This window comes from Rutilus rutilus, assembly GCF_951802725.1.
Source record: "Rutilus rutilus genome assembly, chromosome: 4".
Classification (NCBI taxonomy): Eukaryota; Metazoa; Chordata; class Actinopteri; order Cypriniformes; family Leuciscidae; genus Rutilus; species Rutilus rutilus.
Window position 1 is genome coordinate 43582571 of NC_140212.1, and position 144179 is coordinate 43726749.

The 144179-nt window shown below is 38.7% G+C and overlaps 7 protein-coding genes across 10 annotated transcripts in view; 1 reads left to right on the forward strand and 6 right to left on the reverse strand.

The window, feature by feature from the left end:
* Positions 1–2502: 2502 nt before the first annotated feature.
* LOC311290050 (uncharacterized protein) lies at positions 2503–15276 on the reverse strand. Its single transcript, XM_084408354.1, has 3 exons — positions 15212–15276; positions 11575–11730; positions 2503–3811 (listed from the first exon to the last, which is right to left on the reverse strand). Exons 2-3 carry the CDS (start codon positions 11657–11659, stop codon positions 2637–2639), a joined length of 1260 nt encoding a protein of 419 aa, XP_084264480.1. The 5' UTR covers positions 11660–11730; positions 15212–15276; the 3' UTR covers positions 2503–2636.
* Positions 15277–24707: 9431 nt separating this feature from the next.
* Positions 24708–30065, forward strand: LOC311289940 (tripartite motif-containing protein 16-like). The gene is made up of 6 exons (XM_084408221.1): positions 24708–25348; positions 26456–26551; positions 26639–26872; positions 28872–29025; positions 29161–29214; positions 29429–30065. Exons 1-6 carry the CDS (start codon positions 24776–24778, stop codon positions 29983–29985), a joined length of 1668 nt encoding a protein of 555 aa, XP_084264347.1. The 5' UTR covers positions 24708–24775; the 3' UTR covers positions 29986–30065.
* Positions 30066–38553: 8488 nt separating this feature from the next.
* Positions 38554–45637, reverse strand: LOC311289532 (uncharacterized protein). Of its 2 annotated transcripts, XM_084407608.1 has the most exons (5): positions 41242–45637; positions 41054–41132; positions 40708–40962; positions 40291–40608; positions 38554–39161 (listed from the first exon to the last, which is right to left on the reverse strand). In XM_084407608.1, exons 3-5 carry the CDS (start codon positions 40936–40938, stop codon positions 38871–38873), a joined length of 840 nt encoding a protein of 279 aa, XP_084263734.1. In that variant the 5' UTR covers positions 40939–40962; positions 41054–41132; positions 41242–45637; the 3' UTR covers positions 38554–38870. The 2 variants fall into 2 exon arrangements, with proteins under 2 accessions (XP_084263734.1, XP_084263735.1); XM_084407609.1 differs by lacking the exon at positions 41054–41132 and having other exon boundaries at positions 41848–45637.
* A 2862-nt stretch (positions 45638–48499) lies between these two features.
* Positions 48500–94252, reverse strand: LOC311289531 (tripartite motif-containing protein 16-like). 2 transcript variants are annotated; one of them, XM_084407606.1, is made up of 9 exons: positions 94175–94252; positions 93855–94002; positions 87131–87406; positions 86923–86985; positions 80793–82605; positions 80360–80533; positions 74791–74964; positions 74307–74353; positions 72582–73934 (listed from the first exon to the last, which is right to left on the reverse strand). In XM_084407606.1, the coding sequence occupies exons 3-9, from the start codon at positions 87390–87392 to the stop codon at positions 73381–73383; spliced, it is 3087 nt and encodes a 1028-aa protein (XP_084263732.1). In that variant the 5' UTR covers positions 87393–87406; positions 93855–94002; positions 94175–94252; the 3' UTR covers positions 72582–73380. The 2 variants fall into 2 exon arrangements, with proteins under 2 accessions (XP_084263733.1, XP_084263732.1); XM_084407607.1 differs by lacking the exons at positions 72582–73934; positions 74307–74353; positions 74791–74964; ... (4 more) ...; positions 93855–94002; positions 94175–94252 and adding exons at positions 48500–50639; positions 50878–50931; positions 51083–51242; ... (1 more) ...; positions 56593–56688; positions 57197–57858.
* Positions 94253–106932: 12680 nt separating this feature from the next.
* On the reverse strand, positions 106933–118822 carry LOC311288704 (uncharacterized protein). The gene is made up of 3 exons (XM_084406233.1): positions 118780–118822; positions 118308–118489; positions 106933–108598 (listed from the first exon to the last, which is right to left on the reverse strand). Exons 2-3 carry the CDS (start codon positions 118426–118428, stop codon positions 107286–107288), a joined length of 1434 nt encoding a protein of 477 aa, XP_084262359.1. The 5' UTR covers positions 118429–118489; positions 118780–118822; the 3' UTR covers positions 106933–107285.
* A 6150-nt stretch (positions 118823–124972) lies between these two features.
* LOC311288936 (uncharacterized protein) lies at positions 124973–135003 on the reverse strand. Of its 2 annotated transcripts, XM_084406620.1 has the most exons (5): positions 134924–135003; positions 134517–134774; positions 134350–134384; positions 134061–134205; positions 124973–126236 (listed from the first exon to the last, which is right to left on the reverse strand). In XM_084406620.1, exons 4-5 carry the CDS (start codon positions 134143–134145, stop codon positions 125206–125208), a joined length of 1116 nt encoding a protein of 371 aa, XP_084262746.1. In that variant the 5' UTR covers positions 134146–134205; positions 134350–134384; positions 134517–134774; positions 134924–135003; the 3' UTR covers positions 124973–125205. The 2 variants fall into 2 exon arrangements, with proteins under 2 accessions (XP_084262746.1, XP_084262747.1); XM_084406621.1 differs by lacking the exon at positions 134350–134384 and having other exon boundaries at positions 134517–135003.
* A 7061-nt stretch (positions 135004–142064) lies between these two features.
* Positions 142065–144179, reverse strand: part of LOC311290067 (uncharacterized protein) — a 7483-nt gene continuing 5368 nt past the window's right edge. The window contains exon 3 of the mRNA XM_084408364.1: positions 142065–143354. Within this exon, the coding sequence (XP_084264490.1) occupies positions 142318–143354 (1037 nt within the window). The 3' untranslated portion in view covers positions 142065–142317. The remainder of the gene's footprint in view (positions 143355–144179) is intronic.

A 144179-nucleotide genomic window follows, 5' to 3' on the forward strand; every position in this document is an offset into this window, starting at 1 on the left:
ACGGCCGGGAACTTCATGGATATTTCCTTGGCCAAAAGTTTCCAGATCCCTACTAATTCCCTTTCTGCCTTCCTTACTGTGACAGCCTTGGATGGAAGACTGTTAGCTCCTGGGAAAATATCCCACCACACGTCTCTTCTTTCTCTCTGCATTTACCAGCACCAGGACAGAATGTGCTTTCACCTAATACAGTCTACAGAGTTGCCTGTTATCCTCGATCACCCCTGGCTCCTCCAGTTTAATACACACTTTTGACTGGTCCATTGGCATAGTCCTCAGTTTGGCTTCCACCTGTCAGACTACGTGCTTGGCTCAGAACTCCCCTGATCCTGTACTCGAGTCCCAAGAACCCCTAGATCGGTCTCAAGTCTATCAATGTCAATACCACCACCTCAAGGCCGTGTTCAGAAAAAAGAAGGCCAGTAAACATTAATCATCAGAACATCTCTTCTCCTGTCTCTTAAAATGTCTGGCTTTGGTGATTAAAGCACATTGAAAGTATCCATAACGGAAATAAGTGAGTCGTATTATTTCAAAATGGAAGTACGTAACGAGGCTCAGTGCAAGTAGTCCATTATGCAGTAGATCTAATGCTTGACATATTGAAGGGAGAAGGACAGTCAGAAAATATATTGCATTTTGAGGATCTGTCAGACAGAAGAATTATGTCCTTGTAGACTGCAAATAGAATTTACTCATTCAACTACGGTTATGTTGAACGTAAAAACTGACCAGCAATAGTTATCTTTAAACAAGCTGGGAATGGGTTGACTCAAATTTTTTTGAAATGGTCTGGTTGAAGTAGGAAATGAACACTGGAGCTTATTGCTGCTTTTACAGCAGATATTAAATATTGTGTTTTCTCCAGTCATTTCAGATGACATGATAGTTTATCTAAAGCGGGGATGGGCCACCGTCCTGCATAGTTTAGCTCCAACCCTAATCATATACACCTGAACCAGCTAATCAAATGTTACTAGAAAGCTTGTGTTTTGATCAGGGTTGGAGCTAAACTCTGCAGGAACGAAGTTACCCATCCCTGATCCAAAACATTTGTGAACACCACACACTGTTTAAAGAACTTTACAGAAGAAATCTCATTACTAAGCATCACTTCATGACTTGTCTTCCCAGATGCATCAGGAAGATAAGTCCACTGCTTCAGTTCATGTCTGTGGGATGCATTATGAGGCAAGTAATTAAATAATATCTATTTTCAAAAAGTAAGCAGGATTAGACATTGCATATGTGTCACAGATTGAGATCGCAGATGTGAAATATTGAGCAGATTGTGCGACAAATACTTGTGCGAGGGGGTTAAGCTGCAATAACTAATTACTTTTGATTAATTAATAGGCTAGAAGCACCTAGGATCAGCGATGAGACTGCTAGCTGGAACCTGCTTCTAGATATCACCACCAGTGGCCATATTCAAGTCCTGATTGACAGTTTATGCATTCTCTGACTATTGCACTGCATTATTTGATTGCATTTTAAAGTGTATCCCATATAACTTTATGTATAATCTGTCATTTACGTTGTATCATTTCCAGGGTTGGTTATAGACATTTGGTCTCTATATCTTTGACTTCGAATACAAACTTACTTCAGTATTTTGCTAGTCAGCTCCCGATGCAATGCCATTCTCTGTACGCACAAATTCAAAGTGTCTGCAGTCTGGATGCACTGACTGCGCTCGCACTGTTTTAAACTAATAATAAACCGGCAACAGATTCTGATCAACAGAACAAGTTTATTTTTTAGAACATTACTCCAAGAGAGACAACTTTTCATACCCAATATTTCATATATTCGGAAGGTGTAGATGACTCCCACTTCCATACGGTGAAAATAATTGGTTTCATTACAGGTGACAATTCATATATCCAATGGACAAAGAGCCTAGTATTTTGATGCCCGTCTTGTAGGGCTGCACGATATTGGACAAACAGAAAAAAAAAAATATATAAAATAACTTTACTGTATAAATTAAATAATAAATTAATAAAAATGTATCTTTGTTAAAAGCTAGAAAAGTGATTCTCTTTTGATGTTTGATTAACATTGGTGACAAACAGCTGCGGATATTAGGCTGTTGTCTCTTTAAGACGAATGCACGGATCTAACAATGATACGCATCCGTTTTCTTTCTCAGTTGTTTACAACACATGACCAACTGTTTACAAGGATACTCGCAGAGACGGGCATTTTGACTTAATTTTGCGAGCAAGTGTCCGTTCAAGCTCAAAAGGAAGAGAAAGAGAACTGAATTCGGTGTTCACGTGCTGTGTCCGGACAGAAAACAGAGTGCGAGTTCCAGTCTTCTTGTAGTTGATGCTTAAAACTGACAGGACTTCAAAGTACATGCAAATGATAAACAGTCACTCTATGATGGTTAAACTTTGCAATTAATGCACGAATCACAATGCGTTCCAATCCGGGGATCAAGCTGGCCCGCACGAATCACAGATCAACTACAATCCCTATAACTTCAGTTGCGGCATGAGTGTAGCCTAAATTTTCTTGTGCCAATTTAAACACTTCCCACAAAATGAACAAAAATGGGGTTTAATTTTTTATTACACTGATCAAAAATGTGAATCAAGGTTTACTTTACATGCAAAACTCTTTCCACACTAATCACATGTGAACGGCTTCTCTCCAGTGTGAATTCTCATGTGTTTTTTAAGGTTTCCGTTTTCAGTAAAACTCTTTCCACACTGTTGGCAGGTGAACGGCTTCTCTCCAGTGTGAACTCTCATGTGGGTATTTAAAGTTGTTTTTTGTCTAAAACTCCTTCCACATTTGGGGCAGGTGTAAGGCTGTTCTCCAGTATGAATTCTCATGTGGGCATTAAAGGTTGGTTTTTGTCTAAAACTTCTTCCACATTTAGGGCAGGTGTAAGGCTGCTCTCCAGTGTGAATTCTCATGTGGGCATTAAAGGTTGTTTTATATGTAAAACCTCTCCCACACTGAGGGCATGTGAAAGGCTGCTCTCCAGTATGAGTCCTCACATGGTTTTTAAGGCTTGCTTTTCGAATGAAACCCTTTCCACACAGTTTGCAGGAGAAAGGCTTCTCTCCGGTGTGAATTCTCATGTGGTTATTAAAAGTTGGTTTATGTGTAAAACTCTTTCCACACTGAGGGCATGTGAAAGGCTGCTCTCCAGTGTGAATTCTCATGTGGCTTTTAAGGCTTGCTTTTCGATTGAAACTATTTTCACACAGTTTGCAGGTGAACGGCTTCTCTCCCGTATGAATTCTCATATGGCTTTTGAGGCTTCCTTTCTGAATAAAACTATTTCCACACAGTTTGCAGGTAAAAGGCTTCTCTCCGGTGTGACTTCTCATGTGGCTTTCAAGGTGTCCTTTTTGAGTGAAACATTTCCCACACTGAGGGCATATGTAAGGCTTCTCTCCAGTGTGAATTCTCATGTGGCTTTTGAGGCTTCCTTCCCTACTGAAACTATTTCCACACTGTTGGCAGGTAAAAGGCTTCTCACCAGTGTGAATTCTAACGTGCCTGTTAAGGATTACTTCTTGAGTGAAACTTATTCCACACTGTTGGCAGGTGTGAGGCTTCTCTCCAGTGTGAATTCTCATGTGGACTTTAAGATGTCCTTTTCTATTGAAACTTTTTCCACACTGTTGGCAGGTCAAATAACTTCCATTTGCTCTTTTTCGTAAAGTATTTTCAGTCTGTGAGCAACTAAATGATTTTTTCTCAGTAATAAGATCATCCTGTTTATCACACTGGTTTTTCTCTTCTGTTTCATTCAGTTCTTGACCCTCCTCTTTCAGTCCCATCAGGTCTAAGGCAAAAAAAGAGACAAATATAAATTAAGCCCAGTTTAATGGTACAAAGCAACACACATCAAAATCAACAGTATCAAAGCAACAACATGTATGTTAGATACTATACGCACTAAGCTACTACGATAAGTGTTACATGCAATCTCAAAACCTCTTCACAATATTGTTAACTCTAGACTAAAAATGTTCGGTCAGTTATCAAAAAACAAAACCAACCTTGCCCAGGAGAAGATAATTATAGACCCATTTCAAATGTGCCATTTATGTCTAAAATATTATAAAATACAATTATGGAGTACCACAGGGCTCAGTATTAGGTCCTCTGCTTTTCTCCCTGCTTCCCCTGAGAGATATTATTATTATTATTTGTTATGCCAGTGATACTCAGTTTTGCATTTCCTCACAAACCGACAAAACTTCTTAATTCTCCAAGATAGCAGAGTGTATAAATGACACAACAGAAGGGATAACTAGTCATTTTCTTCAATTAAATTCGGCCAAAACAAAAGAATTAATTATTGGACCAAAACCCTCTGAACATAAGATGCTTGATCTCAAGGCATGTACTCTGCCCTACAAAGGCAAAAGACCTTAAGTCGCTAGAGTGTGGAACTGAGAAAAATGACTTCAAAGATTTTTAGTTGTCCCGCCAAATTAATTATAGGTAGGACACTGGAAATCTGGCAAATAGATGTTTTAGTAATGGAAATTATATACATAAAAAAATCTTGAGCTCAAACTTGACTTTTGACCACTATTTTAAAGTTACTGTACTCTGCCTTTGTATTGTCAGCAAAAAGTGAGAAGTCATGCCAAGGCAAAAGGCAGTAACTTCCACATTATTAATATTTAGTTGCTGATCACCATTAACAAAAACATTATAGTAGCCTACACACCTGTATAAAATATAGTGATCATGGCTTTTTTTTTTTTTATGATTTACAATTATTTATAGCCATCTACTTATTGCTATCCTGTGCTTTGGTTGCATTCTGATGGCATTATTAATACATTTGACATGACAAAATACCTCCATAGACATAATAGTCCAGCGTTGACTCGACCGCGTTTAGGGCGGGGCTGAAGGCGAAGTTTTGGCACTCTGCCAGCTAGTTTGTCAAGCTTTAATTCTTGGTTGTATTCATCTGATACGGCAATGTGTAACGTTTTTCTGTCAACTCTGCATAATCCTTCGCGATCGATATCGCACGTTTGTCGATGGAGCGGGTTCAGACCATACTAAATGTTCTGACCGCTCTGAGGACATCAGAAGTTAGAGCGACTGATGGCAGCTGTACAAAGTAGGCTACACAGGCTACACCGTAATTTTAATTTTAATTTTAATGGACATTAAAACAAAGGCAGATAACCGTACAATCTGGTAGGTAGCATTATTTGATTGAACACGGGCACAGTAACTTCATATTGACGCGCGGCTAAACAAAGGCAGAGCACCGTAACTCAATTTGAGCGTTCCAAAACAAAGCCAAAGAGCGGTAACTGATGTTACGGTGATCTGCCTTGGTTTCTCACGGGCTTTTGGAAGTTACTGTTAAGACAAATCATTATTTTCTCGAAAAAAAAAAACGGAATTGATTCAAGATACTTATCCACATGATAAAGAAGGTCTTGAATGTGCCAAAAATATAAATAACTCATTTTCGACCAAAAACGAAGTTACAGTCTTTTGCCTTTGCACGGCAGTGTAACTGTTAACAATGTATCAATTGGAAAATTCTGCTTATTTCACAAAGCTTTGAATGGCTGAAAATCACGAGTACTTAGCTCCTTCCCCACCAGCGTTTAAAAAAAAAAAAACAGAAAAAAAAAACAGCCTTTTTGATCATTTTCACAAAATGTTCATGTTCCCCAGAATATTTTGTTGTATGAATTTCTGAACATGCAATGTATCAAAAGAAAGAACAGACCCTTTGCTTAAAAACAAACAAACAGAAATCTAGAGCAACCAAACACACATCAATCAGTGGCTTAATTTTGTTTTAAAATGTCGGTGGGACTGGGGTGTGGGGGGAAGGAGGTTGCAACAGTATACAATGCTAAATCAGATATATGCACAATGTTGGCTCGTTTCCACTGAGCGGTACGGTACGGAACGGTACGCATTTATTTGCATTTCCACTATCAAAAGTTGTGAATGGTACCAAAATGCCGAACCGTACCGTACCACTTTTTAGGTACCCTTCCATTGGGGTACCTAGCACAGTGGAACGGTACTAAAAGGTGGAGCTAGACTCACTGCAGGACGTTGATTGGTTGACAGAGAATCGTCACTTGCGTGTGCTACAATGGGAATGACAACATAAGAAGCGCCATTTTTTAATATACAGTTTAATATAATACTACTGTTACTGTATCACGAAATGTAATTTTAAGAGTTTTTCAGGCGAGAATGTAGTTGTTTAAAGCTCAAATCTGTGGTTTATTTATAAAGATGATTTTTTTTCCCCCCGGTTGTGAGATCCATGCGGTCAGCGGGCGCTCGGCGCTCATGTTTCCCGGCTGGATGAGCCTTTCCTCGGCTAGGCTAGTTCTTCTGACGTTCGCCGCTGACGGTAGTGGTTAAACATGAGATGTAATTCGTCTTGTGTAGACCTAACGGTCTTTGGTCTCGTGAATATATAATTCGTTCCCTGTCAATCGTTTTGGCTGAGGGCTAAGTTTAGTTTCATATTAACTTTATAGGCTATTTGTATTTAACTTTACTGTTGTAATGTTAGACTAGAGCGCTGCATTTGACTGAATTGTTTGCTTTATGTCTTATTGTATAGCTTCTTGTACCTTTTACTTAAACTTTTATATTGGCTATTATTGATAAAACTGAAATTTTACAAAAAGAAATATGGTTTCTTGTCATTTTTTTATTACAAGATTATCACTGATGTTTATTGCAACATTTGTACAAATGCATATATTGCCTGAAATATGTTTATTTATTTTTTTATTTAAACGAAAAGAGGTAACATTAGGGTTGTGTTTTAAATTTCGTTTTGTTATAAATAGAATAACGAATAACGTGCAGTGAATAATCAATATGCGTTGCGCATGAACCACATTTGTGTCCCTATAATGTTTAATTTATTTAAATGAAAACGAAAAGAGGCAGAGTGGTGTTTTATAACATATTTCGTTTTATTGTTGCTTAAAATGTACATACAGAGTAACAGAGATAACCGGAGTAGCAGAGCGAGCTGAGTGACGCTTTTAAGAACGCGATGTAGGAGTCGCACATGGCAAGTACAAACTTTGCGTACTTGATATTGAGAAAAGCCTAATGTCGGCGCTTGTCTTCTTGTGACAAACATGTTGAGGAGCAAGAACAAGATCTGCTGTATGTCATCCATTGTAGTTTACTATGTTCTTCTTCGCGCGAAAATGACGTCGATCGAAACACCACGCCTATCAAGTAAGGGTACTGTTGGCAGTGGAAACGCTAGCCAGATCATGGTTAACAGACCCGAACCGTACCGTACTGTCCCGTACCGTACCGTACTGCTCAGTGGAAACGAGCCATATGTGTGTACAATAAAAAATTTAGGAAAAAAATTACATTATGATGTCCAGAAATCAATTTCAATGAGATCTACTAATATACTGTATATTGTTAGTGCTGAGAATTCCACATATATAGCTTGTGTCTTTTAATGGTCTAGTGGTAGAACTCTTGCCAAGCGTGTCAGAGGTTCTGGGTTCTAATCCGCACTTGTATCGTTTATTTTTCCTAATCAAAACCGAATATGTTTATCAGTGGTTGTATGAATGAATGAACCGCGTGTCAAATGAATGCCGGCGGTACTGTTAGTTTGAATGCTTATATCTCCTAAATGTGAATTTTGTCATTGGTTTAGAACACACCAGCTCATTCATAACCTAAAGGCTAACATCTTCATACAAAAAAAAAAAACGTACATTTTGATTTCAGGGGGCCTTTAATGTTGATCGCATTATTTGCATATGATTAAATATGATATTGTTTGTTTCTGCATCTTCACATGTGTTTTGATCAGGAGATTCAGTACTCTTGTAAAAGATATCATAGCGCCCCCCTACCATATAACAGTTTAAACACAGACAGATTGAGCACAGCTGGAATAAAACAAAACTAGAGGTTCTTTGCATTTCATGGAAAGAAAGCATTATTGCATACAGAAAGGCTTTAAAAACTGCTAGGTCTGGTTATTTTCAGATTTTCTTAGAAGAAAACAAACAACCCTAGGTATTTTTGATACAGTGGATAATATTAGAGGGAAATTTATAACCATGCAACAGTCTACTACAGTATCGCATTAGAGAGTGCATTGTATTCTCCCTGAGGAAAATTTCAACTCATTCATTGCTATAGGAGAGGAAGAATTGTCTACACTCGTTAAATCATCAAAATCAACAACATGTATGTTAGACCCTATACCAACTAAGCTACTGAAAAAGATGCTTCCAGAGGTCATAGATCCTCTTCTTAAAGGTCAAATATGTCAGATTTTTGTTATAAAATTTTCAAAAACCACTTGCACCACTTATGATATATTTCATGCAGTTGTGTACTTGCATTATCCCAAAAGTTCCCAAGGATTTGTAGATCCAGAGAAATACCAGTTTTAAATAATGGCTCGTCCCTTGTCATTGTCGCATATCAATGACATAATATCCGCGCTATCCTTGGTTTCCGCTTGTAGAAACAATAGATATAATACATAGATGAATTCATTAGCGACCGCTTCAATGGGCCCTTAACGTAAGCTGCTAATGAGGGATCTATGTATGTATGTATGTATATTAGGGCTGGGACAATACACCCATCTCCCGAGTCGATATTATTACGATACTTGGGTGCTGATACGATATGTATTGCGATTTATTTATTTATTTATTTTTTTTTATTTTTTTGGTGATTCTACAAGTATTGCGATTCGATATTGCGATTTTCTTGGCTTTCTTTTATTTTTACACTAGACCATGGGGAAAAGTTAAATCATATCTTATACATCATGTACAGTCTGTATAAGTGTGAGTCATATTTACAAAAACAATTCATCAAATTTGTCTGACTTATTTTAGAAGCATCATACAGTACTACATTCTCTTTAATAAATTATTCAATAACAAATTCATTTTTTAACAGTCACTTGTCTGTCAAAAAAATTTTTTATCGAAAAATGCGTTATTTTAAGCACCAAGTTTTTATCCAAAGCTGATTTGCTCTTTCGCTATCGTAGACATCAGTGTTTATATTTGAACTTTAAACTTTTAACCCAGTACTTCTATGATAATTTGAACTATTGTATCACAGAAATAATAATACTATGAGGAAAAGACTGCCGTTTCATGACGACTCTCTCTGGGTCAGCGGCAGCGCCAACACAGATTTGAATTTTGTCAAAGGTTTTATAGACAGACGAAATGGAAGAAGATCTGGTGGGTGTTTGAATCAAGATCACAGTCTTTTAAAGATGAATCGTGCAGCTTTACTGTCTTATCTCTCTCTCAGCATATGAGTAGCGTTGCACGTCGTGCGAGTGCTTTTCAATGCATTCAGTTTCAAGACGCTTTCACTCTTCCACTTATATTACGTCACTCAACACTCAAAGATAACGACACATTTCATCATCTGTTGAAACGAAAGTGGCTGACTTATGGCAACCCATCTATAAGCATGGGCAAAAATAAAGCAATATAATTTGAATCAATATCGATTCTGTAAATTAGGTTAGTGAATTTTTTCTCCCAGATATATATAGTATCTCACACGCCGCTGTTGTGTTGTTCAGTCATCATGGTTCATGATTATTGATTGTGGATCTACTTTTACGGGGGGTTTTTTGTGGATTTTCTGTACTCTCCAGAGGCAAGCAGGCTTTGGGAGAAACAGAGACATAAAACAAGGATCAATACTGGCGTGGTGTTTTCAGGATGGAGAGAGCTTCGCGACAAACTTGGACTTGATAGATACTCTGCTCTCGCATAAGTAAATATAAATTATTTATTGTATACATACAATTATATTGCACTTTGTTTTTTTTTTTATCAAGTCTGGTGACCAAACCTCTGGCAGTGAAATTAAATGTTGCACAAAAATATTTAGCCATTAGCAAATACTGTGGGTTTGTTCAAATGTACTTTTAGAACGATTCTTTTAAACGTGTAAAACTGCGCAGCGTTAACTCACCAAATCATCGTAATTCATTACGATGACATAAAATAGTGCAATCAAACGTACAGGTAATAAAAAAAGCTCATTTATTAGCTGATATATAATTTATATGATTCGTGAATTCATACATCTCTGGCACACCTGTGCAATAATCATGCTGTCTAATCAGCATCTTGATATGCCACACCTGTGAGGAGGATGGATTATCTCGGCAAAGGAGAAGTGCTCACTAACACAGATTTAGACAGATTTGAGAGAAATAGGCCTTTTGTGTACATAGAAAAAGTCTTAGATCTTGGAGTTCAGCTCATGAAAAATGGGGGCAAAAACAAAAGTGTTGCGTTTATAATTTTGATCAGTGTAAGTTGATTTTCTGTACTGTATATTAATTTCTGGAGAGAGTGTCAGTCATTGTGTTCCTATTGGTCAGTGTTAGAGGCTCTGTGTAACAACTGAGGCTTAGCCTGACAGTTAGCCTGCCCTGGACCAGGTTAGATTCCCAGCATAAGTTGCCAGAGTAACTGAGTTTGAACTATTTTAAGTTTGCTTTATGAAACAGAATCCACCGACAATAAGTCTGACTAACCAAAATAAGCCTGGCTTGTATTCTAATAACCTCAACACAATACTCACATGACAACAGGAGGATGACGGAGGTGCGTAAATCGAGTTACTCCTCCACTTCTGCTAGTTTTACTGAGCTATCTTATCCCGTGCGAATTGGCCATTAATATTAGACGTCCTGTGGTAAAATTACATTACTCCATCCACCCTTGTAAAGTTAATCCCGTCCGAATAGGGCTTATGTGGTGTTTTTAATGTTTCAAGACAAACCATGTGCAAATTCATAAGTCAAAACCATTGCTGAGTATTTTCTCCTTAATACTGCAGTGAAAAAAGTTTGATATCTCTACATCACAAATATGTTGTAACCAATCAGGTCAGTGTGTCGGCGGCCTTTAGCATACATGGAAAATTGGGTATATTAAGCAATATAGCGGGTGAATTATGTATAAGATGTATATTACGATGTTAAACGTGTTGCGTAACACACAAGAATGAACCCCATTGGTTCTCGCACGGCAAGCGAACATGCTTTACTGTTCACCACACCTGATGTGTGAGTGGATGAATGTTTAGCCTATACTATGTGAACAAAAGACTGAATTCAATTTATCATATTATGATCATGTCTGTTCTTCCGATGGATTCATTTAACAATCTCTTTATGAACTTTTTGAAGCGTCAAAGTGGAAGTTGCGTAGCTGTCAATGGATGGACAGAAAGCTCTCAGATTTCATTTAAAATATCTTAATTTGTGTTCTTCATTTGGTTTTGGAAGGAGATTAAATGCCAATGTTCATTTGTGGGTGAACTAACCCTTCAATTTTCATGTCAATTCATCAAACTCGGTGGAAGTGGGGACCATAGAAAGACTAGGCTATTTCTATGATACATAAGATTTAATTCGACATGTTATGGAATAGAATGTAAATTCGCTCTTAGTGATTCTTCAAAAATATCATGCATTTCTGTAGAGCTGGACATTTAAATATGGATCAAATGAGTGAGATCAGCTTTGAGAATGAAACTGACCTGTTTGTTCCTCAGTTTCTTCATGTTTCACACTGAATGTTTCTTCAATCTTCACGTCTTCACTCTCCTCTTTAATATATGCCATCTTTATAATAGTGCGTCACATGGATCTCAGTCGCTTCATCAGGAGTTTTCTGTGTGTTTGGACTCTCTGTCCTGTTGTAGATGAGAAAAAAATAAACGGAAGAAATTAAATGCAAACTAAATCTCTGAGTGCGTCTCAATCAGATCTAGTTCAGTAGTTCAGTTCACTGGTAAGAGAGTCAGTCAGAGAGAGTTAATGGACTTAATGATCTGATTAGACTAACAACACTCAAAACTAGCACTACAAATTAAGAACATAAAATATACAAACAGTTTGTTTAGTTATTCTTGATATTATTGAATTTTGTACATTACATGTAATACATTACTCAATGTAAAAGTCGTCAGCGTGCTGCGATTCGAATCACTGAATCATTTGGTTCATTTTGGTTTGAAAAGCTGTTTCTCCACTCTTACTTCTCAGTTAGTCATGTTCCCAATTAATTTTTATGCAGAATTATTAAGTAAATATATGCGCAAAAAACTTTGAGAAATTTGCCGTCTCCAACCTGTTACCCGATAAAATGGTGTGTGATGACGTCACCCCTAAAAAACGAATTGTTGCATACGTTTTGTTGCATTGCTAAAAAAAAACCTGCCTTTGAGCTAAGCATAATTTTGCGTATCACAAATGATATAGTTTGTTTTGCATTCCAAATATTTGTAAACTGTACAGAGAAATGAGACGATTGAAATTAGGCTACTGCTTTACTTATGGAACATCAGAAGACGACGGTCAAGTGGAGCAGCTCGTTATGGTCCATAAAAAGATTGGCACAGTGAAATGTTCAGTCCTTGTACAATCTTTAACGCCTTGAACATGCAGTGGTGGTTTGACTCGGCTGAGAACGCAATGCAGGACTCGACATTAACGCTTGCCCGACTGGACAAGTAGCCTGATTAAAACGTCAATAACAAAAAATTAAAGATGAAGTGTAAACTGTTTAACAGGGACCCAGGGCATGCTCCCCTGTGAAGTTTATTTATTTGTGTATTTTTTGCAGATGATTTATCCAAATAATCCAGACTGTCTTTACTTAAAATTCTCTCAAGCTGAACATGTACATTTCCTGTCATCTCTTGGAATATCTGAATTAGCAGAACACATTTTACACATTGGGGAAAACCAATTTAGTCAATAAATCAAGAAGGTCCAGACTTTACAACTCTTACTTGGTAAGTAACAGCTCTTGTCATTGTTCAAATATAGCATTTGTTACAATAAGGATTTAATTACAAGTAAGATCATCCATGGCTCCTCATTACCATGCTATGGCCAATGTTCACTTTTTTCCTTTCTATTTATCTATAGCATTTGTTATGAAAAATAGCAACACATTTAAAAACTATTGCTACTGAAGGGAGTGGATTGGAATCCACTGCTGCTTCAATGTATATGTAATGAGTGATTATAATCAAGGTATTAATCAATACTTTTCCTTCTAAATATCAAATGAGTTGAATGACTTCTCTGAAGATTTTACTTTGTTATAGAAGTTACCAGTGTGATTACTGAAATGTTCTTTTCATGTATTCATTAATGTCAGTATTTGATATTTGAATGCAGTAACATTGCTTGCCTATTTATCCCAGCTTCCAGAAATTAAATAGGGACTGGTTTTGTGTTTGAGAAAGGTCTTCAACATGTTAAAACACATAGGGGTCATTTAAGTCTATAGTTTAAGGTACCATTTGTCAGTTAAAGCCTATAGTTTCCATTTAGGATAAAGTGTCCTATCCTGAGAGAAAGAACTTGTTATCTTGATGTTTTGAGACGAGACTCCTGTTTATAGTTAGAGCCTGGCCAAATCCAACCTTGGAAAAGATGTGTGCCGGGTGTGTGTGTGTTAGTCTTCTTGCTTACAGGTTAAGGAACCACTGGCATTGTTGGAGACTGACTGAGTTGTTGTTCGGGACATGCTGGCACCCAGCAACCCAAATCTGCGACCTGGAAGGTCACGACGTGCCTAACTTCAGGGTCCGAGTGTCAGCGGCATTATCTATGGAGATATGCTTCTGTCTATCTGTATATGTGTGGAAAATTACTATGTTTATCAATTTCTTAGCCAATCAGAATCATTCAGCCTGTAAGCAATGATGTAGCTTAGACCTTGGAAATGGTATAACTGCTGTGATCTTTGTAACTGTAAGTGGGGCGGCCTACGAACTCCTGTGTGAGTCTTGAAGCTGACTTCTGCTGATGAAACTGCAAACTATATTCAGTAAAACTTTTCTTCAATTTTTTTATAATTCTGACTCCGGGTCTTCTTTCAAACATCTGGTCCTTGGGTCCTAAACTGTTAACCCCTAACACTACAATATGCCACAATTGTAATATAAATATTTAGTGAAAAATCTATTCCCCTAACAGATTATTATAAATTATACAAATTTGTCAAAATTTACACACAATAAATACAATGATCAATTCTAGTAAAGATCATTTTTAGTGGCTGTTTTAGATCATGATGTGCTTTCTTTGAAGAGTTTTACTACATTCTCAATAGAATTAAATGGGTTACACTTTTAATCATCAGCGTCGCACAAGAATGGCTCGTGCAAATCTTATCATCACAATAACTTATCACACTTTTGGAGCGCGCTTGTGAACGCACCTTACGGTGATTCGCACGCCACTCTTACAAAATTGAACAACTGGGCTTCAGTCACAATCATATTGTGCAGATAAATGATGCCCACATTGAGCACTGTGTATATTCAATATATTTAAAACAATCTCATAACATCATTTAATGCAGTTGTAATTTTTCAGTGTAGTCTTATAATGTTTTATTATTTTAATTTAATTTATTGACAATTAAAAATTCAATTTCAATCATTTTTATACATTATAGCCTAATCAGGGGAGAAAAAAAAAAAAAACGCTAGACAAAGTTTCAAAAATAAGGATAAGATGTTAGGATAATTAATTAGGATAATCTTGTTTTTAACAAATACCAACAGTATGAAAATTATTTTAGATACAATTTAATAATATAATAATAATAGATTATTAATGCACATTTAAACTACAGAGAAACGAAGCTTTACCGGGAGCAAAAACACGAACACATGCTAATTCTGTCGTGACACCACATTTATTTGCGGTAAAGCAGCTTTTCTTGACACATTTTTTTCCCCAAACTACTGCTAATATTTGAAGTATCGATATAGAATTTATGTGCTAATGTTAAATGGAAAAATAATACAAGAGAAATATCATCAATGTCATAAATGGCATTTCCATCAGCTATGTACATAAACATTTTGAAGCGCAAAAATATCTGTCGCAGAAAATCCTTAACAAGGATGGACACCTGGCTAGTGACTGAATTGATTTATACGATAAACTGATTGACAATATGGGGAGTGAACTGAGACGCAGCTTTTCTGTTATTCATGCGCTTTACTCATGCAAACCAATGTCCATTCATACTATTATATACATTGCAATGTAACATTCAGAAATAATTAATTCACTTCTAAGTTCTCTATATAATAGTACGAACAGGTTGTATTGGTTTAAACACTTTAAATGGTTAAAAACACAAACCTCTCTTCAGCAGAATCACAGATGCAGGAGCGCGGTGCAGCCTTATGACGTAATACTAACACACCAAAATAAAAGTCCTCCTGTCAGAGCATTTGTGATTGTCTCAATCATGGATAAAATCAAGAGAAAAAAGATTGGAAAGAATGTTTAAAAATTTCAAACTCATTTAAAAAAAAAATGTAGATCAAAATTAAATGTGTTGTTTAATATATTAAATAAAACTGAATCAGTATCACAATATATCCATCTTATTCCATAAATAGTGAATGTCTGATTTGAAAACTTAAATTAAAATAGTTTAAAATCATTTAATCTAAATGATAATGAAATGTGGTTAACATGTACCTGGATTATCTTTATTAAAATTAGCGTTTGACTGATGACGTCACGGAGCTGAGAGGGTGCACGGAGGCCTAGCTCCTGCATATTTTGACATCTTTCGAATTATATCCATACAAAAAATTATTTTCACATCGGTTTGACGTTATATTTCGGAGCAACAACATGTCTAGCAAGGACGGAGGTACTTTTCTGACTGAAAAAGGTCCACAAGGTACATGCGAGTGTGGTCACTCCCTCAAAATTACACGCAAAGTCACGGAATGCTTTAATAAAGTCTTGGATGAGAAGCTGTCTATGTTCACGAATACTCTGAATGCTATTTCGCAACGCATCGAAGACAACACCCTCTGGGGTCTGAGGTGTTTTTGGGGTCCTAGAGATGTTTTGACATGCCCTGACATTTGTGCTTTTTTCAGTTGCTTATAAACACATTAATGGCAAAGGTGTAATTACACTCTATTTAGCACAAACAGGGCTACCATAATATGTGAGCAACATGTATGTACATGTTTGCATTTTTGAGAGAATAATGTTTATGCATGGTTATTGAAAAAATGAAAAATTCTGAAATAAGGCCACAAAACACATCCTAAATATGTGTCCACAAGACTTTTGACTTGGATGTTGTCGCCTAGAGTTTTTGCTTCAAAATGATCTGAAAATCATCCTGCCTAATCATTCACATAAAACAATACATTGATTTATAGTTTTGTAAGACACTTTTTGTTTGTAAAGGCAATATTCATGGAGGCTTGAATGGTCCTGAATAATGATGTGGTTCACACCTGAGAAGACAATGACCCGCATAATGATTTTGTATGCATGCAAATTGTATAATATCCAAGGTAAACATTTCTAGTAACTATGCAGTTAATTCTCATACTGTATTTTCAGAATGTTTTGGAATATATCCTCTCCCCAAATCTGTCACTAATAAAAAAAACAATAATAAATAATTAAAAAAATAAAGAAGGCTTATATTGACCTATTAAGATGTTGCTTACATCTACCTTGTAAATATATTTTTTGGGGGGTTGGGTATTGTCATAAGTGTATTGTGATTGTCAAACTAAAGTGAATTTTATTAGATTTAGTGACAACATGTTACAATGTTTACATGGTACAATTTCTGGTAAGCTACGTTTTTTTTTTTTTTTTTTTTTGCTTGACACAAATTTCACGATTTCAATTAAATTATTGTGATTTGATTTAATATTGACTCATTTGGATAAATATTAGGTATATTAAATGTGTATATATATAAATATTAAATATAATGCATTTTTTTATTATAATAACTTTAATAAAAGTAAAATAAAATATGTTAAGTAAAAATATAATAAATATGTAATATAACACACATATTTAGCAAAATACTCTCTATAGCTCTTTTTTTCTAGCCAACTAACATGCTATAGCCCATTTTATGGTCATTAAATGGCTTTCCTGAGGTAAATGTTATGTGACATAATTGTTTTCCAGCTGTTTTATTGACCTCTTTCCACGAATGAAAAACACTGATTGATCGATATCATGTATAAGGAAAATACATTTCGGTAAGTTGTACTGTAACTTTCAACAGTGTTCGTGTTTATTTACTATTAGCTAGTAGAGATGATCGGTTCACGTGCTGCTAGCTCTGTCACGTCACATTTACAAGCGCCAAAACGGTATTTATCACAATGCATGTGGTCGTGTAAATGCATGAACCCGTTTTCCTTTATCGGAGTAAAGTCATAAACGGCTTAAGCATAAACCGAAATAAACCTTTGTAATGGTAGGTATGTAGTTGCCAAATTTGGATGTCATGTGGTATGACCTAAAAAAACTATTGACCCCAAATGTTACCTGTATACAATAATTTTATGAAATAATTTATATCTATTACATTATTATCTGTTAGAAAGAAATTCTAAGTCAAGTTAAAAGAAATGGTGCACTTGTGTTTTTGATGTGATTTTTATTTACAAAAAAAGTTTATGTTCAGGAAAATTCTGTGAAATTTGTATGAAATCTGGTTTAAAACAAATTTTTTTGTATAAAATGTATTGTTCATTGATCTCTTTAAATAGATTTTTAACTATATAAGGTCTTCGTGTCATTTGGAGCGACCACTTATCATGTGGTGCGACCAATAAAAGCAATCACTGTATTAAATGTAAAATAAAATATCTTATTTCTGTGGCTGAAATATGAATCACTGATACAGTATGCTTTAGTAAATTATATTTTTAAAACATTTATATCAGTTTTATGTGATTTACAGGAAAAGTAAGTCTGTTAACTAGATTTAAGAAGGCAACTCAGAAATTATAGACCAAAAAACGAGATCATTATTTACAAAAACTCAAAAGAAATGCAAAACTTGGTTTCTAAACACTTTAATTACTAAGAATTTGTAAAAAAAATGTTTAAGCATGTTAAGGAAATTAATTAATTTTAAGATAAATCACAGTCGCACCACATGACATTTTTTAAGGCTACGGACAATTCATCTAGATGAAAAAACACTAAAATCACTTAAATTGAATTTTTTTAATGAATTTAGGTGTACACAACATCCTTAATGTTTGAACAATTGCAACAGATATTTTTTTTTTTTGTATTTTAAAATTGACCTGTTGAAAATCCTTATACGTCATTGACCCTTATACAAGACATCATTCAAACTGCAAAGTGTTTAAGTAAATTTTAAGGAAAACAAATATATTAATCTGAAATGTAGCAAATTAATTTTCAATTCATTCAGGTACAATTACCAAACATATCTCACGGTCTTTTTGTCTTTTGTACAAGTGCAGATTGGTCAAGTGTTCAATAAATGTTTTTGTTGAGAAATCTTGTCTATCTTAAGTAATTATTTGTGTTACATTTTATCTTTCAAATAGAGGTTAAAAACAAGCACATAATCGGCCAAAATAAATTGGCAGCATTTATCAGCCACCGGCCGACCCGGATTTCAAAAGATTGGCATCGGCCTGAAAAAAACCATATCGGTCGACCTCTAGACTTTATGCATTTTCAGTGGGTGCTTAATGAACTGGTCAACTTTATGTCCGTAAAACAACTCTGACGAACTGTAATAAAGTGCAAGCTCTCCCTTCCATTACTGCTGTGATAAGTAACTTTAGGCCTATCACCCCGGAGACTATAAGCTGGATCACGAACAGTTGGTACAGATCCATCCTCGAGGAAAAACGAGAGTAAATGACGACTTCTGTGTTCATTCTTACGTCCAACTACAAAACACCTAAATCGCTTAGGAGAGATTCTTGTCTACAGCTGCTCCAGCGTCGAAACAATGGCTGACTGTGTAAAGCTCACTCAGGGCGGGTCTATGCTACAACGGCAGTGTCTGTCAACAGTCATGGGAGGGGCTTGTGCAAAAGTATGTCACATTGCCCCGAATCTGAGAACAGGTTGTTCTGAGACAGTATTTATGATTTATGAGGTTTAAAAAAAAAGCACTGGGTGGATTTTTATCATTATAGGGTGGTTGTCTACACACACTGCCAACACTCATTTATGTTCAAACACCATGTAAAAGGGAATTTTGGATAATAGGTGCCCTTTAACTAATAATCTGTTAAGTGTCATAGGTCTGGTTGCAGCAAAGAGGAAACCGGATCTATACGCAGCAGTCTTTATTAACCATAAACTCAAACTTACAGTTAATACTAGATAAGCTCCCTCTGTCTAAGGGGATGTAAGAAATTGATTTTGTTAAGAAATTGTATCAAAAAAGGAGTGTTGTTTAACTCTTTCATTTTTACTAAAGTGACAGTAGATGAAATTACTAATATGTTAGAATATCTTCAGGTGTCTAAGTCAACTGGGCTAGATGGTATTCCAGCTACATTTTTAAGAGATGCTGCAGATATTATATCTCCAACTGTCACATTTATTGTGAGTCTTTCTTTAGAAAAGGGTATAGTCCCATCTAACATGAAGATAGCCAAGGTTATTCCATTATACAAGAAAGGAAATAGATATGATCCTGGAAATTACCGTCCAATCTCCATTCTTAGTGTGGCTTATTAAAAATAAAAAAGATTGTGCATAAACAAATATATCAGTATGTATGTGTCACGGACTCAGCCACACCGTCACTCCCTCAATCAACCAATCATCACGCTCCACCCACTCGTTCACTCTCACCCGAGTTTTAATCACCTGAACCTCATCATCCCCACTGGTTAAATACACTCACCTTCTTCCCTTCTGTTCAATGACCTGCCCTTCTAGTATTGCTCATCGGAGTATCCTGTTTTCGTCTGTCCTGTTATCCGGATCCTCGTCTGTTCCTGTCTCTGTCCAGTCTGGCGTTTGTCTTCCTCCTTCATCATCAACCAGCACCGTCCACTGTCATCACCAGCCCGGATCCCTTCCACCATCACCAGCACGGATAAGTCCCATTCACGCAAACTGATTGAATTGCCTACCATTTCTATGATCTGATCTTGTATCTATTACATCCTGCAAATAAACTGTGTTGATTGTTAATATCTTTGTCTGCTTCTATCTGTGAGTGTGACAGAAGACCAGACTTTCAAAGATGCATAATACAGCGTGCAATGACACATTCGCTGATCTCGTCCAGGCAGTTGATCAGTCCCTGCTTCCGCAGACAGTCACCTCTTCTTCACCACCTGCCTTGGCCGGTCCCATGGCCTGTCCAGCGTGCACAGGAGAGGCGGAGAATTGCAGCTGATTCATTCTTCAGTGCACGCTCTACTTTGAGATGCAGTCCCACCTGTTCACCAATGATAAAGCCTGTATGGCCTTCATCATCTCTTTCCTGTCGGGATGTGCTCTCCAGTGGGCACAATCAATATTGAACTCTGAAAGCCCAGTCATCAAGTCACTATCATCTTTAATATCCCATTTCAAGGAAGTTTTTGGTCAAAATGTCTCACCTCTGTCAATTCATGATCAGTTGCTAACCTTTCATCAAGGAAAGGAGTCCGTCAGCGCATATGCCATATGGTTTTGTACTTTAGCGGCCGCTAGTGGATGGAATGAAACTGCCTTGCTCTCTGTGTTCCGTCAAGGTCTAAATCCTGAGATCAAACAACTGATGATTGTGCATGACGATGTCATAGGACTAGAAAACTTCATGTCAAAAACCATCCGCATCTCTCAACGCCTGTTCCATGTCTCCTTCGCTGCATCCTCTGCCCTCTGTTCCACCTGTCGCCATTCCAGCACCTGAACCTATGCAAGTGGATAATTACCATCTGTCTTCTGCAGTGTGTCAGCGAATGTTTCAGCATCTCTAGTAATCCCTCGGAACATCGCCACCAGGTAAAACAGGTCCTCTAGCGCCTAAGAGAAAGTCACCTCTACCTCAAGCTCGAGAAGTGCGAGTTCCACACAACCTCTGTCCAATTCCTAGGTTATGTCATCGAACCCCAGGGCATCAGAATGGACCAGAGGAAGGTAAAAACCATCATGGATTGGCCTCAACCTACCACGGTAAAAGAACTTCAACGTTTTCTTGGTTTTGCTAACTTCTACCACCGCTTCATCAAGAATTACAGTCTCTTAAGCTCACCTCTCTTCTCAAGCATCAGCCCAAGTCTCTGTCCTGGATACCATCAGCCACGGAGCTTTCAACCACCTACGAGAAGCGTTCAGCAACGTTCCTATCCTCACTCACCCAAACCCCAACCTTCCATTCGTCGTTGAGGTGGATGCCTCATCCACCAGAGTTGGAGCGGTGTTTTCGTAGCGGCAGGGTGTGCAACAGCAACGCCTCCATCCATGTGCCTTCTTTTCAAAGAAGCTGTCCCTGGCGGAGCAAAACTACGAGGTGGAAAATCGTGATCTCTTGGTGATCAAGCTAGCATTAGAAGAATGGCGCCACTGGCTTGAGGGAGCCAATCACAGGTTTGAAGTCATTACGGATCACTGGAACTTGGAATACCTTCAAGAAGCCAAAAGACTCAATCCTCGTCAGGCCCGTTGGGCACTTTTCTTCAGTCGTTTTTGACTTTTGTCACCTACCGACCTGGAAGCGAGAACTGCAAAGCTGATGCCTCATCATGTCTCTATTACTCTGATCCCGAAACCCAACCTCCGGAGACCACCCTCCCTCCATTCATGGTGGTAAGTCCCATTCAGTGGGCCCTAGACGAATAGATTAGCCATGCCATGCTCACCAAACCTGCTCCGCCGGGAGGTCCAGAAGGAAGGGTGTATGAACTTACCAGCTGTAGATTGTTGCTTCTGGAATCAGCACATTCCTCTCCGGGCTCTGGACACCCAGGTAGCCAGCGAACCCTCTCGCTCATCCGTCAATGCTACTGGTGGCCTTCCATGACCCAGGACGTCTCCCGATTCGTCCAGGGATGTTCAGTCTGTGCCGTTGCCACATCACCTCGTCACCTCTCCGAAGGAAAGCTGGTACCACTACCTAGCCCCGAACGTCCATGGTCTCACATTGGGATTGATTTTATGACTGACCTGCCACCTTCAAATGCCATGACCTGCGTCTTTGTTGTGGTTGATAGATTCTCCAAGGTATGCAAGCTAATCCCTATGAAAGGCCTTCCTATGGCCTTTGAAGCGGCTGAAGCATTATTTACCCACGTATTTCGCCATTTTGGTCAGACCGAAGACAGTCTCAGTTCATCTCCCGTGTCTAGCGAGCCTCCTTTCGCCTTCTAGGAGTCACTATCAGCCTGACATCCGGATGCCACCCTCAATCCAACGGCCAGACTGAGCGTAAGATACAGGAAATCGGGAGGTACCTGAGGTCATATTGCCACCAAAATCAGAACGGCTGGAACCAGTTTCTACCCTGGGCTGAATATGCCCAAAACTCTCTCCATCAGTCAACTGCCGGTTTAACCCCTTTTCAATGTATTCTAGGGTATCAACCACCGTTGTTCCCCTGGTCTGGGGAACAATCAGATGTCCCAGCTGTTGATCACTGGTTCCAGCAGAGAGAGAGGGTGTGGGACACCGCTCATGTCCATCTACAGCAGGCAGTACGTAGACACCCGAAGAGCCAACACACCCCAATACCATCCAGGGCAGCAGGTGTGGTTATCAACCCAGGACATCCGTCTACGACTGTCGTAAGAGTCCCCGCTACATAGGCCCATATACCATCCAGAGGCAGATCAACGAAGTCACCTACCGGTTAACCCTACCCCCAAATCTTTGCATTTCTCCATCATTCCATGTGTCCCTTCTTATGCCTTTCACTGACCCTGTGTTGCCTTCCTCCACAGACTCGGGTGAAGAAGTGGTGCTCCTCCCGAGCTCGTCGAAGAAGAACCCATCTATCAGGTACGGGCCATCCTCGACTCTCGACGACGGGGACCCCGCCTGGAGTACCTCATTGACTTGGAGGGGTACGGTCTAGAAGAGCATTTCCTGGATCCCTCGGGACAATGTACTTGATCCCACTCTCTTCACCTCGTTCCACCTCGAACATCCCGACCATGCATGGATGGATGGATGGATACACTGCCGATTTTGCAGGTTTTCCCACTTACAAAGCATGTAGAAGTATGTATTTATTGTCATAGGTACTCTTCAACTGTGAGTGACGGAATCTAAAACAAAAATCCAGAAAATCACATTGTATGATTTTTAAGTATTTAATTAGCATTTTATTGCATGACAAAAGTATTTGATACATCAGAAAAGCAGAACTTAATATTTGGTACAGAAACCTTTGTTTGCAATTAGAGATCATACGTTCCCTGTAGTTCTTGACCAGGTTTGCACACACTGCAGCAGGGTTTTTGGCCCACTTCTCCATACAGATCTTCTCCAGATCCTTCAGGTTTCGGGGCTGTCGCTGGGCAATACGGACTGTCAGCTTCCTCCAAAGATTTTCTATTGGGTTCAGGTCTGGAGACTGGCTAGGCCACTCCAGGACCTTGAGATGCTTCTTACGGAGATGCTTCTTACGGAGCCACTCCTTAGTTGCCCTGGCTGTGTGTTTCGGGTCGTTGTCATGCTGGAAGACCCAGCCACGACCCATCTTCAATGCTTTTACTGAGGGAAGGAGGTTGTTGGCCAAGATCTCACGATACATGGCCCCATCCATCCTCCCCTCAATACGGTGCAGTCGTCCTGTCCCCTTTGCAGAAAAGCATCCCCAAAGAATGATGTTTCCACCTCCATGCTTCACGGTTGGGATGGTGTTCTTGGGGTTGTACTCATCCTTCTTCTTCCTCCAAACACGGCGAGTGGAGTTTAGACCAAAATGCTCTATTTTTGCCTCATCAGACCACATGACCTTCTCCCATTCCTCCTCTGGATCATCCAGATGGTCAACTATTCAGACTCTCTCTCTCTCTCTCTCTCTCTCTCTCTTTTCGTTTTTTATACTAGTGGGTGTATGACACTATAATTCATTTATGTAAGGAGGATAGCAAAACAAAGTAAAATATGACACATTATTCCCAGAAATTCTTCATACAGTGGACCACCAGTAAAATATATTAAAATTTGGGGCCAAAAATTATTCAGACACTTTGACCAGACCATATTTTGCTTAAGTGTTTTTTCTTTAATTGCTAATGCGACCTTTTTACACCACAGACTGGACCAAATTAAGCATTGCTTGGTAATTGGTTGGCCTAAATTGGTATTATCTAATTGTGTACTTAAATTTAACAGTTGACAGCTATTCAACCTAATTCATTTGTGAGACATTCAGAAGGATGGCCAAAACCAGGGAAATATCAACTGATTTGATAACTCTGAGTTCTTGTCATATTTTATTCTAAACTATAGGAAATAAACTCTGATAATGTGAGAAATGTTGAAGGTGTCAGAATATTTTTTTGGTTTGACTGTATGTCGTGTAAGGCTGTGGGTAAAGCTGATGTACTGTAATTTCCGGGCACCCTCACTTTCACGGGATGTCATAGTGATGAGAGGCATGGACCAGAGATTTTCCTTGTTAGAAGTGTCTGATAGGGTCTGTTATATTTTGACACAGAAACTGAGAGAAGCCGAGAGTAAATCACATGACAACTGCATCATCGTGTGGGATCTCTTCTATTAAGAAGAAAACAACGCAGACGGAAACCCACTACACCAGGAGTGAGGAACCTGCTTTACAGATTTGCAGACACGTGTTTTTCACACAATCACTCAAACACAGAACCAGGAAACAGGAAACTCTTCTGTTCAGAGAAAATGAAACTGAAGTGCAGTTGAGCTGTTGTGTGTTTGTGTCAGTGTTCATGCAGTAAAATGGCAGAAGCCAGGGTTTCTCAGGATGAGTTCCTGTGTTCAGTGTGTCTGGATCTCCTGAAGGATCCAGTGACCATTCCCTGTGGACACAGTTACTGTAAGATCTGTATTACAGGCCGCTGGGATCAGGAGGATCAGATGAGAGTCTACAGCTGCCCTCAGTGCAGACAGATCTTCAGTCCAAGACCTGCTTTAGCTAAAAACACCATTCTGGCTGAAGTGCTGGAGAAACTGAAGAAGACTAAACTTCCTGCTGACTGTTACGCTGGAGCTGGAGATGTGCAGTGTGACGTCTGTAATGGAAGAAAACGCAAAGCCGTCAAGTCCTGTCTGGGGTGTCTGAACTCTTACTGTCTGAATCACCTTGAACAACATGAGAGTTTCTTTAAAAGAAAGAGACACAATCTGACTGATGCCACTGGACGACTGCAGGAGATGATCTGCCAGAAACATGACAAGCTCCTTGAGGTTTTCTGCCGCACTGACCAGAAGTGTATATGTGTGCTGTGTATGATGGATGAACATAAAAAACACGACACTGTATCAGCTGCAGCTCAGAGGACAGAGAAACAGGTATGAACTTTAAACTAGACACTGATGAAATAAAGTTGACATTATTTATATGGGCACCCATATGATCAGGTAACATCATTCACACTGCAGACGTCAGCAGAAGTGAACAGAAGCTGCAAGTGGACATTCACTGCTGAGCGTATCTGTGCTCCGCATTGAATTTAACAGAAAATATGGTGAAAATGTACCGTAAACATATTTACCACCATCACCACAAACTTTTGTAAAACAGACTTTGATGAAGTAACATAAAATAATGTAAAATATTCACTGGTTGTTTGACAAAATATATCACTCTCAAGAATAACACAAGTTAAATGCAACAACAGACAAAAACACTCTCTTTTCAGTAAATCTGTCTCAGTCCATATAAACTCAGTCATTTATAGCTTTACTTCAGGTTTTGGCTTCAGTTCTGTGTTTTTAAAATAAACTTGAATGGTTCAAATGAAACTTGAACTAAAATAAACTGATGGAAATGGGATGCCCGTTACTAAATAAGCCCGTTATTAAATACTGTTACGCAGCAGAAACACTCAGTGTGAGGCTTTACATCTGTGTCAGTTTCACTTTTATGATACTTATGCTTGCAGTGTGAAAGAGGCCTTATGCTTCATGTAAATTCATATACAATGGTGGAGAAACTAATCTATCATCCCTTTAATGAGTTTGAACCTGCTGCCATTGGATATTTATTCTACTGTTACTGGATTTAACTTTTAACATGATGAGTTTAAACATAAATCGCGTGCTGCACAGAACACAACACCACACGCAGACAGAAGAGCATACGGCCAGAGCGAACTCGAAACCGCATGCCTACACAACAAGACAGAGTGCACGAGAACGAGCGAATGCTCATCCTGTGCACTCACAACAGAATACAAACACACAACGCATGAATGAAATACACAACGAACATCACACTTCGAACATGAAACAAGGCACACAGACAAGAGACCGTATGCTCACACAAAGACAATACAATACAGGAGTGTCAGGGCTCTGTCACAAAACCAAGAATAAACTAGACCAAAGTGACAGAAGCCTGACAGATATAGTGACAGCAGTATAAACTGACATCTCTGTTATTGATTTGTGGTGCAGAAGCAGCTGAAGGAGACGCAGAGGTCGTTCCAGCAGAGGATCCAGCAGAGAGAGAAAGATCTTCAGCAGCTGAGAGAGGCTGTGGCGTCTCATAAGGTGAGTCTGGAGAAGAAGAGAAGTTTGAGAAGTCTCAGTCAGGACTCACTGAAGCTCACTGTGTGATTGTGATGTGTGTCCTAACAGCGCTCTGCACAGACAGCAGTGGAGGACAGTGAGAGGATCTTCACTGAGCTCATCCGCTCCATTAGGAGAAGCCGCTCTGAGGCGACACAGCGGATCAGAGATCAGGAAAAGACTGCAGTGAGTCGAGCTGAAGAGCGACTGGAGCGACTGGAGCAGGAGATCAATGATCTGAGGAGGAGAGACGCTGAGCTGGAGCAGCTTTCACACACACAGCATCACATCCATTTCCTGCAGGTAACAGAGATCTAGAAGAACAGGATCATAGGCCTCGTTTACACTGCAGGTCTTGATGCCCAGTTCTGATTTGTTGCCTATATCCGATTTTTTTGACTGTCCATTTACACATTCTTTCAATTGTGACCCATATCCGATTCATGCACTTACATCACACGTACTTAAAGGTTTTTTTTTGCACAGATGGACAGATGTGAAATATGCTTGATACTAGCTTTGCGATATATGCGAAGTTCGCCAAACATCACCATGATTTTGAGGCAGAGGAGGAGTTCAGTTTTCAGTTATTGTGTGCGAGAGAGATCTCAGGACTGGTGGGAACATAGGCCTACAACACGATCTCATGAAAGTGTGTATCTATACCACTCATTTTATTTCTCGTGCCATTTATATGCCAAAAATAGTTTTTGCGTGCATGATACACACTGTAAATCCCTTGGGTATGCCATAAAGTGCATATCATATGCACGCAAAAACTATTTTTGGCATAAATGGCACGAGAAATAAAATTTGTGCTGTAGATACAAACTTTTATGTGATCGTGGCGGGCTCCAAAATTTTAGGATGAGCAAGCCAACCTTTGATATGTTGTGTCACCGTGTGTCCACATTCATCTCCTACGACGACACAACGTTTCGTCGGGCCATCCGTCCCTTTGCAGATGCGCATTGGGGTTGCTCTCATCATTAAACCGCGGATACGATGCCTAATGCCTCAGAAATTCTGATCTGCCTGTTTACATGACAGTCGCATTGGCACACATATGATTTATATCTGAGATATTCTGTGAGTATGTGGAGTTGGTACTCTCCAGCTGTGGTTCCCCCTTCACAGTGGGTGAAGAGGAGGAGGATCCCTAATAGGGTGGTCCCGGAGCTAGCACTCATTGACCTACATATTCTGGAATGGACTCCTGCCTATGTTCTCACCCCTGAGGTCTCTTCTTCTCCACCGGTCCTACCAGGCCTAATGGACTTTCTGATTCCGAATATTTCCCTGGCCCTCCTGGCTCCTTTGTCTTCGCTGGTCCCGTCCAGCCTGTTTCCCTCCGGTTCCTCCTTCGTCTTTGCTCCCACCGGATCTGGCTATGTCTTCCGAGCCCCCAGTTCCAGAGGTGGCCAGAGGTGGAGCCGGGGAATCCATAAACAAAAACTAGTTACGTTTCTGTTGCTGTGTTTAGTACCTGTGTCCTGTGCTGCAATTAGATCCTCACCTCCTTTCCTTTTTTGACTATACTGTGACACCTTGCTCTATAATTTTATAATTTCAGTTTACGCATTACAGCTGAGATGATGACTGATGCATTTGATTTTGATAATGGGTAACACTTTATAATAATGTTCAATTTAAGTTATTAGTTAATGTTGAACAAATCATTTACAAAACATGACTGTATGTTCATAAATGATTAAAGGTGCTATAAGCGATCTCGGTTGGCGTAACCCTTTTGTTGATGTTTGAATTATTATCAAACAAAACGGAGGCTAGCTAGACTCTCCCTCCTCCTCATCCGCGCACTAACCCCCGAACCCCACCCCCACATCATTCTTGTCGGTTATTGGCTGGAACAGTTTGTTATGTTTCGTGGTGCGGGTCGCTCTGTTTGTTGCTCAGTTTGTTTTTGCTGCAGTTTGTGGAGCGTGAGCTGTCTGCAGAGGCCGTGTTTTTTTACAGTGTGTTCAGGGGACAGGCAGCTAGCGGATAGTGAGGAGATGTTTGCGGTATGTGAAAAAAAATGTTTTAGCCTAAAAAACGCGTGAGATCGCTTATAGCACCTTTAATAAAAGATAAATATGTTGTAAATAATCAAACAGATCATTAGTAGATGATTAATATGTTATTAGTTGATAAATTAATCTCTTGCAAATCAATTAAATATTTTTGTTAAAATTGTTTTAGTATCCTAAAGATCAACCAGAGCCGCACAAATCTGACAGTAGTAGAGCAGGTAATTGGCTGAAGTGTGGAGGTGATGAGCTTTGATTTATGTTTTCTGTAGAGTTTCCAGTCTTTCTCAGCTCCTCCTGAATCTACAGACGGAAATGACAATCCCTTCAGTCCTCTCTCCTTTTTTGATGCCGTGAGAGAATCTGTCCGTCAGCTGAAAGACAAACTGGAGGATTTCTGCAAAGAGAAGTTGTTCTCTGACAGAGGTAAAGTCTCAGAAAGGATCCTCCATCATCTCATATCATGTAGAAGATCATATTAGAAATGTCTTAAGAACGGATGCAGGGATCATTTTCTCTTGACATGATAATCACACTCTTCATGTCTGTTGATTTCCACAGTCACTTCCACCAGCATTGTTCCCAAGACAAGGACCAGGAACGACTTCCTACAATGTAAGAAAAACTCATGTTCATGTTCTTCCTGTAGAAGATGAAAGAAAACATGACAGAAAAGTTTTAGAGTTGATCATGTAAATGATGATTTGCACAGGATATCTGGTAAACTGTACTGAGACACTGCTGATATATTGAACATGAAGAGTTCAGATATATTAAAAGATCAGACAGATTCATAATTCCTGATTCCAATGTGTTTTCTCTCCATCAGATTCTCATCAGTTCACTCTGGATCTGAACACAGTGAATAAACGCCTCCGTCTGTCTGAGGAGAACAGAGTGATTAATAACACTGACACAGTCCAGTCGTATCCTGATCATTCAGACAGATTTGATCATTATGAGCAGGTGTTGTGTAGAGAGAGTGTGTGTGGATGCTGTTACTGGGAGATTGAGTGGAGTGGAGATGTGCTTGGTGCTGTATATATATCAGTGTCATATAAGAGCATCAGCAGGAAGGGATCGGTTAATGAGTGTGAGTTTGGACGTAATGATCAGTCCTGGAGTTTGTTCTGCTCTTCCTCCGGTTACTCATTCAGACACAGTAACATGGAGACTAAACTCCCTGTAAAGCCCATCAGCAGGAGAACAGGAGTGTATGTGGATCACAGGAGAATAGGAGTGTATGTGGATCACAGTGCAGGAACTCTGTCCTTCTACAGCGTCTCTGACACGATGAGCCTCATACACACAGTCCAGACCACATTCACACAACCGCTCTATCCTGGGTTTACTGTTTATATTGGATCATCAGTGAAACTGTTCTGATGAATCAGAATAGACTGTAGAGCTAAATATTGTATTATATTGAATGTTGTTTAATGGAAAATAAAAATATGTTCTTTACATGGCTTCCAAGTTTCAACAAATAAATTAGACATTAGCGATAAGATCAAAGGCAGACCATATGTTCATTTCATATAATCCTTATAGACGAAGGACTTGTTACTTTTCAGTATGTATCTATTATTTCATAGCAGGATTTATGTGGGGTAAAACTATTTTTGTAAATCAAATTTCAATAAAGGAAATCTGACTCTAATTAAAACTCTAATTTTAATTAAGATAATCCAGGGACATGTTAACCAGATTTCATTATCATTTAGATGAAATTATTTTAAAATATTTGTATGTAAGTTTTACGTTCAGATGGTCACTGTAATCCTTTACAGGACTTTTTTATTTAATGCATTTTAATTTATTTATTGACATTATATTCTGGGGGAAACTGAGATGGAATGAGATGGATATATTGTGATAAGGATTCCGTTTTAGTTAATATATTAAACCACACATTTGATTTTGATCTACAAATGTTGAATGAGTTTGAAATATTTAAACATTTCCAATCTTTTTTTCTCTTGACTTTATCCTTGATTGAGAAAATCACAAATGCTCTGTATTTGATATTATACACTCACCTAAAGGATTATTAGGAACACCTGTTCAATTTCTCATTAATGCAATTATCTAATCAACCAATCACATGGCAGTTGCTTCAATGCATTTAGGGGTGTGGTCCTGGTCAAGACAATCTCCTGAACTCCAAACTGAATGTCAGAATGGGAAAGAAAGGTGATTTAAGCAATTCTGAGCGTGGCATGGTTGTTGGTGCCAGACGGGCCGGTCTGAGTATTTCACAATCTGCTCAGTTACTGGGATTTTCACGCACAACCATTTCTAGGGTTTACAAAGAATGGTGTGAAAAGGGAAAAACATCCAGTATGCTGCAGTCCTGTGGGCAAAAATGCCTTGTTGATGCTAGAGGTCAGAGGAGAATGGGCCGACTGATTCAAGCTGATAGAAGAGCAACTTTGACTGAAATAACCACTCGTTACAACCGAGGTATGCAGCAAAGCATTTGTGAAGCCACAACACGCACAACCTTGAGGCGGATGGGCTACAACAGCAGAAGACCCCAGCGGGTACCACTCATCTCCACTACAAATAGGAAAAAGAGGCTACAATTTGCACGAGCTCACCAAAATTGGACAGTTGAAGACTGGAAAAATGTTGCCTGGTCTGATGAGTCTCGATTTCTGTTGAGACATTCAGATGGTAGAGTCAGAATTTGTCGTAAACAGAATGAGAACATGGATTCATCATGCCTTTTTACCACTGTGCAGGCTGGTGGTGGTGGTGTAATGGTGTGGGGGATGTTTTCTTGGCACACTTTAGGCCCCTTAGTGCCAATTGGGCATCGTTTAAATGCCACGGCCTACCTGAGCATTGTTTCTGACCATGTCCATCCCTTTATGACCACCATGTACCAATCCTCTGATGGCTACTTCCAGCAGGATAATGCACCATGTCACAAAGCTCGAATCATTTCAAATTGGTTTCTTGAACATGACAATGAGTTCACTGTACTAAAATGGCCCCCACAGTCACCAGATCTCAACCCAATAGAGCATCTTTGGGATGTGGTGGAACGGGAGCTTCGTGCCCTGGATGTGCATCCCACAAATCTCCATCAACTGCAAGACGCTATCCTATCAATATGGGCCAACATTCCTAAAGAATGCTTTCAGCACCTTGTTGAATCAATGCCACGTAGAATTAAGGCAGTTCTGAAGGCGAAAGGGGGTCAAACACAGTATTAGTATGGTGTTCCTAATAATCCTTTAGGTGAGTGTAAGTTTGATCACTTCACACTTGCTTACATTTACATATAATTGAATCCTTAATTTTTTATCTCGTTTCAATCTGTTTTCTGTATTCTAATTTCTATGATTTTTTAAGCGTGTAACAGAACTTTTATTTGTGTGTTGATATTACGTCATAAGGCTGCACTGAGCTCGTGCATCTGTTGTTCTAGTGAAGAAAGGTTTGTGTTTTTAAATAATTTAAAGTGATTAAATCGATACAACCTGTTCGTACAATTACATAGAGAACTTAGAAGAGAATTAGTTATTTTTTAGAATTAGTATATTAGTCGTATAAATTTATTCAGTCACTAGCCAGGTTTCCAACCAGTTAATTTTTTGTAATAAAAATTAGCGCTTCAAAATGTTTACTGATATACCACACCATTTATCGACAAAATCTCTCTAGTTTCAACATAATCTTTTTACCTCAATCCAATCTGACTTCTGACCTGTAATGCTGCCTAAATCATAATCATACACTGTACACACACACTGCTCGTTGACCAGAGGAGAACTGAGCGACTGAACCTGTGGGATAATCTATGTAGTGGAAGTGTACTACATAACATAATGTTACATGGTTTAGATCCTGAGTACTGTTTCTGCCCAGGAGGGGGCATTGTGGTTGAGTTGAATAAATGTGAAGCTAGGAAGTAGTCATGGATGTGTGTGTGCTTTTTACTCACGCAATAGACTAGAGAATACGACATGGTGTCAGAGTAGGATACTCTATTAAGCTTGCGGAAGAAGTTTTGTTTCGGAGGAGAGTGAAGTTTTATAAGTTGGAAGTCGCAAAGTCATGGAACAAGCGGCAGGAGGACAACGCGCTCTAGGTGATGCAGCTGCCGGGGGGAGAGAGCCGCCCGCGCCGAGCCCGTGTGCTACGTTCAGCATCCAGCCACCTGAGCCATTTAACTTCTCCAAACCTACCGAATGGGAAAAATGGATCCGACGGTTCGAACGTTTCCGTCAGGCCAGTAATCTCCATACTTCCACGCAAGCCAATCAAATAAATACACTCATGTACTGTATGGGTGATGAAGCGGATGACATCTTGAAGGGGCTGAATTTGACGAATGAAAACAGTGAGCGTTATGACGCAGTGAAAGAGGGCTTTCACGCGTTTTTTGTTGTGAAGAAAAACGTAATTTATGAAAGAGCACGTTTCAACATGAGAAAACAAGGAGAAAACGAACCAGTCGACTCCTTTGTGACTGCACTGTATTCCTTGGCTGAGCACTGCAAATATGGGACACTGCACGACGAATTAATCAGAGACAGGTTAGTCGTTGGTTTAAATGATATACGTCTGTCAGAGCGAATGCAGTTAGATAAAGATCTAACGCTGGAAAAGGCCATTGATATGGCGAGACAGACTGAGGCAGTGAAGCAGCAGCAGAGTAACTTGCGTGGTGAATGCATTAATGCCAAAACTGACTCTGTTGATAGAGTCATAAGTAAAAACAAGCCATTTCAAAGCAGGCAGAGAGTCAAAAATGCTCATGGAGCAAAAGACAAATTTAAACAGTCACAGTCAAAATGTCACAAGTGTGGAAAAAGCCCATTTCATCCGAAAGCGCACTGCCCTGCAAATACGGTACTCTGTCATGCCTGTGGGAAGAGGGAACATTACCAAAAGGTGTGTGCTTCATCCAGAAAGGTGAATGAGATTCAAGAACAAGACCCTGACATATTTTTAGGCACTGTGGTTGCCGAGGGTGACCCCTGGTTGGTCGATATTAAAATAAAAGACTGTGAAGTACAGTTCAAAATCGACACAGGCGCTGATGTCACTGTTATGCCAGACCATGTGTTCCACAAGATATTTAAAGAAGGCAACAAACCAGCACTCCAGAGAGTGACCAAGCCTTTACTTGGACCTGGATGTTCACCACTTAGCGTGATTGGAGTTTCAAGCATGCTGCTTCTGAAAGGAGACAAGCACATATTGGAGGATGTGTATGTTGTTAAGAGTCTTCATTCACCACTGCTGGGGAGACCCGCCATCACCAAACTGGGTCTTGTCACACGTGTCGATGGCGTAAGCATTCACACACTACAGGAACGATATCCAAAGCTGTGCAGTGGGCTAGGACTGTTGCAGAGGCCTTACACCATTGAACTGAGCCCAGGAGCAGTGCCATTTTCCCTCAAAACCCCACGACGCATCGCTCTGCCACTCATGCCAAAAGTAAAAATTGAACTACAACGCATGGAGCGTTTGGGGGTCATAAGCAGGGTGGAAGAGCCCACAGAGTGGTGTGCAGGCATTGTCGTGGTGCCTAAAAAGTCAGGTGATCCACGCATTTGTGTTGACTTAACAAAGCTCAACGAATCAGTGCGAAGGGAGAAATTCATACTTCCTTCAGTTGAACAGACTCTTGGGTTGTTAGCGGGAGCTTGTGTTTTTAGCAAGTTAGATGCAAACATGGGATTTTGGCAAATACCTCTAGCAAAGCAGTCTGCCAAACTGACGACCTTCATCACACCGTTTGGGCGGTATTTCTTCAATCGTTTGCCCTTCGGTATCGCATCGGCACCTGAGCACTTCCAAAATCGTATGGTAACTGAAGTCACTGAGGGCCTGGACGGTGTGGTCTGTCACATGGACGACGTGCTGGTGTGGGGGCGTTCTCAAGAGGAGCACGATGTGCGCCTTCACGCAGTGCTCCAAAAGATGGAAAATGCTGGCGTCACCCTTAACTTAGACAAATGTGCCTTGTCGCAGCGTGTAGTCAAGTTTCTTGGCCACATTATCTCAGACAGAGGAGTGCAACCAGACCCAGCCAAGACCGCAGCGGTCCAGGAGATGCCAGAGCCAACAAATGTCAGTGAGCTAAGGAGTTTTCTTGGAATGGTCAACCAGCTGGGAAAATTCATTCCCCATCTGGCGGAAAAAGATAAATCACTCAGAGATCTCCTGTCCAAGAAAAATTGTTGGTTCTGGGGGGAAGAACAGGTTAAAGCTTTTAAGAACTTGAAAGAAGACTTGTCATCTGCTCCAGTGCTGGCCTTGTACGATGCAAACAAGCAACTCAAAGTATCTGCAGACGCATCATCGTATGGACTGGGAGCAGTCCTGCTGCAAAAAGAAGGTGTCGATTGGAGACCTGTTGCCTACGCGTCACGGTCTCTTACTCCTATCGAGCAAAGATACGCACAAGTAGAAAAGGAGGCCCTTGGGCTGACCTGGGCATGTGAGAGATTTCGTGACTTTTTGATTGGTCAACATTTTGATATGGAAACCGATCATAAACCTCTGTTGAGTCTCCTTGGTGGCCAGGATTTGGATGCCCTACCTCCCCGTATCCAGCGCTTCCGTATGAGACTAATGCGCTATTCATACAAGATTTCTCATGTTCCTGGAAAGAGCTTATGGACTGCTGACACTCTGTCACGTGCTCCGCTACCTGCTCATAAAGAAATCGTGGATGACGAGTTTATGGAGAGCACTAACATTTACGTGGACAGCATTGTGGAGCATCTCCCAGCAAGTCAATCTTTCCTGGACAACCTGAGAGAGCACCTCAAATCAGACAGTGTTTGCTCAAATGTCATGAAAATGTGTCAGGATGGATGGCCTGAGTCAGGTTGTTGTACAGGGACTGAGAAGCTTTACTGGTCTGAGAGAGCTTACCTATCTGTTCATGACGGTCTTCTTCTGAAAGGTACAAGACTCGTCATTCCCTCTGCATTGCGGAATGATGTCCTCGACAGGCTCCACGAAGGGCATCAAGGCGTAGTTAAATGCAGAGCACGTGCACGGCAAAGTGTGTGGTGGCCGGGACTTAGCCAGCAGTTGAACGAGCTGGTTCTGAAATGCCATGCTTGCATTAAAGAGCGCACTAATCACACTGAACCGTTGATCCCATCGGATCTTCCTGAGAGACCCTGGCAAAAGCTAGGGACAGATCTGTTTGTCCTGAAAGGGAAAACTTATCTTTTAGTTGTGGATTACTATTCACGTTATGTTGAGTTGGCAAATCTTTCACTCACCAGTTCTGCAGATGTCACTACGCACTTAAAGTCTATCTTTGCACGCCACGGCATCCCGGAGACATTAGTGAGTGATAACGGGCCACAGTTCTCATCCAGCACTTTCTCAGAGTTCGCAGGTGCTTATGGATTCAGACATGTCACCAGTAGCCCGAAGCATCCACGCAGCAACGGAGAAGCTGAGCGGGCTGTACAGACCGTAAAAAACCTCCTCAAAAAAGAGCAAGACCCCTACCTTGCCTTACTGTCATATAGGTCAACTCCACTTCACAATGGGTACAGCCCAGCCCAGTTGCTCATGGGACGCCGTCTTCGTACTACGGTGCCAACCCTCCCAAGACTGCTGGACCCTTTGTTACCTGATGGCACCGCCATAAGTGTTCGAGAGAGAGAGAAAAAAAGTACAGATATGAGATATTTCAATAAACGGCATAGAGTGCAAGACCTGAATAAGCTTTCACCTGGCGATAAGGTGTGGGTCACAGATCAAAAGGTGACTGGAACTGTGGTGGAGAAACATCCAACACCCCGTTCTTACCAAGTGGATGTGCCTCATGGAACTGTTCGTAGGAACCGTCATTTCCTCTCTCCTATGGATGTAAAGGAGGGTGGGTGTGACACCCATGCTGGTTCCCAGTTGTCCGAGAACAGTACAGAGACACAAAATGCACTGGCACCCCAAACATATTCTGTCAGTCCAACAGGAGCAGTAACCAGAACCAGATCTGGGAGGCCAGTCGTAAAACCTAAAAGACTGGATTTATAGTCACTCCATTGTAGCCTCAGGGGACTGTTCTTTCAGTAGTCAAGCAGTTTACTACTCCCCTTCAATGGCAAAAAAAAAAAAAAAAAAAAAAAAAGGAGAAATGTTGCTGATGTATGTTGAAAAAAAATATACACGTGTATCTGTTGATAATGTGTTTTCATAACTTTTCGTAGCCTGGAATGAACAGTTTTCAGGTAATGTTTATCTGTACAAAAGATATTGTTTATTGCTCTTCGTTGAGTTGTTCTCTAAGCGATGTCTACTAAGAAAAATAGGTCATTGTTTTTTTTTATTATTGTTTCTGTTAAAAGGGGAGATGTGGGATAATCTATGTAGTGGAAGTGTACTACATAACATAATGTTACATGGTTTAGATCCTGAGTACTGTTTCTGCCCAGGAGGGGGCATTGTGGTTGAGTTGAATAAATGTGAAGCTAGGAAGTAGTCATGGATGTGTGTGTGCTTTTTACTCACGCAATAGACTAGAGAATACGACAGAACCTGGGTTCTCCCAAGGTTTTTTTCTCCATTCTGTCACCTGATGGAGTTTTGGTTCCTTGCCACTGTTGCCTTGGCTTTCGGCTTGCTTAGTTGGGGACATTTAATTATTCAACAATATTATTGATCTGCCTTACTTAAGGTGGATGATGACGCAATTTTCTTCTAGAAACAAACTTTGTTGTATTATTTTCATGTTATTACTGTGAAGCTGCTTTGATACAATCTGCATTGTAAAAAGCATTGGGTAACACTTTATAATAACTGCACGCTATTAATCATTAGTTAAGCATTAGTAAACAGTTCATTCGTCATTATAAAGCATTATAATTAATGTCTATTAATGCTTTATAAATGATGAATTAACTGTTTAGTAATGCTTAACTAATGATTAATAGCATGCAGTTATTATAAAGTGTTACCAAATTTTTGAGTAAATATATAAATATAAGTAATCGAAATACAAAATAGAACAAATTTACAGAACAAATTCACAATAAAACCTAAGTCACCTAACCCAAATACAATAATATAACACTACTAACTAACAGCAAGGTAGTCTGTATACTTGGTATGCTACAAACCAGCTTTAAATTTCAGCAATTCTTTTCACATTTTTTGCATTCTCTGGCCAAATACGACACCTCTCCTGACTTATTGCATGTCCTACACAAGGTGAGCGTTATTTTAGAACGCATCACCTTAAATGCCGTGACGCGAAACCCATCGTGGAAGAAGAACGCTGTCATGTTTACAACTGTGACAATGAGCGCTCATCAGGATCAACTGAAGGCTGGATTTTCAAAAGTACGCAAGGTTCACGGTTCTATTCTTGCAGTAAATTTGCACAACATTCTTGAATGAATAATTTATAAAATGTACACTGGTCTGTTATTGTATGGATATCGACTTTACATTTTCACAGAAAACATGACGTGGAACAAATAACGAACTGTGACTGCTGAGCGCGTCTGTCTCTCTGGCTCAAAAATTTTAACCAGAGTAGTCATCCCAAGATCATAGAGAGCATAGAGAGGCGATAGCTCACACCTGCTGCTTGTTATGCTGGATAAGCTGCATGATTAAAAGAGGCTTGGAAGGATATTCGAACTGAAGCTTGCCTTCCAGAGTGTTGTGTCCCTCACCTGCTTTTGTTTTTAGTGTTGTATTGTGTAGCATCAAGGCTGTGCAATATTTGATTATTTGATGACACATAGGTGGTGCGATGGACCGTACCCCTTTTGTGGATGCCACTTTCACGCTTATTTGGATGGCAAGTTGAATGTTTTCCCCTAAACGACGACTAGGGCCCCAGATTGGCCCATAGGTGCTGTGGGGACACCTCTGGGGGCGATCTTGAGCACCTATATAAGTGACTATGGTGTATTTAACCAACAATAATAAAAGAGAAAAATGACACACAAAATGTTCACACAGCAAACATGTTTATTAGAAAATCAAATCACACACAAGAATTAGTTGAACACTTTAATAAAATAAATAAACGTATAAAATATAACGTATATTTAAAAAAATTTAATAAAAGAGTTAAATGTTAAAACTAAGCATTTTTTTAAATAAATAAAATAAAAAGAGATTAAAGAAAATAATGTAATGTTTAAACTAAAAAAGTCTTTTACAAAACATATTTTGTATACTCCTTGTGAATGTCCATTAGAGAAAAATAGAGAAAGAAATTACGCACTGGTCAATCGGGGGGGGGGGGGGGGGGAAGTGAAAAGGCTTTACTTTTTACCACGTCGCTTTTCGATTGCTCGCTTCACCTTCAATTTAACAGTCTTCTGCTGGGCCATTTTCTTTACTGTTCTGACTTTTTGAGGTGACTTTAGGGTCGACTTTAAGTGTGAGATATGGCTGACTCTAAATCTCTTCTTGATGGAAGACCTCAGCGGGGTAATCAAAACACACGGGTTTTGCCTCGAGGATTTGGGGAGTTGTGAATGTGGCTTAGAGGTGGATGCCTCGCCTTCTCCGCTGTGCCCTGATACCTTGCCTTTGGACATCCCCGCTTCACCCTTCCAAAGAAAAGACATGGTGAAGGATTGATCATCATTGTGCAAATAAATACAGTATTATAGACTCAATGGCCCTCATTTATCAAAAGTGCGTACACCAAATTTCCAGCGTACACCTGGCGTACGCCCAAAACCATGGTGACTTTGAGATTTATCAATATGGACGTTGGCGTACGGCACGCTCAAATCCTACGCCAGCTCAGGAGGTGGTGTACGCACGTTTCGAGTGCGGGAATGCGCAGAAAAACAATTTCTAAAACCACACAACGCACTGACAAACTAAAAGATATGATATATTATGACCCACTGTAAAAAAAAAAACAACAACATAGTAATTATAAACTTAAGTGTTTATTTTTGTGCAACATGGACTTCAATGTTTAATTTGTGTGACTTTACTAAAGCATTTGAATTGTAGGCATATGTATTCCTTAAGTTGCGAGCCTGTGCGCTTTACCTGACGTTTCAAGCCTTGTTTATGCTTTCGCCTGGCTCCGCAGCGCGAGTCTCCGCAGACTGCGCGCGCACCTCCCCAAACGGACGAGGCGTTTATATTCGACGCGCTCCCCGTTGTACTATTCTTTGAAACGATGGTTAGGCCAGGGTTAGGCCCGGCAGGTGTGCACGGGGTTTAGTAATGAAAGGCTTTCAATGACCAAAAAAAATAATAATTCAGACTGACAAAATAATAAAAATGACATTCTTCTTCTTTTAAATAATAATAATAATAATAATAATAACGACATTCTTCTTCTAAATAACAATAAACGTCATTAATAATAAAAATCTAGAAATCAATTTTGTTTCTTTCCACTTCACTGGTTTCGCTTTCTCTTTCTCAAAGAAGTTTCTCTTCTTTGCCGTCTTCCGTGTGTCCATGGCGTAAAATGAGGGCGTGGGGGGAGCGGAGACTTGAATATATAGGGGCGTGTTATTCTAATGACGCTCGTTTTCAGCCGCGGCATTTATCAAGGGCAGGTATTGCGTACACCTGGATTTCAAAGGTACGCACAGCTTCATAAATCAGGCGATGAGAGGAGTGTAAGCATAATCTTACGCCAATATATACGCCCGTTTCTACGCAAGAATGATAAATGAGGGCCAATATGTTTACAGGATATCTATTTACCTGGCTGGTCGCGGGACTCGACTCTTGGCACCTGACTTCCGTCTCCTCAGGAGTAGTGCTGCCTGATGTGAGGTCTGGGGTTTGTTCAGATGGCTTTTCCTTCTTGCGGGGCTTATCTGTCTTTCGGGCGGGGCATTTTCGCTTTTTCCCCGCTGCAGTCTTCTCCTCACCCTCCAATGTAGCCTCAAATAGCATGCGGTGCTCCAAAGCTTGCTTGGCCGACAAGTTTGTTACATAAAATTTGTCTGCCGTCTGTAGATCATGGCACATGAACTTTGATATTTTCATGCGATCCTGAGCCGAATGAGTGAATTTTGCCTAAAAAGACAGAGAAAGAGGGAAAAAACTAAAGCAATATGATAAGACAATATCTAACTGAATGTCTCTGAAACATGCCCTAACGAGAGAAAAACTTACATGGCTGGCTATGGAGGTTTGAAGGTCCGTGAAATTCGGACTGCTGAGTAGGCCCATTGACGTCCAAGCCTTTTGAAAGTACATCACCAACTTTTTGCAGGGATTGGGAGTGGACTTAAAAAAGAAATATAGCGCATTCTTCCCACCCGGAAGTCTGCGCTTAATGTTCAGGAAACACCGCATCCACTCGTACTCCTCTGCCTTCACTGCAATTTGGGCAGGGCCACACATCTGGTTAGTCTTGTGATTCTTTATCTGTTGACACAAAAAAAACACAGGTCAAATCAGACCAGAAATCAAACAAAGTATGGTCACCTGATGCATAAAAAGCAAGTCATACACTCACGTTGATCAAAAAAAAACTTTACTGAGGGGGATTCCTGGGCCTCCTTAACCTCTTGGATGGTCATATTCTGAAAGACACCCTCAAAGAAAAAACGTACTCAGTATTTCGGGGATGGCCTGCTTTGCCAGACTCAGGCACTTCAAAATAGTAGATTTACTCAACACCCTATGTTCCTTCATTAACCTCACCGAAGTCCGGTGCATGGCCACTTTTCTCTTCAGTGATTTCTTTATGCTTTGCATTTCCCGCCGAAAAAACACCGTCTTAACACTGTCTTAGAAAGGCAGCAGGACAGTGGAAGAGTTTCCGTAATGTTATTTATGAATTGAGACACATTCTGCACATAGTACTGAATGGTTTTCTCTTTCATGTGCATCTTGCGCAGGGAGCTGACCTACCTGCATACAAACAAACAAACAACATGCATCCCTTTCAAAGTCTCTCTGAAACAGTGCACTCTATCTTCGAACAATCCTTTGTTTAACTGACCTTTAAAACACACTTTGTCAGCAGACAGCCTACCCTGCCACCACTGAATACGTTACAGGTTGGATGACTTGTCCCAAAACACACCAAGTCCAAAACAGAATCCCATCCATAACCTTATCAGTGGCACCTGAGTAGGCTGTCTGTGGATGCTCCCATGTAAAACAGGCCTTGTACACAGACAGCCTACCCAGCCACCACTGAAAAAGTTACAGGTTGGACGACATTCAGTGAGGCTTGAATATGCACTCTATGAACAGTATTTTAAAACATCATTACAAAAGGCACATAATAAGAAAATTGCTTACGCGTGAATCCTGCCAGTTTCATTTAGGAAGACAAGGGTGCTTAGTTTTGTCTTTCCCTCCGCCATGTAGGCCTTGGCTTTCTTCTGGCTCCTGAGTGCTGGAGGTCTCCAAATCACAGGAGGGCTGCATGCTGGAAGCCTCAGTGTGGGCAGAAGGGTCACCACTCTCACCGTCAGATCCGAGAGAAGAGAGGAGTCTTTTTGTCACCTGCTTCAACCTGCCCCCACCCTTGGATGACGACCTCCTCTGCAACACGCGGTACTGCTGGGTAAGATCTTGCAGGGAGCAGGTCAGTGTGTTGACTTTATGATTTAAATATGATATCTGGAGCTTCATTTTCCCCACTCTCACCTTACAGCTAGCGTTGCTGCACTCTTCCTCTTCTTTGAAGGGCAAATTAGCATCCCCCAAGTCACTTTCAGCTTCCAAATCCAGGGTACTGACCAGTGGCACCTCTGGGTTAGATGCCATAAGTGCAGTTAGTGTACTTTTCTGTTGTTTATTTGTTTTCTTTTGGCAGGTTATGTAGTTTTACTCCCTAACTAGTCAGAGGGTACTTATGTTTGTAATTTTGGCTTTATCCCCTCCTGAAGTTTGCTTTGCTTCCTTTCGATTTACTTAGTCAATTATACATATATTTTGTTAATACATTTTTGAACTGACATTTGATGTGTCTGCCGTGCAGGGCAGGGGACGGGCACACTCACTCACCCCAAGCCTTTTTTTTTTTTTTTTTTTGCTTTTCACTTTTTACTCCCTTACCCTAGACAAAACCTTACCCCTGGGACGTAACAGTGAAAATTGGGGGCTCGTCCGGGATCTGTATAACACTAAAAAGTTGTCTGCTGTTTTTTGTTTTTGGCAGTGGTTGTACTCTGAGGGATGGAGTTTGATTTGATTGAGTTTACCCTTGCTCCATCAGTAGAAGTTTTTGATTGTTGCTGTAAAAAAGACTTGGTGTTGATTGCTGAGTTTTATAATATTTCTGTCTCTAAAGACTTGACAAAGGCAGTTTTAAAGGATCAGCTGTACATTGAATTGTTTAGCACTGGTATTTTACCAGCTAATTCGTAGACTGAAGAAGAGGAGGAGAAGGAGGAATAAGAAAATGTTTCATCTGAAACTAGTCCTATGGCTGTTAAATCTAGAATGGATTCTTTACCAGATATTAAATTAAAAAAGCTTGAATTACCTATTAAAAAGCAGGAGCATGAGACTCAAATTGTTCAACTCTGTGCTGTTGAAGTAAAGGCTCACCAAGATATCAAACTGCAAAGCTTACAGCTAGATGCAGAGTCTGCACGCCGTAAGTACATGCTGGAAAAATAAATAAACGATAAACATTTTGGCATGGCACACACACACACACACACACACACACATATACATATACACTCACCTAAAGGATTATTAGGAACACCATACTAATACTGTGTTTGACCCCCTTTCGCCTTCAGAACTGCCTTAATTCTACGTGGCATTGATTCAACAAGGTGCTGAAAGCATTCTTTAGAAATGTTGGCCCATATTGATTGGATAGCATCTTGCAGTTGATGGAGATTTGTGGGATGCACATCCAGGGCACGAAGCTCCCGTTCCACCACATCCCAAAGATGCTCTATTGGGTTGAGATCTGGTGACTGTGGAGGCCATTTTAGTACAGTGAACTCATTGTCATGTTCAAGAAACCAATTTGAAATGATTCAAGCTTTGTGACATGGTGCATTATCCTGCTGGAAGTAGCCATCAGAGGATGGGTACATGGTGGTCATAAAGGGATGGACATGGTCAGAAACAATGCTCAGGTAGGCCGTGGCATTTAGACAATGCCCAATTGGCACTAAGGGGCCTAAAGTGTGCCAAGAAAACATCCCCCACACCATTACACCACCACCACCAGCCTGCACAGTGGTAACAAGGCATGATGGATCCATGTTCTCATTCTGTTTACGCCAAATTCTGACTCTACCATCTGAATGTCTCAACAGAAATCGAGACTCATCAGACCAGGCAACATTCTTCCAGTCTTCAACTGTCCAATTTTGGTGAGCTCGTGCAAATTGTAGCCTCTTTTTCCTATTTGTAGTGGAGATGAGTGGTACCCGGTGGGGTCTTCTGCTGTTGTAGCCCATCCGCCTCAAGGTTGTGCGTGTTGTGGCTTCACAAATGTTTTGCTGCATACCTCGGTTGTAACGAGTGGTTATTTCAGTCAAAGTTGCTCTTCTATCAGCTTGAATCAGTCGGCCCATTCTCCTCTGACCTCTAGCATCAACAAGGCATTTTCGCCCACAGGACTGCCGCATACTGGATGTTTTTCCCTTTTCACACCATTCTTTGTAAACCCTAGAAATGGTTGTGCGTGAAAAACCCAGTAACTGAGCAGATTGTGAAATACTCAGACCGGCCCGTCTGGCACCAACAACCATGCCACGCTCAAAATTGCTTAAATCACCTTTCTTTCCTATTCTGACATTCAGTTTGGAGTTCAGGAGATTGTCTTGACCAGGACCACACCCCTAAATGCATTGAACCAAGTGCCATGTGATTGGTTGATTAGATAATTGCATTAATGAGAAATTGAACAGGTGTTCCTAATAATCCTTTAGGTGAGTGTATATATATATATATATATATATATATATATATATATATATATATATTAGTGTACAATTACAGTATACAATATTTTACAGTATTTTACTGTAACAACAATTACAGTTACAGTATACTATGTTTTTTTTGTTTTGTTTTTTACTGAAGTGAGCATCGTACAGGGCTTTACTGTGGCAGTGTCAAAAAGTATATCAGACTAGTGCCTCCATTTCGAGAAGCTGAGTTGGATGCTTACTTCATAGCCTTTGAGCGCATTGCTTCAAAGTAGGATGGCCAAAAGATATGTGGGGCTTACTGCTTCAATGTAATTTTGTGGGTAAGGCCCAGGAGGTATGCTCTGCATTACCAATTGAACAGTACTTGAATTATGAAACCATAAAAGCTACAGTGTTGCATGTGTACGAACTGGTCCCCGAAGCATATCGTCAGTGCTTTCGAGGCACAGAAAAAACAGTTAAACAAACTTTTTGCACAGGAAAAGAGAGCCCTGTTCGAGAAATGGTGTCTGGCTAGTAAGGTTACCAGTTTTGAACAACTGCAAGAACTCATTTTGATTGAAGAGTTTAAAAACTGCATTCCTGAGAACATTGTAGTTCATCTGAATGAGCAAAAAACAAGTTCACTCTCTGAAGCTTCAGTGGTAGCTGATGAGTTTGCATTTACACACAGGTCAGTATTTTCTTTTACATGACAGTTTAGACACCAGAGTTTTGTGAATGACCAGACAGAGAGAATAATGTCACCTGTTCTTTCCTCTGAGAAAACAGAGAGAGAAAGAGATGCCTGTGCTGAAACGCTCAGACCGCAAACGTGCCTGTTTTTATTGCTTGGATCCAGGTCACAATAACTGTTATTAACAATACAACACATTAACAATAACTGACTGCAAAGCATGGAAACAAAAGACTGCTGCTGAAAAAGTGTAGCTTTTGCTCAAGCTGGTTCTGTCTCTGACCACTCATTTCACCAGCTCCAGAATTCTGGCTACCAACCCTTCCTGTTAACTGGTTATGTTTCTCTTTCGGCTGTCTTACCTGGCCGACCTGTTTCCATTCTACGAGATACAGGGGCAGCGCAGTCCTTTATTCTAGTTGACACCTTACCATTCTCACCCGAAACATACTCTGGTACAGATTTACTAGTTCATGGGATTGAACTAGGCTGTGTTAAAGTACCATTGCATACTGTCTACTTGAAATCTGATTTGGACTGCGTTGTCATCGTGGCCTGGTGCTGGTCCTTCATCAGATCTGGATACGGCCTGGATCTGGCGCACTGCGGTATACCTTGGGATAAACAGAGAGACTAATGTTACCGTAGACGTCATCCTTCTTATGATGTAATGAGTACATCAGGAGTTATGTGTAAGGTAGGCCAAAGAAATGTGTTTTTAGTCTAGTTTTGAACTGGCAGAGTGTGTCTGCTTCCCGGACAATGTTAAGAAGATTGTTCCAAAGTTTTGGTGTTAAATAGGAAAAGAATCTACCGCCAGCAGTCGATTTTGAAACATTATCAACTGGCCAGAATTTTGAGATCGCAATAGACGTGAAGGACTATAATGCGTTAAGAGCTCGCTTAAGTACTGCGGAGCTAAACCATTTAGTGCTTTGTAAGTAATCAGCAATATTTTAAAATGTATACAATGTTTAATAGGGAGCCAATGCAGTGTTTACAGAACCGGGCTAATATGGTCATACTTCCTGGTTCTGGTAAGAACTCTAGCTTCTGCATTTTGGACCAGCTGTAGTTTGTTTATTAAGCGTGCAGGGCAACCACCCATAATAGCTTTACAATAATCGGTAACACTTTAGAATAATGGTCCGTAGTTAAAGTAACAACATGTAGTTTTTCAACCTTCATAATATATTTCCAAGACCCTTGTGATGGTACATCGACTTACGATAGGTTGAATGACACGTCTGCCAGAGCCTGACGGGGTCTGTATCGCTTTTACTGGCACTATGTAACTTCGGGGTGCGGGTAGTAACCAGAGCTCAAAAAGAACTACAAAATTCGACTGCTTTACGGCATACGTCACTTCCTCAAATTCGGCCGTGACAGGCCAACCAGCGCGTTTGTTTTCGTGCGTCTGTTTTCGTCATGGCTGAAGCAGCAGCGAAACGTAAGAAGTCCAAGGTTTTGTCGGAGTAGAGTCGGAAGAGGAAAAGGGAGAGTGATAAACTGAAAGGCAGGACGAGGATCAATATTGGTCGAGCGTTTGCTCGCTGGCGTGAGCTTATCGTCAGACCGATGCTGACTTGGCCGTCATGCTGTTGAACTAGTAAGTAAATTGCTTGCATACTATCTTTAGTTTTTCTAATCTGTTGTCTGCCTGGCTACGTTACGGAAACTATCTGGTCCTCCATTTATCTTCATGAATCAGCTAACGTTAGTAGATGAGCGAATTATCAATCTGGTAGCTAGTAAACACTAACATGCTAGTTTTAGATGGTTAGGATGCTATCGCTATCATTCTCGTTCAGATTTGAGCATTGCAATCGACATGCAAATCGCAAATGTTTGAGTTAAAATGTTTAGTCTACTAAACATGTATAAATTATGAAAGGAGGAAGATTAATAATATTATCATTGCCCATATGAAAAAAACCTGCATGCTTCATATACAGTAACATCCCGTTCTCATCCCAAGTCGTCATATACTGACTTTTTCAAAATTTCTTCAATATCTGACGCACAAAGCACCCTTTAGCGTCCATATGAGACGCATAACCCTACCACAGACCTAAACCTACCCATAACCGAAGCGTCTCATATTGACGCTAAGGGTGCTTCGTGCGTCGGATATTGAAGAATGTTTGAAAGTGACGATTTGGGGATGAGAATGCGTTGACAGTAACCGTACATCATTTTACGACAGCGGTAATGGACAATTCCGCTTCCAACCTGTAGGGCGACCGCAGAGGAAAAGTTCCATGTTGTTGCTTTAACAAGTAGCTATGCAGGAAGTAATAGGTAGTACTGCACTGACAGCGAACTTAATACTATTAACTAATATGGAAGCAATATTATCTAAGCAGTAAGTAATAGCTAATTTAGTACAAAGGTAGTTCCTTGGTAGGTATTTGATTATTACTAAAGAAATAAATCCTCATTGAGAACTACTTGTGAACTAAGAAAGAATAACCAATTAACTATTAATCACAAAAAGTAACATGTCGAAAAAGTGAACAATTGTGGGGTTTTTTTTACTCTTAACATATGAATATTATATCCCCCCAAATACATTAGCTACAGGTTGAGATTGTGACTACTACTCTTGCCAAAGGATGGACCCATGTTCTCTGTTTATTTCAAACTTAAACATAGAATAATACTAATAATGATAATTTGTTTAAAATGTTAAATAATTAGGAAGTGATGCTGACACTCTCATGATTGGATTAGTTCACTATTTTGAGCTCTATTGAGTGTCAGTTCAATATGTCTCAGACTCCAAAGACCTACCTTTATGTTATAGTAGCCGCCTGAGGAGGACTTCTCCTTAGGATATGAATATAAACATTGATGTTCTCTTGTCAAAAACAATTTGCATCCTTAATGAAGAAATTGGCTGCATTTATGTTGCGATAAGCGCAAAACCACATCTTCCAGATTACAATGTTTGTTAGAATATTACTAGTGCCTGACAGAAATGTATGCCTGTACAGTATGTGTCAAATATAAAATTAAATTACTTGTATTACTTGTGAAAAACATGTTAACTCCTCACTAATTACTCAAGCGTTACCTTGTCATCCCACCAGAACTACTAGTGATGTGGCCCATTATTTTAAAGTGTAAACATGTCACCCCGCAAAAGCTATATAAAACATAAAACAACTGCAGTGATTGGGTCCAACTTTTTTTTTAAATATATGCACTGGAAGATTTCCATGTAATAGTAAAAGAAAATAGTGCATTATGCAAAAAAATGCATAACTGTGCGAGCAAGAATAAAGCACTGTGCAAAGTATAATATCTGAATTAAACATTCTAAATTAAATAAAATTTGGTACAATGATGAAACCTAGCCATAAACTAAACAAAAATTCTGTATTTTGGAATGAAGCATTCAACACATTCAACAAACTGTGATGAGAAACTGAGTCAAACATAATGGCTAAATAAAAAAAAAATAAAAAAAACATTCAACACAATTAGATTGTGAGGATAAACAGAATGTACATACACCTACTGGCAACATATTATTTATTTTTTTGTGGAATGTCTATTAGCTCTCCATTTTTCTTTTTTTCTTCTATGGCACTGCACACTGGTTCCTGTGTGCACAATTGTCGGCAATGGTCTGCAAAGTCGGACAGCTTCTGCTGTAATGGGCAATCCCATTACATAAGCAAGTGTGAAGTGATCAAACATATAATACCAACTACAGAGAATTTGTGATTTTCTCAATCAAGAATAAAGTCAAGAGAAAAAAAGATTGGAAATGTTTAAATATTTCAAACTCATTAAAAATGTATAGATCAAAATCAAATGTGTGGTTTAATATATTAACTAAAACGGAATCCTTATCACAATATATCCATCTCATTCCATCTCAGTTTTCCCCAGAATATAATGTCAATAAATAAATTAAAATGCATTAAATAAAAAGGCCTGTAAAGGATTACAGTGACCGTCTGAATGGAAAACTTACATTAAAATATTTTAAAATAATTTCATCTAAATGATAATGAAATCTGGTTAACATGTCCCTGGATTATCTTTATAAAAATTTGAGTTTATTAAACTCTCAGATTTTCTTTATTGAAAATTGATTTACAAACATAGTTTTATTACATATAAATCCTGCTATGCAAAAACAGATACTGAAAAGTAACAAATCCTTCTTCTATAAGGATTAGATATAAATGATCATATGGTCTGCCTTTGATCTTATCGGTAATGTCTAATTCAGGGATGGCAGCTTTGGTCCTGGAGGGTCACTGTCCGGCAGACTTTGGCCCTGTCCCAAATGGAACCCTAAGCACTCACGGTCTTCCTCTGAGTCTTGGAAAAAATGCTATTATTTATTGTATTTCAATACTTTGCATTTTTAAATAAACTTCTACATGTCTGTTCAGTAATCACTATGTAACTAACAGAAGACACAAATTTAAAATTGTGGTGCTTCTAATTAAGTGATAAAAACAGTTGCAAATTTTGTACAAAATAGACCTACACATACCATACTCATCATTGCACTAATAAAACGTGCAACACTTTGTTTTTACTACCAAATCATATGTATCTAATTAATTTAAATTAGAGTGGAAAGTTTTCCTCAACATCTCGCTATTTCAGGGCACATGAGTTCCCGAACATAATGCATGATGGGATACGCTTAGCCTCAAATACCGCTCCGAAGCGGTATTCAAGATGGTGTGGGTTTAGTGTGCATTAAATGCACTGCACTTTGGCATTTTGGCACCTTGCGCACTTACTTCCTGTCGCGTACACGTGCTCTCAAGTGGCCAAGACCGCAAGTGTGGGTATTTGGACAAGGCATCTGTAGGACAGTGGCCCTCCAGGACCGAAGTTGCCCATCCCTGGTCTAATTTATTTGTTAAAACTTGGAAGCCATGTAAAGAACATCTTTTTATTTTCCATTTAACAACATTCAATATAATACAATATTTAGCTCTACAGTCTATTCTGATTCATTAACAGTTTCACTGATCCATAATAAACCCCAAAGCCAGGATAGAGTGTGTGAGTGAATGTGGTTTGGACTGTGTGGATGAGGCTCAGTGTGTCAGAGACGCTGTAGAAAGACAGAGTTCCTGCACTGTGATCCACATACACTCCTATTCTCCTGCTGATGGGCTCTACAGTGATTTCAGTCTTTATGTTATTGTGTTTGAATCTGTAACTGGAGGGAAAGCAGATCAAACTCCAGGACTGATCATTACATCCTAACACACACTCATTACCTTCTCCCTTCCTGCTGATGCTCTTATATGACACTGATATAAACACACTTTCACCACTCCACTCAATCTCCCAGTAACAACGTCCACACACACTCTCTCTACACAACACCTGATGCACATTATCAAATCTGTCTGGATGATCAGGATACGGCTGGACTGTGTTAGAGAATCTAATCACTCTGTTCCTCTCAGACAGACGGAGCAGTTTATTCACTGTGTTTGGATCCAGAGTGAACTGATGGGAATCTGATGGCGATAAACACATCAGAATCAGGAATATGAATCTGTCTGATCTTTTAATATATCTGAACTCTTCATGTTCAATATATCAGCAGTGTCTCAGTACAGTTTACCAGATATCCTGTGCAAATCATCATTTACATGATCAACTCTAAAACTTTTCTTTCATGTTTTCTTTCATCTTCTACAGGAAGAACATGAACACACTCAGTGAGTTTTTCTGCTTGTTTTCTTAGTGACTTACATTGTAGGAAGTCGTTCCTGGTCCTCGTCTTGGGAACAATGTTGGTGGAAGTGACTGTGGAAATCGACAGACATGAAGAGTGTGATTATAATGTCAAGAAGAAAATTATCCCTACATCCGTTCCTAAGACATTTCTAATATGATCTTCTACATGATATGAGATGATGGAGGATCATTTCTGAGAGCAGAATCTCCAGGACTTTACCTCTGTCAGAGATCTTCTTCAGCTCCTCTTTGCAGAAATCCTCCAGTTTGTCTCTCAGCTGAAGGACAGATTCTTTCATGCCATCAAAAGAGGGGAGATAACTGAAGGGATTGTCATTTACGTCTGTAGATTCAGGAGGAGCTGAGAGAGACTGGAAACTCTACAGAAAACATAAATCAAAGCTCATCACCTCCACACTTCAGCCAATAACCTGCACTACTGTTAGATTTGTGCGGAAGTCTCAACAGAAAGAAAACTGGACAATCAATTTACTAAATGAGTTAAGTTTTGGATACTGACCACTATATACAGTTGCAATCGAAATTACTCAACCTCCATTGCAAATCAGGTTTATTGGCAACATTTACAGATTTTCAGCTGTTTGCAATAAACAAATCAAACAAAAGTTATTTAAACAGCTCAACACAACAAATGGTTTCAAATGGTTCCCCCAAATTCAACTGAAAATGCAACTCATAATAATTCAACCCCTTCATGGCAAGCATCTTTATTACTTAGTAGAACACCCCTTTTCTACAAACAAGATGTATAACCAGACATCAGCTTCTGGTAGCATTTCTGAAGAACTTAGTCCATTCCATGAGCAATGGCCTTCAGTTCAGTAATATTCTTGGGTTTGCATACTGCAACCGCCTTCTTCAAATCTCACCAGAGCTTTTCTATGGGGTTCAAGCCAGGTGAATGTAATGGCCACTGTAGAATCTTCCAGGACTTCTTTTGAAACCAAGCCTTGGTGGAATTTGAGTATTGCTTGGGATCATTGTCCAATGACGCCCAAGCTTCAGCTTCCTCACTGACGGCATGAAGTTTTCTCCTTGGATTTCCTGATGCTTCAATAAATCTATCTTGCCTTTCACAGGCAGCAGGTTTCCAGTGTCAGAGGATGAAAAACAGCCCCAGAGCATCACAGAGCCTCATCATGTTTAACTGTAGACAGAGTGTTCTTTTCAGCATATGCTTCTTTCTTCTTCCTCCAGACATACCGCTGATCCATAAGGCCAAACATTTACAGTTTTGTTTCATCACTCCACAGAACAGAATCCCAAAACATCTGTGGCTTATTTATATGATTTTGAGCAAATTGCAGCTGACTTTTTTTGTGCTTTTGGGTCAGTAGTGGTGTACGTCTTGGAGTTCTGGCATGCATTTAGTATGTGCCTTACTGTGCAAGCTGAAACCTCAATGCTGTTGCCACCAAGTCTTGCTGTAGGTCGTTTGCAGTCACTCAAGGGTTTTTCTGAACCTGCCTTCTCAAAAATGTGGTTGCAGCCGTTGATAGCTGCCTTTTTCTGCCCCGTCCAACTTTGAACTTGCAAACTATGCTTCCAACTGTGTCTCTAGGAACATTTAGTGCCTTCGCCTATCGTCATATCGATCACAAGTACTAAATGGTTTAGCTCCCCAGTACTTGAGCGAGCTCTTAACGCATTATAGTAGTAGTAGTAGTAGTATTTTTAATATATGGAGACGTAGCTAAATCTACTGTACAGTAGACTAATATAATTATTTCTGTCAATTTCTTCAAGTTTAACTGAACTTATATTTTGACGGGTTGCTGTGAAGACCTTTGAGTTTCTGTGTGTGTGTATGATATGACAATAGTTTTTCTCAAATGAAACGGTAAAATGCTCATGAAGTGACTCTCAGAGCGGCTCTGGAGATGAATTTCATCATGTCATGATATCGTGAGGTAGCAGAGACTAAAAACAGCGAGAGCGTCACTGTGCTTCAGTGTGTGTGTGTGTGTGTGCGCGCGCGTGTGAGGTAAATGAAACCGCGCGTCTGCGCCATTTATTCACAGAGATCTGCAGAACATGGAGGGTTAATATTTAAATAGTCTTTTTGCGGTTTAATGTACACCGACACTATATATATTGTGGTATATGTCGGCTACAGTGCTCCTAGTAAAAAAGTTAGTCTGGAGCCCTGCGCTTAGGAAGCGACTGAAAGCAGCTGCCTATTAGTGGGTACCAGTACTACAGAAATGCTGGTATCGTCACGTTTTAAACATTTTAGTACAGACTTGGTACCGAAGTACCATGTTTTGTAAAAAAATAAAGTCATCAACTGATGTTATTATAGTGTTTGTTCAAATGTAGGCTATATTCTAACTAATGAATCCTTAACTTTGAAATACATATAATAAAATGTATACATTTTAAAAAGAAAGATTGCACTTGAAATATTGTTAAAATTGTAATTGTTGTTGATTTACATGTGAAAACTTTTAAATAAAATAGCAGAAATAGATTCTCTTTAAATTATTTATTATTGTTTGTTTATTAGTGACAGATTTGGGGAGAGGATATATTATTCCAAAACTTTCAGAAAATACAGTATGAGAATAACGAAGAAACGAACAGTATTTATATCGTTGTTATCTCTTGAAAACAGCACACGTCCAAATGATCTGACGGCGCGGGCGGGTATAGATATATACATAGATGTCGCCTTGGCTACGGTTTCGTTCCAATGAACTGCAGTAGCGAAGGCGACATCTAGTGTATACATCTATACCCGCCAGTGGGCGGGTATAGATATATACACTAGATGTCGCTTGGCTACGGTTTCGTTCCAATGAACTGCAGTAGCCAAGGCGACATCTATGTATATATCTATACCCGCCCGCGCCGTCAGATCATTTGGACGTGTGCTGTTTTCAAGAGATAACAACGATATAAATACTGTTCGTTTTCTCACACAAACCGCTCGTTTCGTGTCTTAGGCCATCAATGTGTACTTATGATGGGGAATTGTTTCATTTGGACGTGGGGAATTGTTTTAATTTGGACTCTGTGCTTGTGTTTTGAGCCAGTGACCATCGACCTGCATTATATGACTGACAGACAAGAACGGTTTGACCTAAAAATATCAAAATTGAAACTACTGCGGAAACAAAGACACCTTGGATGCCCTTGAGGTAAGCTAAAACATATAAAAAATTAATTTCAAAGTGAACTATCCCTTTAACTGTACAATTACTAGAAATGTTTACCTTGGATATTATACAATTTGCATGCATACAAAATTTGTGGAAAGACAAAAAAGATGTTTCCTCTTAACTTTGAACCAATTCTGTAGAATGGCCCAAATAGCCTATTTGAACAGAACTTGTTTCCAGCCATGACTATGTACTAAAAAAGTGCTAAAAATATATTCTAAATAAATTAAAAGCAATATATATATTTCTTTTGACCTCGCATTCTTTATTTGTGGTACCCTCTCAGTGACACACCTGACACACGGGTCATTGTCTTCTCAGGTGTGAACCACAGCATTATTCATGATCATTCACTCCCCCACGCATATTGCCTTTCCAAACAAAAAGTGTTTTGCTAAATTTTAATCAATGTATTGTTTTATGTGAATGGTTAAGGCAGGATGATTTTCAGATCATTTTGAAGCAAAAACTCTAGACCACAACATCCATTAGTTAAAAGTCTTGTGGAAACATATTTAGTATGTGTTTTGTGGCCTTATTTCAGAAACTTATTTTTTTGAATAACCATGCATAAACATTATTCCCTCAAAAATACAAACATGTTGCTCACATATTATGGTAGGCCTGTTTGTGCTGAATAGAGTGTAATTACACCTTTGTCATTAATATGTTTATAAGCAACTGAAAAAAGCACAAATGTCAGGGCATGTCAAAACATCTCAAGGACCCCAAAAACACCTCAGACCGTAGAGGGTTAGATCTAGACTAAAAACACATCTCTTTAACCTAGCAAACACATAACACATTATCAACTTCTAAAATTCAATGTTAGGCTGTATAAACTAGGTCAGCCGGAACAGGTTAGTCTCTCTGTTCATCCCGAGGTTTACCGCAGTCCGCCGTATCCAGGCTGTATCCAGATCTTATGAAGGACCTGCGCCTGGACACGACGACAATGCAGTCCTGAAGTGTCAACTAGTCTCTCTCCCCTGTGAAGGCCTCCTTCCCTTCCCTTCCCTTTACCTCTGTACAGATAAAACGTTATCAAAATGATTTCAGTTCGCATGGATACGCAGAAGCGACTAAAAAAAGAGACTGTATTATGCAGGTCAGACAAGTAATTTGGTGAGGTCAATTTATAAAGAAATAAATGCCCTCATATATATAAAAATGCGCATACCTATAGACTAAACACATAAGATGCATGTGCACGTTGTCACCGTTTTCACAGATTCATGTTTTTTAATTTTACACAGAGATAACGTTTTTTTTTTTGTTTTTTTTTTACTTGCACCTTGGACCCTATTTCAAAGTTTGTGTTCTTGAGCCACCAAACACTGTTGTCGTGCAAATGAACGACCAGAACACATAAAAGTTTTCTGTTTTCAACGGTGTCATGATTCAACGGTGTCATGATAAGGTAATAACTAATGATCTTTGCAACGGAACTGAATCAATCAAAAACTAACTTTAGCTGGACAATAACTTTATTCTAGAGCTGCTGTAAAGTCAAAATGATCTCTGTTACTTTAATTTCCTATTATCACTGTAAAGCTGCTTTGAAACAATCTATATTGTTAAAAGCGCTATATAAATGAAGGTGACTTGACTTTTTGTATCCTGTTCCTTGTTTGTGAAGGGCTTTGATATCTTCTCTTAACTTTTTGGACCATTCTTTTGACTTAGCCATATTTCTAACTTGCAGTCAAATGTGACACAAAATATCTGAACTGGCTAGGTTTGTTGAGTGTGTTCTAGCTCAAGTACACCTGGTGCAACTAATGAAGCCCTTGATTTTTGCAGATTTGTGCTGTTGTGAGGGATTCTGTTCAGGGGGTTGAATCATTTTTAAACTGCAGACGTCATTAAAAGTTGCATTTTCAGTTGAATTTGGGGAAACCACTTGAAACATTTGTTGTGTTGAGCTATTTCAATTACTTTTGTTTGATTTGTTCATTTTTAAACAGCTGAAAGACATTTTTGCTATGGGGTTGAACAATTTCGATTGCAACTGTGTGTGTATATATTTATATCTTCCAGAAGAAATTTGTAAGTGCGTATCTTTCAAAAGAAGATGATCAGATGAGAGTCTGACTGATGATGATATAATAACCGAACACACAGATCAACACTTCAGTCAACGGTTCATTCTGCTCTCATGAAATGTTTCTCTGTGAGTCTCTTGCTCAAGTCCACTATGATCCTGTTCTTCTAGATCTCTGTTACCTGCAGGAAATGGATGTGATCCTGTGTGTGTGAAAGCTGCTCCAGCTCAGCGTCTCTCCTCCTCAGATCATTGATCTCCTGCTCCAGTCGCTCCAGTCGCTCTTCAGCTCGACTCACTGCAGTCTTTTCCTGATCTCTGATCCGCTGTGTCGCCTCAGAGCGGCTTCTCTCAATGGAGCGGATGAGCTCAGTGAAGATCCTCTCACTGTCCTCCACTGCTGTCTGTGCAGAGCGCTGTTACACACACATCACAATCACACAGTGAGCTTCAGTGAGTCCTGACTGAGACTTGACTGAAACTTCTGTTCTTCTCCAGACTCACCTTATGAGACGCCACAGCCTCTCTCAGCTGCTGAAGATCTTTCTCTCTCTGCTGGATCCTCTGCTGGAACGACTTCTGCGTCTCCTTCAGCTGTTTCTGCAGCACAAACAATGTCAGTTTATACTACTTTCACTATATCATCATGTGATATCATCTTTTTTTTAATGAAAAGGTTTGTGTTGATAAATATGTTGAAGGTGCATTTTTACCATATTTTCTACATAAGTACAATGCGGAGCACAAATGAGTTTAATTGAATTGAAATATCTTTAATGTCCCCAAGGGGCAATTTGGTTCACAACAAGTAGCCAACACATACACATTCGCACAAAAACACATAAAACCATGAGATAATAAATAGATACTCTTATATTCCCGCAGCTATGATAGACGAGATACAAAAAAAAAACCATGACAGATACGGACACACGCGGCTACTGCTGTATGTCGCCATCTTGCGAATACGCTCAGCAGTGAAAGTGCACCTGCAGCTTCTGTTTACTTCTGCTGATGTCTGCAGTGTGAATGATGTTACCTGATCATATGGGTGCCAATATAAATAGTGTTAACATTATTTAATCAATATCTAGTTTAAAGTGCATACCTGTTTCTCTGTCCTCTGTGCTGCAGCTGATACAGTGTCGTGGTTTTTATGTTCATCCATCGTACACAGCACACATATACATTTCTGGTCAGTGTTGCAGAAAACCTCAAGGAGCTTGTCATGTTTCTGGCAGATCATCTCCTGCAGTCGTCCAGTGGCATCAGTCAGATTGTGTCTCTTTCTTTTAAAGAAACTCTCATGTTGTTCAAGGTGATTCTGACAGTAAGAGTTCAGACACCCCAGACAGGACTTGACAGCTTTGCGTTTTCTTCCAGTACAGACGTCACACTGCACATCTCCAGCTCCAGCGTAACAGTCAGCAGGAAGTTTAGTCTTCAGTTTCTCCACCAGTTCAGCCAGAATGGTGTTTTTAGCTAAAGCAGGTCTTGGACTGAAGGTCTGTCTGCACTGAGGGCAGCTGTCGACTCTCATCTGATCCTCCTGATCCCAGCGGCCTGTAATACAGCTCTTACAGTAACTGTGTCCACAGGGAATGGTCACTGGATCCTTCAGGAGATTCAGACACACTGAACACAGGAACTCATCTTGAAAAATTAAGGCTTCTGCCATTTTACTGCATGTATACAAAGACACAAACACACAACAGCTCAACTTCACTTCAGTTTCAGTTTCCTTGAATACACGTGCTTCCTGCTTCCTGCTTCTGTGTTTGAGTGCCGTGTGCAAATGTCTGCAAGTCTAGTCACAGATCATAAAACGTTCACTAGATGTCAGTCTAAGACTGACACTCAAAGAATGTAAGTTACAGAGAATCAGGCAACACCATTAATAACTGCAGTAAAACTGCATACTAATCACATCTGTGCAGTGCTGTAAGTGGTTTAAACTATGTGAGAAAAGCTATTTACTTTTTAAACAGTTCTTGACTTGATGTATCTAGTCAAGAGTATGGCATTGTATGTAATAGTATGTCATTGTATGACTGTGTCCTCAGATGAACATTACCTTGTGAACTAAAAATATCTACACATAAGATAGTTATATCACTATCCTTAATTCACAGGATCCAGGCAAATTATGTGGCATTGATATAGTTTTTTTAGACATTTTAGTCATTCCCTCACAATTACTTATAACGGCAGGTAACAAAATTAATGGACTGAAATAGCCTACAGCTACACTAATTATACATGTATATCTACACATATGATAATTGGGATAAATGTGATAAATAAACCCATATATTTTCCACTCAGAATAAAAGAACACACAGTTGTAGAATGAGAATGAATGTCTTTTTTTGAAGTCATAAAGCTAAAGACTGCGCATATGTGTGGATAAAGTTTATCCCATGTGCTTTTTGTTGTGGAAGAAACCTGCCTCAGCAGGAAAACTAAGCTACACAGCTAATCTATTTAATTATCATTAGCAAGTGTGGTCAGCGAAATCTATGTTTGATTTTATTATGTTCAATATTAGTGTAACCGGGTATGTTGTTATGGGAAGAAGGAGGCGAGAACCAGCTAACAAGACTTTATTATTTAAATAAACACAAAAGCCCCTCACGGACGACTGCCGCACACACAAACAAAACATTATGTGGCGATGGAGGTGTTATAAAGGATTAAAGAAATTTTGTACTCAATTATTATACTGATTCCTAAGGGAACGGCTACGCCACCCGAGATTAACTGCCCGGGAAAGACCCAAAGGCCCACAGGTTCGATTTTTCACAAGATTACACAGAGACGTGGATACTTGGTAACAAAAGTATAAATCTTTATTAAACAGTCAATTCGTTAAAATGTCTCATTCAATAGAGCAATCATAAAAAGGATCTGCCACAGCAAGCCACTAGCACTGTGAAATAAGTTTATCAAACACAAAAGAAAAAGACAAACAAACAAACAAAGAGCTGGGGCTTACCAATCGGAAGACAGGCTAGATGCCGGGCTTCAAAAATGCCTGCAATGATAGATATCCACGCGTGCACCAAACCACACTTACACACTAAAGAAATTCACTGCAAATCCACACCACTTTGGGAAGAAGAGAGCTATTGCCACACAGGGACAGCTAGCCTGCCTTCTTCAGGCCCCCAGCTGCAGCAAAAAGGAAAGAGAAAAAGCAAGATTAGGAACATAAACAAACCAATACAAAAGCAAAACACATTTCTTCCAACTACAACAAAACCAAAACCACAAGTAACAGACTTGTCAAAAAACAAGGTCAAGAAAGCTAGACAGAACTGTTGAATGCAAAGCAAAATTATTAAACTAATAAATGCAAAACAATGTATGCAAAACAAAACTAGTTTTGCAAAACAAATGAAGACAAAACAAAACTAGTGAATGCAAAACAAATGAAGGCTAAACAAAACTAGTGAATGCAAAACAAATGAAGGCTAAACAAAACTAGTGAATGCAAAACAAATCAAGTCAAAACAAAAAGTATTAAATGCAACAAGTTATTGAATGCAAAGATTATAGAATGCAACACAAAGCTAGTAAATGCCAGACCAATGAATATAAAACTATAACATCACAAAGGTTGTTTAATTAAAACACAAAGGTTACTGTATGCAACACAGGTAAATGCAAAAAAAAAAAAATAATAATATATATATATATATAATATGCATCATATGCTTTACCGATAAAGAACAAATGAAGATTATATGGCATTAAACAAATACATTTTCACCTAAAAACTCAATTTTGTCACAACGACAGTAGTATTTAGAAAATTATGTGGGTTTTCTCCTCCGCCATTGTCGCTCACTGGTGTGAAATGGACACATCTGGGGATTTAAATGGTACTTGGCTAGATGTGAATTTTGAATTGAAACAGTAGTTGGGCAGCGACTTGAGATGAGACCGAGATGTTTCACAAGTCCACAAGGATGCATATTAAGAAACTGCTCATCTCTGGTGTTGAACTTACTTCTCCTGCGACCTATTCTTTGCTCAGCTGAAAGGTGTGTTCGTGCTGTGCCCTCTACTGTATTTGCAGGCTTGAATTTGCATTTTATTAAGCATTTAGCTTTAGGTTTGAAAGGACCATACAACTGGTTTCTTGTGAAAGGTCCTTTACACTTGTAAAAATGTAACTTATTAAACAAAAAAGCAAGCAATCTTACACTTGCAAAAATATAACTCAAATTATAAGATCAGCAAAATCCTATATTGTTCTGAAAGAGATAGAGCCACAGCCAGCTGAGGTGAGAAAAAATATTACAAAATGTACCGTAACAAATTACTTTCTATAAAAAGTAATTAGTTACTTTTTTTATGGAGTAACGCAATATTGCTTTGCATATTGCAATACTTTTTAAAAGTAACTTTCTATAACACTATTTATAAGTCCAGAGTAACAATGTATTACAGTGAAACCTCAAGATTTGACCAGCTCTCTATGGCCTCGTTCACACTGCAGGCAAAAGTGGCCCAAATCTGATTTTTTTGGGGTCAAGTGACCAGGTCAGACTTCTTCAGAGGTAGTGTGAACACTCAAATCTAGCCCAGATCTGATTTTTTCAAATCCGATTTAGACCACATACATATGTGGTCCTGAATCAGACCCAGATCTGATTTTTTTCAATGCGGCCGCAGTGTGAACAACCAAGGCGGATTTGATGCGACTTTTACGTCAATCTACGTCGACATTTGTCACAATTATGCGCCGGCGAAGCCCTAGACACAACAGACACAGACAGTAGCCTAACATTAAAAACTTGACTAGATATTGAGAACAGCGATGGAGCGAGTCAATGGAGGGAGAGTGAGGTGTTAGACCTAATTAGTATATGGGGAGATACTTCGCTGACAGATATAATCAAAAGTTGCCCTCGACATCCTAAAGTTTTCAAAAAACAGCATCTCAGTGAAACTATTCACATCACATTCCCACCACTCCTGACTTCGTCTACGCATCCACACCGACCTCTGTAGTGAATTTGCAGCCATAAACCCGCAAAAGGCAAAAATAGCCAATTTTGCTCTCTCTCTCTTCGTTCTTGTCCTCCTCAGCACCTGCTCATTAATGTTACGGCTTCCATTACACATACATTTTGAAATAAATGCGAATATGCTTACTTCCTCCATAACCTTCTGAACTTTAGTGCAACCTCGTGCTGCGTCTTATGTCATTGTTATTGTTCTTTTGCGCATGCGGGTTAGTTTGAAACCTCAAACAGTTCACACTGCAATCAGATATAGGTTACATTTTAAAAGGTAATGTGAACAGCCAATCAAAAAATCGGATCTGAGCAAAAAATCTGAATTGAGCAGATTAAGACTTGCGGTGTGAACGGGGCCTAAGACCCATTTAGGCCAGATCACCTACCCTCAGGTGTTTGACCAGAAAACTGCAACTCATGTGGACACGGCTGTACTGTACGGAGCTCAGGCCTTCAGCAAGGTCAAAGCAAGGAGGAAATTGAGGGAGAACTAAATGTCATTGTCACCGGGTGACGAATAGGAACTACGACGAACGGAACGAGTTCCATTGGGAAAACAGTTCCGGTGTAACACCAGGCCGGTTCCGGCAGCCTGTCATGGCCGCCCATATTGATGAGCAACAGCTGCAGTGGATAATCAAGTGGCTATTTGAGCGTGTGTTGGGAACGAGTGAGGGTGCGTGGCGGTTTGAAAAGAAAGAAGCGGCAGTTTGAAGAGAGGAGTGCGCAGGCAAGCAGAGCGGTCGTGATCAAAGTCGAGGTTACGAGAAGACGAGAGGCAGAGGCGGCAGGACGGCAGCGGAAGTAAAGACGGTTGGCGTGGCGAGGGAAACGAGTGGGGTCTGAATTGCAGATTGTTGGTCGAACTTGGTGTCTCCCTTTTGAAAGTATCATCATAGTGGATCTGCCGGCCCCGACGAGCTGAAGTGAAGGTACACTTTTCACTGTTAAGCGGTGTGTCATTGCAGTGTCTGACGATTGAAGTGAGCACGTTGAATATTTAAAGTGGTTTGATACATGCACGAGTGTTTGAACGTTTGATGTTACCAGCACTCTGAAAGCTTAGTCGGAGACCGTCTTGTCTGGTGGAGTACCAAGAATTAATGTGAACATAGAGGACCTGATATCCGCCACCGCATGCTGCCATTACTGTCCTGTGGTAGGAAGACTCAGTTGTTAACTGCTGGATTCTGTATTCACCACTGTTGTTCTGTGAACATAGAGAAACTGCTATCCGCCACTGCATTCTGCCATCGCTGTTCTGTGGTAAGAAGACTCAGTTGTTAACTGCTGGATTCTGTATTCACCACTGTTGTTCTGTGAACATAGAGAACCTGTTATCCGTCACTGCATGCTGCCATCGCTGTTCTGTGGAAAGAAGACTCAGTTGTTAACTGCTGGATTCTGTACTCACCACTGCTGTTCTGTGAACATAGAGAACCTGTTATCCGCCACTGCATTTTGCCATCGCTGCCCTGCGAGGGATCCTATTATCTGTCGCTGCACCCCAACTGCCGCTGGCCTGTGAAAGGAAGGTGACACCCAGTTATCTGATGCTGTCCTGTGAAAAGAGAAAGCCCACTGTCTGCTGCCATATATTATATACCATATACCATATATTAATTTATTAGAATTTTAGTTTCAATATTACTTTAGCTCTATGCTTAATCTGACTCCAATTTCAAATGATAATCAAATGTATATCTTGTTTCTTATTAGAAACTAGTCATAATATAAATTATGAATTAATTTAGATCTTTGATTATTCTAGGTATCTCAAATATTTCAAATATTCGTTCATTAAGGACCCAGTGTTGCTTTGAGACGTCACGTTGCGAATGTGCGCTCACGATCACAAACGTAGCCAGTTCTGAAATAGTCAGAGGTTGTAGTGCAACTATTTTACCCTTAAGCGGTCGCCCATGCTTCCCAAAAGGTGTATTTTTTTGTAATAGTCGCAAGATGCAACGTGCTAAGTCAGTGATAGTCAGAAATCGGAAGGTCTCCTTAATGATGTGGCCCCATGCTTCATTCATAGTGCCTTCGGTTTGATCTACTAGTAATAATGATTTCTGAAAAATGCAGAATAAATCAAAATGTAACATTTATTTATCAGGTAAAATGTATCATGCCAATTACACAAGTGATTAAAAGCCAATTCAGAAATAATAAATACATGACATCAATTACTCAAAGATGACTCTAAAAGTAAGCAATGCATTCCTGACAGAGACACACAGGGGTGTGTGAGTGTGTTCTAAGTGTAAGACTTGAAAAAACACTGACACAGCACTGTATGGGTTTTTTTTCCCTGGTTACAGGTTCCCAAAGACTGCTCTGTCACCTACCCTTAAATATCCAGACCAGAACAAAAATGTTTTCAGGGTTGTTTTGGGTCAATTCATGTACCCCAGGGGGCAGCACCTGGTTTCGGGGGAGAGGGGAGATGTCTTGAAGAGACATCACCCAAAGAGGAGAACCGAATTCTCCTAAGTTTTCAATCTTTCTCACTATACCAATGACTGCAATGAAATTAAGACCATTTTACCAATCGCACTGAGACATTTAAAATGATACCAAACATGAAAAGGAAACACAATAGATTCACAAGATGCATCATATGTGATATAAAGACAATCTTAGTGAACTTTTGGTGACTTGACTCAGGGGGAGAGGAAGGTAGGAGGGAGAGGGGGATGCAGAGATAAGGAGAAACGTTTGGACAGGACAATGTCCTGTGCGATCTTGTGTCCAGGGTGCATTTTATTCCTTTATTGCAGGGTGAGTTTTGTCTTAGCACCAGTGTAAGAACTGATTTTCCTGCTGAGGAACAGTGCATTGTCATAGACACAGCTGATGAAGACTTTACTCTGATTGGATTGGTGTATGGAAAGCAGTACTCGATCCAATACAGGATAGAGAGTAAAGTGGGAGTGAGTGAAGCCAACAATGCCGTCAGCCCTAAACTCCTTTTCGGTAACTGTCATCTACACATTTATATGCATTAATCTTTTTTTCAATGAGATTTGCTACATTCACACAGTCAGTGTTTGGATTGACAACTTTATTTAAATACAGGTGTAACTTTATAACTATTCTATAGCAGATTAAGCCCAACATATACTTCAGTTTCTTACACTGGTGGTTTTACAATCCTGGACCTGGGGTCCCACCACTCTGCACATTTTGTATGTCTGTCTTATCTGAAATCCTCAGGTCAGTTCATGGAGCCCTCTGCTAATGGGCTAATGATCTGAATCAGGTGTGATAATTAAGAAAGACATAGAAAATGTGAAAACCACAGCATTAGGGTATGCCTACATCACGCATAATGTAAATTTTGTTTCAGCAGTATGTGCGCAGCTTGGTTTTTCTATACATACTCTGTACACTCTGGCCCAAGCTGATGTTTCACAGTAGGAAGAGATGGGAAAACAAAACAGCAAAGCAATGGAGACGCAACAATAACAGATGACCATGTTTATGAGCACTTGTGTGAGGGAGTTAAGACATACCCACAACTATACGCATTTTTATCACTCATAATTTCTGGAGAGAAATAGCGCAGACATTTATGGAAGTAAAATAATGAAAAAAAAAAAAAAAAACAGTTCCTATCCCCCCAACACTGCACGTTTTCTTTAGCTGTGTCCCAATGTGAAGGCTGCATCCTTCGAAGGACGCACCATGTAGCCTTCGTAGGATTTCCTAATTGCGCAACCAGGTGTTTCTGATCACCGCTCCTGGCACCAAGCAACGGTGCGAGAGGACAGCTGCCATCCTGATAATTCATTTGATATAATTGAGTAAACAGCTATGGAGCCAGAATTGGCTATTGTCATTTTTATGTTTTATATTTTACTGAAGGACATGGTGAGGATGTTTCAGCCCCGGCGCTGCCAGGTCATGTATTTTTGGTTTATCCCTGTTTGAATATAAAACGTCTCCGGTTACTATCGTAACCTCGGTTCCCTGAGAGGCGGGAACGAGACATTATGTCGTGTGACACTCGACCAATCACTTTTGTTCAGCAAAAGTGGAGAAGGGGAGGAGTTCCCATATACGTCACACGGCGTAATGTCGAAGTTACCGCCTCGAAAGGGAACCCAATTGAATATAAAAAAGTCCAGTATTTCTCCCGCTCGTCATCGGCAGCTGTCACAGTTGCCAGGCAACAAGAACAATCCTCCGTAGGCTAGACCGGTCAGAGCGCTTCAGATGTGCCCTTTGATATGGGACACAGCTGTAGTTAGCAACAATTTGTTAATATTGTGACAATAGAACTACATTTTGTTACTTTAATTTTCGGAACTGCATATTTCGTTAAGTTTTCAAGTACAAATGTGAAGTTAACCTACTGAAGTACTTTTTTTCCCTCACATATGATTTTACATTAAACTACACAAAAGTATATAATGTAACAGCCTTGAAAATATTCAGAAGTAAAATGCAGTAGTAGCATAATATAAATGCAAAACCATCATAAAAACCCTGACAAGGAGTTTTATTTCCCTGCAGAATACATACCTCTAGTTTTACTCTTGATACTTTAAGTACATTAGAGTATGCAAGATAATTTGCTTAACTAAGGTTTTAGTAGTTTTTCCCCAATGCAGTATTAGTAGTTATTAAAAGTACTTTTTTCAGAAATATAGAGAAAAAAATTTCTCAGTGACATGGCAGTCATCGATTGAGTCAGCCCTGCAAACCTGTTGGTAGACAACTTAGTGGATAGTGGAAATATGCAGTCAAACACTCTGGAGACCATCCCAGATGATGTCCCACCAGCAGGAGGCCTTACCAGGGTCTCTATTGTGGCCATCCCGGTCCAGCAGCACACCAGGGTCTCCCACTCAGCTGAATAAAAGTCTACATCATTTTTTTCTTATTTTATGTACTGTAAATGTAAATGTTTATGTTGATTTTGATATCGTCGCTGCCCGATGAAACTCACGTATGTCCAAAACGGTTACTTTTCAGGAAGTGAAAAAAACACCGTAATTTCAAAAGCAGTTGAACGTAGCATTGTCATACTTGGTACGGCATCTTTAAATGTAACCATATTCTTGCCAGTGTAATGATATAATCCACATTTGACCAAAATCGAGTTTAAATGGACATACGTGCATATTTTACAGTAACGGTGGTCGATACGCGTTCTTCCGATCATTAATTAGAATGGCCAAGTTGCGTTTCATATTGACAGATGAATAGGCTACGCTCAGTTTATTAAATAGCCTACGTCTCAGTTTGTTAAATGTCTCTTGCAAACTATGAAGGGACAATGAATCAATACACTCATTGCTGACCCCAGGGCCGGTGCGTCCATATAGGCGAACTAGGCAATTGCCTAGAGCGGCACTTTTGTAAGGGCAGCAAAATGTGTGCCAACCGGGAATGAACAATTTACAAAATAGGCTAGGCTATATGATCATATAATCATACATAATCAGAGAGCCTTTTTCTTTTCGTTTTGAATTATTTCGTTTTAAAGACTTTTCAAAGACTTTTCAAGCTTTGTGTATTTGATGTCTTTCTCATGTCTGTGTGAGGCATACACTGAGTTTCGTTAAGTTAGGATGAGATGCGCTCCAGTTAACGTGCAATGCAAGTGACCGCGCGGGCGCCTCCATGATTATATTGTCTGCTATATATTTGCTTCTTATTTATTAAATCCACTCCAGGCAATTGGTTGATGAAAAATTGATTAAAATTAAGATACAATTTATACAAAACGAAATTCACTTTAAAGAAAGGCTTTCTACAAAACTAAACTTAATTAAGTGGTCAAAATCATGTCTGACCCGTCTCAAATTGTGCATCCTATTACTGTTCACTTTTCATACTTTCAACAGTATAGTAGACCTACAGACTCGATTTGAAGCCTTTCAACTTGTGTGTGCAAAATGCAGAATTAAATGAATGTGCAGCAATTTGTACAAATAAAGTTCACGGATAATTGTGCGTGCATTTATTAATCATTATGATACTAAAATCATAACAAAGTAGGCTATGCTATGTACAAAAAAATACAGCCATTTCTGTTTTTTTCTTTTAAACAAAAAAACAAGCTGCACCCTTTTTTTTACATTTCATCTTTCATTCCGAAATAGAATAGGCCTAATGAATGAACGAAAAAGTACACGGACCCAACATGTAGGCTATTAGCCTTTTTATCCGTTATCAATCTAAATTAATCTCGTTTTTAATTTAATTTAATTTCGTTTTTCTTTATTTAAATTTCGGGTTTTTCTTTATTTAATTTTCGTTTTTTCTTTATTTAAATGTCATTTTTCTTTATTTAAATTTCGTTTTTTTCTTTATTTAAATTTCTTTTTTTCTTTTTTTAAAATTCGTTATTCTTTATTTAAATCTACCCTTTACTGTGTCAGTAATTTATTAGTCAGAAAAATATTAGACTACCTTAAAAGTATTGCTTAAGTTAACAGACCCGTGCGTGAACATCTCCACAATAAACAGTGACAATTACTTCGTCTAGAGACCATTTACCGGTAAATAACAGTTGTGAATATATTGCGAATATATAATAAACTTGAACAGTTGTCAAAAACAAACGTTTGCTGATACTTTACCTCACAGAGTTATTCGGCTATCCAATGCTGAGCTTACAGAGACGCTTAGATCGGCGAGATGCCTCCACAGGGCCGGAGATACGCGGCGTGATTGACAGCTTTGACAGCAAATGGATATACGTGAAAATCAGATGACATGATTTCACAACTTTTCATTGGTCATTTAGACATGTGAAGCATACTGTATACGGAAATGAACCTGGACATTCTATCCGTCGAAAAATCTCAAAATCGGCAAAATGGACATACGCGGTTTTCATCGGACAGCGACGATATGTTTAATGTATGTTGTTAATAGTTGGAAAAAGTACTTTAATGTAGCCTGTGGAACAAATTTTTCATTTACCAATTTTATTTGTTTCATGTAGAAATGATTACTGTCATTACAAAAATAAACAATGTCCAGAAAAATTCATTCTCTTTTATTTACACATTTAAAGTTGCATACAAATAATTTACAGATTTTTCTTTCCTTTTAAAAAAAATAAAAATGAAAAAAAGTTAAACAAGAATATGTAGAAAAAATATATTTTTTTCAATCATGCTCTCAAGAAGAGAAAATAGCCTGTCCATCCTCTCCCTACTCTCCTGTGCTATCCTCGCCTCTGCCTCCCTCTCTAGTTGCCCTTTGTCTCGCCGCCTTCATGCTGGTGCTGGTGCCCCTGCCCCTGGCTCCTCCTCACCATGCACCCACTGCTGAACTCGGCCCTAGTGTGTCCTCACTCAGGGATTGAGGCCATGAGGACAGGGGGTTGGTGCAATGTCTCTGTCCCAACACTTCATCCATGAGGACAAACCAGGGCCAAGTTTCAGCAGTGGGTTTCCCACTCACACCCTCACATAAGCCATGGTTCATTTGCTCTGCCCTTAGGATTGCAAGTGTCCTGGGACGTTAAAAACAACAGCACAATACATTTCAGCAAAGACATGTGTATTAACTTTCTTACTTTGCACAGGTACTTAACACAGGCGTGCAATCTTAAGTGCATTGTTAACACTGCAAAATATGACGCATCAAGACATGCATACAAATACTTCAGAAATCATAATTTCTGGAAACTTAAATTTGGTTAAAACCTTTGTAGACATAGCTTTCATGACAGCACTACAAAAACACATAAAAGTGAAACCCCATTGCCTTATCTACTGCTTTTCTTATTGTTGTGGGCTTTATAGAGTGAGTGATATTTCTTATAATGCACAAGTGAGATAGACTAGTGCAAATATTACAAATAGGTCGTTGAACTAATATTAGCACAAGTTTTGCCTCAAACTACCTGACAAATGAAGCCACGCAATGATGACGAAGGAGTTCAGATGAAGTTTATAAGAAACTTTAACTCCGGTTTCGCTAGCTATTTGAGTAAATGAAAACATAATACTTACATTTAACCCTCTGGGGTCTAAGGTGTTATTGGGGCCCTTGGGATGTTTTGACATGACATTTGTGCTTTTTTTCAGTTATTTATAAACATGTTAATGGTGAAGGTGTAAATTCACTCTATTTAGCACAAACAGGGCTACCATAATATGTGAGCAACATGTATGTAGATGTTTGTATTTTTAAGAGAATAATGTTTATGCGTGATTATTGAAAAAAATAAAAATTAAAGTTGCTGAAATAAGACCACAAAAAACATACTAAATATGTGTCCACAAGACTTTTGACTAATGGATGTTGTCGCTTCGAGTTCTGGCTTCAAAATTATGTGAAAATAGTCTTGCTTTATCGTTCACATAAAACAATACATTGATTTAAATTGTGTAAGACAGGTTTTGCTTGGAAAGCCAATATGCGAGGGGGGCGTAAAGGGGGAGTAGTTTACACCTGAGAATACAATGCCCCACCCATTATGCGTAATGACTTGCATAATGAGCCATTCATTCAGGTGTGACACTGACTGAGCCACAAGAATAAATGCAAGGACAAAAGATATATTTAGAAGAAGACTTATATTGACCATTTAAGATTTTGCTTACATCTATCTTGTAAATATGTTTTGCTATTTTAATAAAAAGGTTACAATTACAACAATAATTACAATTTCAACAATATTTCAAGTGTACTCTTTCTTTGTAAAAAAATGATTATAGGCCTACATTTTATCATATGTATTCATTAGTTTGAATATAGCCAACATCTAACATCTTAGTTTATGACTTTATTTTTGACAAAAATAGTATTTTATATATATATATATAAATATATAGAACATAAGAGCAGAAATTGCTAAACAAAAGCTTATTTGATGTGGCAGTATATTCTACAGTAAAAACTGTACTCAAATCTACAGTTGACATTTTATTTCAACATATTTCAGTCGATTTTTACTCATCTCAGTATAGCAAAGCATTTTAGTTGATTAAAGCGGTTTATTCTTTCACACACAGACACGCGATTCATATTTAGGCTAAACAGTCTTTACAAATATGTACCCTTCATTCATCTCACAGAAACGCGATTCATATTATAGAAACGCGATTCATCTTTTTGCGGTTTACATAGGCCTACATTAACGTTATTCCATAACGTTATTCCACATTAACACTTGAGAAAAGATAACTTAGCCTACCTCACTCCTCAGCGGGATCTATTGCTCCTCATATCAGCACTGTTCTGAGGAAACTTTTCTCCAGGATTATTAGGTAGGCTATATTATGCCTCACTCGCGGTGCGCTGTGTTTACAGCTGATGGGGGCGTTTCACAGACTGAAATGGTTCTCAGAATTTGCGTTTGAATAGCGCGCGCTCTCCGGGGCGTGGTCACATTACATTTGAATGAGCTCTAATGAGCTCGACTGGAATCGCTCTCTTTTAATACAGATTTCACAAGCTGAGAATATTTGTTTTTTATATATATTACTTCATTTAAAAGAAAAGAATTCAAGCTTCATGCCTGTGCATCTGTATGCCTGTTTGACTCAGTATTCGCTGAGTTACAGTTCATTTTCGGACGCGTTTCAGAATGGACTTAACTGACAGAGAGAAGGCAGAACTCGCATCACGTTTAATTTTCTTTATTTGGCAAAAAGCACAACACTTTGTTTTTATTGTGAGTATACACAAAAATAATACACACTTAACAGGATCGATTGATGTATGAAACTTGTTTGTAATATCAAAGTCAACAGAGCAAAATGAATCTCTTTTGAACTGATTAGAAAAAAAGCGAGCTGGTATCACCGGCGATACCGCCGTCCCCAGGGGGTTAAATGTGAATTTGCTGGCCACCACCGAACTCTAGTCTCTACTCTAGGCCGCCTTTAAAAATAAATAAAAAATGCTGTCGTCACCGGCGCGCAATGACTTATGGGGTAGGATAGGGTAGGATAGTCCGCTTAGGATCCTTTTATGCATCCTTCATTTCACAGGGAAACAAAGGGTGCATTTGGCGTCGCGATGACGCAACCTGCCTTCGAATACGGCCTTCGAAGGATGCAGAATTGAATTGGGACAGCCTTCATCACGCCACGGTGATGGAATCGGCCTTCAAATGCGACCTTCCAAGGCTGCAGCCTTTGAATTGGGACGTCCTTCGTCGCGCCGCTGTGACGCAATCGGCCTTCAAATGCGGCCAATCGGCCTTCAAATACGGCCTTCGGAGGATGCAGCCTTCACATTGGGACACAGCTTTTGTCTCCCTAATCAAACACACCTGATTCAACCGTATATATAGCTTATATTATACAATTTGCATGCATACAAAATTTGTGGAGAAAGACAATTTTTTTTCAAGATGTTTCCAACTCTAATTTTGAACCAATTCTGTAGAATGGCCCATATTGTTATGAGGTGAGAGAAGACCCAATAGCGAGTGACAGTGAATCAGTCTTTTAATAGAAAGTAAATGAGGTAGCCTCCAGCAGAGCAGTTCAACAGAAATCTTCTTTGTAGATAATAGACAACAGAAACAGCCAAAAACACGGCCAGTTAACATAAACAGAAATAATCCTCTTGCAAACAGTATTTAGACAGCGGTCAGCGGTGATGCGAGAACACAGCAGGTGGCTAGCCTCAGGTCACAGAGATGGATGCATAGTCGACACACAGCGGGGAACAGCAGCAGCACAGTCAAGCGTTTCACTGGACACAGAGAGCTGGTTAGAGCATGAGTTATAAAATACTTGCTGCTAGATGAATTCCCAGACAGGACACGACGGGACAGGAAAAAGGTAGAGCGAGAAAGTAACACTGTTCTTCATTCAACTGAAGTCAACGAACAATCCGACAAAGAGGCAGGAGAAAGAGAGAGAAGAAGTAGCAAACGTAATCAGAGAGAAAAGGGGACAGGTGCGATGCACTTAGGGTAGAACAGGAGAAGATAGGAAACAGCTGGGACAAAGAGAGCGAGTAATTGATTGCGTGCGTAAAAAAAGTGAGTGTAAAGAATGAAGTGACCAGAAGAGGGCGGAAAAGGATAGGAAAAGCCAGAATCATGACACATGTAGCCTATTTGAACAGGATTTGTTTCCAGGTATGACTATGTACTAAAAATGTGCTTTTGACTTTCATTTATATTTGGATTTATTCATATATATATATATATATATATATATATATATATATATATATATAATTATTTATTTATTTATTTACCTTGTGGTTCCCTATTAGTGACACACCTGAATGAAAGGCTCATTATGCGGGTCATTGTCTTCTCAGGTGTGAATCAGAGCATTATTCATGATCATTCACGCCCCCACGCATATTCCCTTTTCAAACAAACAGTGTCTTACAAAATTTAAATCAATGTATTGTTTTATGTGAATGATTAGGCAGGATGATTTTCACATCATTTTGAAGCAAACTCTAGGCGACAACATCCATTAGTCAAAAGTCTTGTGGACATATTAAGTATGTGTTTTGTTGCCTTATTTCAGAAACTTTCATTTTTATTTTTTCAATAACCATGCATAAACATTATTCTCTCAAAAATACAAAAATGTACATACATGTTGCTCACATATTATGGTAGCTCTGTTTGTGCTAAATAGAGTGTAATTACACCTTTGCCATTAATGTGTTTATAAACAACTGAGAAAAGCACAAATGTCAGGGCATGTCAGAACATCTCAAGGACCCCCAAAACACCTTAGACCCTATAAAGGTCATGAACATAAAACAAAACCAAACGTGATAATCTGCTGACCAAATCAATGTAAATGTTACAGAAACACATCTGCAACATGACATTTACAAACCATCTGCAAAAATTTTAATTAAAATCAATTTAATGTAATCCACAATTCATTAAATACCATTAAATATATGAAGTTTCTATATAATTTTGCCATTTGTCTTTTTTTTTGCAAGCTTCAGAAACAATGAACTGTCACTCTTCCTTCATCATTATACATCATTATACATGTTTAGCAAAACTGAATCCACATTATAAAAGTGACCCTTGAGAGCTTTGAAACAGTGAATCATTTAAAAAAAGCGATTGATTCAGTTCATTTAAAGATTTGTAAAGCTCAATTTCTTTCATTACTAGCTTGAACTTGCCATCAAGCTGCACTACACTTATGAGATTAGACAACTCGATAATGATAAACATTCATACACATATGATATTATGCACAATTTTGGACCTTTAACGCAGACGCAAAGCATACTGGGTAACGACCAGAACAACAGTATATAAAGTGAGAGTGTTTTATTTTTTGTTCTGTCAGTTGTTGTTCACAAGCTTTTCAATCTCACACAAAGTCACGGAGGAACCACCAGAAACCTCAAATCCAGCATATAGGGGTTCAGTGAACATGGAGGTGAATGTGTGTAAGTGTGTGATTTTATGTGTGCCAGAGATTCTGTAGAAAGACAGAATGCCGGCTGACACGTCCACATACACTCCAAATCGATTTGAAGAGCCTGAAGGGACACATATGCTAGTTTCCTTACTATTGTGGCAGACTTTGGATCTGTCACCAGAGTAGTTCAGACTCCAGGAGTTTTCATTGAATCCAAACCAACTGTTTTCACTACTTCCTTTCCTGCTGATTCCTTTATATGCCACTGATATATCAGCATTTACAATCAATTCAGCCTCCCAGTAACAGCGTCCAGACAGACTCTCACTACAAAGAACCTGACGACACTCATCAAATCTCTCTGGATTATCAGGATATGACTGGACCTCTTTCACAGATGTCACCTTTCTGTTCTTCTCAGACAGAATGAGATGAGTGTTTGCTGTGTTTGGATCCAGGGTGAGATCATAGGCATCTGAACACAAGAAGAGGCACATTTATCACACATCAATATTCACTAAAGCGGTGTGTCTGTGTGTGTGTACAAGTTTGGCTACACTTGTAAGTGCCAAATGTCCTCACTTACATATTGAAATATTAGGAAAACAGACATTTTTACTGGTCCTAACTAGTAAAAAACAATTATATATTAACATATTTCTATGATGGGTAGGGGTAGGGGTAGGCATTGGGTTTGGCAATAGAAAATATCATTATATAAAACCAATGAAAGTCTATATTATGTCCTCACTAATAAAGTGAAAAACAATGTTTTTTTGTTTTTCAAACAATGTTGAAAAACAATGAAAAACACTGAAGTTGTGTGTGTGTATGTGTGTGTACGTACATTTACGTAGTCCTTCTATAATCCCGGATTCTCCTCCATAATCCACACTATAAAACAGAAACACAGTCTCACATTCTGCACATCTGATACAATCAGTGTTCACACACACACACACACACACACACACACACACACACACACACACACACACACACACACACACACACACACACACCACAACATATCTTCATGGTCAACATACTTTTATTTTTCAAGTGTGCAGTTTGGATCTACACATTTTTCAGAAAGCAGTCAAGACTTGCCTAGAACTACTATACCTGTGCGTTTACTGTAAATAATTGCACACCTTATAGTGTTCGTCAGCCAATCAGAATGAAGCATTCTACAGTCCCTTAGCATAACTAGAGCTAAACCTCTGTAAATTCTCAATTAGAACGTTTGTAAATGTAGTAATGTGAGTAATAAGTGAAGATTGAAATGCTGTTTTTGGAGTTGTTTAATCAACTCTTCATGCTCTACATACTTGAGTTTATCCAGTCTGTAGTTTGGATCCTCCAGTTTATCAGTTAGCAGCTTGACTCCTGAATCTCCTGGGTGATTGTAGCTCAGATCCAGCTCTCTCAGGTGTGAGGGGTTTGATCTCAGAGCTGAAGACACATAACCACAGCCTTCCTCTGTCACCATACAGCCAGATAATCTACAAAGACATACAGCAACAGTCCACATGAAATTAGATTGGTATTTTTCTTTCTTTCTGCAGTTTCAGTAAGGCAAGACAAGTCTTTTATGTAGCACATTTAATAAATATATGTATACTAAATATACACAATGGTAATTCAAAGTGCTTTACATAGAAGTAATTAAAATAATCAAAAGAAATAAGAACAGTTTAGAATAAAAAGGAAATAAAATACAGTACAAACAGTCGGATGAACAGCGGCACAGTGCTCATTCATTAAATGCATAGCTAAACAGATGTGTTTTGAGTCTGGATTTGAATGTGACTACTTTAAGAGCACATCTGATCTCTTCTGGAAGCTGGTTCCAGCATAATAGCTAAAAGCAGACTCGCCATGCTTAGAGTGAACCCTTGGTATTTCTAGCTGATATGATCCTAATGATCTTAGTGATCTGTTGGGTTTATATTCAGTGAGCATATCTGCAATATATTGAGTTCCTAGGCCATTGAATGATTTATATACCAGTAATAATACTTTAAAATCAATCCTAAATCTAACTGGTGTGATGTGCTCATATTTTCTGGTTCTGCTCAGAGTCCTGGCGGCAGCGTTCTGTATGAGCTGCAACTGTCTAATGGTCTTTTTAGGAAGGCCAGTGAGGAGTCCATTACAATAATCCACCCTGCTGGTGATGAAAGCATGCACAAGTTTCTCTAAGTCTTGTCTGGAAACAAAGCATCTAATTCTTGCAATATTTTTCAGATGATAGTATGCTGATTTAGTTATTGCTTTGACATGACTACTGAAACTAAGGTCTGACTAGAGTCACACCGAGATTCCTGACTTGATTTTTAGTTGTTTGACCCCTAGCGTCAAGGTATGCATTCACCTTGAGAACTTCATCTTTGTTTCCAAATGCAATGACATCAGTTTTGTCTTTTTTTACTGAAGAAAGTTTTGTCACATCCAACTGTTGACTTCATATTAGAATATATTAGATTGGTTTGCTGTACGGCTTGGGAAGACCTTCTAGCATGTAATTTAACAGAAAATAGAGAAAGATACAGGCACACTGGGTTCCTGCTTGTTCTGTAAACATTTGAGAAAGTTACTGTTATCATAGCGGGGACACGACACATATAATTGTGTAGCGGATGGACAAACTCACAATGACTTGTCATTATAAATTTTAGGAAGGCTTTTAACCCTTAAACTCATGAATGTAAGTTACAGAGTAGAGCCAGTGAGTCTGGACTAGATTGATCCTCCTGAGGTGTTTATGACTCCTCAGAGACCAAAGAGCAACACCAGATGGCCAGAGGACCCCTGAATTGTCATTCCATTACAAGTCAAGTCAAGTCAAGTAAATTTGTATAGCGCTTTTCACAAAACAGATTGTATCAAAGCAGCTTCACAGTATTAAATTAAAATAATACAACAAGGTTTGTTTCAAGTGGAATTTATTGATTGATAAAATCAAATTAAATATCCCCATAATATCCCCAACTGAGCAAGCCAAAGGCAACAGTGGCAAGGAACCGAAAAACTCCATCAAGTGACCCAATGGAGAAAAAAAAACCTTGGGAGAACCCAGGCTCAGTCGGAGGCCAGTTCTCCTCTGGCGTTTATTAACTAGAGGCCGGATTGTAATCTGAACTGTAAGATTAAAAATATGATATGAATGCCTGGCTGAAGAGATGCGACTTTAATCTAGTTTTAAACTGGGAGAGCGAGTCTGAGCAACGAACAGTATCAGGAAGGCTATTCCAGAGTTTTGGAGCTAAATGTGAAAATGCTCTCCCTCCTTTGGTGGATCTGGATATCCTAGGTATGACCAAAAACCTTGAATTTAGTGATCTTAAAGGGCGCGATGGATTATAGGGCGATAGAAGATCGGTTAAATAGACTGGAGCTAAGCCGTTTAGGGCTTTATAAGTCAGTAGCAATACCTTGTAATTAATACAGAACTTTATAGGTAACCAATGCAGTGATGATAAAATCGGTGTTATATGATCATATTTTCTTGATCTAGTAAGAACTCTAGCGGCGGCATTTTAGACTAACTGTAGCTTGTTTATTGAGGATGCAGGACAACCGGCTAAAAAAGCATTACAGTAATCTAGTCTTGGTCATGAATGCATGAACTAACTTTTCTGCATCAGAACACACATGCACACACAAACACACACACACACAAACATTCCTTGCATTTAATTCAGAATACAAGTGATTCAAATCTGCATATGATGTATTAAAGTATGCATGTTTGATTAACCCCTTTTATTCCTATAGTTATGATTTTCTAGTGCAGTGGTTCCCAATTCCAGTCCTCGTGACCCACTGCTCTGCACATTTTGTATGTCTCCCTTATTTAACACACCTGAACCAGATCATCAGCTCATTAGGAGAGACTCCATGAACTGAACTGACTGTGTCAGATAAGAGAGACCTACAAAATGTGCAGAGCAGTGGGTCACGAGGACTGGAATTGGGAACCACTGTTCTAGTGTGTAGCTTTGAAGTGTTTATCTTAAAGAATGTTCCCCAATAGAACCATTGTCTTGTAACCCGACCTCCTGCTAGATCGATAAGAGTTTACGACCAAAGGGAATCTGCAGAGGACCGGCAACAGCTCAATCAGTTTCTGTTTGAGGATTTTATATAAACCATGTAATCCTATATATTCTATACCACTTGAGAAATATATATACAGTGCTATGCATAAGTTTAGACACCCATGCTAAAGTTGACTAAAAAGGGGAATAAAAAATCATCTTTTGGAAATTGAACTTAAACTCAGGCCGCCATTGTAAATAAGAACTTGTTCTTAATGACTTGCCTGTAAAAATAAAGGTAAAAAAAAAAAAAAAAAAAAAAAAAAGCCTTAATTAAAAGAAATTGGAAAAATCCAACCTTTAAGGACACCAATTTTCTATGTGAATGAATAATGTATCATAAATAAATAAATGTTCTTCCTTAAAATACAGGGTGCATAAGTCTGGACACCCCTGTGTTAAATTCCCATAGAGGCAGGCAGATTTTTATTTTTAAAGGCCAGTTACTTCATGGATCCAGGATACTATGCATCCTGATAAAGTTCCCTTGGCCTTTGGAATTAAAATAGCCCCACATCATCACATAGCCTTCACTATACCTAGAGATTGGCATGGTTTTATTTCAGTTAGCCTAATAGCTGGTTTGTTTGCATTGAGAGATGGTCTTATGGAAAGTACTCCATGCCAATCTCTAGGTATGGTGAAGGCTATGTGATGATGTGGGGCTATTTTAATTCCAAAGGCCAAGGGAACTTTATCAGGATCCATGAAGTAACTGGCCTTTAAAAATAAAAATCTCCCTGCCTCTATGGGAATTTAACATAGGGGTGTCCAGACTTCTGCACCCTGTATTTTAAGGAAGAACATTTATTTATTTACGATACATTATTCATTCACAAAGAAAACTGGTGTCCTTAATTAAAAAAAATAAGAAAAATTCAACCTTTAAGGCATTAAGTTCAATTTCCAAAAGATGATGGTTTATTTCTCTTTTTAGTCAACTTTAGCATGGGTGTCTAAACTTATGCATAGCACTGTATATGTGTATCTAATTTTCTCATCTAATGACTTTCCTGCTATGTGGTTTTGCCTTTGTGTTCATGTAAAGTTTTAGATCAATGTTTTAGACCCGGGTACATACTATGGTTAGACAAATCATATGTGTGCCGTGGTTCAGTCTCCATAAGTCCAATCTTCGTTCCCCATTTGTTAATGTACATCACATTTTGCGTTAACTTTATTCCTAGCTTGTTAGTTGAACTTTTAATGCTTGTTTTAAAGAATAAGAATGTATCTCTATGTTTGTAGCTCTCAAGTTTAGCAATCTTGGTCTCAAATTAAACCTCTCTGTGTGCTTAGGCTGAATATATGTATTAGGTTATGAAAAAATGTGTTATACTGTGGTTACCACCATTTTTAAGTTGAAATAACAAACTCCTAACACTGTCATAAAATATGCAAATGAAGCTGTGCGCTGAGACAAAGAAGCTTTTTCCCGCTTGGAATGTCGCGTTCCAATTGGCCTAACTCCACAAAAGGGGTGTATTTTGAAATCCTAGAAAAAGAAGAGACACATCGTGTTCTTGACTTTTTCGTTGTTCTTTGCTTTTTCTGTGCTTTTTAGTCTCGTCTCTTCTTCTCTCCGTTTTGTTTTACTTTTACTTTGTTTTTGTATTAGTCGTACCTCCGACTTCTCGCTTTGTTTAGTCTCGTGTCATTCAGTTCCAACTACAAGTGAAACGAACTTTAAACTAAGTTTCTAGCAACTCTTACAAGCAGACCGTTTGAACCTACCGCAAACTGCATGATCTCCGGAGGAACCGCAAGGACATTGCCAGTTAAACGGACACACACCGAGAAGGACAAGCACACGCACCCGTCCCGGTTCAGCCACAAAGTTCAATGCAAGTATTAATCTTTTACCAAGATTTAAATGCGTGAATATCATCTGCCCTGTTAAGGGAATTTGGTTTCTTTGTCTGGTTCTCAAAGGTTCGTTCTTTGTGATTTGTTTGCTATTCTGTAATCTTCCTTGCTTTCTTTCTTTACTTTCATTTACTGTTCATGCTTTGTTAGTTGTAGTTGTAACGTTACTTTTATAGTTTAGTTTATTAAAAACCTATTATACGCTTGATTGTCTCTGTTTGCTGCTCACGTAACAAAGCCTCTTTAATGTGTCTGAGCTTAGCTACGAGCTTTACAAAGTGTGATCATCTTACAAATTAATAATCTCTTAAACAAGAGAGTTGTTCCTCGTGGCCAGAGGAATAACCCTCCTTGAGAGTTGATAAGAAAATCGCATGATTCGTTTGTCGGACAAACAAATTATTTGATGGGACCTAAATTTCGTAGGCATTCACACATTTGATATATAGCCCATCTGTATATTCATAATTAATTGTAATTCGTGGTGGTTAATTGTTTATATATAGAGATACAACTATATGGGCTTTGTATTCCCTTTTTGGGCAATTTAAAGTGTGTAAGTGATAACCAGTATTATTGGTTATTGATTATTATTAATTAATAATTGATCATTAATAATCAATAATTGTCCATTCCCCTCATTTGAGCTGACAAATTTACAAATGAGAGCTGGTATCAGTTGTTTTTGGTTCACCTCGAGCAGACGGAGGAGGGTGTGAGCCCTGGCATTGTGGCAGAGGCCGAAGATAAAGACTAAGCAGGGCACTTCCCATGAATATTCAGATAAGGCCTAAATGATCAGAATGCTTCTCAATTGTTGACAATTTTTATAAACATAACAAATGTGTGTATAAATAAATGTATTTGAAAGTGCAACATTTGCATTCGCAAACATTTTTAAGCCCAAATTATTTAATGGAAAACCATTCACCTCAGTATCTCCAGCTGACAGTTTGGACTCTTCAGTCCATCAGAAAGAAGCTTCACTCCAGAATCCCGCAGATCATTGTTACTTAGGTCCAGCTCTATCAGAACAGAGTTTGAAGATTGTAGAGCTGATGATAAACTCTCACAGGACTGAGCTGTGAGATTACAGTACTGTAGCCTGTGTAGAGGACAAAACAAACAGCAACAGTATTGCTTATTAGGTAGTGTTTATAATCTGGAGCTTGGACATTTTTTTTGACTGTAGTGATGTAAGCAAAGCTAAAACAATTTTTCTCTTCATAAAACATCAAAACAGTATTTATAGCATCACATACATTTACATAAATTTTTCTGTACACTCTTTGCCAACAAGTAAAATCAAGGCACAATTAAAACAACTAACAGTATATATAAATGAATGTAAAGGAGACTCTTACAGTGCTCTTCTGGTGTTTCTGATCACCGGTAGCAGTCTCATCAGTGCTTCATCAGATCTTCTGTATTTCTGCAGTTCAAACATCTCTTGAGTCTCTTCTGACATCAGGAGCACATACACCAGACCAGACCACTGAGCAGAGGACAGATTCTGTGCTGAAAGTTTTCCTGATTTCAGATTCTTCTGGATTTCCTCCACAAAGTCATCTTTCAGTTCACTGAGACAGTGGAAGAGATTGATGGTCCTCTCTACTGATTCCTCCTTCTCTATTTTATTTTTGATATAGTCAATTGTGTCTTTCACGTTCTCTGTTCTGAGCTCCAGTCCTGGCAGTAATTCCTTCAGGTCACTCTGATTGGACTCTAGTGAGAGACCCAGGAGGAACCGAAGGAAAAGGTCCAGATGTCCGTTTTTGCTTTCTAAAGCCTTCTTGACTGCAGCCTTATGAAGCTGAAACAGTGGCTTTTTGGACAGTTTCCATGCCAGTTTTTCTTTCCAGGATTGAGGAAATAGGTCAGCTTTCTCATCTTTGCCCATCATAAACACATAAAGAGCAGCAAGGAATTCCTGTACGCTGAGATGTACGAAGCTGAAAACACTTCTTGCTGAAACAGCCCTTTCCTCCTGGAAGATCTGAGTGCATAACCCACAGAACACAGAACCTTCACTGACATCTAGTCCACATTCCTCAAAATCCTTTTTGTAGAAAATCAGATTTCCTTTCTCTAGCTGTTGAAAGGCCAGTTTACCAAGCTTCAGAATAATCTGATCAAAAGACACAGCATTGGCTTTAGGTTCAGAGTTATCACAGTATTTTTCTTTCATCTGTTGCTGTTGAGAAATTACGAAGCTTGTGTACATCCCTGTGAGAGTTGTGGGAGTTTTGTCATTGCTATCTCGAGCCAGTAGAGGTTCAAGAACAGTGAGAGAGATCCAGCAGAAGACGGGGATGTGGCACATGATGTACAGACTCCTGGATTTCTTGATGTGACTGATGAGTTTTCCAGCAACCTCAGGACTCCTGTTATTTTTAAAGTATTGCTCTTTCTGCACATCGTTAAATCCTCGCACCTCTGTCACTTGATTAATGTAGTCACGGGGTATCAGACTGGCTGCTGCTGGTCTGGATGTGATCCAGATGAGAGCAGAGGGAAGCAGATGGCTCTTGATCAGGCTTGTAACTATCTTACTCACTGTTGTTTTTTCATTTACATTTGTAAATCTGCCACTCTCTTTAAAGTTCAAAGGGAAGCGACATTCATCCAGCCCATCAAAGATGAACATAACTTTACCATCACCTTCAGGAAGAGATGGCAGTTCTTCAGTACCATTAAAGACATATTTATTTAGCAGTTCCATGAGACTGCAGTTGTTAGTGATCAAATTTAGCTCACGGAACGGCAGAGGAAAAATGAAGGTCATATCCTTATTTTCTTTTCCTTCAGCCCAGTCAAGGATGAATTTATTGACAGAGACAGTTTTTCCTACCCCTGCGATACCCATTGTCAGCACTTTTCTGTTTTCTTGACCCTTATGGACTTCGAAAAGGTTATTGCACTGGATCGGTGTGTCTTTGGCATCAAATTGTTTGAGATTCAATTCGAACTGTCTCACCTCGTGTTCATTCACTCTTCCTCCAGTCTCATTCTCCACCACATATAAATTAGTGTAGATATCATTCAGGTTTTTCTGATGACCTGTCTGTGAATTTCCAACCAGTATCCGCTTGTAGTCCTGTTTTAATTTGTTCTTCAGTCTGATGCTGGTCTGTGTGTAATCATGAAGAGTAGCTTGACTGTTGTCTGCAGTTGAGCCTTTAGGAAATAGGGGAAAAGACAGCAAAGACTAAGTGATCATGTTTTTCATAAATTCATGCTTCAACTATATTCCAATTAATCACACTCTTACTACAATAGTGTTTACATGCACATCTTACACTTATTATGCTGAAATTGACAACATATATGGGTGATGGAAATGCCTTGACTAAAGGCGGGCATACACTGTGCGATGTCTGTGCGATTTCAGCAAGGAACCTACTCACACTGAACGAGTATATCGCATGCGATGTAAAGCCAAAGCTCAGGATTTTTGTGCTCACACTGTACGGTCCGAACGTCGAGCTGCGACTTGACTGCTCACACTATACGTGTGAAATATGCGCGAATCAGCGCGATAAACTCCCTTGCCGGGTTGCGCCTATAGACAATATCATGTATCCAGAGATATTGTCAAAACAAGCATCAGCTATCAATATCAAGATGATTTAGCATTTCCAATTTATGTATTAAATTATTATTAGTATTATTGTATATTATTATATGTATATTATTATTATTATTAGAGATAAGGCTACTTTTATTATTAAAGTGATAGGCTGTTAAATTGCCACGCAATAATTTCATAGAGCATCACCGCAAAACCAACGCGCTGTGAGGATAATAAAATATCACACAGAAGCTTACTCCTCCTCATTGAAAATTGTCTAAAACATTTAGGTCGATTACAATGAATTATAGGCATATAATTAATTATTAACCGTATATAATATGTCCGAACACTGCAATAATTCATCAATGAAAATTAAAAACAGCTTTATTTCAAAAACTTTGTTTAACAAATTAATAAAAGAGGTAAAGTGTACATTGCAGGTGGCTTGGAAGAAGTGGGTAATGGTTAATCCATTTTGCAACACAAACTGGAGGTAAGCAACAGTAATTTGTAGATAGTTTGAACTACAGAACTTAAAGATCTCCCTCTTTTCGTTTTTTTATTTATTTTTTGCTGCAGATGAAATGGTTAAACTTCTGTTTTCGCGCAGGCGCAGTGAGGGAAAAACACTGAGTTTAGGGCAATCGGTTCGTATCTCTGCTTCAACTGCGCGATATAGTCACGAGGAGCGACCAAAATTTCTAACATGCCAGAAATTCATCCGACCATCCGATTGCCGGTCGTGAGAGGTTAATCGCCTCTCGTTTCCCCCTGTACACTGCACGAACACTGCACGACAAACGACGCACGACAAAGCTGAAAATCGGCCCAACCCGAAAAAGAGTCGCACGAGTCAGAATTCGGCTCAAAATCGGACGAAAATCGCACAGTGTATGCCCGCCTTAATGCTGACTCGAATGCAATTGGTTTCAATTTAGAAATGTATGAATTACATTATTTTTCTAATTCCTTCCAGACCATTAATTGTACTGTCACTATTGGAACTTATATGAAGTTAAGGCCATGCTGACCAAAATAATTAAAAGCGTTTTGATCAAACCATTGACAGCTAGCACACCAAACAAGACATGAGACTGTATTAGGGTTAGGGCTGGACCCGAATATTCGAATATTCGTTTGGTGGGTTGGTATTCGATTTGAAAAATTGACATTCGAATATTCGGGGTTTTTTGCACACCCGGGATCCCCCGCAAAACGGTTCTCATGCGCGCTTGAATAAGGCCGGCGTCACACTGGCTGCATGGCGTTAGTCTCAGCTGCGTGGCGTGTCCGTTTTATTTTCGACTCCCATGTTAACAGGTTGGAGTTTGCACACTGCCTGCGCGAGACATGCGTCTCAGGTGCGGCTCGAGCCAAGCGGAAAACGCGTGCATGCTAGAAATAGAACCGACGCCTTCCACCAACGAAGAGTTCCAGCAACGGGAGTGTTCTCTGGCTAGAGCGCAGAACAGCGGAGTTTGTATGGACCGAAGTGCATGCCTGAGCTTGTGTTTTGGGTTAAGCTGCGTTGCTTTGACATCGTGGAAAATAGAATAATAGAAACAAAATGTATTAGCCTTTTTACCCATTATTATCAATCTAAATTAATCTCGTTTATAATTTAACTTAATTTAGTTTTTCTTTATTTAAATTTAGTTTTTCTTTATTTAAATTTCGTTTTTCTTTATTTAAATTTCGTTTTTTCTTTATTTAAATTTCCTTATTCTTTATTTAAATTTCCTTTTTCTTTATTTAATTCTACCCTTTACTGTGTCAGTAATTTGTTAGTCAGAAAAATATTAGACTACCTTAAAAGTATTGCTTAAGTTAACAGACCTGTGTGTGTGCGTTTTATATCACTAGTGCAGTGTCCGTTCTCGGAGCATATAAGCCCTGCCCGTGTGAGGTGCACCGCTTCCCGCTCGCGCTGTTCTGTAGTTTACTAAAAGTTTATTAATTCTGAATGTGTTGCTTTTCGCGTGTCTATCTATATTGCACCAAATGCGACACTGCACTCCCTTGTGAAGTCGATTGGATGAACGGTTCTCGAAATAATCAAAATGCAAACGGACATACAGACACATAGAGATTCCTGCCTTTATTAGAGAGAAGAATATGTTCAGCCCCCTCTCTCAGAAGCTTCGAATATTCGATGTTCATTACTACCGAAGCTTCGAAGCTCAAAAAATGGTATTCGGACCAGGGTAATTAGGGTTAGGTTGGGGTTATTCTGTTCTTCTTCTCCCTGTAATTGTTGCTTGCAGTTATACAGTGAGGAAAATAAGTATTTGAACACCCTGCTATTTTGCAAGTTCTCCCACTTAGAAATCATGGAGGGGTCTGAAATTGTCATCGTAGGTGCATGTCCACTGTGAGAGACATAATCTAAAAAAAAAAAAAATCCAGAAATCACAATGTATGATTTTTTCACTATTTATTTGTATGATACAGCTGCAAATAAGTATTTGAACACCTGAGAAAATCAATGTTAATATTTGGTACAGTAGCCTTTGTTTGCAATTACAGAGGTCAAACGTTTCCTGTAGTTTTTCACCAGGTTTGCACACACTGCAGAAGGGATTTTGGCCCACTCCTCCACACAGATCTTCTCTAGATCAGTCAGGTTTCTGGGCTGTCGCTGAGAAACACGGAGTTTGAGCTCCCTCCAAAGATTCTCTATTGGGTTTAGGTCTGGAGACTGGCTAGGCCACGCCAGAACCTTGATATGCTTCTTACAGACCCACTCCTTGGTTATCCTGGCTGTGTGCTTCGGGTCATTGTCATGTTGGAAGACCCAGCCTCGACCCATCTTCAATGCTCTAACTGAGGGAAGGAGGTTGTTCCCCAAAATCTCGCAATGCATGGCCCCAGTCATCCTCTCCTTAATACAGTGCAGTCGCCCTGTCCCATGTGCAGAAAAACACCCCCAAAGCATGATGCTACCACCCCCATGCTTCACAGTAGGGATGGCGTTCTTGGGATGGTACTCATCATTCTTCTTCCTCCAAACACGTTTAGTGGAATTATGACCAAAAAGTTATATTTTGGTCTCATCTGACCACATGACTTTCTCCCATGACTCCTCTGGATCATCCAAATGGTCATTGGCAAACTTAAGGCGGGCCTTGACATGTGCTGGTTTAAGCAGGGGAACCTTCCGTGCCATGCATGATTTCAAACCATGACGTCTTAGTGTATTACCAACAGTAACCTTGGAAACGGTGGTCCCAGCTCTTTTCAGGTCATTGATCAGCTCCTCCCGTGTAGTTCTGGGCTGATTTCTCACCTTTCTTAGGATCATTGAGACCCCACGAGGTGAGATCTTGCATGGAGCCCCAGTCTGAGGGAGATTGACAGTCATGTTTAGCTTCTTCCATTTTCTAATGATTGCTCCAACAGTGGACCTTTTTTCACCAAGCTGCTTGGCAATTTCCCCGTAGCCCTTTCCAGCCTTGTGGAGGTGTACAATTTTGTCTCTAGTGTCTTTGGACAGCTCTTTGGTCTTGGCCATGTTAGTAGTTGGATTCTTACTGATTGTATGGGGTGGACAGGTGTCTTTATGCAGCTAACGACCTCAAACAGGTGCATCTAATTTAGGATAATAAATGGAGTGGAGGTGGACATTTTAAAGGCAGACTAACAGGTCTTTGAGGGTCAGAATTCTAGCTGATAGACAGGTGTTCAAATACTTATTTGCAGCTGTATCATACAAATAAATAGTTAAAAAATCATATATTGTGATTTCTGGATTTTTTTTTTAGATTGTGTCTCTCACAGTGGACATGCACCTACGATGACAATTTCAGACCCCTCCATGATTTCCAAGTGGGAGAACTTGCAAAATAGCAGGGTGTTCAAATACTTATTTTCCTCACTGTATTTTTCTTTGTTTCCATGTACAGACAGTGATTGTTATTTACCCCAGCGCTGTTTAGAATGAGGTCCAACAGCGGCAGATGTCATCATATTGCCATCAGTCTGATCTGTGTGTGTGTGTGTGTGTGTGTGTGTGTGAGAGAGAGAGAGAGAGAGAGAGAAAGAAAGAGAGACAGGATCATTCACTTTGAAACATAAATCACACAAGCAAAGAGGAAAGTTTACAGTCACAGTCAGTGAATTAAATGTTACCTTGCTTGTGTTTGTTCTCCAGCTGCTCAGCCAGATTATTCTGGTTTATCTTCCTCAGGATCTCCACCGTAATCTTCACAGCTTTTTCTGGTCCAAAACGTGCTACCATCTTATCCACTGTGTCTAAGATATCTGCATTCTCCATTTCAGACTTTGATATATGCTTATCATTCTTTAAGGTCCATTGAAACTCCTTCAGATCACCTTGTACCAGGTCCATCAGTGAGTTCTTGAGCAGCTCTTTAACAGAGGCCATCATCATTTACTGATTCACCGCTGCAAGACATTAAGAAAAAGATCTGAATTAGTTTTACTCTGAACGTGTGGACCTAAGCATTCAAATGTTATACGGGCTATAAATTGAAGTTGTGATCAAATCCAGACTCTCAGAGGCACCCCTAGTCCATGAGCCAGGGCCCCAAATTTGGTCCATCGGTATCAACGGGGGGGCAAATGCTATCATTGTTTTTTGGCAAGGTATACACCCCTAGTATTAGAAAAATCACGATAGCAATGCAGGGGTGGTAGCGAAATCACTTTTTTCAGCTCATGAAGTTACTAACCCCCTAAAATAAATTCCGTTTTTTAAATCTGGTGTATATCTGGTTTAGGCTCATGCTAGGGATATTATCAATATTCTATAATATGGTGCTTGGTATCATTGGAAAGGGGACCTTTTAGGCTTTCATTTAAGCCCAGTACTGAATCTGTCTGACAAACACAGAGGTCACAAGACTTCTTTAAACCAGAAATAACACACATTTTTTCACAATTTCCGCCTAAACTGTATGCTTTCTTTTATCCCTGTGGCATGAAAGAACACCATGGACACAAAACTCAACAACTTCAATACTCAAGGCACTCTGATGACTCAGAAAATGTATAATATACCCATACTATTTATTTGTGCGAGCCTTAATCCTGGGAAAATGCAACAATGCAGCAGTGTGTAATGTACACAGTCACATGTAATTTCAAAGTGAAGGCTTAGAATAGACCCTATACTTAAAATCACTATATTTTTCCTTCTTGGACAACCAGCCAATCACAGTCTTCAAAAGATTGTGTCATACATAGTAACGGGGTCAGCCCCGCCTCCTCACTAAGATGAAAGTTTTTGTCTTTTCCTTGCTCAGAGTTGCTCTCAGATTGGCCCCGAATCGCTCTTAAGCTAAGACTCCTATGTAAAAGTTTTTAAGCTAAATTAAAGGACAAGTTCGGTATTTTACGCTTAAAGCCCTGTTTTCAGATCGTTTCTGATGAAATAGAACAGTTAAAATTGATATTTGGACACATGCTGCTGGCCCGAGCTGCACTGTAGCAGTTACTGTTACACTGTTTAACCTGCAAGCTAGCTAGCCTGCTAGATAGATAGCCTGCTAAAAACACCAAGCTTACATTAGCTACTGCTACTATTCCCCACCAATTCACAAGCACAAGAGAAAAAGTATTTTGTACTTACATTTAATACCCCTGGAACTCAATGGAAGTTGATTGAAGATGGCATAGTTGGTAGTGTTGTTATAACCAGTCAACTGAACCAACAATCTTTTCACAAAACTGACAAAACCTCGTCAAACTGTCAAAAATCCATCAACATTCCGTGCATGAGCTACTTTCTGATATTCTGACTAAAAGTGGGTGAATATCAAAATACATGATAGAAACATTTTGTTAAACCACTTACAAGTGTTATGTTTACAACACCATTGACTACACTATTGAAACAATTACTTTTTATTACAACTGTACATGAATAAATAGGCCATTTGGCCCTGGACTAATAGGGTATTCTATTTGTCCATTCTATTGGCTCTATTCTATTTTGAAGACTTGTGCTGGCTACACAAGTCTAATTTAAGGCTCTCACAAATAAATAGTATGGGTATATTATACATTTTCTGAGTCATCAGAGTGCCTTGAGTATTGAAGTTGTTGAGTTTTGTGTCCATGGTGTTCTTTCATGCCACAGGGATAAAAGAAAGCATACAGTTTAGGCGGAAATTGTGAAAAAATGTGTGTTATTTCTGGTTTAAAGAAGTCTTGTGACCTCTGTGTTTGTTAGACAGATTCAGTACTGGGCTTAAATGAAAGCCTAAAAGGTCCCCTTTCCAATGATACCAAGCACCATATTATAGAATATTGATAATATCCCTAGCATGAGCCTAAACCAGATATACACCAGATTTAAAAAACGGAATTTATTTTAGGGGGTTAGTAACTTCATGAGCTGAAAAAAGTGATTTCGCTACCACCCCTGCACTGCTATCGTGATTTTTCTAATACTAGGGGTGTATACCTTGCCAAAAAACAATGATAGCATTTGCCCCCCCGTTGATACCGATGGACCCCCCTGGCTCATGGACTACCCACCCAAATTCATCTGTTAAACAGTCACTGAACCCTCAGTGACTCACACAAGAGTCACATACAGGGCTTAATTTGTGCCAGATCTTGCCAGAACAGGATACTGGACCTCTAAGGTTTTGACTGAAATTAGGTTTTTGCTTAAAACAACCAAAATTATTTGTCAATGGGTTAAGAAAAATAATCGGTACCACTTTAGATTACAGCCCAGAAAGTACTGCATAAGTAAAATTAATTTACAGCGTACCCTGTAACTTCACAGAACAAGAGTAGCTATATTTTCCCAGTATTAAAACAATAAAATAAACTTGCAATAGTTTTTGCTTTACTTGGCTTGATACATGGAACCTGAAACTGAAAAAGCTGAACTTTTTATATAAAAAAACATTGCTGTATAAATGTATAGATATCCTGTAATAAAAAGCTTTTATGTATTGGTTCACTATTATTACAAAAAGTGTGCTCTTGTTAAATTGCTCCCAAACATAAGATTGTTGCCTATCATAATAGAAGAATAAGTACCCTTTAGATCCAAAATACTTACAGTATAAATAATTTTGTTAATTTTCCTGGTTGTTACCTCTTTATACCCCAAACTTTACATATTGTTTCCTTATACCTACACATACATACTTTATAGGTACACTATAATTACCGAAAGGTACGCTGCTGTCAATTTGTTTTACTTGCGCAGTACTTTTCCGGGCTGTAATCTAAAGCGTTACCAAATAATCTTAATTCAAACGGAAACAAGATTGGCAGATCATTTTGAATTGAGCACAGTAAAACTATCAAAGAGAGTTAAATTTGCCATTAAAAAGAAGAGTTGAATGATAAAATGATGATGATTCCAAATGAATCAGGATGGCGACGACTACACGAGGGTGATTATGGTACCGAGCAGGTGCAGGAGACTACAGGCACAGTTAACCGGCCATGGGTGCGTTTCCCAAAATCATCACTAGCCAACTATGGTTGCAAGTTCCATTGATCTCTGTTGGTAATGATGGAACGGGCGACCATAGTTACTTTTGGGAAACGCACCCCACAGCGGCAGCTAGACAGGTTCATCAGCAAGAGGAGGTACATCGCAAGTCAGATTTGGGAGTGCTTACAGTGGAGAAGGGTTTAGCGTTAGGTCAGAAGTGGGATGCATAACTGTTTAGACAGAAACTCAATTCAGTGTCAGACAGACCAACTACCCCTGGCTTATAATAAAAAAAAAATAATCAAGTTTCGGCTGCACAACATGTAAAGCAGTTGGGTCTTTCCCAGCAAACACAGAACGCTGGCACAATGTAGCCAACCTTCTAACAACGTTTTATCAACATGGCCAAAAGGTTGCTATAAATACGTTGTGTGCTGAAGGTTGTTACAGCGTTGTCACAATGTTGACATTAAACCATTGTTCAGGGCCATTGCTTAAGGTTGTGCCAACGGTGTCTTGACAACCACTGGACTACATAATGTAGGCTACTCGTCACTGCCCTGAAGCGCGAAAATCAGCCTTTTAAATCCCAACCACCTGTTGGGCTCATTGTGTTCTCATTTATCATCGAGCAGGGATACGTGAGTATTGCGTTTAATTGAGCCTACCTCAGCTATCAAACACTACCTACAATTTTAATTTCTAATGTGATTAATGTAGCCTCGCTTGCACTGTTTAGTTTGTCATTTGATTTTTCCGCTATCTCATTCGTTTCTTTGCTCCTCTGGATTTGTGGATGTTTCCCCGATTATACCAACCTTTCATCCGGCTTTCGGCTACTGTCTGCCATACAGACCCGGTTTTGTTCATTAAATGTTCTGATCTGCCTTTGCTTTTTATGTTTTATTTATTATACTTAATAAAGTTGAATTAACGAAATTAACCTTCTGTCATTTTTACTCTTCAAAGTGTACACTTGCAGGTGTTGATAGCCCCATTAAATAATAATAAAGATAAACAATAAACGATATAAAGTATATAATTATCTAACAAAATGCTAAATGGGGGATATAGCAGCATATAAAAATATTGTCAGAACGTCGTCTCTCAGTTGCTGAATGTCGCGCAACAACGTTGCTACAGCCCTGTCGCGTCTTACAATTCTACGTTGTTACAATGTTGCGAGCACGTAGACAGCGACGTTGCCATAGCAGAAATGCAACGTGCCAGAGACGTTGCCACAACGTAAATGTGTTTGCTGGGTTGGGGCCAGAAAAGACAGGGGGATGAAACTAGCAAAGGAATGTACAGTACAATAACTTAATGCTTTGGATATTAAAAAACAGCAACGAGCACTCAGAAAAAAAGTTTTTGAACATGCTCGTTTAGCAGCAGCAGTCTTGATAAGGCGGAATGAGACATCATATAGCAGGCTAGTTTACAGGAAGTCTAAACAGATAACAACTACTACAGCTCAAGTTTTTTTTGCACGGCGTAAAACACAGGCCCGATATGGCTTAGAACATGAGATTGATTTCCAGGAGTTAAATGGGTTGAATTCTACTAGGGCTGGGCAATAAAACCGTATTGGTATGTATCAACGGTACACCATTGTCGGTAACGATATAAAAAATGTTAGCGACCGATATTTTCAATTAAAATGCGCGTGCGGGTGATTGGTGGCGCGACCACTACAACGTTGCCCAACACTAAATGGCAAACGTAATGAAAGCCGAACGAAACTGCGCTACTCGTTATTTTGCAATTCACAGGCCGTTAATCAGTTTGCACCACCAATGTCAGCGCAGCGCGAGCCGATCTTGATATAGTGACGCTGTTAGGCTACTACACAGTGCTAAGAGATCAAAGAAAGCATTTGAATTCGCCACAGAAGTAATAATATTGCTGCGAGATATAGTGAAAAGCATTAAAATTTCTCTGTTATTAACGGATCAAACAGGACTGATGTGGAAACCAGGAAAAACATTGTGCTATGAATGAACTAGTTTAGGCTTTAAGTCCACAGATCAGCAACATTCACCATGAATTTGATGTAGGCCTAGTAACACTAACCATGGAAGTTTGGCAGGAATAGTAAAATGCTTTCAAGTATGTCACACATCTTTTTCCAGCACTTCAAAACTCAAATAATTTCATATTTAAATGTTATTTTTAATGTGTTGACCAAAACATTATTTGTTCATCCTTCAAATATTACCCCCATTTATAAGACTAAAAGTTTCAAGATGTAGGAAAACACTTATTTAAAAATAAATTTTCTTAAGAAAAAAAAAATATATATATGTGTTATATATATATAACCGTGACACCACTGTCGTATCGAACCAAATCGTGAATTTTGTGAACTGTTGCACCCCTACTTATTACAGATGTTGATCTACCTCAAAGTTTGCCTTGAGTGTTCTACGTTTACACTTTTACATTGCACACATTTTGTAACATTTTATTGAAGTTCAAGAATTTCTTTAACACTTACTTTTTTATATTAATATAAGACATAAAGAAGATATTTTTGTAAACATTTTATTTTTGATTTTGACTGCTAAAACTAATATTTTTAATTTGTTGTTTGCCTTAATAATGTCGATAAATAAAACAAAAAAACAGTGGTTTAAATTTTTCTACTTGTCTTTAATATATATAAATATATATATACATATATACATATATATATATATATATATATATATATATATATGTATATATATATATATATATATATATATATATATATGTATGTATATGTATGTCTAAAATTATCGATACTGACCGATATGAAACATTATATTTTGATACATTTTTTGCTATATACCTTTTGCTATTTTTGATCATATACCTTAGGGTTCAGCTGCCAGATACACAAAAGTGTTGATGCTAAACCGAATAGTGTAGTAGATTAGTAAGTGGGGATCTGAGTACATAGCATGCTGTTTTCATTATAGTTTTGTACACGTTATGGAACCTGTGCCCGTCTTGTCATCCCTCAGCTCTAATATACACTTTGCATTCCAGCACCTTATTATTTACATATTAACCACTGATCACACACAAACACTGACACACAAAAGCAGGAGGTCAAAGTCTGACTCAGAACATGTTACTGTAGACAGACAAAATTATGAAAATACACATAAAATACAGATAAATTATTTGAAATAAAGGTTGTGAGATGAATGTGCATAAATACAGAACAAAGATACAGTCATCCGAGCTGCATCAGAAAGTTGTTGTGTAAATTTGTTATTATTACTTTAAAAGATGAAATAATTGCTTTGAGTTTTTTTAACATCCAAAAAACAGATATGCGCAGTCTCAAATCTGTCTGATAAATCTTGAATCAATGTGAACGGTTACATGACACTTTTAAATCAATATCTCTCAGTATTATATTAAGTAATATTTACTAACCATGAATAATGAAGATGTAGATGTTTCTTGTTCCTCCACTGAACAGGCGTCTTGAGCAGAAGTTCTGAAACTTCTTTCAATTTTGCTTTTTGATAAAGGACCGGGGGGAAGGTTTTTTCTTCTGAACTTAAACCTGTTAAACCAGAACCTGTTTTCAAGAGAAAAACAACACGGGAGTGAAACTATGCAGAGACATGCCATTTAGCAGAATGATTGCGAAATGACAAGTAAAAAGAGACAAACAACTCTGAAAAAGACAGATAAACAGAGATAGACAGACCACACTGAAATATATATAGTTAAGAGACTAAATGACATACAGAAAAAGACACACAGCACTGTCTGCAGAGGGTTCTTTGAGCTCAGAGTGGCATTAGCGACATTGCGCCACACATTCTGAGCCTTTTACTGGGACACAATAAAGTTCAAAGCCTTTATTGTCAAATGGACAGTTCCCTGCACAATGAAATTCTTACTTTGCTTTCCACCATGAATTCTGTTAAAAGATAAGAATAAAATATACATAAGTAGAAGAAACATAAATTACAAATATACCTTTATACAATATAACAGTATAGTCGTATAGTGTCTGTGCGAGTCGCATATGTACATCTGTGACTGCGGTGTGGAATGAATGTATAAGATAAGAAGCCTGTGTTGAGGTAGATTAGATGGCTGCTGGATAGAAACTGTTCCTCTGTATTCGTCTACAGAGGGAAATCAGATGAATACTCTCGTCTATTGCATGGGTGACGAGGAGGAAGACATTCTGCAAGGATTAAAGTGTTGCATCTCTAATTATTTAAGCTCATGAGATGCACATGCACCTGCTCATCCCTCATCCTCTGAAACAGAACCTAGTTTGGTTTTTGGTCACCTGTGTGTTATATTAGCAATATTACGGTAATGTTTGTGGATTGCGTCATGACAGGAGGAGGAGCACCGGGCTTGGGAGAGAATGTTTTATTATGATAGAGGCTGCCGGCTGAAGAAGTTCCTGCAAGCTATGGACTCACAAATCATTTTCTTCTGGGAAAATGCGACAATGCCTCTTCTGATGCTCTGGCCTCTTCTTTTCTCGGACTCTTTTTTGGGTCTCTGCTCTTCTTCTTTATCTGAGCTCCGACTTCCTGGAAAACTGGGTTAAAGCCATAGACCAGACTCAAGTCCTCAATGGCATCTCTCATTCTCCCTTTTCTCCCTATATTTCCTCTAGACATTCTTTCTATTTCTCTGTCTCTCAGGTAACATTGTACATACATGCTGTGTATATTCAACTATTTGTTTTTATAATCTCAAACATCTATTTTGTAAACATTCAAGTGTAACCATAAGTCAGTACTATTATTAAACCCTTTAAATTACAGTTTATATGCGAACTATATAAACAATACTAAGATTCAAGTGCTAATCCTTGAATTACATTACATTGCCACACTCTTACAATAACAGTCTGCCTGGCCACAGGTTGATGGCGAACACTTTCACCAGGTTTTACAACCTAGGTGTTTCTGATTCCCTTCATGCCAGGGAACTGAGGTTATGTAAGTAACCAGAGACGTTTTCAATCTGGACTTGAATATAGCTACTGTTGGGGCTCATCTAATGACATCTGATCCTGACTCACTGCTAACTCTTGCTGTTTTATGCTTATTTTGTTAAGTCAATTTAATTGACTGTTTTACACTGTGAATAAATAAATAAATAAAATACAAATAAAAAGGGGGGCATTGACCAATGTAACTTTGCTTCCCATTTATTACTTAAAGAACACTTGAAGTACTTTGATACCACAGCAAAAACTCACTAATAAAGACAAATGAACAGACAATAAACATAAAAATACACAAATTAAAAAATAGATAAATACTATAGAACAGTAACAAATAGTTAGGTCTAACCATAGTATTCAGGTACAGACATGTAATAATTCATATAAATATAACCCCACAAGTTGTAAAAGAATATGAATTTTATTCTTAAATATCTTTTAAGTATTGATTGCAAAAGGGTTAGGGTTAGGGTTTGGGTAGCCCTTGTAAAGACCACCCATTGGCCCAAAGACGGAGTCCAACGGTGTGGGCGAAAGGGATAATGCGTGTGTGTCTTTTCAGCGCTCCAGTGAAGTTCACTTAATTTATTAGAATTTAGTTTCGATATTACTTTAGCTCTACGCTTAAAGGGTAACTAAACCCTAAAACAACTTTTTTTAGTTAATGATCTGTAAGACTGGGGCTTTATTAGCCCTCTGGGGTACTTCATTTATGACTCACACTCACGACTTTTGGGTCAAAAATGACCCAGAGGGCGGGATTAAGATAAAAAAAATTGAGTAAAATCAATGAAATATATTTTTGTTCAATAATATTTTTTATTTTCTTTTTTGGTGTTTTGAGATAATTTTATGATTTATAATTAATATTTATGCAATAATTATGACCCATTTTTTCCCATTTAATATATAATAGAAAATTTACATATATATATAATAAAAAAAAAAAAAAAGATTAAAGCTGAATTTCATTTCAGAGTCAAGCCTAGGCCTCATGAAAGCAATTTTTGAAATGAGATTGGTGCCATCCGGTGGACATATTGAGCATTTTTATCACGCAATAGCACATTTTTACCACTAGTGGATTTACAGCTCTCTGTAGAAAGGCTTGTGAGTTCTAGTGATTTATGCACATACAGTGCCCTCCACAATTATTGAACCCCCTGGTAAATATGATCAAAATTGGCTGTAAAAAATAAATCTGCATCGATTATCCTTGTGATCTTTCATTCAAAAAATTTGCAAAATTCTAACCTTTCATTGAAGTAAAAGAATTGAAAGTGGGGGGAAATCACATTATGAAATAAATGTTTTTCTCCAAAACATGTTGGCCACAATTATTGAAACCCCTAGAATTTTTTACGAGTAAAATATCTCTGAAGTATATTCCCATTAATATTTACCTTTTTTAGTACACCAGGGTGACTAGGAACATGAAACTGTCCAGCTATGACTTCGTGTTTCACAGGAGTTTAAATATGAGGAAACACAAAGGCCAAATCCCCTTAATCATCCATCACAATGAGTAAAACCACAGAATATAGTTCTGATGCGTAGCAAAAGATTGTTGAGCATCACAAACTAGAAAGTGGCTGTAAGACAGTAGCTAAAGAATTGAAAATCCCCATTTTGACCATCAGGGCAATAATTAAGAAGTTATAACCAACTAAAGATGTTATGAATCTGCCAGGAAAAGGACGTGTGTCTATACTGTCTTAATGCACGGCGAGTATGAAAGTTTGAGTGGCCAAAGACTCTCCAAGGATCACAGATGGAGAATTGCAGAGATTAGTTGAGTCTTAGGGTCAGAAAGCCTAAAAAAAAAATTATCAAACAACCCCTACATCCCCACATGTTGTTTGGGAGGGTTTAAAAAAAAACCTCCTCGCTCATCCAAAAACAAATTCCAGCAAATTTAATTGTCAGACATGACTGGATCTTCAAACAACACAGGGTTCTGTGGTCAGATGAGACTAAAACAGAGCTTTTTGGCAGCAAACACACTAGATGGGTTTGGTGAACACAAGGATAAAAAGTACCCCATGTGTACAATTTAATATACCATTGGATCTTTAATGTTGTGGGCATATTTTTCTGCTGGAGGTCCTGGACTTCTTGTTCAGATACATGGCATCGTGGATTCTATCAAATATCAACAGATAAAAAATCTAAACCTGACGCCTTCTGCTAGAAATCTTATAATGGGCCGTGGTTGGATCTTCCATCAGGACAACGATCCAAAACAAACATCAAAATCAACACAAAAATTTGTTGCGGAGCACAAAATGAAGCTTCTGCCATGACCGTCCCAGTCCCCTGACCTGATGAGTGGGCTGAACTGAAGAGGAGAAGCACCAACATGGATCTGGGAATCTGAAGGATCTGGAGAGATTCTGTATGGAGGAATGGTCTCTGATCTCTTGTCAGGTGTTCTCCAAACTCATCAGGCATTATAGGAGAAGACTCAGAGCTGTTATCTTGGCAAAAGGAGATTGCAAAAAGTATTTAATAAAAGGGTTTCAATAATTGTGGCCAACGTGTTTTGGAGAAAAACATTTATTTCATAATGTGATTTTCCCCCCACTTTCAATTCTTTTACTTCAATGAAAGGTTAGAATTTTGCGCATTTTTTGAATGAAAGATCACAAGGATAATCGATGCAGATTTATTTTTTACAGCCAATTTTGATCATATTTACCAGGGGGTTCAATAATTGTGGAGGGCACTGTATTTGACAATTTTTTTCAGGTTGTTGATTTTAATATATAATAACAGATTCTCAAAGACTATGGTTTGGTTGGTTTAAATGGTAATTTGAAGTGCCAGTTTTTACTTTATAATACAGTCAAACCTGAACATTGCATTAGAAAGAGAACAAATGGAAAGCATTTTGTTACCCATTGTTTTAATTCTAACTTAATAAAAATGCAATTCTTTCAGTCATAACATATTTTTATTAATCTTTCATAATAAACATTTTCATTAAAATTATTTTTTGCAATTCAATGAACAAATTCAATGAACAGTAACTCAAAATTGGCAACATCAAATAATGAACAAAAAACTAAAATAACAGTAAAAGTATAATAATTTTTATCAAACAATGGAAAATAGAAAAATAAAAAAAGTGTTTTAAATTGTCATGATCCTGGTATCCTTCTCTTACACTCTCCCTCCCTCTTCTGGTCACACTCATTATTACATCCTTCCATGCACACACATCCTCTTTCATTATCTCATTCATCCTCAGCTGTTTCTCATAACCTCATCTCTACACTCTCTCTCGCCACCTGTTTCCCACCTTCTCTGATTAGACTCTCTATTTCTAGACTTTTCTTTCTTTGTTCTTTGTCAGATTATTGCCGAATGTTACGTACCTATTTGCCAGTAATTCCATCCTCTGTATTGTCGTGTCCCGTCTGGTGCGTGTTCTTGACTGACTGCATTATTACCTCGCCTCTGCTTTATCCAACCTCCAGCTACGTGAGTGGTCCACGGTTTGGCGTTCCCGTGCTCTCCACGGACCCAGCCTCTCTCTCTACCTCCGGGATTTCCCGTTGCTGGTCCTGATCGAGTATTTCTGTTGCATTATTGCTGAGAGACTTTGTTCCTTTTGGCTGAGATTATCTTCTGTTGGATTTAATACTGAGAGTCTTTCTGTTGGATTTACATGCCTTGCGGCCACCTGTGTAATTTTGCCTTAACTGTTTTTCAACTATTAAATATTGTCAATTCGCCTTCTGCTTTTGGGTCCTCTCTCCTTGCACGTGACATAAATATCATTAACTATATATTTACATATTATTATGTGCATACTATTTACATAGGCTATTCCATGAACAGTAACTCAAAATTGACAACGGCAATTATAAACAAAAAACTAAAATAACAGCAAAAGTATAATAATTATCAAACAGTAAATTAGAAATAAAAAAAGTATCCTAACTATATTTACATATTATTTACATACTAACTAATTACAGATTACAGTTTTCACATATAACAACAGAGTGTCTCTTGCAAATAGGAATGTGACACCTTGAGCAAATGGTGCCCGTTTTCAACTCCTATGGCAAGCAACTTTTGCATCTCCATCTTTTGGCTGGGGAGAGACCAGGTGGGGAGGGACCAGGTGGGGAGGGACCAGGTGGGGAGGGACCAGCCGTGGAGGAAACTGCATCCTCATCGCATTCCTGCACTTTCTTCATGAGTTGATGAGAGGCTGGGGTGCGTGGAATGTGCCTCCTCGATTGTATAAAGGGGCACACGAGCGCTCTTCCTAGGTCTTCCAGAAAAGCCTCACTCAACTAAACTCACCAAAAACCTGTTCATAGAATCTCTTAGAATGCAAAGTCCACTAAGGAGGGAGAGCGTTTCCCATTTGGCTCCTAAACTCTGGAATAGCCTTCCTGATAATGTTCGGGTCTCAGACTCATTCTCCCAGTTTAAATCTAAATTAAAGATCTCTTTAGCCAAGCATTCACAAAATTCATCTCATAACCTTACAGAGTTATTTCAGATCAAATACACATGATTATCCTTGATTAATTTTATGAACAGCAGCTATGCTAATTATTTGCTTCTCTGTTTTATCTTGGGCTGCCCATCCTGAGGTAACTAGAGAGTGTGTCAGCTCCAGTTTGTATCCAGCATATAATGAAGCCTTCAGATGCCTCAACACCTATGAAGAGACGACTTTGATCAACTTGCACCATTGATACATTTCCACAACTTGTAATAATTACTTTAGTGAGCTCATTTTTACTGCCTACATTAGCTAACTGCATGATTTGTATTACCTCAGAACTGTACATTTCTAAAATATGGACATTACTTGGACTCTCTAAAAACAGATCACTCTAAATTGTAATGCAGAGGCATGAATTTTCTGAAAAAGCTGCTTTGAAATGATATGCATTGTGAAAAACGCTTTACAAAATAAAAGTGAATTGAATATTTAATTTAGAGTGATCTGTTTATTACTAACCCAATCGGTGGAAAAGCAGGGGTAGTAATCTTTAGTAAAAGCAGGAGTTAGTAATTTTTCATTTTTATGAAGTGCTTCGACAAAAAGCAGTATTAATGCAGTACAGGCCACCTACTATAAATGTAATATTATTTAATATTAAATAGTTTTACTGTGAAACAATGTATTTCTATGTCTTTTTTACGAAAAGTTACATTCAAGATATTGTGTATTTTGTTACAGGCAAGCATCTGCGAATTGGTTCCCCCCAACCTGAAAACAGTTCCTGGGACAATGAAAATACACCAAGTGAGTCAACATTTATATTAATTATATGAGTAAATATGAAGAAATGTAGTTAAATTAGTAAATGTAGTTAAGAAGTATGTAGTTAGAGAAGTTAAATAAGTTAAATTCTCCATGTAATTAACATGGAAAGCAGACCACACCAGTATCTGAAATAATCTCACAAAAGAATGTCTGTTACTGAGTCAATGTGTGATACTCCAATTCACTGGTCTTTTTTAATTCCACCCTAACAGCTGACATCCACAAAACCGGGAGTCATAAACACACGGGAGGTGTCATGCTTTTGTGGAAAAAATTGCCAGTGCTTTTCTGCAAAGTGCCACATGTTCTCTGAGGGAAGAGATGAGGAACAATCTGACAGAACAGAGGCCACCATAGAGGTTGGACAGTGGGTCCTGGTTGAATACGATGGTGACTTGTTCCCTGGTACCCTGTACACAGGTGAATTTAATTTCAAGATATCTGTTAATATGTGAATATTTCTCCATTTACATTATAGTACATGCTGTCCAGCCAAAATGTGTAGAGACTATAAAAATGTTTCTTAAAGGGTTAGGTCACCCAAAAATGAAAATTCTGTCAGTAATTACTCACCCTCATGTTGTTCCAACCATGTAAGTCTTTCGTTCATCTTCGGAACACAAATTAAGATATTTTTGATGAAATCTGACAGAATTTTGACTCCTCCATAGGCTTCCAGTGTGACCGAAACTCACCGGCCCAGAATAGTTATTAAAACATCGTTAAAATAGTCCAAGTAACTACAGTGGCACTACATTAAGTTTATCATGCGACGAGAATACTTTTTGTGCGCAAAAACAAACAAAAATAACGACTTTATTCCACTTTTCATTTCCTTCTCTCTGGGCCTCGTAGTGTGTTTGCGCTGCGCGTCTGTGTTGCACGTCATCACGCAACACACACATGACCGGCGTCGGCCAATAGTGAGCCTACGTGGTGACGTGTAACACAGACGCGCTGCGCAAAAACACTACGCAAACCAACTAGACATCCAGAGAGAAGGAAATGAATAGTGGAATAAAGTCGTTATTTTTGTTTGTTTTTGCGCACAAAAAGTATTCTCGTCGCTTGATATACTTAAGATTGAGCCACTGGAGTCACTTGGACTATATTAACGATCTCTTTAATAACTTTTCTGGGCCAGCAAGTTTCGGTCACACTGGAAGCCTATGGAGGAGTGAAACATGGCTCAGATTTCATCAAAAATATCTTAATTTGTGTTCCGAAGATGAACGAAGGTCTTACGCGGTTGGAACAACATGAGGGTGAGTAATTACTGACAGAATTTTAATTTTTGGGTGAACTAACCCTTTAAAACAGATTGCTGAAGGGCAGTATGAAGTCGACACCATGAATTGTGCTGGGGAGAACCGCTTCTATGTACCGAGCATCAGATTTCCAGGAGAAAGGGTCTGGTACTATCGTCAGGACATACGGGACATAATCCCAGAACCACTTCCTGTCACTTCCTCTGCTAGACATTTCTGCATTTTGCCTGACATATGGGCAAAATACAAAAACGCTCATGAATGAGTTACAGTTGGGGAGAAACGTGATTGGTATAAAGCAGTCGTTCCAGTTGTTTGTTTTAGTTGTTTGACCAATCATAAATCGAGTTGCTGCCATTCAAGTTCTTCACATGAAATTATTCTCAGAAAAAGGTTGTGTGTTTGAATGTCGCTGTTACATTTAAATGTTTCTCAGGATCACATGATTGTATGTTACATTGAAAACGTTCTCATGAACACATGATTGTATGTTATACTAGAATGATAATACTTTAAATAAATTAAATAAATATTCTTTTAAAAAGTGTGTGTTTTAAATATGTAAAATAGGGTTAGGCATCAAACCCCTTTGTCAACAGTGAATGTGTGAGCTAAATCTCATTTCCGAAACATTGATCCTCATTACCGAAATGGCATTTTCATTACCGCAACATGTATCTTTTTTACAAATTAAGTAATAATTAGATAATCATATTTTGTTTTAAAATGTATATGCATATTATACAACACTACTTATTTATGGTCTGCTACATAACAAATGTGTATGTTATCTTTTAGTAAAACAATTAGATAAAAGAAACTGTAAATCATCACGTATGTTTCGGTAATGAGAGAAAATAAGGAAATTACAAAAAATAATAAATATGAAAAAGTAATCTCTCCAGAGTTTTACATAGCTTTGAGCATGAGTAATAAGAGTCTACTTTAACATTAGCCAAAAATACAAATTTTTAACCATATATTTAATGTAATGTCATGTTGCGGTAATGATAATTTTTTATGGACTTAATCTAAACATTTTAAATAATTATATAGGAATTTAAAAAAAAATCTTCTAAAAATAATGGATATAGTAAGTTCAGACCTTAATCTTATATGTGCAAAAAGAAAATTGGTTTCAAGAGCATTTTAAAAATTCTGATGCTTGACACCTTCTAAACCTGGATTTCGTGAGAATCACCCAGTTGGCACTTCAGCACTGCGTTGTCATTGGGTCCAGGCGAAGGTCCTTCGTCAGATCTGGATATGGCCTGGATCCGGCAGGCTGCAGGAAAACCTCGGGATAAACAAAGACACTAAAATTAGCGTAGATGCCATTCTTCTTATGATGTAACGAGTACATCAGGATTTATGGGAAGCGTTCCTGGTTCCGGCTGACCTAATCTATGCAGCCTAACATTGAATTATAGAAGTCTATAATGCATTATGTGAATGTGATGTCAAGGAGATGTGTTTTTAATCTGGCTTTGAACTGACAGAGTGTGTCTGCTTCCCGGACAATGTTAGGAAGACTGTTCCAAAGTTTTGGTGCTAAATAGGAAAAGGTTGATATTCTAGGTATTATCAACTGGCCGGAATTTTGAGATCGCAATAGACGTGAAGGACTATAATGCATTAAGAGCTCGCTCAAGTACTGCGGAGCTAAACCATTTAGTGCTTCGTATAAATTAAAAAATATTGCTGATTACTTACAATGTTTAATAGGGAGCCAATGCAGTGTTGACAGAACCGGGCTAATATGGTCATACTTCCTGGTTCTGGTAAGAACTCGAGCTGCTGTGTTTTGAACCAGCTGTAATTTGTTTATTAAGCGTGCAGGGTAACCACCCAATAGAGCATTACAATAATCTTACAATAAGCATTGAGGTCATGAATGCATTAACTAATTGTTCCGCATTTGTCAATGAGAGCATATGGCGTAATTTAGATATATTTTTGTGGCGAGCAGTACGAGGCCAGTGGTGTGATTGCTGATGAGCGACACCTGCGCGACACACCGGTCTCGAATCTCTCACGGAGGAGCGGAAACATAAAGGAGGAGCGACGACAGTGAAGAGGGAAAGAGGAACAGGCCTGAGTTTTATTTGATGTTTTGTTTCTGTTCTGTGTTGCCAGCAGTCGTCAGCGAGGGGCTGCTGGCTTATATTTTCATTTTTGTATTTGTTTATTTATTTATTAAAATGTATTTTGAATGTCCGCCGGTTCACGCCTACTTCTTCCCATAACATCTGAACTGCGTTACACTCCTCTCTCGGCCCTCGGCCTCGTCCTGCTCGCCACAATTTTTAAGATGGAAAAATGCGGTTTTACAGATACTAGACACGTGACTTTCAAATGAAAGGCTGGTATCAAAGAGCACACCCAGGTTCCTAATCGACGACGAAGACTTGACAGAGCAGCAATCAAGTGTTAGACAGTATTCTAGATTATTACGTGAGGAAGTTTTTTGTCCAATAATTAGAATCTGTTTTTTCAGAATTTAGAAGTAGGAAATTACGAGTCAACCAATTTTTTATATCAGCTATGCATTCATTTTGTGAATTGGTAAGTTTCGTTAGGTTTTGAAGAAATATACAGCTGAGTATCGCCGGCATAACAGTGAAAGCTAATTCCATGTTTCCTTATGATATCTCCTAATGGTAGCATGTACAGAGTGAACATCAGCGGTCCTAGTACTGAGCCTTGTGGTACGCCATACTGAACTTGTGATCGATAAGACATCTCTTCATTTACTGCTACAAACTGATAACGGTCAGATAAGTATGATTTAAACCATAACCAAGCAAGAACCAATGAGATTCTCAAGTTACGCAGCACGTTTGAGCTTCAGCAAGAACCAATGAGATTCATTCTCGTGTTACGCAGCACGTTTGAGCTTCTGCAAGAACCAATGAGATTCATTCTCGTGTTACGCAGCACGTTTGAGCTTCAGCAAGAACCAGTGAGGTTCATTCTCGTGTTACGCAGCACGTTTGAGCTTCAGCAAGAACCAATGAGGTTTATTCTCGTGTTACGCAGCACGTTTGAGCTTCTGCAAGAACCAATGAGGTTTATTCTCGTGTTACGCAGCACGTTTGAGCTTCAGCAAGAACCAATGAGGTTTATTCTCGTGTTACGCAGCACGTTTGAGCTTCAGCAAGAACCAATGAGCTTCAGCAAGAACCAATGAGGTTTATTCTCGTGTTACGCAGCACGTTTGAGCTTCTGCAAGAACCAATGAGATTCATTCTCGTTACGCAGCACGTTTGAGCTTCAGCAAGAACCAATGAGGTTCATTCTCGTGTTACACAACACGTTTGAGCTTCAGCAAGAACCAGTGAGGTTCATTCTCGTGTTACGCAGCACGCTTGAGCTTCACCAAGAACCAATGATATTCATTCTCGTGTTACGCAGCACGTTTGAGCTTCAGCAAGAACCAATGAGGTTCATTCTCGTGTTACGCAGCACGTTTGAGCTTCAGCAAGAACCAATGAGCTTCAGCAAGAACCAATGAGGTTCATTCTCGTGTTACACAACACGTTTGAGCTTCAGCAAGAACCAGTGAGGTTCATTCTCGTGTTACGCAGCACGCTTGAGCTTCACCAAGAACCAATGATATTCATTCTCGTGTTACGCAGCACGTTTGAGCTTCAGCAAGAACCAATGAGGTTCATTCTCATGTTACGCAGCACGTTTGAGCTTCAGCAAGAACCAATGAGCTTCAGCAAGAACCAATGAGGTTTATTCTCGTGTTACGCAGCACGTTTGAGCTTCTGCAAGAACCAATGAGGTTCATTCTCATGTTACGCAGCACGTTTGAGCTTCAGCAAGAACCAATGAGGTTCATTCTCATGTTACGCAGCACGTTTGAGCTTCAGCAAGAACCAATGAGCTTCAGCAAGAACCAATGAGGTTTATTCTCGTGTTACGCAGCACGTTTGAGATACTGCAAGAACCAATGAGTTTCATTCTCGTGTTACGCAGCACGTTTGAGCTTCAGCAAGAACCAGTGAGGTTCATTCTCGTGTTACGCAGCACGCTTGAGCTTCACCAAGAACCAATGATATTCATTCTCGTGTTACGCAGCACGTTTGAGCTTCAGCAAGAACCAATGAGGTTCATTCTCATGTTACGCAGCACGTTTGAGCTTCAGCAAGAACCAATGAGCTTCAGCAAGAACCAATGAGGTTTATTCTCGTGTTACGCAGCACGTTTGAGCTTCTGCAAGAACCAATGAGATTCATTCTCGTGTTACGCAGCACGTTTGAGCTTCTGCAAGAACCAATGAGATTCATTCTCGTGTTACGCAGCACGTTTGAGCTTCAGCAAGAACCAATGAGATTCATTCTCGTGTTACGCAGCACATTTGAGCTTCCGCAAGAACCAATGAGGTTCATTATCATGGTTTATTCGTGTTACGCAGCACCTTTGAGCTTCATCAAAATCCAGTGAGGTTTATTCTCATGTTACGCAGCACATTTGAGCTTCCGCAAAAACCAATGAGGTTCATTCTTGTTACGCACCACGTTTGAGCTTCTGCAAGATCCAGTGAGGTTCATTCTTATGTTATGCAGCACGTTTGAGTTTCTTCAAGAACCAATGAGGTTTATTTGTTACGCTACACTTTTGAGCTTCATAAAGAACCAATGGGGTTCATTCTCGTGTTACGCAGCACGTTTGAGCTTCAGCAAGAACCAATGAGATTAATTCTTGTTATGCAGCACGTTAGAGCTTCAGCAAGAACCAGTGAGGTTCATTCTCGTGTTACGCTACACTTTTGAGCTTCAGCAAGAACCAGTGAGGTTCATTCTCGTGTTACGCTACACTTTTGAGCTTCAGCAAGAACCAATGAGGGTTATTTGTGTTACGCTACACTTTTGAGCTTAATCAAGAAAGTTCAATCTGTTCATCACATAAAAGCAATTGAGTCTCTTTAGAAAATACATACTAAACCACTTGATTCAAACAGATTTGTTTAATGATCTCTTTATGAACTTTTCGAAGCAACAAAAAGGTAGAAGCAGATACATATTTTCTAATGCCATCTTAAATTGCTGAGCCAGTTAAGCTTTAGAGCATTTTCCAAACACACACAAAAAGGAAAGAAATAGGGCCCCAAATCTGCATAATTTATTTATTTTTATTTATTTTTTTTCACTGAGGAACATTACAATTACTTTTCAGAATGAGTTGGCAATTGACGTTTCAAGTCTCTTTGATTTATCTGAAACACTGAAGACATGGTTAAGGGATCTCTCCAGTGTGAACTCAGAGGTAAGATGACATATGATGACATATATATAACAGTCCTCTCTTTAGTGAATTCTCATGTGGCAATTAAGGCTTACTTTAAATGTGAAACTCTTTCCACATTGTTGGCAGGTAAAAGGCTTCTCTCCAGTGTGAATTCTCATGTGGACTTTAATGTTTCTTTTATCAGTGAAGCCCTTTCCACACAATTTGCAGGTAAAAGGCTTCTCTCCGGTGTGAATTCTCATGTGGACTTGAAGGCTTTCGTTTTGAGTGAATGTTTTTCCACACTGTTGGCAGATGAAGGGGGTCTCTCCAGTGTGAACTCTCATGTGTCTATTAAGGTTTCCCTTTCCTGGGAAACCTTTACCACACTGTTGGCAGGTAAAAGGCTTCTCTCCAGTGTGAATTTTCATGTGGCCTTTAAGGGGTCCTTTTCCAGAGAAACTCTTTCCACATTGTTGGCAGGTAAAAGGCTTCTCTCCAGTGTGAATTCTCATGTGGACTTTAATGTTTCTTTTATCAGTGAAACTCTTTCCACACAATTTGCAGGTAAAAGGCTTCTCTCCGGTGTGAATTCTCATGTGGACTTTAAGGCTTTCGTTTTGAGTGAATGTTTTTCCACACTGTTGGCAGATGAAGGGGGTCTCTCCAGTGTGAATTCTCATGTGGACTTGAAGGCTTTCGTTTTGAGTAAATGTTTTTCCACACTGTTGGCAGGTGAACGGCTTCTCTCCAGTGTGAACTCTCATGTGTCTATTAAGGTTTGCCTTTCCTGGGAAACCTTTACCACACTGTTGGCAGGTAAAAGGCTTCTCTCCAGTGTGAATTTTCATGTGGCCTTTAAGGGGTCCTTTTCCAGAGAAACTCTTTCCACACTGTTGGCAGGTAAAAGGCTTCTCTCCAGTGTGAATTCTCATGTGGACTTTATATCTTTCGTGTTCAGTGAAACTCTTTCCACACTGTTGGCAGGTGTGAGGCTTCTCTCCAGTGTGAATTCTCATGTGGATTTTAAGATTCCATTTTTCAGTGAAACTCTTTCCACACTGTTGGCAGGTGTAAGGCTTCTCTCCAGTGTGTGTTCTCATGTGGACTTTAAGGTTTCCTTTATGAGTGAAGCTCTTTTCACACTGTTGACAAGTGAAAGGCTTCTCTCCAGTGTGAACTCTCATGTGTCTTTTAAGGTCTTCATGTAGATTGAATCTCTTTCCACACTGAGAGCAGGTGAAAGTTCTAGTTCCTGTCTTCTGACCTCTTTTTAGTGTGGAAGTCTTTTTAGTCTGTGAGCAACTAAAAGATTTTTCTTCATTTAGGTCTTCATGATCTTTATCTTCCTTTTCATTCAATACTTGACTTTCCATTTTCAGCAGCATCATGCCTAAGGTGAACAGAGACAAATGCAAGTTAACTCCAGTTTAATGGCATTACACGACACATATAGCAACATTTATACCTATGTTTCACAAAGTGGTCCCATACTTCCCCCACTCATTATCCAAGTCCCTCACCAACCCAATGAAATAAAATGTAGTCTAATTGTTTATATTAATGTGGGATTATTACTCTATTTTAAATTGAAAATCATGCATTCAATTGGTCAAAATAGAGAGTAAAGACATTTATACCATTATAAAAACTATATGTTTTAAATAAATGCTGTTCTACAATTTCTGTTCATCAAAGAATCCTGATAAAATCACATTATGAAATAAATGTTTTTCTCCAAAACACATTGGCCACAATTATTGATACCCCTAGAATTTTTTATGAATATAATATCTCTGAAGTATATTCCCATTAATATTGACCTTTTTTGGCACACCTGGGGCTTGTACCATGATGGTAGTTGAACAAACTCGGGGTTACAGGATTGGTTTTGAGTCGACAAAACCAAACCGATGCAATCAGGCTTTATTGGTACCATGACGCAGCTCATCAACTTTCTCTGTCAACCCAGGCTTTGATCCTTAAGCTATGATTACTCCACACACGCGTGCACATAAAAGAGTGACGTCGACACTGAACAACCAATCGTGTTCGATATGGATAGAGCGAGAGCTTCCTAACTTTGACTCCTTTTGGACTAGGCATGACCTTTTTAATGCTGACAGATCTCACCTAAATAGGGGGGGAACCAAGCTGCTCACCTCCAACCTAGTGAACTATATAGCCTTTGGTATTGACTGACATAATGCTAAGCCTGACCCTCCTCCAGTCCGCCCTCGCTCTACCCAGCATAGTAATTATGAGGGTCCTACTGAACTGTCCCCCTGCATAGATCTATGCATGACCCTGGCATATCTGCATATTCCTATCATGTCCTTACAGGCTCCTATCACTGTGCAAATTGGTTCCACAACAGCAAAGTGGAATAGACCTAAATGCACCCTGGCTCGCAGACTTAACCCATCTAATCTACTTCCTATTCCTAAGAAACCACCTGTCCCTGTGAAAAAAACAAACATTTTTCTTACAGTAAAACTTGATCTGCTAAATATCAGGTCACTCATAAAAAAGTCTTTTTTAATTAACGATCTTATCTCCACATATAAACTTGACTTTTTACTTTTAACTGAAACCTGGCTTGACTCAGTAAACTATAATACTACCCTAATTGAATCTTCTCCCCCCCCGATTACAACTTTATGAGTGTCAACCGTGAAAATAGACGTGGGGGAGGAATAGCTAAAATCTTTAAAGCTTCTTTTCAGTGTCAACAGTCATCCTTTGGTGACTACGCTTCTTTTGAATATCTTTGTGCTGTTCTTAAAAGTTGTCCAAAAATCCTGCTGCTAACTGTATATAGACCTCCTATTTTACCAGTTGCAGTCTTCCTTGAAGATTTTTGTGAATTGCTCTCTGAAATCTGTGTTCACTTTGACAGCATTGTTATATCAGGTGATTTTAACATCCATGTAGATAACCCTGAAAACCCTCATGCAAGAGACTTTCTGGCGCTGATCGATGCCTTCAATCTGACACAACATATACAGGGCCCCACTCACTTTCAGGGCCATACACTCGATCTTGTCATCACAAAAGGTGTAACTGCCTCTACATCTGTTGTGGATTTAGCTTTATCTGATCACTGTTGTATCTTTATTGAATTCTTCTTGTCCCCCTATCGTCAGAATAACTCCATTATGATCAGAAAGAGAGCTATAAATGACAAAACTTGTGTTCTTTTTGAGCAAGCACTCTTTGAGTCCAAAAGTCCATTCCCAAAGACTGCTGATAACTTGCTGGAAGATTTTAACTTAAGAATGACAAATATAATGGATGACATTGCTCCTTTAAAACTGAAAAAAATCCACTGGCAAACAGAAAGCTCCATGGATAAATGACCCATCAGTTAAACTGCAATAGAAAGAATGTAGGAGAACAGAAAGGAAATGGCGTAAATCCAAACTTAATTTTGTCCATAAAGGGACACTTTACGAATACAATTCTGTAATTTGTAGAGCAAGACAATCTTATTTCTTCAGTATCATCAACAGTAAAGCAAGTAACACCCGTGCGCTATTCTCCACTATCGAGAAGCTAACAAATCCCTCCCCTCATCTGGCTCCTGAATTACTCTGTTAATAAGTGCAATGAATTTGCTTCTTTTTTTTTTAAGAGCAAAGTAGAGAACATAAGACATTACATTTCATATACGTCATATAGCATCTCTCACTTTGAATCACCAACTAGTCTGAGAGATGAGTTCAGCACTTTTTCAAATTTCAGCCCTGTTGACCTTGACACTCTTGAAAAGACTGTACAAAGTCTAAGTTCCTCTACATCTGAGTTGGACATTTTACCCACTAGCTTTTTTAAATCTGTGCTTCATCTAATAGCAACTGATGTGCTTTTAATAATTAATACTTCTCTACTGAGCGGCGTATTTCCCAAGTCTCTTAAAACAGCCGTTGTAAAGCCTTTACTTAAAAAGAACAACCTGGATGGGTCTGTCTTTAAAAACTACAGACCCATATCAAATCTACCTTTCATCGGCAAAAAAAAATAAAAAAATTTTTTAAATCAAATATCTGCTTTTCTGACCTCAACTTCCTGTCTTGATCTTTACCAGTCAGGTTTTAGAGAATACCATAGCACTGAAACAGCCCTGGTTAAAGTAGTCAACGACATTCGGCTAAATAATGACGCTGGAAAAACCACTGTTCTTATGCTGTTAGACACTGTTGACCACAGCATACTAGTAGAAAGACTTGAATGCTGTGTGGGTCTCTCTGGCTCAGTCATCTGCTGGCTAAAGTCCTATTTAGAGTACAGGAGTTTTTATGTGTCTATTGGTCATCATGCCTCAGCTCCTATGTCCCTAACATGTGGTGTCCCTCAGGGTTCAATCCTTAGCCATCTTTTGTTTAATTTGTACATGCTACCGCTTGGCCAAATTATGAAGAACCATTCCATTAGTTACGCAGATGACACAGTTATACCTATCCTTGTCCCCCAATGAGTTTGCTCCCCTTGAATCTCTTTATCATTGCCTTAATCAAGTTCATGACTGGATGGCTAAAAATCTTGCATGAACCACATTTGTGTCCCTATAATGTTTAATTTATTTAAATGAAAACGAAAAGAGGCAGAGTGGTGTTTTATAACATATTTCGTTTTATTGTTGCTTAAAATGTACATACAGAGTAACAGAGATAACCGGAGTAGCAGAGCGAGCTGAGTGACGCTTTTAAGAACGCGCTGTACCATTTGCATTTAGGAGTCGCACATGGCAAGTACAAACTTTGCGTACTTTATATTGAGAAAAGCCTAATGTCGGCGCTTGTCTTCTTGTGACAAACATGTCGAGGAGCAAGAACAAGATCTGCTGTATGCCATCCATTGTAGTTTACTATGTTCTTCTTCGCGCGAAAATGACGTCGATTGAAACACCACGCCTATCAAGTAAGGGTACTGTTGGCAGTGGAAACGCTGGCCAGATCATGGTTAACAGACCCGAACCGTACCGTACTGTACCGTACAGTGGAAACGAGCCATTAGATCAGCAGGAAAATTCCAACTGGTACAACCCAGCGCCCGTAACAAGCAGGGAGAGGCAGCCTTTAGCTGCTATGCGGTCCGTCTCTGGAACCATCTTCCTATAGACATTAAGACCTCTCCCACTATCTCCATTTTTAAATCCAGACTAAAAACAAAGCTCTTATATGATGCCTTCCACTAACCCTCCTTTGTACCTGTGGTCTGTAAGCTCTTATGTTTTTATCTGTGCTGTGTTTTTTTTATTTTGCTTTTCTGTGTATTATGTTCCCTGTGAAGTAATTGTTATTTAATTGTTATGATTATGTAAAGCACATTGGGCTACCGTTCTGTGTATGAAATGGGCTATATCAATAAACCTGAACCTGAGAGCTATATATTTTTTCACGCAGGAGCAAGAGATTATTCTTCAGAAATACGAAGAATATAGAAGTGTTTTTGAAGCTCGCAGTAACACTGTATCTGCTGCCAAAGCAAGAGAACAATCTTGGAGGAAGATTGCTGATTGCGTTAATGCGTAGGCTAAGTTAAACAATTAATGTAAATTTATGTAGGCTAATCATATAAAAAATGTATTAAATGCTAAAATGAAAATGTGTGTATTCGTGTTGATTTATACATACGTGTGTGTGTGTAGATGTATGTAAAATGTGAATGTATAGGCTATTACATCCTAAGAAAGATTGATATTCATTGATTTTTAGATGTTAAGATTTTTAGACTCCAAACGGTCTTGGCAGCAGATCAAGACAAAATATAAAAATATAATTCAAAGTGGTGAGTATTTACCACAAACTTTTATTATTTTTGTGAACATTCAATCACAAACACTTGTTTGCAGCAAACAGAAAAAAAGTGTGAAATAAGGAAAACTGGGGGAGGGTCACCTCCTCAAGATTACACTGTGGCGGAGGAGTTGGCGCTGAGTAACAATAAGGGACGGCCGATTATGGATGGGATTGCAAGTGCTGTACAGTCTGACCCTGGTGCTGGCTCCTCTAAGCAAGTGACACTGGGTATGTGTGTGCAATAGGGTGGTCCTTATCAAGTCCATTTTTTTTTTTTTTTAAAGTTAGTGTCTTAACCTCTTAACCTGTTCCTTTTAACTTCAAAATTAGAAATATGCAAAAATGTTGACAAAAAAAATTATATTTAGAGGTAGCTCAATCATGTGGAAGATTGCCTATGTTAAGCTGTGCGGCGTTATTGTGATATGCAAGTAATATTAAAAGTTGCTGCAAATGAACTACATTTTATTGAAACCAGAGCAACACTGACGTAACAACAATCTCAAAAAAAGCACACAGTTTTCAACAATCCCTCATTTCTGATGCTCAGCAGCCAGTGTTGACTTTCTGCAGTCTGGATAGATCCGTCAGTGATCTTCCACCACATGAAGGAGAAACTGCAGTTGTTCTTCAGAGTGTGTGAGATAGCCACTGTATTCTTGAATCAGAGCCACTCCTCTCTCGGCGTGATCATTGACTACTTTCATTGCATGGTTGCCTGTGCCTCCTGATAATCTGCTTGATTCGGCCAAAGTTCCGGGTCAATTTCAAGGAACGTAATGTAATTTTTTTAAACCAAAAAATGTGCTCTAAACCCAAACAATAACCAAGGTGATCATCAATAGAAATATGTATTGATTCCACCAGGAAAGGTAAATCTGCTAAACCGGGTCATGGATGGATTAATTTGGATTTAGTTTCTACAATAAGTAAACTGAGATATGTATCTAAAATACATATTTAGGAATATATGGTGCATTAGATGCTTTTATGGAGATTTTTTTGGAATTTTACTAGCCAGGTACAATACCAATTCAAATGATCTGTTTTTACGAAAATCATCAAAATCTCAGAAAGTTTAAATCTATTGAGCTACCAGTAATTATTATGTAATTACAGTAATTACCCCCAAAAATAATTAAAATTATTTCTAAAAATATATATTTTTATTTTAAATTTCATAGTGACCTTTCGTGGGAAGCTAGCTTGTTTTGTTTAGGTGGCCAATTCTATGCCTTTAAATTTTGACTGAATTTGAAAATATCACGTGGTATGACCACTGCAGACTGTTTTCCATGATAGATACACTCACCTAAAGGATTATTAGGAACACCTGTTCAATTTCCCATTAATGCAATTATCTAATCAACCAATCACATGGCAGTTGCTTCAATGCATTTAGGGGTGTGGTCCTGGTCAAGACAATCTCCTGAACTCCAAACTGAATGTCAGAATGGGAAAGAAAGGTGATTTAAGCAATTTTGAGCGTGGCATGATTGTTGGTGCCAGACGGGCCGGTCTGAGTCTTTCACAATCTGCTCAGTTACTGGGATTTTCACGCACAACCATTTCTAGGGTTTACAAAGAATGGTGTGAAAAGGGAAAAACATCTAGTATGCGGCAGTCCTGTGGGCAAAAATGCCTTGTTGATGCTAGAGGTCAGAGGAGAATGGGCCGACTGATTCAAGCTGATAGAAGAGCAACTTTGACTGAAATAACCACTCGTTACAACCGAGGTATGCAGCAAAGCATTTGTGAAGCCACAACACGCACAACCTTGAGGCGGATGGGCTACAACAGCAGAAGACCCCACCGGGTACCACTCATCTCCACTACAAATAGGAAAAAGAGGCTACAATTAGCTTCGTGCCCTGGATGTGCATCCCACAAATCTCCATCAACTGCAAGATGCTATCCTATCAATATGGGCCAACATTTCTGAAGAATGCTTTCAGCACCTTGTTGAATCAATGCCACGTAGAATTAAGGCAGTTCTGAAGGCGAAAGGGGGTCAAACACAGTATTAGTATGGTGTTCCTAATAATCCTTTAGGTGAGTGTATATGTCCTAGAGTGGCAGGTTTTGTGCTTTTATATTCAATTGATTTAAATACAAAAAGTACTTTAATTTAGTATAATTTGGAATAGATTTTTGTGCAATTTGGGATTTTTTTTTATTTATATTTCAGACGGTTTATGTTTAATCTTAAAGGCACAGGATGGCATTTTTCGCCGCTAGGGGTCGCTAACCTATTTACAATAACAAAGGCGTAGTTTGATGGCGCAACATTTGCTAAGAATTATGGATCTTGTTGTCAACGTCAAGCCGACCGATCTAATAATGTTTATGGATGACTGAATACATCGATGCTTTTAAGAGTTCTCAACGGGTCGGGTCGGCCCGACAAACCCGACGGGACCCGCGGGTTCGGGTCGAAAATATAATCAAATGACTCGGGTCGGGTCGGACCTCGGGCTTAATCTTTTCCGCTCAGTAAAAAAAAAAAAAAAAAACATTTATTAATCATCGCTGCTTTTCACCGTAAAGAAAGTCTGGCTGCTGCGTAACGTGCATCATGGAGAGGGGCGGAGGCAGACCTGACGCCGCTGCGTGCTCGGCTGCGCGCCTTTATAGCCTGGAGAAGAAGTTGGAGTTGGTTAGAAGTAAACTTGCCGCAGGTGAATTCACCGTCGCTACTACAGCCTATTTATATATTTAAAGTTTATTGTTTCAGTTGTTTGTATTGTTAAAAGGCGTGAACATTAAAGGTTGATTTGAATTCCCGTCTGCTGGTCATGATAATACGTGTATGAGAGAAAAAAAAAAAATTCCGACGCGACGTCGGGCCGCGGGCCGGGTTCGGGCAGATAATTCATGTTTATGTGTCGGGTTACATCGGGTCCGGGCTTTAAAAGCCACGGGCTGGGTCGGGTCGGGTTGTCATTTTCAGGCCCGTTGAGAACTCTAATGCTTTTATCATGACTGTGATATGAAGCAGGTCGGGATTGCTAAGAGACACGCGACGCGAGTCCCGCAGATATAAAAGGAATATGGACATTTCATTCTACCGAACTACACGCAAGTGCAGAATTACTACTCACTGGTCAGTTTATTAGACAAATTAAACTTGTGAGGTAACGCAGCGCTGTTTCACTTGGTCTAACATTACACTAGCACACTAAACTGCATTTAAATGTGTTGAAATGTATGTGTGTTATTCTGTCTGTATGAGACTAGCAGTAAGCTAGATCAACATTAGAATAACATACAGATCATATTCTGTCATTTTATCATTGTTGAAGTATATAACATTGATTAGTTTTATGTAAATGTGCTCACCTGTTTAATAAAGTACATGTAGGAGCGGTTGAAGTCTCGGACGTGGAGCTCTTGTTTATATACTGTCTATGGGAGCTCTCGGCATCTCGAAAACACCGCGCTGATATTGATTCTCGTTTTAGTTCTGCTTTTTTATCCAAAGTCTGCTTGCCATGGTCCATAATGTTTGTACGAAACAACAACAGTGTGCAAATAGACATTGCGAACTACAAAGTTGTCCGCGTCAGCCGCTTTGGTTACTATCAGACGGCTCTGGTTCATAGCTCTGGTTGCTATGGCAGTACGAGCGGAAACTAGGGACAACGCGGATATGACGGCATTGGCGGCGACAAAACGGAAATAAAGAAACGGGACGTTTCTTGAATTAAATTACAAATTTCTCCTGGTTTGAAAGTTGTTGGAAACAGTCGGGATAATGTAAGTACACAACTAAAAAAAATATATAACATAGATATAGTGATTTTTGCTATTTTTATTGCAAAAAAGTTACATATTGTGCCTTTAATATGAGAAAAAATATGAAAAAAAAAATTAATTAGAGCATGTAATTTTAGTTTAGTAATTATGCATTTATTAGTAATGTATTTATTATTGCCTCTTTATTTAAAACTATTTTAATCTATTTTACCAGATGCCACTGCCAAGCAAAGTAAAAATTCTGACCCTGCAGCAAAAGCGGAGTACCTTGCTAGGAGAAGAGTGAAATATTAATACAGTTTAAAGCAGCTGTTTTCTATGTGAATATATAGTAAAGTGTAATTTATTCCTGTGATCTAAGATGAATTTTCAGCATCATTACTCCAGTCTTCAGTGTCACATGATCCTTCAGAAATCAGTCTAATATGATGATTTGCTGCTCAAGAAATATTTATAGAAGAAATCTAGATCTAACGATTTTAGTTAGCCTATACTATTTTTGTTACTATTGGAAATTGTGGAAACAGTGATACATTTTATATGTCAGGATTATTTGATGAATAGAAAGTTTAAAAGAACAGCATTTATTTTAAATATAATCTTTTGTAACATTATAGCCTAAATATCTTTACTGTCACTTTTTATCAATTTAATGTGTCCTTGATTGATAAAAGTATTAATTATTTAAAAAAAACTATTGACCCCAAATGTTACCTGTATACAATACTTATATTTCTATAACATTATTATTTATTAGAAATAAATTCTAAGTCGAGTTAAATGAAATGGTGCACTTATGTTTGCGATGTGATTTTTATTTAAAAAATGTTAATAAAATGTTTGTGTTCAGGAAAAATTCTGTGAATTTTTTAATAAAATTTGGCTTAAATCTATTTTTTGTATAAAATGTATTGTTCATTGATCTCTTTAAATAGATTTTTAACTATATAAGGTCTTCGTTGTCATTTGGAGCGACCACTCATGTGGTGCGACCAATAAAAGCAATCACTGTATTAAATTTAAAATAAAATATCTAATTTCTGTGGCTGAAATATGAATCACTAATACAGTATGCTTAAGTGAATGATTTTTTAATTTTTTTATTATCAGTTTTATGTGATTTACAGGAAAAAATAAATCTGTTAACTAGATTTAAGAAGGCAACTCTGAAATTATAGAACAAAAAAATGAGATCATCATTTACAAAAGTTCAAAAGAAATGCAAATACTTCATTGCTAAACACTTTAATTACTAAAAACTTGTCAAAAAAAAATGTCAAGCATGTTAAGGAAATTAATACATTTTAAGATAAATCACGGTCGCACCACATTTTAAAATTGGCCTGTCGAAAATCCCTTATACGTCATTGACCCAAATTCGTTTTTCAAGTATATATTTTTTAAAAGTACTATAATTTTATATAAAAAAACAATAATCTGGAAAAATACATTTGTCTGGTCATGACTCACTTCAGAAACATAACACTCATTTCTGTAGAGATGGACATTTTAATGAGGATCAAATGATTGAGTTCAGAAACTGACCTGTTTGTTCCTCAGTTTCTTCTTGTTTCACACTGAATGTGTCTTCAATCTTGAAGTCTTCACTCTCCTCTTTAATATACACCATCTTTATATCTTCACTCTCCTCTTTTATAAAAGCCATCTTTATAATAGTGTTCTCACCCGCTTCACCAGGAGTTTTTCCTGTTCATGAACACTTCGTCCTATTTAAGATGAGAATAATTAACAGAAAGAAAAACATTCAAAACTAATTCTCTGAGTGTGTCTCAATCAGATCTAGTTCAGTAGTTCAGTTCACTGGTAAGAAAGTCAGTCAGAGAGAGTTAATGGACTTAAATGACCTGATTAGACTAAAAACACTCATAACTAACATTAGAAGATTAGTAGAAGTTATCATTATTGTCAGATAAAGCTTTAAATTGTTACATTCAACAATCAAACATTCATTTAACCGTTAAACCTATGAAATTGCGTGAATAGTTTGCACACAAACCTTCTTCTTCAGCCGAATCACAACAGATACAGCGCAGCCTTATGACGTCATACACACAGACCAAAATAAAAGTCCTGTTCAAACGCTGAAATCACAGATGTGCATAGAAATTGACATGCAAATATAAAAACTTTTATTCGGCGTTGAATTCTTGGTGAAATACATATTTAAATGTTGGTGAATGAGGTGCTAAAAATAACTGCCAAGAAAGAGTTTGAACCACATCTAATATGTGTGATTCTGTTAATGGCTAAACACTAATGTTTGTGTGCAGAAACCATTTATACAAGGGATCAGGAACTTTTTTCAATAACAAAACAAATTCAGTTTTCTTCTAGAAAGAGCTTTAACAAAAACAATAAATGTTTGCCAATATAATAAACCTTTTTTTATGTCCACTGACTCAAAAAACAACAAAAAAGCATGCAATCATACATAATAATAGGTAAGTGTGGTGGAAAACTGAATATTATTTTTTCAATGAAAGTTTCTGTCTCTTAGTTTTCTGACATACCTCATTTCCACTTATTCTTCAACATGAGCATTGCAATGTTTAAAGCGGATGTCATAAGAGATGTCAGTTTACCAGGATGGCTTTAAAACGAGTGGTTCATTTATAATCCACATGTTCATCCAGAGCTACATCAGTTTAGTGCTTTGAAAATCTAGTACTTTTAAACACATTTAAAGGTGAATCTAGTTTTAAGGGAAATGGAATGCAATGTGCATTCTAAAAATCTAAATAATTTGGATAATAATGTATTCATAATATATATAATAATATTGATTCATCCTTTCTTAACAACGGTTAAAATGTGAAGTTTATCATTTTATAAAACTTTTTGTTTAGAGGATGTTACCATAGACATTTTTTCAGACAATATAAAAATATGAAACCGATAGACTTCGTTTTTTTTAAAACACGTTGCTAAACATGAAGTTCTAAGAATTCTCTGAAATAATTCGAACGGCTGATTCTATTTCTATAAAATGTTAGTTGCTCCTATTATAGTTAGTAGAATGTCTAAAGTGGATTATCGAAAAAGTGTTACTGTTTATTTTAGTCTAAACACATTTTTAACAGTCACTTGTCACCACCTGGTGGTGTAGGTTGTCATTGATATAATATGAAGGATCATGTTATTTTCAAAATGTGATTTACTCTATTTTGATCACTTCAGTGTTTATATCCAAAATATAAACATTTATCCCGGTACCTCTGTGACAATATGAATATTTGTAACCCAAATAACAATGTTGTTGAAAAGACTTTAGTGAAGCTGTAAGAACTTACACAGCCCCGTCCACTTTTTTCCAAAGAAGGTTGACCACAAAGCCAAAAATATGATACTGTGTGGTTGAAAAGACTTTGTGTTTCACACATAAACTGCTCTTTCTGGCTCAGACGCAGATCTGAATGTTAGCTGTGATTCTCAAATGTTTAATCGACAGAGCCGAATCGCGAATTTATGAGTAAGATTGGATGGGTGATCACAAGATCACAACCTTTTAATGATCAATCTTGCAATTTTATTGTGCAATGTTTTTGTGCTGTAATCGTATTGCTTTCTTAGGCTTTTGAGACAATAAAAGCAATAAGTTCAAATCCCTTTCATTTCCCTAAAAAAATCGAACCAAAACTGGAAGTCCATCCCCCGTCGAAATTCACTCCCCGGAATCCGGTCAAATGTCCCATGTAGCAGCTCACCGATGCTCACGTTTGTCTATTTGACAAAACTGAGACAATACTCTAGGAAACAAAACAGTTTGGGGAGAGTTTGTGGTTCAGGTTCACTTGCAGGCCAGTTTCTGGTCACTGTCATCATCACGTCTGTAAAAAAATAAAATAATAAAGCTAACATCTGTCAGCTGTAACATTGTAGTCCGATGAAGACAATGAAGATCCCAAAAGGCTCAAATAACTGTTGTATTTATTAAATAAATCAAACACAGGTAAAGGCTGCAAGGAGCAACTTAAGTATACAATGATAATAACTAAAATGGCAAACGAGGGTATTCATAGCATGAGTGTCCATGGCAACTAAAGCCTGGCGGGAAACTACAACAAAGGAACATAAGAAACGGGTAACTATGTCCATATTTTTTTCCAGTCTATGGTTTTCTCCCAGTTTGCTTAGTGTCCGTGACGTCACCTGTAGGTTTCTGAAGAGCAATTTTTAAGCCATCTTGGTAGCGCATCACAGCGCGTGCCTCCCAGATAAACGAAAATGGGCAAAAAGGCGGGATTAGCTGAGGTGACGTGACGCTAACAGACAGCAGACAAACGGCTAGTAGTGACAGCAGCGGCAATCCACCTGTCACTCAAGTGGCCATGCCCTTAATTATGCAGAACGTTTCGACTTAATATCATTTAAATGGATGAGATATAGAAAAAATTCACCCCCCTCACAGTTGTCATGAAGGGCAAAATCAGCTATATAGACCAAAACCACTTTTTGCACCAGGCTGTAAACAGTTTTTCTGCTGTAAAGTTGGGCATTTCAACATGGGGGATATATGGGATTGACTCACTTTTGTGGCCAGTCAACTTTAAGTCACTTTAGTGTTGGTTTCAAGAGAGAGACAGGAAATGTTGCCGCTTGGAGAAAACTAAACCAAAACTGAGCATAACTGTGACTTTACGTCCATATGCTCAACATGACATCATGACTTTGCGTAAACATACACGCCACTTTCAAGTCAAAAGTGGCGTGTTATTTATACGCATTTTGAGCTATCCGCGTGTATGTTCACGCCGAAAACGAACTGTCATCTTCCACGTGTATGTCTACGCCGTTAAATGTCCGAGCGAAACGGAGCAAAATGTACGTGAAATTATTCATGTTGGTCCCCTTTGGAAAACGTGTAGATGTCACAGTTTAACAGCCTCAGACGTGAATCTTACACGTACCATTATCCCCGGACGTTTGCTAATCCTACCATCTAATCATAACCATTTCTTAAAACTACGTAGGCTACAATTATAAAGAAAAACAACAGACAGACAAGTATAATCACAATAATTTATTTAATGAGAAAATGTCAAAATCGGTACCAAAAGTTGTTCACGTGACGATGTGTCCTCTCTGGCAGTGGTTTTGTATGAGGTAACAGAGCAGAATTTAACTTATTAATTCAAATCCATGAAAATGTTTATCCGTCTTTGGTTCGGTTCGCTCTGAGGGCTGCCGCCAGTGCGCGCTTCATTTCAAATGTGAATGTGTGCAAAACGCAATCTGTGACGAAGCAGGCGAGGCGAGAGCCAATGAGCGTTTGATATTACTGCCGTAACCATAGTAACCTGTCGTAACGCTTCTTGAGGGCGCAATTTTTGAATTTGAATTCATAACAAGCGCGGGGTCAAGATGACGATTACTGGATAAAGGGCTGAGTTTGGATCTTTTTCTTGCAAATAATGGATTCTGAAGGTTTGGATTACATCAAGCTAATAAAATTGGTGTATTTTGTGAATCGATGTTGTGTTGTAAGGTTAATTATTGTGATTAGACATTTTAATATTGTCCATAAAATGGGTATGTTTAGGTGTGGAAGTACAGTTAAGGGATCTTACATTTATAATCTATACATGGTATTAACCCCAGTGACGGGTAGGTTTAGGGACGGAGTTGGGGTAGGTCATATTTATAATGTAACGTTAAGTCAACGGCGTTGATAAACACGCTGAAAAGCGATTATGCGTGTTGATAGCACGCCAAAAATGGAAATCGAATTGGCGTGTCATACATACGCCATTTCATGAGATCAGCCTGATATGCTGTAAACAAAGTCCAACTGAGGAGAGATGGCAGGGGCTCTGGAGGAAGACGAGGGGCCAGCGAAGGGCTGGAGACTAGAAGCGTTGGTGGCAGGTGAAACCAAAGTGGCAAAGATGGTGAGGAGCCAAGGAGGTGCGGTAGCAGGTGTAGCAAGGTGGTGACCCAGACACCACCCAAGACGATAGCCCACGACGGAGTCGATGGAGGGATGAGCATGGTGAGTCTTGACTGATGACACCAGGGAGGTGACTGCCAGTGATGTATCCAGGGTGCAGACGGAGAGCTGATGGAACAAAGACACTGATGGCTTTGGAGACCAAGGCGTAGCCACCGCGACGAGCATCCGAGGTGGAGCCAGGGGACTGAGGTGGAGCCAGTGTGACTGATGACCAAGGCGGAGCCGAAGGGGTGGAGGGAAGGGGCGTAGCTGAAGGCCCGTAAGTCTGTGGCACAGGCATGGTGACATCTGACCAAGGAGGAGCCGAAGGGACGAGGGAGTCTGGTGGAGCCGTGAGGACAATGGTCTCTGGTAGAGCAAAGGGAGGGAAGAGCCCAGACAGAGCCGAAAGGCAGAGGTGGAGTGATGGACACAGAAGCTGGAGGTGGAGAGTCAATCCTCTTGACTGAACGGAGCTGGAGACCGGAAGACCCAAGCTTTATCCACACAAAAGAGTGCTGTAATAGAAGTCGAGGGGCTGAAGGGCAGATTTGAGCTCCCTGTCTGCGGTGGGCTCTGGGGTCGAATCTGTGCTGCAGGGTGAAGGCTAGCTGGGCTTGGCAGGGTGATGGGTGCGAGGTGAGGCTGGACGATAGTGATGGTTTCTTCTTCCGCTTTGCCCACTGTAAACGAGGATCCATCTACCCATAGTGTGAAGTTTACCTATTTATTAAATAAAACGAATACATGTAAATCCAGGCTTTTAGCAAAACTGAGCATAACTGTGACAAAAGCATGCTGATAACAGGATCATATCAAATAGTATTAACAATGTAATGTCCACCTGTAACAAAAAACATGATTTTTGTAAATTCATACATGCATGAATGCCTTACTACACAGTACATGAACAAATTTGTATATTTTATATTTAGCTTTACAGTTAATAAACTGTCTAAAACAGACCAATGAAATCTTGTCTAAACACTCATTTACTTTTATAACATATTGCATACATTATAAAGCATATAGCAAAATACATTTTATATTTCAACATATTTCAGACAATTAATTTGATGAAACTTGATGCATCTTATTGAGTTGATGTGGGCATTGACTAGTGGTGGAACGGATGACAAAATTCACGTTTCGGATCATTTATGTTTTTTGAGCCACAGATCGCATAATTTTTTCAGATCAGCAAAAAAAAAATAATAATAATAATAACAAATATATATGGATGAAGGGGATGTAACAGCTTTTCACTTATTACTTAAAACTTACTTGAAGTTCCTCAATACTACAGCAAAAACTACTAGCTTAACTTATAAAGTTCAAACATTATTAAAAACAAGTGAACAGTTAGTAATAAAATAAGAACAAATACATAAATTACAAGCAGAGATGAATACTAAATATCAAATTTACAAAGTATAACAGTAGTATTTAGGTAAAGAAATGAATAATTAAGCCTAAATGGAAAATAAGACTTTGATCACAGTAAAAATTAAATATAGTTTTATCTTTGTTAAAGCTGTATTTTGTTGTTTTATTAACAATAATGACACAGACAACAGTAGGAATATTAGGTGTCAGCTGTCACTTTAAAGCTGACTGCACGGACCGAAAAAAACTGACAAACATCCAGTTTCTTTCTCAACTGTTCACTTATGACATAAACGAGAGAATACCAAGATGGGTATTTTGACATAATTTTGTGTTTATGTGTCCATCCAAGGGCAAGGAAACGTGAAAGAGGAATCAATTCGGTGTTTGGGTGCTGAAACGTGCCGATCTCTCTTCTCTCTCTCTCTACGTTTGCACACACAGTCCCGATTTTCGCCTCTTCTTCTGTAAATTGCCAAGTCAAAACAAGTCCAAATTAAGAACTTTCACTCTATGATGGTTAAATTTAGAAATGAATCTGGTCCGTACGGATCACGGATCAACTGTGATCTGTTCCACCCCTAGCGTTGACTCTGTTTGCATGGATCGCCTCAGATCAATACCATAAGAATAGTATGCGCTGTCAGTAGGCGTGTTCACATTAGCAGTAATGAGCTAACACAAGAACGACTGGATATCTTTCTCTTTTCATACAGATTACATAAACAGAATAATTGTTTTCGTTTTGTATTAAATAATTTAAAAGTAGACACTTAAATGTTTCTATAGATTTATTGTTCATGTCTGTGTGAAAAGTATTCGCTGAGTTTTGTTATGTTTTTGTGAAGCACTACAGAAAAAAAGTTCACAGAGACAGTTTTTATTTTTTTATTTTACAAAAGCACAATGTTATGTTTTCACTGTAAGTGGACACTAAAAAGAATAAAAGAAGACCCTTTTTATCTGAAAGACCATAAATGCCAGAGAAGATTTCGCTGCTACGTGAAAAAAAAAAAAAAAAACCCGGCAGAATGTTTTGGCGTGTTAGTCGACCCCATAGAGTTCAGGTGTCCTTTTTGATGTCCGTTTAGAAAAATTTTCCACACTTCATGAGTGAATTCTCAAGTGGCAATTAAGGGTTACTTTATGTTTGAAACTCTTTCCACACCGATCACATGTGAAAGGCCTCTCTCCATTGTGAATTCTTATGTGGACTTTAAGGTTTCCTTTATCAGTGAAGCTCTTTCCACACAATATGCAGATAAAAGGCTTCTCTCCAGTGTGAATTCTCATGTGGCCTTTAAGATGTCCCTTTTGAGTGAAACTTTTTCCACACTGTTGGCAGGTGAACGCCTTCTCTCCATTGTGAATTCTCGTGTGTTTTTTAAGGTTTCCTTTATCAGTGAAGCTCCTGCCACACAATTTGCAGGGAAAAGGCTTCTCTCCGGTGTGAATTCTCATGTGGCTTTTAAGATGTTCTTTTTGAGTGAAACTCTTTCCACACTGTTGGCAGGTGAACGCCTTCTCTCCAGTGTGAATCCTCATGTGTTTAGTAACATTTCCTTTATCAGTGAAGCTCTTTCCACACAATTTGCAGGTAAAAGGCTTCTCTCCAGTGTGAATATTCATGTGGGTTTTAAGGTGTCCTTTTTCAGCAAAGCTCTTTCCACACTGTTGGCAGGTGTGAGGCTTCTCTCCAGTGTGAATATTCATGTGGGTTTTAAGGTGTCCCTTTTCAGTAAAGCTCTTTCCACACTGTTGGCAGGTGTGCGGCTTCTCTCCAGTGTGAATTCTCATGTGGCCTTTAAGGTGATATCTATCATTGAAACTCTTTCCACACAGTTGGCAGCTGTAAGGCTTCTCTCCAGTGTGAATGTTTACATGCCTGTTAAGGCCATTTTTTTTGGTGAAACTCTTTCCACACTGATTACATTTGTATCGCTTTACTCCAGTATGAATTTTCATGTGGAATTTAAGGTGTCGGTTTTTAGTTAAAATCGTTTTTTGTGAGGAAATCTTTACCGTCTGTGAGCAACTAAAAGAGTTTTCTCCATTTATGAAATCATGATGTTTTCCATACTGATCTTTCTCTTCCATTTCATTTAGTTCTTGACTCTCCACTTTCAGTGCCATCAGATCTAAAATAGACAAATACGAGTTAACCCCAGTTTAATGGCACAACAACAACAGACATAAATACATTTACACATTTAAGGCATTAAAACCAAACGCATGTATGCTAGATCCTATACCCACTAAGCTACTGAAAGAGGTGGTTCAGAAAATTCTCTAAATATTCGCAACCCTTTTCTTACTTTAGGACACGTTCCAAACTCTTTTTTTTTTTCTTTTTTTTTATCATGTTTGGATTCTATGTGTTCAGGAAACTGCCAAATGTATTATGGAAGTGGTTTGGAATGTGAGTAATGCACTGGTAAAACATTAAAGTCATTATTCTAATCATGTGCTTTAGACTATGAAGGCAAGTTCTACAAGGAGAAAGTCCAGTCTGGAAAGTTTCCAGTCCTTATCTTTCTCTTCCATTTCATTTAATTCTTGACTCTCAAGAGACAAATACAAGTTAACCCCAGTTTAATGGCACCAAACAACAAAGACATTGACACATATAAAGCATAAATACCATAATAACATGTATGCTAGATCCTATACCCACTAAGCTACTGTAGGAGTTGTTAGCAGTAATCTCAGAAATGTTTCTCATTATTCATAACCCTTTGCTTCCTTTAGGACACATTCCAAAATCTTTTTCCACTGCCAAAGGTATTTTGGAAGTGGTTTGGAATGTGAGTAATGCACTGGTAAAATATTTAAGTCACTGTTCTGACCATGTGCTTTAGACTATGAAAATGAGTACGAAGGGTGGACCAAACTGTGTGTGCCACCTTTGCTGTCAACAGCCAATCACAGCACTGGAAGTGAAAAGCACCAAACTGCAATCCTCCTCATCGGATGGGGATAAATGTACCCTTTCAAGAGACATTCCCCGTTCTGAGTCTACAGTCATTCCATTAGGATAATAACAGAATAGGATTTGACTATGAAGAAATGTTCCCACCGGTTAATCGCTGTTTGTCAACACCAGTAATACCAGTCTCAATGCAATTTCTGCATTTCTATCCTGACAGAGAACAAGACATTAACGGATAGTCAAATCACGCTGATTTAAATTGCTCTTTATACATATAGCTTTAAAGCAGCTGTACAGTGATGAACAAGAAAATTATTCAATGATCCTAAGGTGGGATTTATATCTATGGTGGGACTCATCTCTTCACCACACCGACAACATCGTCCATCGCCGTGGGAGTTTTTAGATGAACAAGTCTCAGCTGTCCCCCGTCAGCCCCTCTGTTCCTCCTCCTCATACTGACATGGATACACCTCTGGCCTAAGTCAATAGTAAGTCAACCATCACTGCAGCCATCCACCAGTCGGGGCTTTATGGCAGAGTGGCCCGACGGAAGCCTCTCCTCAGTGCAAGACACATGAAAGCACACCTGAAGGACTCCAAGATGGTGATAAGTAAGATTCTCTGGTCTGATGAGACCAAGATAGAACTTTTTGGCCTTAATTCTAAGCGGTGTGTGTGGAGAAAACCAGGCACTGGTCATCACCTGTCCAATACAGTCTCAACAGTGAAGCATGGTGGTGGCAGCATCATGCTGTGGGGGTGTTTTTCAGCTGCAGGGACAGGACGACTGGTTGCAATCGAGGGAAAGATGAATGCGGCCAAGTACAGGGATATCCTGGACGAAAACCTTCTCCAGAGTGCTCTGGACCTCAGACTGGGCCGAAGGTTCACCTTCCAACAAGACAATGACCCTAAGCACACAGCTAAAATAACGAAGGAGTGGCTTCACAACAACTCCGTGACTGTTCTTGAATGGCCCAGCCAGAGCCCTGACTTAAACCCAATTGAGCATCTCTGGAGAAACCTGAAAATGGCTGTCCACCAACGTTTACCATCCAACCTGACAGAACTGGAGAGGATCTGCAAGGAGGAATGGCAGAGAATACCCAAATCCAGGTGTGAAAAACTTTCCCAAAAAGACTCATGGCTGTATTAGATCAAAAGGGTGCTTCTACTAAATACTGAGCAAAGGGTCTGAATACTTAGGACCATGTGATATTTCAGTTTTTTTTATAAATGTGCAAAAATGTCAACAATTCTGTGTTTTTCTGTCAATATGGGGTGCTGTGTGTACAATAATGAGAAAAAAAATAATTTTAGCAAATGGCTGCAATATAACAAAGAGTGAAAAATTTAAGGGGTCTGAATACTTTCCGTACCCACTGTATGTATGTATGTATATATATCAGGGTTTTTCCTACATTGAAATTTTTTGGGCGGCCGCCAAAACGATTTTTTGTCCCGCCAAAGCCTTATTTGATCTGTAATTGGGTTTTGTGAGTGAAGCAGGCTACTGACGGAGTGACGGAGAGAACGATCACAGCACCGCGCGGATTCTTATATGCATCGCGATGCGGACGTGGACGATTCTGAATCGATTCACAAATGTCAAAAAAATCAAATCTCTAAAAAAACATAATATTGACGAAACGCTAAAGGCGGAACTCTAGCGGACGTGCAGTGCGCGTGCAGTCTGTGGCGCGCACATAACAGACTCGCGCACTTAACAGACGCATGATGGCTGAGCGCCAAATTCGAACGGCACCCTCTTCGTTAAAAGCTAGCGTATGGAAAATTGGCAATTTCATTGTTACCTAATTAGTATTTTTTGTATGAAAGCTGCTTTCAGTAGCCTATTTAGTTTTCACATCAATATACTGTAAACTGATCTGTTATACTTACGTTGTACTGCCCTGCAATATGTGCAATGCCAGTCACAAAAAGTTACATTTTGACTGTGCTCTCTGCAGATGTTCATTCACTTTTTTTGTATAAGCTGTTTTTGATTGTGGTATACAGCAAACATTTCAAGTCATACCTCTTTATTATTTAGTTGTGAATAAGAGAGGCTTTGTATGTTACTAATTATTCAGAATATGCATAAGTCCACAAGCATTATATGAGAGCTGCTGGTACATCATTCTATATTTTTGAACGAAAACTGTTTATGATTTTGCTACAGCAAAATGTTTTTTTGTCTGAAGGATTATATTGCTCATTGGAAATAACAGGAGGATGTTGGTTAGAAGTCTATTATTAAATGCTAGAGATTCAGAATATGCTGAAGTTTGTATTAATTTACTACAACGCTGCTAGTACAGGCACACATTTATTTTCATGTTGGTTCTTTGCAATGTTCAAATCACTTCCATTTGTTTTATTAATAAAATGAATATAGGAAGATGGAAGTAAGTTCGTTATGGGTCATCATAAATACTTTGCTTTAAAAGTACCAAGTAAAAAAAAAAAAAAAACGTTAATAATCGATAATCGTTACCCTCTGAATCGTAATCGAATTGAATCGTGAGATGCCTAGAGATTCCCACCCCAATCTGAAATGAGAAAGTAAGTGTGCTTACCTAATTTAGCAAGAGTGTTTAGTAAAATTTAGCCTTAATAATCCACAGTATGTATAGGCCTATGACAATGTGTAGTAAATTACCTAAAAAAAAAAAAAACACAAACTGTTTCTTTGTATTTATTTTAAATTTAACATTTATTGTCAATATTGGGCTTGCGGATCATGTGGGTACTAGGGTACTCTTTGCTGTGTGTGGATGACCATGTCGGTCAGCCACCACCGAAGACCAATTTTGACCCAGGAAAAACCCTGTATATATATATATATATATATATATATATATATATATATATATATATATATATGTGTGTGTGTGTGTGTGTGTGTATATATATATATATATATAATATATATATGGTAACACTTTACTTGAAGGGGTGTGCATAAGACTGACATGACACCTTCATAATCATGACATGACACGTCATGAATATGAAGGAGGTTTTATGCATGTTTATGACAACTGTCATTAAGTGTAATTCGCTCAATTATGACATTTTTAATGCAAATATGACATTGTTTGAGATGTCTTTGTTATGACAACTTGACGTAAACCAATACATCATTAATCATCAAACTTAAGAAACTAATGCATAAAACCTCCTTCATATTCATGACATGTGTCATATCATGGTTATGAAGGTGTCATGTCAGTCTTATGCTCACCCCTTCAAATAAAGTGTTACCATATAGGTGTATATATAGCATTAGAAAATGAACGAGTCTCTTTATTTAGTCCTGATACATCTTTAGAAAGGTCAAAGTTTTAATTTGATCTTATATCTAATAGTGACAGTAATTTCTTAATTTTGCCAATCTACTGAGGAAAAAAACTCATGCACACTTCACTTCACACTTCACTTATTAGGAGTCCCTTACTAAACACTGTACCTCAGGGCTTTAAGTCCACAACTGTGCTCATTTGGAGAAAAACGTATGGATTCTCATGTTAATATCACATTTTTCTAGAAAGGAGCATTTTTTATTTCTATTTTTACCCAAATTGGGGTGTTGTGAGCATTATGTAGCGCTAAACACACAAGTAACAGGTTTCATTCATAAACAAAGCTAGAGGGCGCCCTTGTGCAGAAAGTCCACAAGTGAGACTCATAGCAGTCATAAAACTTATGACATTTCAGGAAGTCACTTATATGGACAAAGGCATCCAGCTTTCACAACAGCTGCATAAAAAGCAGATAGAAACATTTTGACTGAATAAAGATGACAGTAAACACACGATTGAGACAAAACAACAATATTGTCACTAACCCATCTGTATTCAAACAATCAGGTACTTATAAATATATTTAATTGTAATGAAGTTATTTCAAACACTCGACTGCCGTTATCTAATATTGATCACTCACATTTCACAGCTTGCTATATGCAAATGAACGTTTTTGTCAGATACTGATGCATAATTGATAGGAATGGTTTTCATTGTTTTCAATTCAGAAGTAGCTGTTGAATGAAAAAAAGAAGAAAAAAAAGAAAAAAAAAATCACATTGATTTTGATCCTAAAGTTTGGATACTGGGTGATGTCAGCTTTTGGTATGATATTTTCTAATATGATTAAATCGCGATTAAAAACATATTTTTTTGTAATAATTTTACAGTTACTCTCCAAATTAATGTAGATAAAACTTAAATTTTTTATATTTTCTTTTTAAGGATGAAGGCCAGCATCTCTGATACTAATACTCTTTTTTTTTTTTACATTAATGATAGACATTCAACATTACAGTATAATTAAAAGCTATCAACTTCAACAGTTATTAGACTTTAAAAAAATAACAAATTTTAATTCAAGTTAACTAAAAACAACCTAAACATAAAACCATTATAATAAATGTCACATTTACCTGTGGCCTTCCTACCCGTCTAACAGGAAGGGACTGTTCAGAAATTGAATAAAGTTATCAAACACTTTACAGTCTTCACTGCATAAATTATAAATGAAATATAGATGAATCCTTATTGAAGTTACAATTTTCTCTGTTACCTTTGTTCTTTGACTAACATTAATGACATCACAAAAGCTGGTTTATTAGGCTGCTGTTACTTTTAAGAGCTGCCGCTGCCGTACATGACGCAGATCTGAGGCGCATCTCATTTTGTCACACCCCTTTAAATTCATTTAAGACCACTCTTCAGAGGATACTCGACAAAAGGGCATTTTGGCATAATTCTGTGTTATTGTTTGTTCAAACTCAAAAGAGAACTCGATACAAGGGATGCACCGATTGAATGGTCATAAATCGGAAACCGGACGTTTTTGCAACTAACGCGCAATCGGTTTTTTATATTTTTTCCAGTCGATTTTTCCAGAAGTGCGAAAATGTCATTTGTTTGGAAGCATTGTACTGGAAATGCAGAGGTACCTGTCTGCAGCACGCGTGCCGCATAAGCCCTGAAAAGTGAAGCTATAGAGTCTCGAAGTTTAGGAGCGTGTGCTTGCGATTGATTCTGCGAGAGTGAGGGCGGGGCGTTGATTACTACTGCGCAGACTCAGTCTATGAGTACATGTACATATACAGTCTATGGTCTTCAGCCGTTATTGTAGTAGCCGCTTTTCTGCGCTTGCTGAAGTTGCGCGAGAATACCTGTGCGCGCCCTGCACTAGTGTAGACAGTGAACGTTTGTGTGTTCAGCTCAGCTTGTGACTAACAGACTAACATGTGACCAAGTAATAAAAACATAACATTCCAATGAATCAAGAGTGGATTACAGATAAATCATTATAATGTGTTGAGTTTAATAAATACACAGAACTCTCATCACGGTAAAACTCAATGAACGTGCGTCACTTTTTTACTTTTGGTTTCAACAACGTAATTCACTTCAGGGAAAACCAATCAAGGAAAACATATCAGGGCTCGACATTAACGCTTGTCCAGGACACGTGTTTATTTTTATTTTTTTGAAGGGACAAGTGAGAGAGAATTGTACTTGCCGAATGGGACAAATGCCCTGATAAAAACGGCAATATCAAAAATTAAAATTAAAAATAACAAGGGAATCACCTAAAACGCGAGGATGACTCTGATTTTATTTAACTTAATGTAAGTGGCGATTGATAGCCTATAGTTGATAATAATATAAATGTCTTACCGTGTTGCCCAACGTTTTGATTGCTAACAGCCTAGTAGTGTCTTATTCTAATTGAATGTATTGATCAAATTGAAGAATTTTAAATGAAAGATGGAGCATACATTAAATAAAATTAGGGAAAAAATGCCCTTTATAAAGGTAAAAAATGTATTCTGATAAGAGTGTTTTCCAACAGTGATGTAATGAAACATTGACAATTTAAGTTTGAAGGGAGTAAAGCCTCTGTTGAGGCTATTAAGGAAATGTAATTTTGCCAAAAGAAGAACTTTTAATTTAAATAAATGTTAGTTTTAAATCATTCTACTTCAGTGTGATATTTTACCATATTATCATGCTTAACACTGAGAATTTGAATAATTGTAATGTGATGGTCAGATGCAGATATCTAAATCAGAGAATATCATAGGCTCGGGCGGTTGGCAGGTGGATTATTTATTTTCAACAGGAGATTCGGGTGACTCAAAGTACACCAGATTAATGAATTTATAAATTTTCTTCCGGGGGAACATGCCCCCAGACTCCCCTAGAGGTACCAAGCTCCACCCTCAAAACACTGTGGGAAACATAGTAGGCTATACGATGGTCTATGAAAAATACTAATTTAATTATCTTACTATTAAAACACATGATCAAGAATTGACCACCTCTGCCTCGTTTTGAGCCAGGAAAAACCCTGTTATTTTTTGGTTTTGTTTAGTTTCACTGGTAAATACCTTTTTTCTTTAAAATGAATTTAAAAACAAAAACAAATGCCGAATTCTGATTAAATAGCCAAACATCTTTGTCTCGGAATCGGCCATGAAAAATCATGTTCGGTGCATACCTACTCGATACTGGCATATTAACTTGTGTATGATTATTAATCCCACCCTCTTTTTATCGTTTTACTTTAACCTAGTTTTCCTGCACTCTAGACAATGCAATGCTCTGGAAAGGGAATGTGCTGATGCTCCGAGTGCATTTACATATTTCACACTTGTATGTATATTCCCAATAAATATATCTTAACATAAAAATTTGTAGATATTGTGTTGAATGTTACTCAAAATAATATTTTTTAGGCTACCTCTGTATTATTGTGCCTAATTTTATGCGCGATGCGTTTGTCCAACAACGAATGTCCAACATAGAAGTCGGATCTTCTCAGATTGAAATAGCATTAGTATTTGTCTGGTCATGTGATCTCAACATGTCTGTCTACATGTGGCGACCCGCTCAGTGCCAAATAAAGCCACTTTAATTAGGACACTCTTCAAAAATATATCACTAATTTCTGTAGAACTGGGCATTTGAATAAGGATCAAATGACTGAGTTCAGCTTTGAGAATGAAACTGACCTGTTTGTTCCTCAGTTTCTTCTTGTTTCACACTGAATGTTTCTTCAATCTTGAAGTCTTCACTCTCCTCTTTAATAAACTCCATCTTTATAATAGATCTCAGTCGCTTCACCAGGAGTTATTCTGTGTGTTTGGACAGTCTGTCCTGTTTAATATGAGAAACAATTAACAGAAAGAAAAATAAATGCAAACTAAATCTCTAAGCGTGTCTCAATCAGATCTAGTTCAGTAGTTCAGTTCACTGGTAAGAGAGTCAGTCAGAGAGAGAGAGTTAATGGACTCAAATCACCTGATTAGAAGAAGAAAAAACACTCCAAACTAGCACTAAAAAAAAAAAAAAAAAAAAAAAAAAATGACACAGTTAGTTTATATTTAGACAATATAATTTTTAAAATATTTATTTATTTGTAGATTACATTTAATAGATTAAAACATTTACTGTAAACATTTACATACTTGTTTGTGTTTGTTGTTCTCGCATTTACACTGTTTAACCAGCAGGAGTCGTCCGTGTTTGAGATGATTCGAGCGAGTCGACACAGTGAATCATTCTGTGTAGCTTTGATTGATTCAGTCGACCCTTGAGTTTCAAAAGCTCCGTTTCTCTCATCACTACTTGCAAGTAGCGGGATTCATGGTTATGATAAACTAATTCACGATGTAGGGAGCGAAATGAGACACACCTTTTCTGCTACTCTGTATGGATTTGCTTAACTTGCACAAAAGACGTTCAATAATGTTAGATAACTCATTATAATGTTACATTGAATATGAATTAACTTATTTTACATAACCTGTTAAAGATACAAAAATGATTCAACAGTTTGCATTAATTTAAACACTTTAAAATGCTTAAAACAAACCTTTCTTCAGCCGAATCACAACATATGCAGGAGCGCGGCGCAGCCTTATGACGTCACATCTCCTCTCCAAAATAAAAGTCCTGAAAACAAAAGTGGCGTTGGTAAAATACACATTTAAATTAATCTTAATCACTGATAACTACCACTTAAAAAGTCTAAACTACATCGGCTATGTGAGATTCTGTAAGTGCCACTGTAACACTAATGTTTGTGTGCAGAAGTGGGGAACTTTTTTCAATAACAAACCAATTATTGATTGATGCATTTTTTGTGTATGTGGAAAGATTGACAAACCATTATTGTTTTTGATAAAGCTCTAATAAAAATAAAAAACCATTGGGTAACATTTTGCAATATGTTATCAATTGTGCAAAATTAATGCAAATGTGCTAAATTATTATTATTATTTTTTTTATTAAATTGATTGTGTGTGTCCACTGCTTTATTTTCCTTATAGTGGATGAGTGTGGTGGAAATCTCTCACTGTTTTACACACATGAACAAAATTTATATTATTTTTTGATAACACTTTACTATAAGGTTTTAGTTGTTACATTAGTAAACTACTTTAGTTAACATGAATTAAGAATGAACAGTCATCTTAGTTAATATTAATTTCAGCATTCTTAAAATCAAATGTTGTATTTTTAACATTAATGCACTGTGAACTAACATGAACAAACAATGAACAGCTGTATTGTTAATAAACAACATTAACAAAGATTAATAAATACTGTACCAAATTTCTATGAGGCTCTGCACCTCCTCACAACTCCAAGTTTGTCTGCGAGCTGACATGAGGCTCAGGTGCTAAAGTGTAAACTGTCAACAAACATCCCATAATGCACAGCGCAGCTGACTATGAGAGCTGGTTTGGTCCAAAAATGCACAGTTCTTTAGGCAGTTGGGTCTGTTCGACCACTTCTTCAAGGAGGTCTCGGTATGCTTGTTTGGTCTTTTTGGTTTGATTCACACCTGCTTGCCTGCATACAATGGCTGTTATGCAGGCATACCAGGCTGACATTTTTATGATCTATATGAGGGCAAGGAACCTACACCAGAAGATATTGCTGAGCTTTGTAGGGCATAAGGTAGTATTCCCAGTTATGGCTGACATAGTTTCTGCAGCCTAGCGAAGAAAAGTGTGTGGTCGCTCTCCCATCAGTTCCTGGGGGTGGTTTGGGACTCGATTACGATGTGGGCACAAATGTCTCCTGCACGTATCGAGTCCATCCTGGTCATGGTGATACTAATAATAATAATAAAATATATGGAAGCACTTTGCTCAATTAGCCACCTAAAAACATCTCACTCAAATGGAGAACAAATACTTTTCCAGTATATAGTCCACAACAACAGTTGATTATGAAAGACTGCCACCCTTTATTCAAACACTACAAAAAAAAAAAAAAAAAGTTGAGGTTGTTACAGAGATGTGGATAAACTGAAGAAATACCCAAGGAATGATGAAGAGTGATGAAACAATCCAAAATGAAATCCAAATAATAAAATCAACCACATGGTGGAAACACCATGTGCAGAATTTGTGGGCCTAGCTTCCACTGTCCTCAGTCTGGTCCTTTTTGGTAGGTTGATAGTGTCTTTAGAGCTCTCAAGCTCCAGGCCAACAAGTTGGCCAGCAGCATAATATAAAGCCGGACAGTGAAGAAAGGGTGTATATATAAAGAGTTCTTCTACAATAAAACATACAGGCTAGCATTAGCATGCTACCTACAAACAAACCAATACAAAAAGACATGGGAAACAAAACAGAGCTAACATCACAAATAGTGACAGTCTTGTAAATAGTTGTTTGTTACTAACCTCAAAGCGCTATTTCAATCCTGTTATAGTAAATTTGTAACATGGTTTGGAGTGCCTTGCAATAGATGAAAATGTGTAAACATAATGACTTAATAATAAAAGCTGTGGCAGAAAAGAGACGAGCACTGATAAAGCGTGTTCAGTAAGCTCATAATGCTAACGTTAGATATAAAATTTGTATGTTATCAGCTATTGCGGACATTGACCGTGAGATGGCTGGGACGAACGCGCAGAAAGTTTCCTCTTCCACAAATACCCTTAATAAAGCCTGAAACTCGTCGCCAGTCCACCAGTTTTTTTATTAAATTCCATATTTGCAGACAGACAACTCTTACTGCATGAAGCCATGACACGAACCGCAATAGATTTTTTAAAAAGGGAGGTTAAAAATAAATAAAACACTGCGTGGAGTCATCCAACCAAAATGCGGCGTGAACACAACCAATCAGCTTGTGCAGCGCACAAGTCCCACCCCTGAAAGTTCCTGAACTTTGAAAAAGTACTACCTCATGAGCAGGGACTATCGGAGGGGGAAATATTTACCCGGAATTTCATTTAGACCCTGGTTCCTGCGGTGTAAACACATCGAGTACCAGCCCAAAGTTCCTAGTTCCTGGGGAAAGTTCCTGCGGTGGAAACGCGGCTATAGAGAATTAACCATGAAAAAAAAACTTAACATAGAAAACACTTGACTGAGCTTGAAACCACAGTTTCTAAATCAGGACTCCTGAGCAGTTTGGTAAACACAAGAGACGACCATGCTTCCCTTTCACAAAACTAACTTCTTCTCTCCTCTCACCTGGCTATATACAAGAGAAGGAATGCAACATAGAGCCCCCTAGATGCATGGTAGTGACATTACCCTTAAAAACCACAGTAGCCAAGTTCTGGGCGGTTACAAATGGTTATCAGGAAGCAACTTAATATGCACATGAAGACAGGGAGGTGACGGCAGTGCATAAATCGAGTTACCCCTCCCACTTCTGTTAGCTTTACTGACATTTCTTATCCCGTGCGAATTGGCCATTAATATTACAGATGTTCTTTGGTAAAATGACATTACTCCATCTACCCTTGTAAAACTAATTCCATCCGAATAGTGAATTAATTAACAAAATCTAACAAAAAGCAGAAATTGAGGCTAAATCTTTTGGTGTCTTTTAGCTTATGTGTGCACTAGAGAACGATTTAGTGATTTGCAAATGCTTCTAAGACTGTACTTTTATTGATATTTTATCGTGTTGTAGAGTTGTCAAAAAGTACGGACTTCGGTACCAAGTCTGTACTGAAATTTTAAAATGTTGATGCTTTGAGAGCTGTTGAGCGGAATCGGACACACCTCTGATTGACCATTGTGTTCACGTGCTCATCGCATATGTCTGTGATTGGCTACAATGATCAACGCACAGGAGCATTTGAGAGCATACGGAAGTGTTTGAAAGCATTTTAAAAAACAGGAGCGGGAGCGTTTGAAAGCACAAGCAGGAGTCTATCAGCAGACTGGTCTTTGCCTGCTTTTAAACGCTACCGTCTGTATCTGTGTAAGGGCTAGGTGAAGAGCGTCATTGATTTATATTTACATCGTTTTTGAAGCGCTGATCATTGTAGCCAATTACAGACAAATCCAATGAGCGTGTGAGTACAATAGGCAATCAGAGGTGTTTGTTATGTATAGTATTTGAGTTAGTAACAAGTTTTCTCATTGGTCATTATGTATGTGCATGTACGTTCAAGGAAGTGTTCAGTAAAAACTGTCGAAACGCATGCAGATTGATGGCAGATTATGGCATATTGCCCCGTTAAGTGAAGGGCTATACCGTAGAGGACCATGCTAAAATTTTCGCTGCCAGAAAGTTTCCCGTTTGAAAGGCAGAGCGACTAGGCGGAGTGGAAACAAAGATTCATGCGCTACAGATCAGCTACCAAACTATCATTAGAGGACGGCGATGTGCAGGTCAGTGCTCTCATTTATTCCATGGGGAAGGATGCAGAGAATATATTCAAATCATTCACGTTCGACGACGATGATGACAGAGATAACTATGAAGTGGTGATTGAGAAGTTTGACGAGCACTTCATTCTCCGAAGAAACGTGATATACGAACTTGCGAACTTGTGATCGGATTGAGAGACAAATCTCTGTCAGAAAAGCTGCAGCTTCAAGGAACACTGACGATTGAAATGGCACGTAGCCACAAGCTCATTAAAAACCAAAATGCTGAGCAAAGTGAAAGTAAATTGGAGGAGGTTAAATTCTACCAACAAAATCGTGGCAGAGGAAGAAAAACGAGTTCTGATAGACAAAGAAAAGGACAAGGCTATAGAAATGAACAGAGTGACAGGAAGAAATGCACAAGATATAACAAAACCCATAATCAGACAGAATATTTTCCTGCCAAAAAAGCAGAATGTCATAAGTGCAGAAAGATTGGCCAATTTGCTGTGGTCTGCCACACTAAGTGCAAGAAGTGACATCTTATGAGGATGCAGGGTCAGCTATGTTCCTAGGCTCAGTTCAAAGGCAGGATGCACCCGTACCACCATGGACTGTCGACATCCATGTCCATCATGGATGGACAAATAATTAATTTCAAAATTGACTCCGGCGCAGACGCCACTGTAATATCTGAGAAAAGCTACGCGAGTCTAAAGAACAAAATACCACTGAGCAAAACAAACGTCATACTGCACAGTCCTGGTGGCTAGCTGGAGTGTATGGGCCAAAAAAATAAAGCGGATGCTGGGTATGATTAATTACCTTTGCTGTTACCTGCCACACAGCGCTACTGTGCTACAGCCATTGAATGAGCTACTAAGAGCCAATGCAGTGTGGAGACGGGATAAGAGTCAAGAGGAGGCGTTAGAAAAAGTGAAAGAAATGTTGGTTGCGGCCCCAGTGCTGGCATATTACGGCGTGAACAAGCCAACAGTCGTCACTGCCAATGCTAGCAGTTATGGAATAGGGGGCGCACTGCTTCAAGAGCATGATGGGAAGATGCTTTCAGTGGCCTTTTGCTCCCGTACTCTCACAGCTGTGGAGAAGCGCTAGCAGTTATGGAATGGGGGGCGCACTGCTTCAAGAGCATGATGGGAAGATGCTTTCAGTGGCCTTTTGCTCCCGTACTCTCACAGCTGTGGAGAAGCGCTACGCCCAAATCGAAAAGGAGTGTTTGGCTTCGGTTTGGACATGTGAAAAGCTGTCACGATATCTCTGTGGTTTGGATTCCTTCAAAGTACTCACTGATGACAAACCTCTAGTTCCATTGATGAACCAGAAAAACCTTGACGAGGTCCCCATTTGCTGTCAGCGACTCCTAATTAGGATTATGCGCTTCAATCCAGTGGCAGTGTATACCCCGGGAAAGTCTCTGCTTATAGCAGACACGCTGTCCAGACACCCCCTGGCCAACTCAGAACCCTCAGACCTTGAAGAGGAAGTCGAGGCCTACATAGCTGGAGTTGAGAAGCACTTTCCGGCTTCTTCTCAGAAGCAACAGCAGATAGCTGATGCTACGAAAGCAGATGAGGAGCTGCAAAGTGTGCTTAAATATGTCCGGCAAGGGTGGCCTAAACATGTAAAAGTGGTGCCTGTCGATTAGCGAGTCTACCTTAGCCAACAGGGTTTTTTTGAGCGAGTCAACAGGGCTTCTCTTGCACGGGTCAAGAATCATGATCCCAACAAAGATGAGAGATGAAGTACTCGCTCGCATTCATGAAGGCCACCAAGGACTTTGCAAGTGTTGCGAGCGGGCTCGCCTGTCAGTATGGTGGCTGGGCATTAGCACTGATCTAAAATGCAACGTGAGTCAATGTCAGTTGTATCAGATTAATAGGCCAACTCAACGAAAGGAGCCATTGCTGGTGACAAAGTTACCCCCAGGTCCATGGAGATACCTTGGAGAGAGGGCTGTTCAGACAGCAAAGAAGATACTGAAACAGGATGACCCTTTCTTGGCCCTTCTCGCATATAGGACAACTCCAATAGCAGCTACGGGGTGCAGTCCATCATAACTTCTCATGGGTAGGCACCTCAATACTACAGTTCCAGTGACAGCAAGTAGCTTGACCCCAGAATGGCCTGACTTACAAAGAGTGAAAGCTAAGGATCACAGAGTGAAAGAATCTTACAGATTCTTCTTTAATCGATGACTTGGTGCTAGATCCTTTTCATCGCTATGTCCTGGGGACTCTGTGCGCCTAAAGTTGGATGGTGAAAAGGAGTGGACAACAAAAGGGAATGTAAGTTAGCCGAGGTCATACTATGTGTCAACTGACCATGGAGAACTTTGCAGGAATCGCAAACATCTCCAAGCCATTCCAGGGAGTACAGCTACTCAACATGAACAAGATCTACTCGACTGCACAACGGATGCTGAGGAAAGTAACCTGCCTGTGGTTCCAAGTGAGCAATTACCCGAGGCATATCAGGGAACATCCGTTCCTTCCTTAGAACCTTCTGCTGCTATGCCCCGTACTCCACAACACATTATGTCGCCCTAGATGACTCGCTGTGGGTGTGTGATAAAAAAGCCTTAGCATTACCAGTCATAATACAGAATCAAAGTACAGAAATACCCAGATTTTTTTTCCTGTTGTTGTTTGACGGGTGCATCACAGAGACTTTATATGTGGAAAGATTTGTTTGCATAATTTTTTGTAAAGTTTATGATGTTCACAGCAGTGTGCCTGAACTTGTGTTTTAATTTTGCTTTTGTTAAAAACAACAGTATTTGAGTTAGTAACAAGTTTTTTCATTAGTCATTATGTGCATGTATGTTCAAGGAAGTGTTCAGTAAAAACAGTCGAAACACATGCAAGTCTAGCGTGGTTTCCGACAGTGTTTATGATGCCGCTCAACAGCCAAAAGTACAGTACTCAGTACAAAGTACAGTATTCAATACTTTTTGAGAACTCCCATGTGTTTTTACATTTTTTATATGTGCATTTGTATATCTGGGCCACATATCTTGGCCAGGACATTCCTGTAAAAGAGATTTTTTTTATCTCATTGAGGTCTTCTGATAAAATAAATAAAATGAAATATGCGTTGACAGTTTTTATGGATCACCTCACATCCTTGCCATATGAATAGCGTAGGTGTTCATATTAGCAGTAATGAGCTAACACAATGGAAACCTTTTTAATACAGATTGCATAAAAAGAGAATAATTGTTTCCAATTGAATTAGATAATTCTAAAGCAGACACATGAATATATATATATATATATTGTTCATGTCTGTGTGACAAGTATTCGCTGAGTTTTGCTTAGTTTTTGTGACACGCACCAGAAAAAAGTTCACAGAGACAGCAGAAAGCACACTCGGTTTTCTTTATTTTACAAAAGCACAATGTTTTGTTTTGATTGTTGGTGAACACACAAAAAAATACCCTTTACAGCTTCGCATGAAGTAGTGCTTTTTTCTGTATGACCATAAATGCCAGAGTATTTTAAGTCGATTTCGCTGCTATGTGAAAAAAGTCCAGCAGAATGTTCTGGTGTGTTAGTCAACCCCAGAGGGTTCAGGTGTCCTTTTAGGTGTCAGTTTAGACTGAACATTTTTCAACATTTCATGAGTGAATTCTCAAGTGGCAATTAAGGGTTCCTTTATGTTTGAAGCTCTTTCCACACTGATCACATGTGAACGGCTTTTCTCCGGTGTGAATGTTCATGTGATACTCAAGGTTTGCTTCTGTTGTGAAGCTCTTTCCACACTGATCACATGTGAAAGGCCTCTCTCCGTTGTGAATTCTCATGTGGACTTTAAGGTTTCCTTTTTGAGTGAAACACTTTCCACACTCTTGACAGTAGAAAGTCTTCCCTCCAGTGTGAGTTCTCATGTGGCCTTTAAGATGTCCTTTTTGAGTGAAACTCTTCCCACACTGTTGGCAGGTGAACGCCTTCTCTCCATTGTGAATTCTCGTGTGTTTTTTAAGGTTTCCTTTATCAGTGAAGCTCTTTCCACACAATTTGCAGGTAAAAGGCTTCTCTCCGGTGTGAATTCTCATGTGGCCTTTAAGATGTTCTTTTTGAGTGAAACTCTTTCCACACTGTTGGCAGATGAACGCCTTCTCTCCAGTGTGAATCCTCATGTGGACTTTAATGTTTCCTTTATCAGTGAAGCCCTTTCCACACAATCTGCAGGCAAAAGGCTTCTCTCCAGTGTGAATACTCATGTGGGTACCAAGGTGTCCTTTTTCATCAAAGCTCATTCCACAATGTTGGCAGGTGTGAGGCTTCTCTCCGGTGTGAATTTTCATGTGGACTGTAAGATGTCCCTTTTCTGTAAAGCTCTTTCCACACAGTTGGCAGCTGTAAGGCTTCTCTCCAGTGTGAATTTTTACATGTCTGTTAAGGCCGTTTTTTCTTGTGAAACTCTTTCCACACTGATTACATTTGAATGGCTTTGCTCCAGTATGAATTTTCATGTGGACTTTGTGTCGTTTTTCAGTGAAACTCTTTTGAGGGACTTTTTGAGAGGAAATCTTTTCAGTCTGTGAGCAACTAAAAGAGTTTTCTCCATTTATGAAATCATGATGTTTCCCATACTGATCCTTCTCTTCCATTTCATTTAGTTCTTGACTCTCCAATTTAAATGCCGTCAGATCTAAAAGAGACAAATACAAATTAACCAAAGTTTAATGCCACAAAACAACAGACATCAAGACATTAACACATTTAAGGCATCAAAACCAAAAACATGTATCCTAAATCCTAAACCCACTAGGCTACTGAAAGAGGTGTTACTTGTAATCTCAATATTTGTTACTCTTTGATTTCTTTAGGGCAAATTTCTAAATCTTTTTCCATCATGTTTGGATTTTATGTGTTCACGAGAATACTTTTTGTGCGCCAATAAAACAAAATAACGACTTTATTCAACAATTTCTTCCCTTCCATATCAGTCTCCGACGCGCATTCACAAGAGCACCACAACACACGCGTTGCCCTGCATTTCCAGGTCATATGTCAGAACGTATCATCAACACACGTATTTGATGACGCATACATTTAATAATGTTAAAAAAATTGCCTTTATAAAGGGGTAAATATCAAAACTATGCAGATTTAAAGGATAACTCTCGCCAAACTATTTTTGACTGTCAAAATGCCGGCGGTCGGAAACACAGTGAGTTGTTCAAAATCTTTATTTTTAGTAAACTCTGTGTACACAAACAATGTTCTCAGTGCTGGAGTTCATGGGTAGAGCCTCTGGTGATACTTCGAGCAAAGTTCCATGTTGTGTCGAGCCTTCTTAGTGTTTCAAAAATCGCTATTTTGAATCATAAAAGTGCCCCATTCACTCCCATTCACAAGGCATTTAACCTAAAAAGAAAATACGGTCAAACTTAAAAGTGGCGTTTCCATTCTAATTATGCTTTTAAACGAAAGTTTGCCTTCGAGTAGATTAACAAAAAGACCCTAGGTTGCA

Coding starts and splice junctions, on each gene's coding strand:
- LOC311289531 (XM_084407606.1), bottom strand. CDS start 87,392: ATGATGATGGCCTCTGTTAAAGAGCTGCTCAAGAACTCACTGATGGAC. Junction 82,606..86,922: donor TCATTCTAAACAGCGCTGGG/GTAAATAACAAT, acceptor TATTTCCTAAAG/GCTCAACTGCAGACAACAGT. Junction 73,935..74,306: donor TATAGAAGGACTACGTAAAT/GTACGTACACAC, acceptor TCTTGTGTTCAG/ATGCCTATGATCTCACCCTG.
- LOC311289940 (XM_084408221.1), top strand. CDS start 24,776: ATGGCAGAAGCCAGGGTTTCTCAGGATGAGTTCCTGTGTTCAGTGTGT. Junction 26,552..26,638: donor AGGCTGTGGCGTCTCATAAG/GTGAGTCTGGAG, acceptor GTGTCCTAACAG/CGCTCTGCACAGACAGCAGT. Junction 29,026..29,160: donor GAAGTTGTTCTCTGACAGAG/GTAAAGTCTCAG, acceptor TGATTTCCACAG/TCACTTCCACCAGCATTGTT.
- LOC311288704 (XM_084406233.1), bottom strand. CDS start 118,428: ATGGCTTTTATAAAAGAGGAGAGTGAAGATATAAAGATGGTGTATATT. Junction 108,599..118,307: donor AGAAACTGAGGAACAAACAG/GTCAGTTTCTGA, acceptor TGTTCACCTTAG/GCATGATGCTGCTGAAAATG.
- LOC311288936 (XM_084406620.1), bottom strand. CDS start 134,145: ATGGAGTTTATTAAAGAGGAGAGTGAAGACTTCAAGATTGAAGAAACA. Junction 126,237..134,060: donor AGAAACTGAGGAACAAACAG/GTCAGTTTCATT, acceptor TGTCTATTTTAG/ATCTGATGGCACTGAAAGTG.
- LOC311289532 (XM_084407609.1), bottom strand. CDS start 40,938: ATGTGTGGCCCTGCCCAAATTGCAGTGAAGGCAGAGGAGTACGAGTGG. Junction 40,609..40,707: donor AAACCTCCATAGCCAGCCAT/GTAAGTTTTTCT, acceptor CTGTCTTTTTAG/GCAAAATTCACTCATTCGGC. Junction 39,162..40,290: donor CGAGTCCCGCGACCAGCCAG/GTAAATAGATAT, acceptor TTTCTTTGGAAG/GGTGAAGCGGGGATGTCCAA.
- LOC311290050 (XM_084408354.1), bottom strand. CDS start 11,659: ATGGCATATATTAAAGAGGAGAGTGAAGACGTGAAGATTGAAGAAACA. Junction 3,812..11,574: donor AGAAACTGAGGAACAAACAG/GTCAGTTTCATT, acceptor TTTTTGCCTTAG/ACCTGATGGGACTGAAAGAG.